General features: G+C 46.2%; 2 protein-coding genes, 1 non-coding gene and 1 pseudogene across 42 annotated transcripts; 2 read left to right on the plus strand and 2 right to left on the minus strand.

Moving 5' to 3' along the window:
* Positions 1-341: 341 nt before the first annotated feature.
* CDK12 (cyclin dependent kinase 12) lies at positions 342-106,666 on the plus strand. Of its 40 annotated transcripts, XM_054546513.2 has the most exons (23): positions 397-2,127; positions 9,875-10,759; positions 29,438-29,614; positions 31,651-31,790; positions 33,420-33,590; positions 39,805-39,994; positions 48,765-48,821; positions 50,667-50,768; positions 54,875-54,952; positions 56,585-56,701; positions 59,116-59,247; positions 63,839-64,050; positions 65,034-65,486; positions 69,808-70,225; positions 83,403-83,514; positions 85,763-85,904; positions 86,916-86,978; positions 90,147-90,251; positions 92,351-92,526; positions 95,218-95,265; positions 95,364-95,491; positions 103,878-103,986; positions 105,897-106,666. In XM_054546513.2, the coding sequence occupies exons 1-15, from the start codon at positions 1,082-1,084 to the stop codon at positions 83,404-83,406; spliced, it is 4,182 nt and encodes a 1,393-aa protein (XP_054402488.2). In that variant the 5' UTR covers positions 397-1,081; the 3' UTR covers positions 83,407-83,514; positions 85,763-85,904; positions 86,916-86,978; positions 90,147-90,251; positions 92,351-92,526; positions 95,218-95,265; positions 95,364-95,491; positions 103,878-103,986; positions 105,897-106,666. The 40 variants fall into 40 exon arrangements, with proteins under 40 accessions (XP_024090850.3, XP_054402488.2, XP_054402492.2 ...); XM_054546517.2 differs by lacking the exons at positions 95,218-95,265; positions 103,878-103,986 and adding an exon at positions 100,172-100,272; XM_054546516.2 differs by lacking the exon at positions 95,218-95,265 and having other exon boundaries at positions 103,878-104,032.
* Positions 21,411-21,513, minus strand: LOC112129747 (U6 spliceosomal RNA). Its single transcript, XR_002912105.1, has one exon. It is a non-coding gene; the product is annotated as a U6 spliceosomal RNA (small nuclear RNA).
* On the minus strand, positions 85,254-85,354 carry LOC112129750 (U6 spliceosomal RNA; annotated as a pseudogene).
* LOC129054918 (uncharacterized) lies at positions 100,126-116,151 on the plus strand. Its single transcript, XM_054546261.2, has 6 exons — positions 100,126-100,272; positions 102,614-102,902; positions 105,630-105,781; positions 105,897-105,986; positions 112,724-113,254; positions 115,653-116,151. Exons 1-6 carry the CDS (start codon positions 100,126-100,128, stop codon positions 115,854-115,856), a joined length of 1,413 nt encoding a protein of 470 aa, XP_054402236.2. The 3' UTR covers positions 115,857-116,151.
* Positions 116,152-142,101: the final 25,950 nt, after the last annotated feature.

A 142,101-nucleotide genomic window follows, 5' to 3' on the forward strand; every position in this document is an offset into this window, starting at 1 on the left:
TGGCGGGCGCCTGTAATCCCAGCTACTCGGGAGGCTGAGGCAGGAGAATCAATTGAACCCGGGAGGGGGAGGTTGCAGTGAGCCGAGATCGCGCCACTAACACTCCAGGCTGGGCGACAGAGCGAGACTCCGTCTCAAAATAAAACAAAAAACAAACAAAAAAAGTCATCCTGGTAGTTAAAAGATTTGTTAAAAAGGATGTTAAAATTATTTTGTCACGGAGCCTGGGAGTGTTTGTTTAATCAGTTACCGATAAAGTTTTGGTTAAAAAAAAAACAAACTCGGTTTGTTCCGTTTCAATAAAGCTTTGCTCAAACGGGGAGCTCCGGGAGCTCATCGCGAGACTCAGGTGAAACGCGTTTCTAGTTTGGGACCTGATCTCGCGTTGTTTGATAAGCAGAGGAATGAGGTGAAAGCGAAGCACGAAACATCGCGAGAGCCTACTGGACTCTCGCGACGATTTCTGGGATTGCCCCTCCCCCATTCTCCAAGTGCCGTTTCGGTTTAATCTAGTGTGTGACTGAGTCTGTGTGAGGGAGAGAGAGTGTGTGTGTGTTGGTGTGGAGGTGAAACGGGGGCAAGGAAGGGGGCTCCCTCAGGAGCGAGGGACAAAGGGGGCGTGAGGCACCTAGGCCGCGGCACCCCGGCGACAGGAGGCCGCCCTGAGCCGGGCTACCGGGTAGGGGAAGGGCCCGCGTAGTCCTCGCAGGGCCCCAGAGCTGGAGTCGGCCCCACAGCCCCGGGCCATCGGCTTCTCACTTCCTCGACCTTCCCGGCGCCTGGGCCTGAGGACTGGCTCGGCGGAGGGAGAAAAGGAAACAGACTTGAGCAGCTCCCCGTTGTCTCGCAACTCCACTGCCGAGGAACTCTCATTTCTTCCCTCGCTCCTTCACCCCCACCTCATGTAGAAGGGTGCTGAGGCGTCGGGAGGGAGGAGGAGCCTGGGCTACCGTCCCTGCCCTCCCCACCCCCTTCCCGGGGCGCTTTGGTGGGCGTGGAGTTGGGGTTGGGGGGGTGGGTGGGGGTTGCTTTTTGGAGTGCTGGGGAACTTTTTTCCCTTCTTCAGGTCAGGGGAAAGGGAATGCCCAATTCAGAGAGACATGGGGGCAAGAAGGACGGGAGTGGAGGAGCTTCTGGAACTTTGCAGCCGTCATCGGGAGGCGGCAGCTCTAACAGCAGAGAGCGTCACCGCTTGGTATCGAAGCACAAGCGGCATAAGTCCAAACACTCCAAAGACATGGGGTTGGTGACCCCCGAAGCAGCATCCCTGGGCACAGTTATCAAACCTTTGGTGGAGTATGATGATATCAGCTCTGATTCCGACACCTTCTCCGATGACATGGCCTTCAAACTAGACCGAAGGGAGAACGACGAACGTCGTGGATCAGATCGGAGCGACCGCCTGCACAAACATCGTCACCACCAGCACAGGCGTTCCCGGGACTTACTAAAAGCTAAACAGACCGAAAAAGAAAAAAGCCAAGAAGTCTCCAGCAAGTCGGGATCGATGAAGGACCGGATATCGGGAAGTTCAAAGCGTTCGAATGAGGAGACTGATGACTATGGGAAGGCGCAGGTAGCCAAAAGCAGCAGCAAGGAATCCAGGTCATCCAAGCTCCACAAGGAGAAGACCAGGAAAGAACGGGAGCTGAAGTCTGGGCACAAAGACCGGAGTAAAAGTCATCGAAAAAGGGAAACACCCAAAAGTTATAAAACAGTGGACAGCCCAAAACGGAGATCCAGGAGCCCCCACAGGAAGTGGTCTGACAGCTCCAAACAAGATGATAGCCCCTCGGGAGCTTCTTATGGCCAAGATTATGACCTTAGTCCCCCACGATCTCATACCTCGAGCAATTATGACTCCTACAAGAAAAGTCCTGGAAGTACCTCGAGAAGGCAGTCGGTCAGTCCCCCTTACAAGGAGCCTTCGGCCTACCAGTCCAGCACCCGGTCACCGAGCCCCTACAGTAGGCGACAGAGATCTGTCAGTCCCTATAGCAGGAGACGGTCGTCCAGCTACGAAAGGAGTGGCTCTTACAGCGGGCGATCGCCCAGTCCCTATGGTCGAAGGCGGTCCAGCAGCCCTTTCCTGAGCAAGCGGTCTCTGAGTCGGAGTCCACTCCCCAGGTGAGCTATTTGTCTAACAGTCCTTCCTCATTTAGGGTGGGTTGCAAGGAATTGGCATTCAGCGTGTTAACATTGTGTGGAAGCCCGCAGTGTTCATCATTGACTAGAACACTTTGCTGTTGGCTAGTCATTCCAGTGTGTGAATCTGTCTCCCCTTAACCCAGAATTCGAGAAGTGAAGAGTACATAGGCCTCAAACCGCTAAAGGTAGGTACTTCCAGTGGTGGGGTCTTCACTTGTAAGCTTCTGAGTGAGAAACGTCAAAGGCTTCTGCTTAGTGAGTGGATGGAGTTGAAACTAGTTCCCAGAGCATGTCTAGCTATTTCTGTTGCTTAGTTTTAAATTTTTAAAAATCACATTGGTATTTGTGCTTTAGACTCTACGGGACCTGGTTGAAGACTTAAGAAATTTGTATTGAAGTTACTTGCCTAGTTTATCCTATTTGTGTTGTCCACTGAGTCCCCAAACCTGTACATTTATTCATTTCCTACTTGGCACTGTTTTAATAATTTACAAAAGATTCCTGTCTTTTAACTGATGTTTTAGTGGAAATTCAGCTGATTAGTCTGTTACCCTTTTAATGGTATAACCTAGCAGAAATTGGTTCCAAGGACAATTTGGTTTTCTTTACAGCATCATCACTGACCTACCTTGTGACCGCTGACAATTTTCAAAATCTTTCTTTAAAACACATGATAATAATGCCTTCTTTATATTTTTGCGAGAAAGACATGCTAGTTTGAAATTTTGTTGTTAGAATGAATTATTTGGAAAACTGTGTTCTTGTTCCTAGGTAATGAGATGTACCTCCTTTGTGGCCTCACTTCTGTTCACAAAAACAGAATGTGGGCTTTAGTTAGACCTTTGTGGAATCCTAATGTTGCTTTGTGACCTTTAGCAAATGAGTTAATTTCTCCTTGCCTGAGTTGCTTCAGGTGTAAAATGGGAATAATAAATACCTACTTTTAAGGGTTGTGATGATTAAATTAGTCAATTTGAAGTGCATAGCACAGTGCCTTGTACATAATATCACTCAGTAAATTATGAGTGAGGATGTTGAACACTAGCAGAGAAATTGTGCTAATTTGAAAAAAATTCATGCATGACTTTTTTTTTCTTTGAAAGACAGGATCTTGCCCTGTTGCCTAGGCTGGAGTGCAGTGGCATCATCTTGGCTCACTGCAGCCTTGACTTCCCAGGCTCAAGCAATCCGTCCACCTCAGCCTCCTGAGTAGCTGGGATTACAGGTTCATGCCACCATGCCTGGCTAATTTTTTTTTTTCTTTTTTTTTGTAGAGACTGGGTTTTGCCCTGTTGCCCAGGGTTTTGCCCTGTTGCCCAGGATGGTCTTGAACTCCTGAGCTCAAGCAATCCTCCTGCCTCCCAAAGTGCTGGGATTACAGGCATGAGCCACCATGCCTGGCTCATGCATGGCTTTTGTATTTCAGTGTAATTTTTGCTGACTTAAAGTTACAATTCATAAATGGTGTGAGTACATCAAGCTGCAGAGTGTTCCTAGCTGTCAAGGGCAGGAGTTCTTAATGTTTCCTCCTCCATTTTATTATAAAAAATTTTCCAGCACAGAAAGGTTGAAAGAATTGTAGTGAACACCCATATATGTAACACCTAGATTCTATAATAAATATTTGCTGTATCCAGGCTGGGCAACATAGTGAGGCCCCGTTCTCTACAGGAAAAAAAAAAAAAAATTAGCTGGTCGCGGTGGTGCACATCTGTAGTCCCCACTGCCTGGGAGGCTGAGGTGGAAGGATTGCTTGAGCCTAGGAAGTCAAGGCTGCAGTGAGCTGTGATCACACCACTGCACTCCAGCCTGAGCAACAGAGTGAGACCCTGTCTCAAAAAAAAAAAAAAAAATTGAGCCAGGAGGAGTGGCTCACACCTGTAATCTCAGCACTTTGGGAGGCCGAGGCGGGCGGATCACGAGGTAGGGAGTTTGAGACCAGCGTGGCCAATATGGTGAAAAGCTGTCTCTACTAAAAATATAAAAAATTAGTTGGGTGTGGTGTCGTGCGCCTGTAGTCGCAGCTACTCAGAAGGCTAAGGCAGGAGAATCAGTTGAACCCGGGAGGCAGAGGTTGCAGTGAGCTGAGATCGTGCCATTGCGTTTCAGCCCAGGTGACAGAGACAGAGTAAGACTCAGTCTTAAAAAAAAAAAGAAAAAAAAAAAAGCTATATATTTTGTAGTCTATCTACCTGTCTATTAATCTATCTTTTGTTTTCATTTATCTCAAAGTAAGTTGCAGACATCAGTATACTTCATTCTAAACACTTTAACATGTTTACCATTAGCTGGATTACCCTTTTTTTTTTTGGTGGGGTGTGGAGTAAAATTTATATACAGTAAAATGCCTAAGTCTTAAGTGTAGCATTTGTAAAGCTGCTTTTTTTTTTTGAGACAGAGTCTTGTTCTGTCGCCCAGGCTGGAGTGCAGTGGCGCAATCTCGGTTCACTGCAACCTCTGCCTCTCGGGTTCAAGCTATTCTCCTGCCTCAGCCTCCTGAGAGTAGCTGGAATTACAAGCGCCCACCATCACATCTGGCTAATTTTTGTATTTTTTTGGTAGAGACAGGGCTTTATCATGTTGGCCAGGTTGGTCTCCAACTCCTGACCTCAGGTGATCTGCCAGCCTCGGCCTCCCAAAGTGCTGGGATTACAGGCGTGAGCCAATGCGCCCAGCCATGCTGCTTAGTGTTTTAAGGAAGTCTAAAAAGTATTCTTAGAATATGTGTTTCTTGATAGAGTAGTTCATTAAGGCTGTAAAAATTGTTAACTGTTTAGGGTATGGGAATAGAGAAGAGTATGCTAAGACTAAAACACTAAAAGGAGTTTCAGTAAGAAGTGCTTCTTTCTAGTGATTCCTTTTGGATTCTTAGATAAAACAGCATATCTCATGTTCTCTTAAGAGAGTAGAGGAGGCTAGGCGTGGTGGCTTATGCCTATAATCCCAAGCACTTTGGGAGGCCAAGGTGGGCAGATCACCGGAGGTCAGGAGTTTGAGACCAGCCTGGCCAACATGGTGAAACCCCGTCCCTACTAGAAATATAAAAATTAGCCAGGTGTGGTGGCATGCGCCTATAATCCCAGCTACTCGGGAGGCTGAGGCAGGAGAATCGCTTGAACCTGGGAGGCAGAGGTTGTAGTGAGCCAAAGTCACGCCACTGCACTCCAGCCTGGGCAACAGAACGAGACTGTGTCTCAAAAAAAAAAAAAAAAGAAAAAGGCCAGGCGTGGTGGATCACGCCTGTAATCCTAGCACTTTGGGAGGCTGAGGCGGGCGGATCACCTGAGGTCAGGAGTTCGAGACCAGCCTGACCAACATGGAGAAACCCTTTCTCTACTAAAAATACAAAATTAGCTGGGCGTGGTGTCACATGCCTGTAATCCCAGCTACTTGGGAGGCTGAGGCAGGAGAATTGCTTGAACCCAGGAGGAGGAGGTTGAGGTGAGCCGCGATTGCAATAATTGCTCTCCATCCTGGGCAACAAGAGTGAAACTCCATCTAAAAAAAAAAATAGCAAAGGAATCTCTACTCACATAATTTAGTCAGTAATGGTAAAAATAAGTTTAGAAAAAATTGGAGACACAATATGGTAGCGTAACATGCAAATATAAACATTATATAATATTCCCAGAGACACATGCACGCTTTTAGTTGGCTTATAGAGAGCATTATATGTTTGTATGTGTGTATTACATGTTTTTCTTCACTGATTGAAATTCTAAACAGTACAAAAATTTTGTAGAGTCAGAGGAACATACAGATCCCTTCTATGATATTCTCTGTGTTTCTTTACTTGGGAGACAGTCAAAATGAAATAAGCAACATTTTATTTTATTTTATTTTATTTTTTTAATTTGAGACAGAGTCTCTGTCACCAGGCTGGAGTGCAGTGGTGCGATCTCAGCTCACTGCAACCTCCGTCTCCCAGGTTCAAGCGATTCTCTTGCCTCAGCCTCCCAAGTAGCTGGGACTACAGGCGCGCGCCACCATGCCCAGCTAATTTTTGTATTTTTAGTAGAGACGGGGTTTCACCATGTTGGCCAGGATGGTCTTGATCTCTTGATCTTGGGATCTGCCTGCCTCAGCCTCCTAAAGCGCTGGAATTACAGGCATGAGCCACCGCGCCCGGCCAAACAACATCATTTTAAAAGACTGAAAATGCTTCGGCAGAAATGCAGTGTCTTTGCATCCGCTAGATTAGCAATGATTAATAGTTGAGTGGAACCTAACTTAATTCAGTGCGGGGGAAATACCTTTGTTTTTGAAGACATTTCTTGAAGACACATTGCTTATTGCTGGCTGTGTTTACCTATTTGTTGTCTACTCCTCCGCTTTTTTCTAGAAGAGTGAACCTGGAACTTAAATGTAGCATTTGTATCACTAAAAATACCACAAGTATATGGCCATCCAAATCTGTTAACAGTAGACTTCTGTGAGAAATTGAAGGGTTTCTAACAGACTTCCTTAGGAAGATTTGGTCATGCTGACTAAAACAGTAGTACTTGGTAGCTAGCTGGCATTAGTGTTTTGGGTTTTACATGTTTTCCCTGGGATAGAGATGTTACTTAGCTGTATTTCGAGCAGAGAAAACCTCTTGTTTCAGCCAAATATGTACAGAAGGAATATTAGTTTTCTTAAGGGTAAGTGGATATTTGGTCAATATTAGTACCTTTCAGTATTTTATATTCTCATGTTCCTGTTTGTGGTGTTGTTTTTTAGTTCTATTGATTCCAACAATATTTTTAGTTTTAGTTTTTTTTTTTGAGACGGAGTGTCTCTCTGTCGCCCAGGCTGGAGTACAGTGGCGTGATCTTGGCTTACTGCAACCTCCGCCTCCTGGGTTCAAGCAATTCTCCTGCCTTAGCCTCCCGAGCAGCTGGGATTACAGGCATACACCACCATGCCCGGCTAATTTTTTTGTATTTTTAGTAGAGCTGGGGTTTCACCATATTGGTCAGGCTGGTCTCAAACTCTTGACTTCAGGGCGATCCACCCGCCTCAGCCTCCCAAAATGCTGGGATTACAGGCGTGAGCCACCGCGCCCAGCTTTCAATAATAATTTTATATTTTAACTAACTTTTGGAAGCAAACTTGCAAGAAACAGTATAGGTAAAAGAAAATCATCGCTGCCATTATGCAAGTTGTTTCCCTTACACATATGTTGTTTTGAAACATTTTGGTTCATGTCAGTCTTACTATATGTCAGTCTTACCATATCTCCCTGATCAAAGATAAAGGAAGATATGATGACCTAGAATGGAAGCAATTTGTTTTAGACTACTGGGAAAATTTTGTTTTGTCCAATTATGCTTTTAATGTTTTTATTTATTTTTTATTTTTGAGACGGAGTTTCACTCTTGTTGCCCAGGCTGGAGTGCATTGGCGCAATCTCAGCTTACCACAACCTCTGCCTCCCAGGTTCACGCGGTTCTCCTGCCTCAGCCTCTCGAGTAACTGGGATTATAGGCATGCATCACCATGCCCGGCTAATTTTGTATTTTTAGTAGAGACAGGGTTTCTCCATATTGGTCAGGCTGGTCTCGAACTCCGAACTCAGGTAATCCGCCTGCCTCGGCCTCCCAAAGTGTTAGGATTACAGGCGTGAGCCACAGTGCCCGGCGCTTTTAATGTTTTAATTTAATTTAATTAATTAACTAATTAATTAATTAATTTTGAGACAGATTTTCACTCTGTCGCCAGCCTGGAGTGCAGTGGCGCCATCTCTGCTCACTGCAACCTTGGCTTACTGCAACCTCCGCCTCCTGGGTTCAAGCGATTCTCCTCCCTCAGCCTCCCAAGTAGCTGGGAATACAAGCATGTACCACCACACCCAGCTAATTTCTGTATTTTTAGTAGATACAGGGTTTTACCATGTTGGCCAGGATGGTCTTGATCTCCTGACCTCGTGATTCGCTGCCTCGGCCTCCCAAAGTGCTAGGATTACAGGCGTGAGCCACGGCACCCAGCCTGTATTGGTTTTTTGTTTTGTCACACATTGAGGCCTTAGCATGTTAGGCTTTAGTAAAAAGTCATGAGAATTAATGACATTTGGGTTTCAACTTAAAATGATCTGCCCCATAGATTCCCAGATTTTATTTCCAAAGCCTTCCTTAAGAAGAAAATTAATCAAACATGCAATAATATCTTTAGGAGTTTCTAAAAAGCCTATTGGAAATCATTTTATAATAAAGATATTAGGAGCCCTCATGTTTTTGAAAAGTTCTAAAAGTTATTTTGGTAAAACATTTTCTCCACTTTGTTTTGTAAATCCTAAGTCTTGTGTGTTGGGAATTTGTTTAGTACTTTATTTTAAACTTTACAACTTTATTATAAACTGAGGATGCTAGAAACAACATATTTTTCTGGGCTCTGCCAATTAACTCTCCAGCTAACAAATTTAGGTTTTGGTGAAGCATGCTTGTTGCTTTTAACTTCCTGATGGATATAACCCACCTTTACTATGGAGTATGACTTCTTTTTTTTTTTTTTTGAGACGGAATTTTGCTGTTGTTGCCCAGGCTGTAGTGCAAGCAATGGCACAATCTCGGCTCACCACAACCTCTGCTTCCTGGGTTCAAGCGATTCTCCTGCCTCAGCCTCCCAAGTAGCTGGGATTACAAGCGCCCACCACAACGCCTGGCTAATTTTGTATTTTCAGTAGAGACGGGGTTTCTCCATGTTGGTCAGGCTAGTCTCGAACTCCCAATGTCAGGCGATCCACCCATCTTGGCCTCCCAAAGTGCTGGGATTACAGACGTGAGCCACTGCACCCGGCCAGGCATGACTGCTTTATCCTGTTTTCACTATATCAAAGATTAAATTCAAAATTCTGAAAGTAATCATTGTGAGTATGGCTGTTTCTTTTCCAATGTGGGAAAAAAAATAGTGACCCATCTTTTTTCAGATGAATAAGTAGTAGATAATTTTATTGTTATATGATTCAGATATGTTTTCTTGTAGGATTTAGTTTAATCTTTTTTTTTTTTTTTTTTTTTTTGAGACGTAGTCTCACTCTGTCGCCCAGGCTGGAGTGCAGTGGCTCACTGTAAGCTCCACCTTCCAGATTCATGCCATTCTCCTGCCTCAGCCTCCTGAGTAGCTGGGACTACAGGTGCCTGCCACCACGCCCGGCTAATTTTTTGTATTTTTTAGTAGAGATGCGGTTTCACCATGTTAGCCAGGATGGTCTTGATCTCCTGACCTGGTGATTCGCCCGCCTTGGCCTCCCAAAATGCTGAGATTGCAGGTGTGAGCCACCGTGCCTGGCCAGTTTAATGTATTTTTTAAATGAACTTTATTTTTTTAGAGTAGTTTAAGATTTACAGAAAAATTGTGAAGATAGTGCAAAGAAGTCTCATATATCCCTGCATCCAGTTTCTCCTATTGTTAACATCTTACATTAATGTGGTACAGTTGTTACAGTTAATGAACCAATATTGATACATAATTATAAACTGGAGTCCATACTTTATTTAGATTTACTTAGTCTACCTAATGTCCATTTTCTGTTCCAGGATCTTACTCATTATACCATCTTACATTTAGTCTTGTCTCCTTGGGGTGCCTCTTGATTGGGCTGATTTCTCAGACTTTCCTTGTTTTTGATGGCACTTAATCTATTTTAAGATTGATAAGTTACAGTTCTTCATAGTTTGTTTTGTTGATCTGTTTTCTTCCATATACTACTGTAGTCCATTCATTTAAAACTACCTTTTTATTTTTCCAGTAGGAAATCCATGAAGTCCAGAAGTAGAAGTCCTGCATATTCAAGACATTCATCTTCTCATAGTAAAAAGAAGAGATCCAGTTCACGCAGTCGTCATTCCAGTATCTCACCTGTCAGGCTTCCACTTAATTCCAGTCTGGGAGCTGAACTCAGTAGGAAAAAGAAGGAAAGAGCAGCTGCTGCTGCTGCAGCAAAGATGGATGGAAAGGAATCCAAGGGTTCACCTGTATTTTTGCCTAGAAAAGAGAACAGTTCAGTAGAGGCTAAGGATTCAGGTTTGGAGTCTAAAAAGTTACCCAGAAGTGTAAAATTGGAAAAATCTGCCCCAGATACTGAACTGGTGAATGTAACACATCTAAACACAGAGGTAAAAAATTCTTCAGATACAGGGAAAGTAAAGTTGGATGAGAACTCCGAGAAGCATCTTGTTAAAGATTTGAAAGCACAGGGAGCAAGAGACTCTAAACCCATAGCACTGAAAGAGGAGATTGTTACTCCAAAGGAGACAGAAACATCAGAAAAGGAGACCCCTCCACCTCTTCCCACAATTACTTCTCCCCCACCCCCTCTACCAACTACTACCCCTCCACCTCAGACACCCCCTTTGCCACCTTTGCCTCCAATACCAGCTCTTCCACAGCAACCACCTCTGCCTCCTTCTCAGCCAGCATTTAGTCAGGTTCCTGCTTCCAGTACTTCAACTTTGCCCCCTTCTACTCACTCAAAGACATCTGCTGTGTCCTCTCAGGCAAATTTTCAGCCCCCTGTACAGGTTTCTGTGAAGACTCAAGTATCTGTAACAGCTGCTATTCCACACCTGAAAACTTCAACGTTGCCTCCTCTGCCCCTCCCACCCTTATTACCTGGAGATGATGACATGGATAGGTAAGTCCTATAGTGAACTGGAAAAAACCCCCTTGATCTAAACATAAAGCATTTTCTGTTTTAATCTTTGTCAACACTACCCTCATGGTTTTATGAACAGGAAATGTCTTTGATATTTTCAGTGGGAAAGTCTGTATTTATGACATTATTACTCGGGAAGAGAGAATTAGAATTTGAGGCCTGGTTAACCTATTTTATCATTAAGTTTATTTTATTTATTTTATTATTTTTTTTATTTTGAGACATGGTCTTGCTCTGTCGCCCAGGCTGTAATGCAGTGGCATCATCTCGGCTTACTGCAACATCTGCCTCCCGGGTTCAAGTGATTTTCCCACCTCAGCCTCCGCAGTAGCTGGGACTGCAGGCATGCACCACCATGCCTGGCTAATTTTTGTATTTTTAGTAGAGATGGGGGTTTCACCATGTTGGCCGTGCTGGTCTGGAACTCCTGACCTCAAGTGATTTTCCTGCCTTGGCCTGCCAAAGTGCTGGGATTACAGGCATGAGCCACCATCCCTAGCCTAAGTTTATTGATAATGCTAATTTTGATTAAAATGTAAAAAAAATCGAGTTTTTCCCTTAAATTTTTGTTGAAAATATTAATACCTATAGAACAATTAAAAGAATAATAGGCTGGATGCAGTGGCTCATGCCTGTAATCCCAGCACTTTGGGAGGCTGAGGCAGGCAGATCACCTGAGGTCAGGAGTTCAAGACCAGGCTGGCCAACATGGTGAACCCCCATCTCTACTAAAAATACGAAAATTAGCTGGGCGTGGTGGTGGGCCCCTGTAATCCCAGCTACTTGAGAGGCTGAGGCAGGAGAATTGCTTGAACCCAGGATACGGAGTTTGCAGCAAGCCAAGATCGCATATTGCCGTATTTGCTTTAACTGTGGATATCATGACCCTTTACTTCTAAATACTTCAGTGTGTCTCTCCTAATAATAACGTTGTTCTATATAATTACAATATCTTCATCACCCTGAAAAATTTAACATTGACTTAGTAACATCAATAGTTATATAAATAACATGCTGTCGGCCAGGTGCGGTGGCTCACGCCTGTAATCCCAGCACTTTGGGAGGCCAAGGTGGGTGGATCATGAGGTCAGGAGATCAAGACCATCCTGGCTAACACGGTGAAACCCCGCCTCTACTAAAGATATAAAAAATTAGCTGGGCATAGTGGCAGGTGCCTGTAGTCCCAGCTACTCGGGAGGCTGAGGCAGGAGAATGGCGTGAACCTGGGAGGCGGAGGTTGCAGTAAGTCGAGATCGCGCCACTGCACTCCAGTCTGGGCGATAGAGCGAGACTCCGTCTCAAAAAAAAAAAAAAAAAAAGCTATCAATAATCATAATATTTAACCAATTAGTCCCAGTAGCCCCTAAAATGTCTTTATTGTTGGTTTTTGTTTTCAGTTGGAATTCAAAATAACTCACAAAATGTCTTTTATAGCCGGGTTTGTTTTTTCTCTTCCGATCCAGGGTGCAAACTAGGATTATTTTGAAAAGGGCTGCTTTAAAAAAAAAAAAAAAAATTATTCCATAAAAAGTAAAAGAATAATATGTAAAGTATTTGCTAATTAGAATATAATTCACAATGGGATGATGGGAAGAGCTTTAATTTTAATGATTCCTCTGAATATTGAGAACTGAAATGACTTTGAAGCATGAATCTAATTGTATAGAAGGCGTTAACAAAAATACTTCAAGGCTGGGCTTGGTGGCTCACGCCTGTAATTTCAGCACTCTGGGAAGCCGAGGTAGATAAGATCACTTGAACCCAGGAGTTCAAGACCAGCCTGGCCAACATGATGGAACCCCATCTCTACTAAAAAAATACAAAAAATTAGCCAGGCGTGGCCAGGTGCGGTGGTTCACGCCTTTAATCCCAGCACTTTGGGAGGCCAAGGCGGTCGAATCACGAGGTCAGTAGTTCAAAACCAGCCTGATATGGTGAAACCCTGTCTCTACTAAAAATATAAAAATTAGCTGGGCATGGTGGCGGTTGCCTGTAGTCCCAGCTACTCGAGAGGCTGAGGCAGAAGAACTACTTGAACCCAGGAGGTGGAGGTTGCAGTGAGCTGAGATCATGCCACTATACTCTAGCCTGGGCAACAGAGCCAGACTCCGTTTCAAAAAAAAAAAAAAGAGAAAAATTAGCCAGGCGCCTGTAATCCCAGCTACTCAGAAGGCTGAAGTGGGAGGGTCGCTTGAACTCAGGAGGCAGAGGCTGCAGTGAGCCGAGGTCATGCCACTGCACTCCAGCCTGGGTGACAGAGCGAAACTCTGTCTCAAAACAATATATATGTATTTCTTTAATATCTTGACAGGACTCACTAGGCAAGTACCACCAAACACACTTGTTTTAGCAGTGACATGTGATGGCAGTCTTTGTGTTGCAATTTGCTTATTCTACTGTGATATTGTGCTCTTTGGGATGTGAATTGCATTTATTGAAAGAAACTTCATTGTAAGCACAAAATTAAGTGCCACTGATCTTGCATCCTAGCCTAATTCCCAAGCCTTCATTCCTTTCAAGGTGATAGTTGTGATTTTATTTCATTTTATTTTGAGACAGGATCTGGCTCTGTCCCCCAGGCTGGAGTGCAGTGGTGCGATCTGGGCTTATTGCAACTCTGCCTCCCAGACTCAAGTGATCCTCCCACCTCAGCTTCCTGACTAGTTGGGATTACAGGTGCATGCCACTACACCCGGCTAATTTATTTTTTGTAGACATGGGGTTACATCATGTTGCCCAGGTTGGTCTCGAGCTCCTGGACTCAAGTGATCCGCTTGCTTTGGCCTTCCAAAGTGTTGGGATTACAGTCATGAACCACCACTCCCGGCCAATATTGGTCATTTGAATGATGATACATTGCAGCCCTCTGGGTGAGAAAGTGTTTTTTCGTACCCTCTGTTCTTTAAAGAAGATGCAAGTACAGTAAATGGAAAGGGGGAGAAAAACTATTTTAAGGAATGGCTCCATCACTATTTATAGAAAGAAATATGATGTTTCCTTTTTTTTTTTTTTTTTTTTGGCGTGACCAGACTGCTAAAATCTGATTTTTTATTTTTTATTTTTTTGAGATGAAGTCTCTTTCTGTTGCCCAGGCTAGAGTGCAATGGCGCGATCTCAGCTCACTGCAGCCTTTGCCTCCTGGGTTCAAGTGATTCTCCTGCCTCAGCTCCTCTGAGTAGCTGAGATTACAGGCATGTGCCACCATGCCTAGCTAATTTTTTTATTTTTAGTAGAGACAGGGTTTCAGCATGTTGGCCAGGCTGGTCTCGAACTCCTGACCTTAAATGATTCTCCCACCTGGGCCTTCCAAAGTGCTGGGATTACAGGCATGGGCCACTGCACCCAACCCAAAATGTGATTTTAAAGAAAAATTCCATGTACTCTTTCTAACATTAATAGGTATTTATGGACTGAGCTTTGTGGATGTAATCCCAGTACTTTGGGAGGCCACAGTGGGAGGACTGTTTAAGGCCAGGAGTTCAAAACCAGCCTGGACAACCCCATCTCTATAAAACATTTAAAAATTAGTTGGATGTGGTGGCAGGTACCTTTAGCCCTAGCTACTTGGGAGGCTGAGGCAGGAGGATCACTTAAGCCCAGGAGTTCAAGGCTGTGGTGAACTATATGATTGGGCTGCTGTACGCCAGCTTGTGTGAAAGAGACCCTGTCTCTAAAAATAAAATTTTAATTAAAAAAAAGGTAATAACAAATTCTGCCACGTGATGAGAATTACAGAAGAGAAGAAGAGAACCTGAAAATTTTTTTTTTTTTTTGAGACGGTGTCTCACACTGTTGTCCAGGCTGGAGTGCAGTGGCGATCTTGGCTCACTGCAAACTCCACCTCCCAGGTTCAAGCGATTCTTCTACCTTAGCCTCCCCAGTGGCTAGGATTACAGGTGCCCGCCACCACGCCCAGCTAATTTTTTGTATTTTTAATAGAGACGTGGTTTCACCATGTTGGCCAGGCTGGTCTCGAACTCCTGACCTCATGATTCGCCCGCCTAGGCCTCCCAAAGTACTGAGATTACAGGTGTGAGCCACCGTGCCAGGAACAGAACCTCAAATTTATGTGGAAAAAATTAACTTGAGGTCTAAAATATAGATAGATACAAGCCATAGATAAAAAGATAAAAGCCATATTTTTATGGTTTTTGTTGGAAAAGGAAATAGTTGAGCATTGTCCAAAGGGACCCTGGCCCTTTAGCTATAGGAACCTCATTTCAATACTTGTTTACATAGTGGCTAGAATATTAATGTGGGTAAGAATCTTGATTTTTTTTTTTTTTTTTTACTTCAGAAAAATGTTGAGGAAACAAAAAGAATCTTGATGATTTTTTTTTTTTTTTTTGAGACAGATTCTCTCTCCATAGCCAGGCTGGAGTGCAGTGGCAAGATCTCGGCTCACTGCAACTTCCCAGGGTTCAAGCGATTCTCCTGCCTCAGCCTCCCGAGTAGTTGGGACCACAGGCATGTGCCACCACACCCAGCTAATTTTTGTATTTTTAGTAGAGGTGGGGTTTCACCATATTTCTCCTGGATGGTCTCGATGTCTTGATCTCGTGATCTGTCCGCCTCAGCCTCCCAAAGTACTGAGATTACTGGCATGAACCCCCGTGCCCCAGCTATTTATTATTTTATTTATTTATTTTTTGAGATGGGATTTTTGCCCTTGTTGTCCAGGCTGGAGTACAGTGACGTGATCTCGGCTGCATCCGCCTCCCGGGTTCAAGCAATTCTCCTGCCTCAGCCTCCCAAGTAGCTGGGATTGCAGGCACCTGCCACCACACTCAACTAATTTTGTATTTTTAGTAAAGAATGGGTTTCACCCTGTTGGCCAGGCTGGTCAGGAACTCCTGACCTCAGGTGATCTACCTGCCTTGGCCCCACAAAGTGCAGAGATTACAAGCATGAGCCACCATGCCTGCCATTTTTTTTTTTTTTTTTTGAGACAGAGTTCTGCTCTGTCGCCCAGGCTGGAGTGTACTGGGGCAATCTAAGCTCACTGCAACCTCCGCTTCCCAAGTTCAAGCGATTCTCCTACCTTAGCCTCCTGAGTAGCTGGGATTACAGGTGCCCACCACCACGCCTGGCTAATTTGTGTATTTTTATTAGAGATGGGATTTCACCATGTTGGTTACGAACTCCTGACCTTAAATGATCCACCTACCTCGGGCTTCCAACATGCCGGAATTACAGGCATGAACCACCAGGCCCAGCCCTAATCTAATTATTATTATTTTTTGAGACAGTCTCACTCTGTTGCCCAGGCTGGAGTGCAGTGGCACCATCTTGGCTCACCACAACCTCCACCACCAGGGTTCAAGCGATTCTCCTGCCTCAGCCTCCTGAGTAGGTGGGACTACAGGTGTGTGCCACCATGTCTGGCTAATTTTTGTAGTGTTTTTGTTTTTGTTTTTGTTTTTGTTTTAGATGGAGTCTGGAGTCTCACTCTGTTGCCCAGGCTGGAGTGAGTCTCACCCTGTTGCCCAGGCTGGAGTGTAGTGGCGTGATCTCGGCTCACCATAACCTCCACCTCCTGGGTTCAAGCGATTTTCCTGCCTCAGCCTCCCAAGTAGCTGGGACTACAGGCGCATGCCACCATGCCCAGCTAATTTTTTTGTATTTTTAGTACAGACGGGGTTTCACTATGTTGGTCAGGCTGGTCTCGAACTCCTGACCTCAGGTGATCCACCCGCCTTGGCCTCCCAAAGTGCTGGGATTACAGACGTGAGCCACTGTGCCCAGCTAATTTTTGTATTTTTATTTTTATTTATTTATTATTTATTTTTTTATTTTTTTGAGTCAGAGTCTCACTCTGTTGCCCAGGCTGGAGTGCAGTGGCTCGATCTTGGCTCACTGCAAGCTCCACCTCCTGGGTTCATGCCATTCTCCTGCCTCAGCCTCCCGAGTAGCTGGGACTACAGGTGCCTGCCACCACGCCCAGCTAATTTTTTGTATTTTTTAGTAGAGATGGGGTTTTGCCGTGTTAGCCAGGATGATCTCAATCTCCTGACCTCGTGATCAGCCCACCTCAGCCTCCCAAAGTGCTGGGATTACAGATGTGAGCCACTACACCCCACCTATTTTTGTATTTTTAGTAGGGACGGGGTTTCACTACATTGACCAGGCTGGTCTTGAACTCCTGAGTTCGGGGTCTGCCTGCCTTGGCCTCACAAAGTGCTGGGATTACAGGCATGAGCCACTGCACCGGGCCCATCTAATTATTTTTAAACATGATTTTTTTTTTTAGCCATCTCCTCCTCCACCTCTTTTTTTTTTTTTTTTTTTTTAGAGGAGATGGGGTCTTGCTGTGTTGCCCAGGTTTGTCCCAAACTCCTCAACTCATGTGATCCTTCCACCTTGGCATCCCTAAATGCTGGCATTACATGTGTGAGCTGCTGAGTTTGGCCATGATTTTTTTTTTTTGAGATGGATTCCTGCTGTCACCCAAGCTGGAGTGCGGTGGCTCAATCTCAGCTCACTGCAACTTCTGCCTCTGGGGTTCACATGACTCTCCTGCCTCAGCCTCCCCAGTAGCTGGGACTACAGGCGCATGCCACCATACCCGGAAAATTTTTTTGTATTTTTAGTAGAGACAGGGTTTCATCATGTCAGCCAGGCTGCTCCCGAACTCCTGACCTTAGGTGATCCACCTGCCTTGGCCTCCCATAGTGCTGGGATTGGAAGCATGAGCCAACGCGCCCAGCCCTGGCCATGATTATTATCAGTATTCTACATATAAATAAATTATTAAAGGTAGAAAAACGGAAATAGGCCAGGTGCTGTGGCTCACTCCTATAATCCCAGCCTTTTGAGAGGCCAAGGCAAGAGGATTCTTTGAGCCCATGTGTTTTAGGCTACATAGCCAAACCCTGTTTCTACCATTAAACAAGAAAAGGCATGATAGCAGGCACCTGTGGTCTGAGCTACTTGGGAGACTGAGGTGAAATGATTACTGGAGCCTGGAAGGTCGGAGCTACAGTGAGCCATGATCGCACCACTGCACTCTAGCCTGGATAACAGTGAGATGTTGTATCAAAGAAAAGGAGATGAGGATGTCTTCCATTATCAATTTTATTTTTTTATTTTAAATTCATGATGTGTTTCTGTTTCTATTTTGTATGTGTGCATGTGCTGCTATATCCATGTACCAGCTGCTCCATATCCATGTACCAGCTGCTCCTATCTCTGACATGAAAAGTAATTTTTACATAGGAAAGCTTTTTAGAAAGAAATCTAATGGCCAGTTGCGGTGGCTCACACCTGTGATTCCAGCACTTTGGAAGGCTGAGGCGGGTGGATCACGAGGTCAGGAGATCGAGACCATCCTGGCTAACACGATGAAACCTCGTCTCTACTAAAAATAGAAAAAATTAGCCGGGCATGGTGGCAGGCCCCTGTAGTCCCAGCAACTCAGGAGGCTGAGGCAGCAGAATGGCATGAGCCCGGGAGGCGGAGCTTGCAGTGAGCCGAGATCGTGCCACTGCACTCCAGCCTGGGCGACAAGCGAGACTCCGTCTCAAAAAAAAAAAAATCTAAAAGTTTCGTAAGGAGCTCACTTATATTCTCTGTTTTATCTCTCACTTGAGACTGCAGCAGCATCAATGTTGAGAATGTGACTTACACATCATTTTATTACCTACAGTACCTTGTGGGTAGAATACAGAATGCAATTAGTAATGTTGGTTATTTTAATTGATGGGTAAATAAAACTTCTAATGGAGCCAGGATTGGGGCTTGTGTGAAATGACAGTGGACTTGTAAAAGAAGTCAGTGTGCACATAAAGAACATAAAGCTTACATTAGAGGATTTGTCTGTTTTTTTTGTCTTGTTTTGTTTTTTTCCCCTGAGACAGTCTTGCTCTGTCACCCAGGCTAGAATGCAGTGGCATGATCTCGGCTCACTGTAATCTCCGCCTTTCGGGTTCAAGCAATTCTCCTGCCTCAGCCTCCCAAGTAGCTGAGACTATAGGTGCTCACCACTATGCCTGGCTAATTTTTGTATTTTTAGTAGAGACAGGGTCTCCCCATGTTGGCCAGGTTGGTCTGAAATTCCTGACCTCAGGTGCTCCACCCACCTTGTCCTCCCAAAGTCCTGGGATTACAGGCGTGAGTCACTGCACCGGCTTTTTTTTTTTTCTTTAAGACAGAGTTTTGCTCTTGTTGCCCAGGCTGGAGTGCAATGACGTGATCTCGGCTGACTGCAACCTCCACTTCCTGGGTTCAAGCGATTTTCCTGCCTCAGCCACCTGAGTAGCTGGGATTATAGGCCCCCGACATCATGCCTAGCTAATTTTTATATTTTTAGTAGAGACGGGGTTTTACCATCTTTCCCAGGCTGGTTGCAATCTCCTGACTTCATGTGATCCACTCATCTGGGCCTCCCAAAGTGCTGGGATATAGGCGCGAGCCACCGTGTCCAGCCTAGAGGATTTAGTGTCATTTTGGGAAAAGAATGAAACTTTACTTTTTTTTTTTTTGAGACAGAGTCTTACTTTGTTGTCCAGGCTGGAGTGCAGTGGCGTGATCTTGGCTCACTGTAACCTCCATCTCCATCTCTGAATCCCAAGCGATTCTCCTGCCTCACCCTCCCAAGTAGCTAGCATTACAGGCATGTACCACCATGCCCAGCTAGTTTTTTTTTTTTTTTTTTTTTGAGACAGAGTTTTGCTAGTTGCCCAGGCTGGAGTGCAATGGTGCGATCTCAGCTCACTGCAACCTCTGCCTCCTGGGTTCTAACGATCCACCTTCCTTAGTCTCCCAAGTAGTTGGAATTCCAACTAATTTTTTGTATGTGTAGTAGAGAGGGGGTTTCACCATGTTGGCCAGGCTGATCTCAAACCTCTGACCTCAAGTGATCCACCTGCCTTGGCCTCCCAAAGTGCTGGGATTACAGGTGTGAGCCAGCACGCCCAGCCGAAACTTTTCTTTTCTTTCAAGCATGTATTTTGAGTAGGAGTGTACTAGCTCAGGTATCAAATGCAAGAGTGAATTTAGGTAATGGTATTTCAAAAGCCTTTCTCATTTGTGGTCTATAATTCTTGATTTCAAGAAGCAAGGCAGCCCACGTCCAACATAGTACAATCTACATGACCATAGTTATTAATGGATATATTTCTGCCTTAAGTAGATCATCTGTATACTTTTCTTAGAAATTTCAGTTAACCAGCCGGGAGTGGTGGATCACGCCTGTAATCCCAGCACTTTGGGAGGCCGAGGCCGGCGGATCACCTGTGGTCAGGAGTTCGAGACCAGCCTGGCCAACATGGAGAAACCCCATCTCTACTAAAAGTACAAAATTAGCAGGGTTTGGTGGCGCATGCCTGTAATCCCAGCTACTTGGGAGGCTGAGGCAGGAGAATCCCTTGAACTTGGGGGGTGGAGGTTGCGGTGAGCCGAGATCACGCCATTGCACTCCAGCCTGGGCAACAAGAGGGAAACTCCGTCTCAAAAAAAAAAAAAAAAAAAAAGAAAAGAAATTTCAGTTAACCATATAGAATTTTTAAAGTCTTCTTTTCTTCTTTCTCTTTTTTTTTTTTTTTGTGACAGAATCTCACTGTCACCCAGGCTGGGGTACACTGGGGTGATCTTGCCTCACTGCAATCTCCACTTCCTGGCCTCAGCCTCCTGAGTAGCTGGGACTACAAGCACAAGCCATGCCCGGCTGGTTTTTTTTTTTACATTTTTGGTAGAGACCAAGTTTTGCCATTTGCACAGGCTGGTCTCGAACTCCTGAGCTCAAGCAGTCTGCCCACCTTGGTCTTCCAAAGTGCTGGAATTACATGTGTGAGCCACTGCGCCCAGCGCTTCTGTGCTCGCTCTCTCTCTCTCTGTCTTTCTCTCTCTCTCTCTTTTCTTTTCTTTTTTCTTTTTTTGACAAAGTCTCGTCCTGTTGCCCAGGCTGGACTGCAATGGCACTATCTTGGCTCACTGCAACCTCCGCCTCCCGGGTTCAAGCGATTCTCCTGCCTCACCCTCCCAAGTAGCTGGGATTACAGGCAAGCGCCACCACGCCTGGCTAATTTTTTGTGTCTTTAGTAGAGATGGGGTTTCACCAGGTTGGCCAGGCTGGTGTCAAACTCCTGACCTTATGATCTGCCCGCCTTGGCCTCCCAAAGTGCTGGGATTACAGGCGTGAGCCACCGCGCCTGGCTTGCTGTTTTTTTTTTTTTTTAAACAGAGTTTCGCTTTTTTTTGCCCAGGCTGGTGTGCAGTGGTGTGATCTCCACTCATTGCAACCTCCACCTCCTGGGTTGAACCAATTCTCCTGCCTCAGCCTCCTGAGTAGCTGGATTACAGGCGTGTGCCACCACACCCTGCTAATTTTGTGTTTTTGATAGAGATGGGGTTTCACCATTTTGGCCAAGGTGGCCTTGAACTCCTGACCTCAGGTGATCCACCCGCCTCGGCCTCTCAAAGTGCTAGGATTACTGGCTTGAGCTACCGCACCTGGCCTTGCTCTGTTTTTCTAATAGCCTTGTTCATTTGGAGCGTACTGAACTTCAGGGGAGTCTACATTATTTTTAAAGGCTGTATCTCTATAAGTTCAGTAAACTCTAAATGAACCAGGATTTTCCTAGTAGAATGGGATGCTTGGTTTCCATTTTTTATGTACTTAACTAAACTTTTTTTTTTTAGGGAACACTTCACGAATTTGTGTCATCTTTGTGCAGGGGCCATAATAATCTTTTCTGTATTGTTCCAGTTTTAGTGTATGTGCCGCCGAAGTGAACAATCAACTACATTTTTTTTTTTTTTTGAGGCAGAGTCTCTCTCTGTCACCCAGGCTGGAGTGCAGTGGTATGAACTCAGCTCACTGCAACCTACGCCTCCCAGGTTCAAACAACTCTTGTGCCTTAGCCTCCCAAGTAGCTGGGATTACAGGCATAAGCCACCATGCTTGGCTGATCTTTGTATTTTTAGTAGAGAGGGGTTATGCCATATTGGCCAGGCTGGTATCTAACTCCTGGCCTCAAACAATCCACCTGCCTCAGCCTTTCAAAGTGCTGGGATTACAGGTGAGAGCCACTATGCCTGCCTCAACTAAATTTTTTTTTTTTTTTGCAACGGAGTCTCACTCTGTCCCCCAGGCTGGAGTGCAGTGGCATGATCTCGGCTCACTACAACCTTCGCCTCCTGGATTTAAGTGATTCTGCTGCCTCAGTCTCCCGAATAGCTGGGATTACAGGCTTGTGCCACCACGCCTGGCTAATTTTTGTATTTTTAGTAGAGACGGGGTTTCACCATGTTGGTCAGGCTGGTCTCGAACTCCTGCCCTCAAGTAATCCACCCGCCTTGGCCTCCCAAAGTGCTGGCATTACAGGCGTGAGCCACCTCACCCTGGCTCAACTAAATTTTTGATAAAAGTTTGTAAATAGTGGTGAAATCACTGTTTCTTTTCTTTTCTTTTGTTTTTTTTTAAGAGACAAGTTTTCCCTTTGTCGCCCATGCTGGAGTTCAGTGGCCTGTGCATGGCTCACGGTAGCCTCTACCTGCTAGGCTGGAGCGATCCTTCCACCTCAACCTCTCAAGTAGCTTGGACTACAGGCACGTGCCATCATGCCTGGCTAATTTTTGTACTTTTTTGTAGAGATGGAGTTTGACTGTGTTGTCCAGGCTAGTAGAACTCCTAGACACAAGCAATACACCTGCCTTGGCCTTCTAAAGTGCTAGAATTACAGGCATGAGCCACCGCGCCTGGTCTGAAATCATGTTTTAAACAACCAACTTCAAGGGGAAGGAGATAAAGGATCATGTTTAAAGTAGTTTACGCTGTTAAAATGGGCAGATTATCTCATTGAAAAATTTAGTGTTTTTTAAACAGTTACAATTTATTTATTTATTTATTTATTTATTTATTTATTTATTGAGGCAGATTCTTACTCTCATGATCCGCCTACCTTGGCCTCCCAAAGTGCTGAGAGTACAGGCGTGAGCCACCACCCCTGGCGTAAATATTTATAAATTTTATATTTTTTCTTTTTTTTTGTTTGAGACAGGATCTTGCTCTGTTGCCCAGGCTGGAGTGCAGTGGCACGATCTTGGCTCACTGCAACCGCTGCCTCCAGGTTCAAGTGATTCTCATGCCTCAACTTCCCAAGTGGCTGGGATTACAGGCACGAGCTACCACACTTGGCTAAGTTTTTGTATTTTTAGAAGAGACAGGGTTTCACCATGTTGGCCATGCTGGTCTCAAACTCCTGGCCTTAAGTGATATGCCTACCTCGACATTCCAAAGAGCTGGGACTACAGGCCGTAGTCACCGTTCCTGGTCTATATTCTTTTTTTATTAACAGTGTTTTTATTAGAAGTGTTTCCATTACACCCACAGATTCAGTTCTGTCGTCACAGATTCCAAAATACTATTCATATTCTAAAAGTTTGGCAGTCCTAGAGCTTGGTAGGTTTTTAAATTACACATGTATTATGAAACCTAATTACCACATGTGAATTTGTGTATAGGTATAAATGGGGAACTAGGAAATACTGATATAGTTAGGGTACATCAGCGCTTCCTGGTAGTGACTTTTCAAGTAATGACTGTGATGTATAGTATCTGCTCCCCTATGATAGACTCACTTTGCATGTACCACATGTCCTCAACCCTTTATAATACTGAGTGTCCTATGCTAAAGGTGATAATGTTAAGCATTGTAGTTTTGAGGCTGTCATTAAATTTTCAGGGTTTTTAGTACATTGGAATTTATTGAAACAGGATTTGACCTCTATTCAAATTGTATATCCTGAACTGGTAGGACATAACCTATCAAATACTCGTTCTGTCTTGAAATAAACATGCTAAAAATGTAATATTTTAGAAGCAGTATATATTTTTCATACAGGTTCAATATCCCTAATCCAAAAATCTAGAAATCCTCCAAAATCAGGAACATTTTTAGTGCTGACATGATACTCAAAGGAAATGCTCATTGGAGCATTTCAGTATTCAGATTTTTGCATTGAATATGCTCATCCAGTATAATGCAAATAATCCAAAATCTAAAAATTTAAAAAATTTGAAACACTCAGGCCGGGCACGGTGGCTCACGCCTGTAATCCCAGCACTTTGGGAGGCCGAGGCGGGCGGATCACGAGGTCAGGAGATCGAGACCATCCTGGCTAACATGGTGAAACCCCGTCTCTACTAAAAATACAAAAAATTAGCCAGGCGTGATGGTGGGCGCCTGTGGTCCCAGCTACTCAGGAGGCTGAGGCAGGAGAATGGAGTGAACCCGGGAGGCGGAGCTTGCAGTGAGCCGAGATCACGCTGCTGCACTCCAGCCTGGGTGACAGAGCGAGACTCTGTCTCAAAAAAAAAAAAAAAAAAAAAAAATTCAAACACTCTGGTTTGAGGCATTGTGGATAAGAGAGTACTTAACCTGTATTAATACTTTATTTGAGCTCATAAAGGAAACATTGGAGAAAACAAAAATATGAAACACAGACTGGCTGGGCATGGTGGCTGATGCCTGTGATCCCAGCACTTTAGGAGGCCAAGCTGGAGGATTGCTTCAGGTAGGAGTTTGAGACCAGAGCCTAGGCATCTCTTTTTTTTTTTTTGGGAAACAGAGTCTCACTCTGTTGCCAGGCTGGAGTGCAGTGGCTCTATCTCGGCTCACTAATCTCCACCTCCCAGGTTCAGGTGATTCCCCTGCCTCAGCCTCCTGAGTAGCTGGGACTACAGGTGGGTGCCACCATGCCTGGCTAATTTTTTTTGTATTTTGGTAGAGACAGGGTTTCACCATGTTTGCCAGGATGGTCTTGATCTCCTGACCTCGTGATCCCCCAGCCTCAGCCCCATAAAGTGCTGAGATTATAAGCATGAGCCACTGTGCCTGGCCCCTGTCTCTTAAAAAAAAAAAAGCAGCTGTGGTGGTATGCACTTGTAGTCTCAGCTGCTTGGAATGTTGTGGTGGGTAGATCACTTGAGCCTCGAGGCCGCAGTCAGCTATGATTGCACCACTACAGTCCAGCTTTAGTGACACAGCAAGATCCTGTCTCCAAACAGACAAAAAACTATAAACTGAATTTATTTGAAATGATGATGAGATAATTAAAATACCTTAATTTTTCTTTTTCTTTTTTTTTTTTTTTTTTTTTTGAGACAGAGTCTTGCTCTGTCGCCCAGGCTGGAGTGCAGTGGGGTGATCTTGGCACACTGCAACCTCTGCCTCCTGGGTTGAAGCGATTCTCCTTCCTCAGCTTCCCAAGTAGCTGGGATTTCAGGAGTGCACCACCATGCCCAGCTAATTTTTGTACTTTTAGTAGAGATGCGGTTTCACCATGTTGGCTAGGCTGGTCTTGAACTCCTGACTTCAGGTGATCCGCCCGCTTGGCCTCCCAAAGTGCTGGGATTACAGGCATGAGCCACTGCACCCTGCTTCTTCTTTTTTTTTTTTTTTCTGTGAAACAGAGTCTTGCTCTGTCACTTAGACTGGAGTGCAGTGGCGCAATCATGGCTTACTGCAACCTTGACCTCCTTCCCTGGCTCAAGTGATCCTCTCGCCTCAGCCTCGATAGTAGCTGGGACCAGAAGTGCATGCCACCACTCCCAGCTAACTTTGTTTATTTTTTTTTAGAGATAAGGTCTCACTGTGTTGCTCAGGCTGGTCCTGAACTCCTGGGCTCAAGCAATCTTCCTGCCTTGGCCCCCAAAGTAGTGGGATTACAGGCATGAGTCACCATGCTCAGCCTGATTTTTTTTGTTCTTCTAGTGAAGCCAAACCAAGAAGAAATCTATTTTGAATAATGAGGAATTGAGATTTGTAAAGAATATCCCGACAGTGGTTGAGAAATTACAAGTTTTTTTTCCCTGAACATCTTAAAAATTAGAGTAATTTAAAAAATCTATATGGGTGGGGCGCGGTGGCTCATGTCTGTAATCCTAGCACTTTGAGAGGCTGAGGTGGGCAGATCATGAGGTCGGGAGTTCGAGTCCAGCCTGGCCAATATGGTGAAACCCCGTCTCTACTAAAAATACAAAAAACTAGCCGGGCGTGGTGGCACACGCCTGTAGTCCCAGCTACTTGGGAGGCTGAGGTAGGAGAATCACTTGAACCCAGGAGGCAGAGGTTGCAGTGAGCCAAGATTGTACTCCAACCTGGGCGATAGAGGGAGACTCCATCTCAAAACAAAAGAATCTATATTACATTGTGACTCAAAGAGTTTTCTGGTAATAAGTTTTGTTCCTAGGATGGAAAAATCTGAGTGCAGATTATAATAATATTGCGTGTTCATCTCTCCCAGTATTTCAACAGAAAGTTTCAGATGATCATTATCTACTCCATTGACTATCCCAGTTCTGGTTGATGTGGTACAAACTAACCTATATTGTATTGTTCTGTCTGATTTACAAGGGATTAAAACGATAAAAATTGGCAGGAGTCAATAGCTGTTGAGATTTATGTTCTTATATTTAGACTAAATGACATTCTTTTATGGAAAATTCACACACAAGGGGCAACAGTATTCTTTAAAAAGATACATTGCAAGAGATAGATCTTTGTGGTCTAGGAAATATTCATGCAAAGCACCAGTATTTTCCTTTATAACTACCTGTCATAAAAATAGAGAAAATTGCCTGTGGTTAAGGTTCTCAGATCTTTTTCAACCATCTGATACTGTGAAGGAATAGAGAAGACCTATCTGGCCTGATTTTATCTGTAGACGTGAGTTAGTCTGTTGTACTATAGATGTCTTATTTTTTCTGAGGATATGCATGACACAATTTTTTTTTTTTTTGAGATAGAGTCTTGCCCTGTCACCCAGGCTGGAGTGCAGTGGCACGATCTCGGCTTACTGCAACCTTGACCTCCCCAGTTCAAGTGATTTTGATGCCTCACAAGTAGCTGGAACTACAGGCACATGCCACCATGCCCAGCTAATTTTTGTATCTTTATTTAATAGAGATGAGGTTTCACTATGTTGGCCAGGTTGGTCTTGAACTCCTGGGCTCAACTGATCCGCCTGCCTTGGCCTCCCAAAGTGTTGGGATTATAGGTGTGAGCCACCAAACCTGGCTCTTGGCACAAAATTTGTCTACCACTTATTAATAAATTGAGATAGGCAAAAAATTGTATCTGGGCCATACGTGGTAGGAGGCGAGGCAAGAGGATCACTTGGGGAGGTCCAGGATTTTGTGACTAGCCTGGACAATATGGCGAGACCTTGTCTCTACAAAAAATTTTAAGAATTAGCTGGGTGTGTTGGTGTGTGCCGTGGTCCCAGCTTCTTAGGAGGCTAAGGTGGGAGTGTTGCTTGAGTCCGGGAAATTGAGGCTGCAGTGAGCCGTGATTGTGTCATTGCATTCCAGCCTGGGCAACAAAGTGAGTCCCTGTCTCAAAAAAAAAAAAAAAAAAAAGATTGAAAACTGACTTTTCTGATCTATTCCTGGAAACGTATCTTTCTACGAAACCCCACTGACTACTATAATTTGCTGATTATTGTGAGAGGCTTCTGCCACCAGGTGCCTTAATAATTCTGAAATAGTTGCTTGGACCCTTTTTCTTTAGATTTTTAGTTTGATGATTGTCTATTTTGGCTGGTCAGAGAGGCTTGCCTTCTGCTTTGAAGTGAATGGAATGATTCAGTATATTTTTTATTAGTTTTGACTTAACAACTTAGCTATATTTCTATTTTTGTAAATATCTGCGACAATTTATATTTCTTACAGGCAAAGCATTCTAAAATACTATTTCTTTTTTCCAAGATTTTTGCACCTCTTTAGCGATAGAGTAGTATTAAACTATTGAGCTCTTCTTGTTTGTTAAATCTTTGCTAAAATGTAGAGTAAATTCGATGAACTCCACGAGTTGCAGTGATACTTTGTGAATTTAAGATAATTACTTCCTGCATTTTATTTCTATTTTTAAATTTTTTATTTTTCGAGACAGAGCTGCCCTTTGTTGCCCAGGGTGGAGTGCAATGGCATGGTGATGGCTCACTGGGCTCAAATGATGCTCCCACCTCAGGACTGCCGGTCACCATCTGCCCCTAAGTAGCTGGAACCACACACTTATACCACCATGCCCAGCTAATTATTTTTGAGACAGAGTCTTGTCACCCAGGCTGGAGTGCAGTCATGCGATCTCGGCTCACTGCAACCTCCTCCTCCTAGGCTCAAGCAATTCTCCTGCCTCAGCCTCTCGAGTAGCTGGAATTACAACACCACACCCAGTTAATTTTTTTTTTTTTTGAGATGGAGTCTCACTCTGTCTCTCCGGCTGCAGTGCAGTGGCGTGATCTCAGCTCACTGCAACCTCCACTCCTGGGGTTCAAGCAATTCTCCTGCCTCAGCCTCCTGAGTAGCTGGGAGTACAGGTGCACCCAGCTAAATTTTGTATTTTAATAGAGATGGGGTTTCACTGTGTTGCCCAGGCTGGTCTCGAACTCCTGAGTTCAGGCAGTCTGCCCACCTTGGCCTCCCAAAGTGCTAAGATTACAGGCGTGAGCCACCGTGCCTGGCCAATTTCTATATTTTTAGTAGAGACAGGGTTTCACCAGGCTGGCCAGGCTAGTCTTCAACTCTTGACCTCAAGTGATCTGCCCGCCTCAGCCTCCCAAAGTGCTGGGATTACAGGCATGAGTACTGTGCCCATTCTAATTTTTTTTTTTTTTTTGAGACAGTGTTTCACACTGTTGCCTGGGCTGGAGTGCAGTGGCACGATCTTGGCTCACTGGAACAATTTAAGCGATTCTCCTGCCTCAGCCTCCTGAGTAGCTGGGATTACAGGCACTTGCTACCACACCTGGCTAATTTTTTGTAGTTTTAGTAGAGATGGGGTTTCCCTATGTTGGCCAGGCTGGTCTTGAACTTTTGACCTCGTGATTTACCCGCCTCAGCCTCCCAAAGTGCTGGGATTACAGGCTTGAGCCACCGTGCCCGGCCTAATTTTTTTTTTTTTTTTTTTAATTTTTTGTAGCGATGGAGTCTCACTGTGTTTTCCAGGGTGGTCTCAAACTCCTGGCCTCAAGCAATCCTCTTGCCTCAGCCTCCCAAAGTGCTGGGATCACAGGGGTGAGCCACCATGTCCAAGTGAATTTTATTTCATCTCAATAAAACTCCAAATAAAATCTTAGGAACGATATATTAAGAGTTTGATAAAGGGAACTGCAAGTAATATCACAAATATTTCATTGTTTTTAAAATATACTATAGATTTCTTTTTATAAAATTTATCTCAGCCAGGCACGGTGGCTCACGCCTGTAATCCCAGCATTTTGGGAGGCCGAGGCGGGTGGATCATTTGAGACCAGGAGTTCAAGGCCAGCCTGGTAAACATGGTGAAACTCCGTCTCTACTAAAAATACAAAAATTAGTCTGGCATGGTGGCACACACCTGTAATCCCAGCTACTTGGGAAGCTGAGGTAGGAGAGTCGCTTGAACCCAGGAGGCAGAGGTTGTAGTGAGCTAAGATCACGCTACTGCATTCCAGCCTGGGCGACAGAGTGATACTCTGTCTCAAAAAAAAAAAAAAGAAAAAAATTAAGTATCTTTAGTTGTGATAAATTATATTTTTTTATGTTATATTACAGGTTTTTTTCCTTAAAAATGAGATCTTTCTAACCTTTTCGTAACCAGGCATTATGATCTTTGAAAATTTTTATTTGCGTATCTTTAATTGTAATTTTGTCATCTCTTCTCCTTTATTGTTTAGTCCAAAAGAAACTCTTCCTTCAAAACCTGTGAAGAAAGAGAAGGAACAGAGGACACGTCACTTACTCACAGACCTTCCTCTCCCTCCTGAGCTCCCTGGTGGAGATCTGTCTCCCCCAGACTCTCCAGAACCAAAGGCAATCACACCACCTCAGCAACCATATAAAAAGAGACCAAAGTGAGTTTTTGGAGGAATCTGTCTTTCATGATAGTTTTCTCCCTTCCTTTTGAACTAAATCTCTCATGTTTCTTCTATAACCCATACCAGTAAGATCATAGAAGTTTGGTCCCAAAGTATTTTTTTATTTTATTTTAATGGATAAAAGCCTTTCTTAGAGACTCAGGTCATTCATCTGTGCTCTCAGATACCCAGCTATGTTTTTAGAACAACAGAAAATTCCCAAATCCAGATATACTATGAATGTTTATCTCATTATGTCTTTTTTATTCATAATATTTAGAGTACTAAGGAAGAATAAAAGCTTTTTAAATTCAGGATGTGTCAATCATGTACACATTAATCAAAAATTAATAGATATGGGATTTTTTTTCCTGAAAGCATATAAATTGTCATGCCATAAATAGAGTATAAATCTGGGTCTAATCTTCTGATTGTTAGCATTTCTCTCTTAATAATAAAAATAGGTATCATTTATTGAGCACGTATTATTGTCGTAGTTTTATATATATATATATTTTTGAGACAGAGTTGCGTTCTTTGTTGCCCAGGCTGGAGTGCAGTGATGCTATCTCTGCTTACCGCGACTTCGGCTTCCCAGTTCAAGCGATTCTCCTGCCTCAGCCTCCCGAGTAGCTGGGATTACAGGCATATGCCACCACGCCAGGCTAATTTTTGTATTTTTGGTAGAGATGGGGTTTCACCATGTTGGCCAGGCTGGTCTCGAACTCCTGACCTCAGGTAATCCACCGCCTTGGCCTCCCAAAGTGCTGGAATTACAAGCGTGAGCCACCGCGTCCGGCCTTATATTTTCATAGCAGCCTTAGCATGTAGCGATTAATTTCCCATTTTATAGTTGAAGCCATACCTGAGAGAGGTCAGAAAGCAAGCAACTAATCTATTATTTCAGTTTATGTCTTCCTAAAGCTGTAGCCCTGTGTCTTAGCCACTGTGAGAGACTGTTTATGTTTTTTTTTTTTTTTTTTTTTTTTTGAGACAGAGTCTCACTCTGTCACCCAGGCTGGAGGTGCCTGCCACCATGCCTGGCTGTGTCTTTATATATTTCATATCATTTCATTTCTGACTTTTTAGTAAAAAATGTATAGAAGATACAGGAGTGGCTGGATGCGGTGGCTCACGCTTGTAATCCCAGCACTTTGGGAGGCCGAGGCGGGGGTGGATCATGAGGTCAAGAGATCGAGACCATCTTGGCCAACATGGTGAAACCCCGTCTCTACTGAAAATACAAAAATTAGCTGGGCGTGGTGGCACCTGCCTGTAGAGTACTAAAAAAAAAAAAAAAAAAAAAAGATACAGGAGTTAGTGAAATCATCATAAAAGAATCCTTTTTTCTTTGACTAGATTTCATTTTCTTTTCTTTTCTTTTCTTTTTTTTTGAGTCGGAGTCTCGCTCTGCTGCCCAGGCTGGAGTGCAATGGCGTGACCTTGGCTCACTGCTACCTCCGCCTCCTGGGTTCAAGTGATTCTCCTGCCTCAGCCTCCTGAGTAGCTGGGACTACAGGCGCCTGCCACCACGCCCGGCTAATTTTTTGTATATTTAGTAGAGACGGGGTTTCACCGTGTTAGCCAGGATGGTCTCGATCTCCTGACCTCGTGATCCGCCTGCCTCGGCCTCCCAAAGTGCTGGGGTTACAGGCACGAGCCACTGCGCCCAGCCAATTTCATTTTCTTTTTTTTTTCTTCTTTTTGAGAGGGTGTCTTGCTCTGTCGCCCAGGCTGGAGTGCAGTGGCGCATTCTTGGCTCACTGCAAGTTCTGCCTCCCGGGTTCACGCCATTCTCCTGCCTCAGCCTCCTGAGTAGCTGGGACTACAGGTGCCCGCTACCACGCCTGGCTAATTTTTTGTATTTTTTTTTAGTAAAGACGGGGTTTCACAGTGTTAGCCAGGATAGTCTCGATCTCCTGACCTCGTGATCCGCCGGTCTTGGCCTCCCAAAGTGCTGGGATTACAGGCATGAGCCACCGCGCCCGGCCTTCATTTTCTTAAATAACTATTTTGTTGTTTTTACATTTTAGAATTTGTTGTCCTCGTTATGGAGAAAGAAGACAAACAGAAAGCGACTGGGGGAAACGCTGTGTGGACAAGTTTGACATTATTGGGATTATTGGAGAAGGAACCTATGGCCAAGTATATAAAGCCAAGGACAAAGACACAGGTAAATATTGCCACAAAATTTTAGATGTCAGAATGTTAACAATTTAGCAATACTAATATCTTAAGTGGATTTAGCAAAAGTAAATTCTGAGGTGTTTTTTTTTGTTTTTTCTTGTTTTTTTTTTTGAGACGGAGTCTTGCTCCCCAGGCTGGAGTGCAGTGGTGCGATCTCGACTCACTGCAAGCTCCGCCTCCCGGGTTCACACCATTCTCCTGCCTCAGCCTCCCGAGTAACTGGGATTACAGACCGTGCGCAACCACACTCGACTAATTTTTGTTTTTTTTTAGTAGAAACAGGGTTTCACTATGTCGTCCAGGCTGGTCTTGAACTCCTGACCTCAAGCAATCTGCCCGCCTCGGCCTCCCAAAATGCTGGGATTATAGATGTGAGCCACAGTGCCGGGCCTTTTTTTATTTTTATTTTTTGAGACGGGGTCTTGCGCTGTCATCCAGGCTGGAGTGCAGTGAGTGGATCAATCTCTGCTCACTGCAGGCTCCGCCTCCTGGGTTCAAGCGATGCCTCTGCATCAGCCTCTCGAGTAGCTGGGGTTACAGGCATGCACCACCGCGTCCAGCTAACTTCTGTATTTTTAGTAGAGATGGGGTTTTACCATGTTGGCCAGGCAGTCTTGAACTCCAGGCTGGTCTCGAACTCTTAACCTGAAATATCCACCCACCTCAGCCTCCCAAAGTGCTGGGATTACAGGCGTGAGCCACCACGCCTGGCCAAATTTTTAGTTCTAATTTTGTCTCCAAAAGTTATTGAGTAGATCAAAGGTTTCCAAACAAATACTATAATTATAACTTTTAAAACTCTCCAGCTGGGTGTGGTGACTCATGCCTGTAATTTCAGCCCTTTGGGAGGTCAGGTGGGCAGATCACGAGGTCAGGAGATTGAGACCATCCTGGCTAACATAGTGAAACCCCATTTCTACTAAAAATAGAAAAAATTAGCCAGGCTTGGTGCCACACACCTGTAGTCCCAGCTACTCAGGAGGCGGAGGCAGGAGAATCACTTGAACCTAGTAGGCGGAGGTTGCAATGAGCGGAGATCGCGCCAGTGTGCTGCAGCCTGGGTTGACAGAGCAAAACTCCATCTCAAAAACAAAAAATCCATGTCTTAAGAAAAAAATCAAAGCCAGGAAAGGGAACATAGAATTTCCTTTTTTGTTTTTTTATTGAGAAGGAGTCTCACTCTGTCACCCAGGGTGGAGTGCAATGATGCAATCTCAGCTCACTGCAACCTCTGCTCACCGCAACCTCTGCTTCCCGGATTCAAGCGATTCTCGTGTCTCAGCCTCCTGAGTAGCTGGGATTACAGGCATCCACCACCATGCCCAGCTAATTTTTGTATTTTAGTAGAGACGGAGTTTCACCACGTTGGCTAGGCTGGTCTCGAATTCCTAACCTCAGGTGATCCGCCGGCCTTGGCCTCCCAAAGTGTTGGGATTACAGGTGTGAGCCAGTGCGCCCAGCCTAGAGTTTACTTTTTAAAGATGTATAAGTATCTCATGTGTAAGCATTAAAGTAAGCACTAAGTTTGTCTTCCAGAGCAAGGGCATATATTGCTGGTTCACAATAGTGGCCAAAAATGCTCATTGATAATAACAGTTTACATTTGTTTTGGCAGGAGAACTAGTGGCTCTGAAGAAGGTGAGACTAGACAATGAGAAAGAGGGCTTCCCAATCACAGCCATTCGTGAAATCAAAATCCTTCGTCAGTTAATCCACCGAAGTGTTGTTAACATGAAGGAAATTGTCACAGATAAACAAGATGCACTGGATTTCAAGAAGGACAAAGGTACTAGCAAAGAATCACATTTTTACAGGGTAGACTGGTCCAATCTTTGCCTTTCTTTTTTTTTTTCTTTTTCTTTTTTTTTTTTTTTTTTTGTGAGACTGAGTCTCGCTCTGTTGCCCAGGCTGAAGTGCAGTGGCGCGATTTCAGGTCACTGCAAGCTCCGCCTCCCGGGTTCACGCCATTCTCCTGCCTCACTGTCCCGAGTAGCTGGGGCTACAGGCGCCCGCCACCACACCCGGCTAATTTTTTGTATTTTTTTAGTAGAGACGGAGTTTCACCGTGTTAGCCAAGATGGTCTCGATCTCCTGACCTCGTGGTCCGCCCGCCTGGGCCTCCCAAAGTGCTGGGATTACAGGCATGAGCCACCGCGCCTGGCCCTTTCTTTCTTATTTATCTATTTATTTTGAGACAGAGTCTCGCACTGTCACCCAGGCTGGATTGCAGTCCTGCGATGTTGGCTCACTGCAACCTCTGCCTCTCGGGTTTAAGTGATTCTTGTGCCTCAGCCCCCAAGTAGCTGGGATTTCAGGCATGAGCCATCATTCCGGGCTTATTTTTGTATATTTAGTGGAGAGGAGGTTTCGCTATGTTGGTCGAGCTGGTCTCAAACTCCTGACCCCAAGTCATCCGCCTGCCTCGGCCCCTCAAAGTGGTGGGATTACAGGAGTGAGCTACCATGACTGGCCTCATGTGTTTTTGTTTTTGTTTTTAATTATAAAATAATAAGTGAATGAATGGATATGATGCATGTATGCCTTTGGTGGAAAAACTGAAAATATAGAAGAAGAAGAAAAAGAAGTAGTGGCCGGGCGCAGTGGCTCACGCCTGTAATCCCAGCACTTTGGGAGGCCAAGGTGGGCGGATCACAAGGTCAGGAGATCAAGACCATCCTGGCTAACACGGTGAAACCCCGACTCTACTAAAAAAAAACAAAAAAAATTAGCCGGGCATGGTGGTGGGCGCCTGTAGTACCAGCTACTCAGGAGGCTGAGGCAGGAGAATGGTGTGAACCTGGGAAGTGGAGCTTGCAGTGAGCTGAGATCGTGCCACTGCACTCCAGCCTCAGCAATAGAGCGAGACTCCTCCTCAAAAAAAAAAAAAAAAAAAAGATGGTAGTAATTTATCTCTCACTTCCTCCCAATATACTACCATCCATCCATGGAAAACCACTGAAGTATTAATACATTTTGGTATATTTGCTTTTAGTTGTTTTTGTTTTTGTTTTTTTTGAGACAGAGTCTCACTCTCTCACCCAGGCTGGAGTGCATTGGCTCGATCTTGGCTCACTGCAACCTCCACCTCCCAGGTTCAAGTGATTCTCCTGCCTCAGCCTCCTGGGTAGCTGGGATTACAGGCACATGCCACCACTCCCGGCTAATTTTTATAATTTTAGTAGAGACCAGGTTTCACCATGTTGGCCAGGCTGGTTTCGAACTCCTGACCTCAGGCAGTCACCCACCTCAGCCTGCCAAAGACCTGGGATGACAAGGGTGAGCCACCACACTCAGCCCCACTTTTAGTACTTTATGCCATATCTACTGTATTTATTTTAACAAAGCTAAGATTAAAGGTTATTTCGTGTTGTATAACTTGTCATAAGCAATTTCTCATATCATTAACAAATTTTAATATTTATGCATAAACATAGGTGAACCCAAATTTACCAGTCCCTGTTGAGCAATTAGTTGCCAATTTTCAGTTTAAAAAAAAATAATAGGCCAGGCGCAGTGGCTCACCCCTGTAATCCCAGCACTTTGGGAGGCCGAGTCGGGTTGATCACCTGAGGTCAGGAGTTCGAGACCGGCCTGGCCAAGATGGTGAAACCCTATCTCTACTAAAAATACAGTAATTAGCTGGGCATGGTGGCTAGCGCCTGTAATCTTCAGCTACTTGGGAGGCTGAGGCAGGAGAATCACTTGAACCTGGTAGGCGGAGGTTGCAGTGAGTGGAGATCACGCCATTGCACTCCAGCCTGGGTGACAAGAGCAAAACTCTGTCTCAAAAAAAACCCCCAAAAACAAAAAACATAATAGCAATGCCTTGAGTATCTTTCTGCATAAATCTTTGTATTATGATTTATTTTCATTGTATAGCATTTTTGATACAGAGTTATTTGGTCAAATGGATTTTCATATTTAATGTCAGATTCCTTTTAAGAAAATTAGTATGTCCAGTGGGTGTCCATCTCAGTGTATCTTCCCCAACACTGAGTATTTCTTTTTTTTTTTTTTAATTTTGAGAAGGAGTCTCACTCTGTTGCCCAGGCTTGAGTGCAGTGATGCAATCTTGGCTCACGGCAGCCTCCGCCTCCTGGGTTCAAGTGATTCTCCTGCCTCAGCCTTTGGAGTAGCTGGGCTTAAACAGGCGCATGCCACCACGGCCGGCTAATTTTTGTATTTTTATTAGGGACAGCGTTTCGCCATTTGGCCAGGCTGGTCTCAAACTTCTGTCCCCAGCTGATCCGCCCACCTCGGCCTCCCAAAGTGCTGGGATTACAGGCGTGAGCCACTGCACCCGGCCAAGTATATCTTTTTAAAAAATTGTCATCTGGGCTAGGTGTGGTTGCTTATGCCTATAATCCCAGCACTTTGGGAGGCCAAGGCAGGCGGATCACTTGAAGTCAGGAGTTTGAGACAAGCCTGGCCAACATGGTGAAACCTCTCTCTACTAAAAATGCGAAAATTCGCTGGGCATGGTACTGGGCACTTTTAATCCTGGCTACTGGGAAGGCTGAGGCAGGAGAATTGTTTGAACCTGGGAGGTAGAGATTGCAGTGAGCCGAGATTGCGTTACTGCACTTTAGCCTGGGCAACAGAGCAAGACCCTGTCTCAAAAAAAAAAAAATTGTCGTCTGGATAGGTTAAGTATGATATTATTATTTTATATATTATTTTAATTTAATTTTTATTTTTTGAGACAGAGTCTCAGTGTGTTGCCCAGGCTGGAGTACAATGGTGGTCATAGCTCATTACATCCTCAACCTCCAGGCTCAAGCAGTCCTCCATGCCTCAGCCTCCTGATTAGCTGGGGCAACAGGTGTGCACCACCACATCCAGCTGATCTTTTATATTTTTAGTAGAAACAGGATCTCTCTATGTTGCCCAGGCTGGTCTCTAACTCCTGGGCTCAAGCAGTCCACTTGCCTTGGCCTCCTAAAGTGCTGGGATTACAGACTTGAGCCACCGCACCCAGCCAATGTCATTTTGGATTATATTCCTTACATTTTGGGTCTTCTCTGTTAGTAGTTTTATTTACTTTCTCTCCCTCTCTCTTTCTTTCTTTCTTTTTTTTTTTGGGGGGACAGAGTCTTGCTCTCTCACCAAGGCTGGAGTGCAGTGACATGATCACAGCTCACTGTAACTGAACTCCTGGGTTCGAGTGATCCCCCTGACTCAGCCTCCCAAGTAGCTAGGACTAGACACCACTCCTGGCTGATTTTTAAGAATTTTGGTAGAAACAGGATTTTGCTATGTTGCCCAGCCTGGTCTTTTTTTTTTTTTTTTTTTTTTTTTTTTTGAGACAGCGTCTCACTCAGTCGCCCAGGCTGAAGTGCAGTGGTGTGATCTCGACTCACTGCAGCTTCCACCTCCTGGGTTCAAGCAGTTCTCTTGCCTCAACCTCCCAAGTAGCTGGGATTACAAGTGTGCGCCACCACGCCCAGCTGTTTTGTGTTTTTAGTAGAGATGGGGTTTCACCATGTGGGCCAGGCTGGTTTCGAACTCCTGACCTCAAGTGATCCACCAGCCTCGGCCTCCCAAAGTGCTGGGATTACAGGCGTGAGCCACCGCGCCCGGCCATCCTTCTCTTTTTTAAATTTTTTGTAGACAGAATCTTGCTTCCTCACCCGGGCTAGAGTACATTGGTGCAATCACAGCTTATTGTAGCCTCAAACTCCTGGGCTCAAATGATTCTCTTGCCTCAGCCTCCCAAGTAGCCAGGAATACAGGCAAGCACCATCACGCCTAGCTAATTTATAAATTTTTTTTGTGGAGATGGTGTCTCACTCTTTTGCCCAGTCTGGTTTACAAAGCTCAGACAATCCTCTCACCTCAGCCCCTCACAATGTGGGGATTACAGGCATGAGCCACTGAACACAGCCCTAAATTTGTTGATTCATTTTTCTCTCAATTTTTAAATACTATGGTTTTCTTTTTTTTCTTTCTTTCTTTTTTTTTTTTTGAGATGGAGTCTTGCTCTTTTCGCCCAGGCTGGAGTGCAGTGCCACTGTCTTGGCTCACTGCAACCTCTGCCTCCTGGGTTCAAGCGATTCTCATGCCTCAGCCTCCCTGAGTAGCTGGAATTACAGGTGCACGCCACCACACCCAGGTAATTTTTGTATTTTTAGCAGAGTTAGGGTTTCACCATGTTGGGCAGGCTTGTCTCGAACTCCTGACCTCAAGTGATCTGCCTACCTTGGCCTCCCAAAGTGCTGGGATTACAGGCCTGAACTACCGCACCCAGCCTCTTTTTTTTTATCTCGAGATGGAGTTTTGCTCTTGTTGCCCAGGCTGAAGTGCAATGGTGCAATCTCAGCTCACAGCAACCTCTGCCTCCTGGGTTCAAGCGATTCTCCTGCCTCAGCCTCCCGTGTAGCTGGAATTATAGGCGCCTGCTATCATGCCTGGCTAATTTTTGTATTTTTTTTAGTAGAGATGGGGTTTCACCATGTTGGCCAGGTTGGTCTCGAACTCCTGACCTCAGGCAATCCTTCTGCCTTGGCCTCACAAAGTGCTGGAATTACAGGCATGAGCCACCATGCCTGATCAGTACTATGAATTTCACTAATAATTTATAACACATTTATTATGCTGTCCCTGGCATATTGAGTCCCATTAACTTGTATAAAAACCTTTACAAAATAGTCGTCAATTTTATGTAACAAATGGGCATGGTTGTGTTACAAATACAACTTCATTTACAGCAACAAGCAGCAGGCTGGATCTGGTCTAAGGTCTGTAATTTGCTAACTGACTTAGGTCATTAAAGTCTAGTAAGACAGGCTGAGCACAGTGGCTTATGCCTCTAACCTCAGCATTTTGGGATGTAGGGGTGGAAGGATTGCCTGAGCCAAAGAGTTAAGAGACCAGCCTGGGTACCATAGCAAGACCCTGTCTCTGCAAAAAATGAAAAACATTAACTGGGTGTGGTGGCCTGTGCCTGTATTCCCAGCTACATGAGAGGCTGAGGTGGAAGATTCGCTTGAGCCTAGGAGTTTGAGGCTGTAGTGAGCCATGATCATGCCTCTGCACTCCATCCTGGGCAACAGAATGAGACCCTGTCTCAAAAAAAAAGAGAGGAAAAAGGCTGGGTGCGGTGGCTGACGCCTGTAATCCCAACACTTTGGGACGCTAAGGCAGGCGGATCACCTGAGGTCAGGAGTTTGAGACCAGCCTGACCAACATGGTGAAATCTCGTCTCTACTCAAAATACAAAAATTAGACGGGTGTGGTGGCACATGCCTGTAATCCCAGCTACTTGGGAAGCTGAGGCAGGAGAATGGCTTGAACCCAGGAGGTAGAGGTTGCAGTGAGCCAAGGTAGTGCCACTGTACTCCAGTCTGGGTGGCAGAGTGAGAGTCTGTCTTAAAAAAAAAGCCTAGTGATGCAACCTGATCAGGGCACTTGCCCCCATGAAGAGGTGAGTAGTCCATACAGTACTAGACTAGGAATCAGAAGATCAATTCCTTTTTTTTTTTTTTTTTTTTTTTTTGGAGAAAGAGTCTTGCTTTGTTGCCCAGGCTGGAATGCAGTGGCACCATCTCAGCTCACTGCAGCCTCCAGCTCCTGGGTTCAAGTGATTCTCCCACCTCAGCCTCCCAAGTAGCTGGGATTACAGGCACGTGCCACCATGCCCAGCTAATTTTTTTATTTTTTTTTTTAGTCGAGATGAGGTTTCATTCACCATGTTGGACAGGTTGGTCTCGAACTCCTGACCTCAAGTGACCCGCCCTCCTCGGCCTCCCAAAGTGCTGGGATTACAGGCATCAGCCACTGCACCCAGCCATAGAAGATTAATTCAAATATTAGCTCCGTTTTTTATTATTAGGAAGGACTAATTATTCAACTACTCTTCGTTTCAGTTTCTTCATCTATAAAATTCAAGGGTTTTTTCTAGAGAGCCTATGGTCAACTCCAAAATTATATTAGGACTTGAGGCATTGTTATTTCAGCATTCTTTTTTTTTCTTGCTTTTAATTTTTTTTCGTCTTATGTAGGTGCCTTTTACCTTGTATTTGAGTACATGGACCATGACTTAATGGGACTGCTAGAATCTGGTTTGGTGCACTTTTCTGAGGACCATATCAAGTCGTTTATGAAACAGCTAATGGAAGGATTGGATTACTGTCACAAAAAGAATTTCCTGCATCGGGACATTAAGTGTTCTAACATTTTGCTGAATAACAGGTAACATAGTAACCAAATAAGATTAAGCACTTTCCTCTTCTCCTCTGACCTTTTTAGTTTCAAATGGTTAATTGGCATTATAATTAGACCTAATAGTGCAGTATTCACACACTATTTAGTGATATTCTCTACGTTCAGTGTGGGAAAAACATACCTGCTCCTTTAGCTGTTCTTGAGCCTTTCTCAGTTACTAGCTTTCTGAGTAAACATTGATGTGCAGTTGGTGATTGGCCTTTTCTGCCCAGTACTTACTACTAGGTTTTAATAGTGTAAACAAACAGGAATCTGGTTATGAACAGGTGTTAATTCATCAGAAGTTTTTTATCGTTTGCTTTCTTCTTTTCTGCTTATTTGCCTATACTGCATTGGTAATATCAGACGTATTATGCACACTAGGTTTTGTTTTTTTTTTTTTTTTTTTTTTTGGAGACGGAATTTCACTCTTCTTGCCCAGGCTGGAGTGCAGTGGCGTGATCTCGTCTCACTGCAACCTCTACCTCCCAGGTTCAAGCAATTCTCCTGCCTCAGTCTCCCAAGTAGCTGGGATTATAGGCGCCTGGCACCATGCTCTGCTAATTTTTGTATTTTTAGTAGAGATGGGGTTTCACTATATTGGCCAGGCTGGTCTTGAACTCCTGACCTCGTGATCCACCCACCTCAGTCTCCCGAAGTGCTGGGATTACAGGCATGAGCCACCGTGCCTGGCATACTAGTTTGTTTTTTTGTTTTGTTTTGTTTTGTTTTGAGACGGAGTCTCGCTCTGTCTCCCAGGCTGGAGTGCAGTGGCGCAATCTCACCTTACTGCAAGCTCTGCCTACCAGGTTCATGCCATTCTCCTGCCTCAGCCTCCCGAGTAGCTGGGACTACAGGCGCCCGCCACCATGCCCAGCTAATTTTTTGTATTTTTAATAGAGACAGGATTTCACCCTGTTAGCCAGGATGGTCTCGATCTCCTGACCTCATGATCCACCCACCTCGGCCTCCCAAAGTGCTGGGATTACAGGTGTGAGCCACCGCGCCCGGCCCTGGCACACTAGTTTTTTTAATAGCCCTACTTGCTGAGGGATAAAGAACAAGTCTGGTACCATTTAAATTGGGGAAGTGTTTCGTTCTTTAGATAATTAGGTTGGTTACATCTATTTTTGTCTGATTGACTCATTGTTTTAAACATTTCAGTTCAGTTTTTTTTGTTTTGTTTTTCTTTTTTTTGAGACAGAGTCTCGCATTGTCGCCCAGGCTAGAGTGCAGTGGCGCAATCTCGGCTCACTGCAAGTTTTGCTTCCCAGGTTCACGCCATTCTCCTGCCTCAGCCTCCCCGGTAGCTGGGACTATAGGTGCCCGCCACCACGCCCGGCTAGTTTTTTGTATTTTTTAGTAGAGCCATGGTTTCACCATGTTAGCCAGGATGGTCTTGATCTCCTGACCTCGTGATCTGCCCACCTTGGCCTCCCAAAGTGCTGGGATTACAAGCGTGAGCCACCGCGCCCGGCTGGTTCAGTTTTATCTAACAGACATTATCTATATAGAAATATGGAAAGATTATGACACATTTCCCCTCTTTATGGTGTAGAATAACCAATCTTGCATGGTTACCTGGGACTGTCCTGGTTTTAGCAGTAAAAGGCTCACATGCGACGATTGAACACTGGAACTCAAAACTTTTGCAGGAGAAATAAATAAACTACTCAATTCAGTAAACATTTATTAAGCTCAATTTTTTTCACTTTGAATTTGAGAGTATCTGGAAAGATGTAGCCTTGAGGGATGAATAAGAATTTATCTGAAAAACTGACAGTGGGTGATCAAATTTCTAGGCAGAAGCAGCTGCATGTGCAAAAGTACATAAACATGAAAATAACATGTTATGTCTGGAAAACTAAACAGGTCAGTATTTCTAGAGCAAGAAGAGGGAAGCACATAATGGCCAAGAGATGAAGCTGGATAGTTACATAAAGCCCATTTATGGATCTTGTATGCCCCACTGAGGAACTTAAACTTTATCTGTATTTGACAGGGATCAGCATCACTTGAACCCAGGAGGTAGAGGTTGCAGTGAGCCGAGATCAGTCCACTGCATTCCAGCCCAGGCGACAGAGCAAGACTCCATCTCAAAAAAAGAAATAATCTTAGACTGAGTCTCACTCTGTCGCCCAGGCTGGAGTGCAATGGCAGGATCTCACTGCAACCTCCAACTCCTGGGTTCAAGCGATGCTCCTGCCTCAGCCTCCCGAGTAGCTGGGATTACAGGTGCCCGCCACCACGCCCAGCTAATTTTTCTATTTTTAGTAGAGATGGGGTTTCACCATATTGACCGGGCTGGTCTCGAACTCCTGACCTCAAGTGATCTGCCCCCCTTGGCCTCCCAAAGTGCTGGTATTACAGGCGTGAGCCACTGCGCCCGGCCAAAAGAGTATTTCTTTATGTTGCTTTCTCTGACTCATAATTCCCAGTAAAGTTGGAAGTGGGTGACTCTACATCTATAGTAAATAATGCATTAAGAAATAAATAGCTATTAGCTTGCAACTTTCTGGCCTATAGTATAATATACTTTCTGCTGTTCCCTTTACTCCTCCATGAGGAGATGTCTCAAAGCAGGGAATAATTGCAGCTCTGTTTGGTGTCCTTTCTGGTGGGTAAGGCCTCTTTTGGTTCCTGACCTTCCAGAGTCAGAAAGCTGATGAGGTTCCAGACTAAATTGAATTTCCTCGTCAGGTTGCTAAGCAGGATACAGGAATCCTGTGGTCTAGCCTGATCCATCCAGCCTCTTCCCTTACCCACTTAGCTCTGTCTACTCAGACCTGTGGGTGAGATGGCCTGGAGAAAATCGTGAAGGGTCGTCAGCTGGGCAAAGAAGAGAGAGAACAGTTGGCAAGAGAGAGAGAAGAGCAGAGTTGGATTCCGAATGAGACCAAATCATTTTATATAGAAGAGAGACACAGTCAGTCTTCTCTTTTGGAAAGGTCACCAAGTTATCAGTTTATGCTGATAAACTGGAGGCAGAGAGACCCTCTAAGAACTTCGTAATAAATGGTCAGTGCTGGAAATAACCCAGACACCACTAGTAGGGATGGACTCGGTAGATCTGTAGACTTTGGTTGAGTGAGTGAATGGTAGATAATGAATTAGAGAAAGTAAGATAACTCACAGGTTTCTGACTTGAAAAACTAGCTAGATGGGTGGCACTACTAGTCAATACAAGGAAGATGGAAGAGTAGGATGGATGGAGTAACAGGTAAATCTCTTTTGGATATGTCTTTTATATATCCAGGGTAGTGATATTTAATAGCATATGGTCATTTGGGAATTCCAAACTACCAGTACAGATTTGGTAGTTACAAAACATAGAAAAGATGTCAGAAATGTAACCCAAGAGAGATGGTCAGAGAGATAGGAAGAAAATAAGGAAAATATGAATGCAAGATAGGCAAGTTTAAGAAGGGAGTGGTGATTGATGTCAGATGATGCAGGCAAATTATAAGAGAATCTGAAAATTAAAAGGTCAGTAGTGATATTAGTGTGGAGTAAGGGGATGAGTAGCACAGTTAATGGGAAGGTACTGGTAGGGAGTGTCTTTAATTTTTAATTTTAAGGATGGCAGAGATTTGAATATATTTAAATGCTAAGGGGAGGCCAACGTGGTGGCTCACATGTGTAATCCTAACACTTTGGGAGGCTGAGGTGGGCAGGTCACTTGATGCAAGGAGTTCGAGGCCAGCCTGGCCAACATAGCAAAATTCTGTCTCTACTAAAAGTACAAAAATTAGCTGAGCTTGGTGGTGCACACATCTAATCCCAGCCACATGGGAGGCCAAGGCATGAGAATTGCTTGAACCTGGGACGCAGAGGTTGCAGTGAGCAGAGATTGCTACCACTGCACTCCATCCTGGGTGACAGAGCAAGACCCTGTCTCAAAAAAAAAAAAAAAAAACAAAAACGCTAAGGAGAAAGAAAATCTATAAAAAGGGAGCAGTTAAAGATTTGGGGGCCAGGCGCAGTGGCTCACATCTGTAATCCCAGCACTTTGGGAGGCCGAGGTGAACGGATCATGAGGTCAGGTGTTCAAGATCATCTTGCCCAACATGGTGAAACCCCGTCTCTACTAAAATACAAAAAATTAGCTGGGCATGGTGGTGCGTGCCTGTAATCCCAGCTACTTGGGAGGCTGAGGCAGGGGAATCACTTGAACCCAGGAGACAGAGGTTGCAGTGAGCTGAGATTGCGCCACTGCACTCCAGCCTGGCAACAGAGCAAGACTCCATCTCAAAAACAAACAAACAAACAAAAGGCCAGGCGCGGTGGCTCACGCCTATAATCCCAGCACTTTGGGAGGCCGAGGTGGGCGGATCACGAGGTCAAGAGATCGAGACCATCCTGGCCAACATGGTGAAACTCCGTCTCTACTAAAAATATAAAAATTAGCTGGGTGTGGAGGTGCGTGCCTGTAGTCCCAGCTACTCGGGAGGTTGAGGCAGGAGAATCACTTGAACCCGGGAGGCGGAGGTTGCCATGAGCTGAGATTGCGCCACTGCACTCCAGTCTGGTGACAGAGCGAGACTCCGTCTCAAAAAAAAAAAAGATTTGGGAAAGAACCAAAATAATTTAAAGGAGCAAGGTTCTAGAATAGATGGGATCAAGGCCACAGGTGGAGGGATTGATTATCCTTGGTCAAGAGAAGAGATTGACATGCTTTTTATGTACCGTTGACCCTTGAACAACGCGGGTTTGAACTGTGGCATGTCCACTTATACACAGATTTTATCCAACCAAAGACGAATAAAAAACAGTGCAGTATATGCAACCTGTTTATATGGAGTACCAGTGTTTCATATATGCAGGTTCTATAAAGCCTACTGCAGGACTTGAGTTTGCTTGAATTTTGGTATATGTGAGAGTCTTGGAACCAATCACGTAGATATACTGAGGGATGACTGTAATTAAAAGGAAAGAGGAAAGTAAGATTATAGATGGAAGTAAGTTTACTGGTAAAAGGTAGGATGTTAAGGACCTCTCACCTAATGACTTTAATTTTTTCACTGAAAAAGGTCATTTACTAAGTAAGTGTAAGAGGGTAGGGGATGGATTAGAGCATTAAGGAGAATGCCAGAGGTCTGTAATGACAGCCATGCTGAATGGAAGTTGCTGAGGTACAGACAAGTAAAAGGACTAACCAGCAGTGTTCAGGAATTAACAGAGAGAGGAAATCACACATTTTGCAGTGACACCATACAATATGATTATATGATTTTTTTTTTTTTTTTTTTTTTTTTGAGATGGAGTCTCACTCTGTCACCAGGCTGGAATGTAGTGGCGCTATCTCAGCTCACTGCAACCTCTGCCTCCCAGTTCAAGCCCTTCTCCTGCCTCCGCCTTCCGAGTAGTTGGGACTACAGGTGAATGCCACCATGCCTGGCTAATTTTTGTATTTTTAGTAGAGACAGGTTTCACCGTGTTGGCCAGGCTGGGTCTCAAACCTCTGACCTCAAGTGATCCACCACCTCAGCCTCCTAAAGTGCTAGGATTACAGACGCAAGCCACCACACCTGGCCAATTATATGATTTTTGTTCTTTACACTTGTGTTCAGCTCTCTAGGTAGAGCAGGAACGGCAGATTTTCTAATGATCCAGAATTAGGGACTTAGGGATTAGCTATATCACAAGCTAAGGGAACCAGGAAGACAGTAGTTTGGTTAATTAACCAAGGGGTCCAGGCAAGCAAGGGAAGGAAGTATTATGTGAAAGAGGGCTGAACTGGGAGTGAGTGGAGGCACTGTGTACTTGAAGGTCTTCTCAAAAGGCAAAAATGTTAAACCATGGTCTCGGAAAGGATTCTCCAGATATTTCTATATTCACCTTATTCCTTTGAGACAGGACATAAACAATATGATGGCACTTCTTTTGTATTTTATTTTATTTTGTTTATTTACTTATTTTATATTTTATTTTTTGAGATGGAGTCTCGCTGTGTCACCCAGGCTGGAGTGCAGTGTCACAATCTCAGCTCACTGCAACCTCCGCTTCCCAGGTTCAAGCGATTCTCCCACCTCAGCCTCTCGAGTGGCTAGGACTACAGGTGTCTGCCGCCATGCCCAGCTAATTTTTGTATTTTTAGTAGAGACGGGGTTTTACAATGTTGGCCAGGCTGGTCTCAAACTCCTGACTTAAGTGATCCGCCTGCCTTGGTCTCCCAAAGTGTTGGGACTACAGGCATGCGCCACTGCGCCCGGCCTGTTCTATTTTATATTGCAAAAAGTTACAAGTACTTCCACGCTTCATACTGAGTCACCTTAATGGTTTAGTTGGAAGGAAAAGCGGGAGTCAGTAAAAGTACTATCAGCGGTCGGGCGCGGTGGCTCATGCCTGTAATCTCAGCACTTTGGGAGGCCGAGGCAGGCGGATCACCTGAGGTAGGGAGTTCAAGACCAGCCTGACCAACATGGAGAAACCCTATCTCTACTAAAAATACAAAATTAGCCGGGCGTGGTGGCGCATGCCTGTAATCCCAGCTACTCGGGAGACAGAGGTTGTAGTGAGCTGAGATAGTGCCATTGCACTCCAGCCTCGGCAACAAGAGTGAAGCTCAGTCTTAAAAAAAAAAAAAGTGCTATCAGCAGGTTCTGTAGCAGACTAAATTCATTTAATAAACATTTATTTAGTACCTAGTATGAGCCAGGCAGGAAATATGTTAGATGCTGGTGATATTCAGGTCTACACTGATTTCTGTAACTATATATCCATTTCCATTTTGACTTTCAGTCCTACTATGTGCCTTGAATCTTACATCATTTCAGGCTTTCAGAGTAAGGATGCCAAGTAATTTGAGGAATCATCTTTGTCTTAATATAAGTTAACTATTTCTTTTTGCTTTTCTCACAATTGCTTATAAATTGAACTTAATGTAATGATGTTTGGGGCAAGTGGATAAGGTACCTTTAACTTCACTAGGAATAAGTGAATTGATTTAATGTAAACTTCTACATTGATTTAATGTAGAAGTTTGTTGCTAGTAGTTACCTTGTTTTAATATTGTCCCATGTCCATATTTTGGGGAGCACCTCTTGGCCTCTTTTCTGTACTACATGTTGAGTATCCCCTGTGCTTGAGACAAGAATTCTTTTGGATTTCAGATTTTTTTTAGATTTTGGAATATTTACATTATATTTACTGGTTCTGAACATCCAAAATCTGAAATGTTCCAGTGAGCATTTCCTTTGAGTGTCATGTTGGCACTCAAAAAGTTTCAGATTTCGCTTCAGACAGAGAGGGGGGGAAAAAGGTTCTGAAAAATTTTGGATTTCACATTTTTGGATTTGGATGCACAATCTGTATCTCACTTTTTTGCCTGATCTGAGCTATTAGACACCTACGCTAGCTTCCTATGAGAGTGAGCTGGCTTTTCATGTCCCAAGAAGTAGCAAGGCTGTAAATATGACTAAACAGGTTACATGAATTTAGATAAATATCATTAATCCAAAGTAGTCAATAAGTAGTTGTTGGGTTTTTTTTGCATTGCCCACCCCCTCCAATAAATAAATAGTTTTTAAATAGATTTCCAACATTTTGTCTTGCAGTTTTCAAAAATATTCCTTCATGCAGGAGGAGAGAGAGCATCAGGAAAAATAGCTAATGCTTGCTGGGCTTAATACTTAGGTGATGGGTCAATAGGTGCAGCAAACCACCATGGCACACATTTACCTATGTAACAAACCTCATGTACCCTGGAACTTAAAAAAAAAATTCCTTTATATCACTGTCAAGGATAGAATACTGAGCAGAGGCCAGTCATGGTGGCCCGTGCCTATACTCCCAGCCCTTTGGGAGGCTGAGGAGGGAGGATCACTTGAGCACAGGAATTTAAGACCAGCCTAGGCAACATAGGGGAACTCTGTCTCTACAAAAAATAAAATAATTAGCTGGACATATTGGTGCACGCCTATAGTCCCAGGTACTCGGGAGGCTGAGGCTGGAGAATCACTTGAACCTGGGAGATCATCAAGGCTGCAGTGAGCCAGGGTTGCACCATTGCACTCCAGCCTAGGTAATAGAGTGAGACTCTGTCTCAAAAAAAAAAAAAAAATTACTGAGCAGAGTGAAACATGGTTGGGATCTCCTTGAAGTGATTCTCAAAGCCTGATTCTCAGGCCAGCTGCATTGGCATCACATATGGGCCTGTTAGAAATGCAGATTCATGAGCCATGTTCTACTGAGTCAGCATCTCTAAGAATGCGGCCCAGGAAACTGGGTTTCTTTGCTTGTTTTTTCAGAGATAGGGTCTTGCTCTGTTGCCCAGGCTGGAGTACAGTGGCCTCCCAAAGTTCTGGGATTACAGGTGTGAGCCACCATGCCCAGACTGTTGGCCCTCTTAAATCTTTCTCAATCTAGAACAGCTCATTTCTTTTTTTTTTTTCCCAACAGTAAGTATTTAATCTAGCAGGTTCTAGGTACTGTTGTTTACCATGAAATAAATTTAGCTAAGGAGTCAAATTCAGAAAATGGAATAATTGTTTGTTTTTTTTAAAAGCCTAAGGCGTTATAATTGAAGTAGTCAAAAAAGGTTTAATTAGGGGGATTGAGTGTTAAGAGTAGAAGTAATCATGAACTGGGTATTGTATAAAATTTTTTAAAAAGAAAGAGAAAAGAGTAGAACAAAGAGAGCAGAAGTTAAAATTTATTTTTGTAATTCCTTTAGCTCCTAACTTGGCGCATGACTTTTCAGTTGTATTTTGGAGGCCACTGCTATTGCTTATGAAAATAATTGTTTTTTGTTTTACAGTGGGCAAATCAAACTAGCAGATTTTGGACTTGCTCGGCTCTATAACTCTGAAGAGAGGTAAGGCATTAATTAAAATTACATGTGAGAAATAAGGTTTGTTTTGTTTCGTTTTTTTGAGGCAGGGTCTTATTCTGTTGCTCAGGCTGGAGTGCGTGGCTTGATCTCGGCTCACTGCAGCCTCAACCTCTGTGGGCTCAGGTGATTCTCCCACCTTAGTTTCACAAGTAGCTGGAACCACAGGTGGGTGCCATCACACCTGGCTAATTTTTGTATTTTTAGTAGAGACGGAGTTTTGCTATGTTGCCTAGGTTAGTCTTGAACTCCTGGGCTCAAGCTATCTACCTGCCTCGGCCTCCCAAAGTGCTGGGATTACAGACATGAGCCGCCGCACCTGGCCAAGAATCTCTTTTTTTTTTTTTTTTTTAAGACGGAGTCTCACTCTGTCACCTGGGCTGGAGTTCAGTGGCGTGATCTCGGCTCACTGCAACCTCCGCCTCTTGGGTTCAAGAAATTCTCCTGCCTCAGCCTCCCGAGTAGCTGGTATTACAGGTGCCCGCCACTACGCCCAGCTAATTTTTTGTATTTTTAGTAGAGACGGGGTTTCACCATGTTGGCCAGGCTGGTCTCAAACTCCTGACCTCGTGATTCATCTGCCTCAGCTTCTCAAAGTGCTGAGATTACAGGCTTGAGCCACCACTGCACCCGGCCAAGAATCTTTTTTATTCCTAGATGTTCTAGTATTCTGCAAGTTGTAGCAACTGTCAGAATTCCCTAATTATCTGAAAGCATTATCACTTACATTTTAGGCAGCAAATTTTATCTAAATTCTTGAATCGTCCCTTGGCTGGAATAAATAAATTAGAATGGAAGTTATTTTTTTCTCTCTTTTCTCTTCTCTTCTCTTCCTTTTTCTTTTTCTTTCCCGGAGATTTGCTCTTGTTGCTCAGGCTGGAGTGCAATGGCACAATCATGGCTCACTGAAACCTCTGCCTCCCGGGTTCAAGCGATTCCCCTGCCTCAGCCTCCCGACTAGCTGGGATTACAGGCATGTGCCGCCATGCCTGGCTAATTTTGTATTTTTAGTGGAGATGGGGTTTTTCCATGTTGGTCACGCTGGTCTCGAGCTCCCGACCTTAGGTGATCTGCCTGGCTTGGCCTCCCAAAGTGCTGGGATTACAGGCGTGAGCCACCACGCCTGGCCTTTTCTCTTTTTTTTTAATAGACCAGGCGCGGTGGCTCACGCCTGTAATCCCAGCACTTTGGGAGACCGAGGTGGGTGGACCATGAGGTCAGGAGATCAAGACCATCCTGGCTAACACGGTGAAACTCTGTCTCTACTAAAAATACAAAAAATTAGTGGAGCGTGGTGGCGGGTGCCTGTAGTCCCAGCTACTTGGGAGGCTGAGGCAGGAGAATGGCATGAACCTGGGAGGCAGACCTTGCAATGAGCCGAGATAGTGCCACTGCACTCCAGCCTGAGGGACAGAGCAAGACTCCATCTCAAAAAAAAAAAAAAAAAAAATAGAGATGAGATCTTGCTATGTTGACCAGGCTGGTCTTGAACTGGCCTCAAATGATTCTCCCCTTTAGGCCTCCCAAAGTGCTGGTATTACATTAGGCCTCCCAAAGTGCTGGTATTACATTAGGCCTCCCAAAGTGCTGGTATTACATTAGGCCTCCCAAAGTGCTGGTATTACAGGCATGAGCCACCACGCCAGGCCTGGAAGTTATTTCTTCATCTCCTACTTCTGACCAGTTTGCTTTTGGAGTGTTAGGTTGCTCTGGATTTGTTTTTCAGTCTCATCTTCATTTGGTACCTATTTCTATTTGCATTTAGTTTTGTGAATATTTTTCATCAGAAGCCACTGTAAGTTTATGTCATGGTTGTATTTTATATTTCAGTCGCCCTTACACAAACAAAGTCATTACTTTGTGGTACCGACCTCCAGAACTACTGCTAGGAGAGGAACGTTACACACCAGCCATAGATGTTTGGAGCTGTGGGTAAGGTTCTGTTAACTTTTTCTTTTGTCTGTAACTTACATACTGTTGACTTGTACTTTGTTTTCTCTGTACATTGGCTTTTTAGAGCTCTTCTTAAGTTCAGAAGGATGGCGATAAACTTTTGGCCAGATTTCCAGGAAATCTGTTGAATATTTCTTAATGTCAGCGACCCTTTTTTAAAAAAACAGATTTCTTCTTTTTTTTGTTTAAACTTTGTTTGAATTGAGATCCAAATAAGATATCCAAGTAAGATTCATAGCTTGCAGTTGATTACATCAAATCTTTTAATTTTACATTCCCCTTCTGTGTTTCCTAATTTTGATTTATTTTGTTTCCTTATAACTTCATTAGAAGAAACTATTTCACTTGTCCTATCCAGCCTTTTATAGTCTGGATTTCGCAGATTGTATCCTTGTGATGATATATATGTATTTTTTAGCATGATTTTTTATCTTTTTGTTGTTTGAGATGGAGTCTTTCTATGTTGCCCATTCTGGAGTCCAGTGGCTGTTCATAAGTATGATCATAGCACACTATATCCTTGAACTCCTGGGCTCAAGCAATCCTCCTGCCTCAGCCTCCTGAATAGCTGTGACTACAGGTGCATGTTGCCATACCCAGCTTATCTTTTTTACTTTTAGCAAATTGTAAATGGATTAAAGGTTGATTCCTAACCACCCACCCAGGGTCAGGGTAGTAGACCCTGAAACTGCTTTACAGTTGGTTTTGAGTACTTCTAACAAAAGTTATATAATAAGTGGTACATCAGAGTTGGGAGGTGGGGAGCAGTGGGAGCCTCTGCTCAGAGAGTACAAGCAGTAAATGAGTATGTTGTCTGTGGAGAATTTTGAAAGAACAAAACAAAACAATCCAGTACAAACTAGTCAGCTTTTTATTATGGCCTTATTAGGGCAGTTCTAAATGAGGAGATTTATACACACATACCACTTTACATAATATGTAATTGTCTTTTTTTGGGATGTTATCAGTTACTTGGCCATTGCCCACATCTGTTAATTAATTTGTGGTTATTTTATGATGGTCACATTCTAATTACATCATTTCTGATTGGAATACTTATATAAAGATATCCTCCCATCTGTTTGGCTGAACTCAGGTCTAAATAATATAGAAAAGGTAGAATAAAAGTTAATTCTTTCATTTTATATAATGGTTTTCAAAATAATGAAGTAGTTTCCTAGTATCCTTCAAAGATGACCAATGAAAAATGTTTTTGTTTTTTGGTTTTATTATGAATTTGTGGATTTAAACTTATTTCGTGTATTTTAATCCATTGTGGTTATTATCCTTATTCTTGTTCAAACTGTCCAGTCTTTGGCCAGTGGGAGCTTATTCAGGTTATATTTTGAGTCCTTTTGACACACCATAGTAGTGTTACAGTAGAAAACATCTTGTTTTTGGTTCAAAGCTTGTCATTTCCTGTCCCAAACCTGGAATCATTCATTTCTCTAAGGAGTCTTAGTTCCTTTTAGTGGAAAATGATATTTAGAAACTACAGTTTGTGTGTTGGGGCATGGATGTTTTAAATGGGCCATGTTTGTTAATTGTATCTTATGTTGTATGATTTATGCCCACTCACACACTGTCCTTGACCTTTATACTTTACAGTTCTGACATATATACTTCCCAGTGGAGCAAATCACTTCTTTCCATTCTTTTCCTTCCTCTATTAATGTTAATCTTGAAGAGGAGCACTACAGGGGTTTTATTTTAAAATTCAACAGAATGATGGAGAAAGAGCATAATTTCTGTGGTAGCCTACCCAAATCAAATAAAGCCTTAGTTAAATTTTACTGACTCAAGCTGGGTGTGTTTTTGTTCTGGACAATTTGCTTTCACAGTATTAGCATTTAAATTGTCACAATCAGGCTCTAAAGTTAACGTCCCATTAAGATGCATGAGAAAAGTTCATAGCTCTGTTCGGTACTATTATTTCAGTCTGTGCAGCCTGCCACCTCAGAGCAGTAGCAAAGTGTTGATTACATAATGAAGATGTCTTCCCACCAAAGGACTGGAAACCAAAAGAAAAGAAAACAGAAAAACACAATTGGAAATTAAAACTACAGAAAGTTAGACATTCTTCAAAGCCCAGTGGCTCATTGAATTAAGATTTTGTTTTGAGTTTTGATGTGAACTTACTACTTTGGTGATTCATGGTAGTCTCTCTGAAGATATTTTTATGGGATTTTTTATAGAGAATTGGTATAACAGTTCAATGTGCAAATTAGAATCAAGAGGAGAAACTAGAAAGACTAGTACAGCAAATTATGTCAGGAGTCTGAAAACCTAGTGTTTTTTTTTTTCTTTTTAAAATGTCTCTGATTTTACCCACTGTGACGACAACATTGCACTTAGAACTTGATGTGGCAGTTAATGTTGAAAACAGAATTAAATTTTACTTTTTTTTTTCTTTTTATAGAGTTGGGATCTCACTACGTTGCCCAGCCTGGTCTCAAACTCCTGGGCTCAAGCAGTCCTCCCACCTTGGCCTCCCCAAGCGCCAGGATTACAGGCATCAGCCACCGAGCCTGGCCTAAATTTTACTTTTACTTTTCCATCTCTGAATAGGGTTTGAGAGAATATAGGAAGTAAGAATTTGTCTTTGAAGTTGTTTTAACGTAATTCGTTTAGAGGTCTAAATTCTAACAGAAAAATGCTACTTAAAAAGCTAGGTTTGTTTTGCTTTCTCAAATTAAGTCAAACTAAAGAATTTTAAAATAAAAGTATAAATTTGGTTTTGTATTTGTCTCATTTCAAAGCATAGGTCAGACGATTCATCGACTATTTTTTTTCTTTCCCCACTTTAAAAAAATGAAAAATTTCAGGCATATAACAAAAAGTATGGAATATTCATGTAATCTTTTTTTCTTATTTTAAAGAGATGTGGTCTTCCTGTGTTGCCAGGCTGGTCTTGAACTCCTGGCTTCAAGTGATCCTTCTGCCTAGGCCTCCCAAAGTGCTGGGGTTACAGGCATGAGCTGCCGTGCTCAGCCTTTATTTTATTTTGAAATAATTTCAGTGTATGGAAAAGTTACAGGAATAGTACAGAAAAGTTTAGTATAGCCTTATCAAATTCATTCAATATTTAAACCTTTTTTATTGAAGTATAAAATAAACTGCATATATTTTGATATGTTTTGACATAATATATCCACCAGTAAAACCATCAACACAGCCAAGATAATGATCACCCACCAGTTTCCTTGTGCCCTTTTGTAATCCCTTTCCTCTACCCATACCCTCCCATTCCCAGACAAACCACTGTTCTGCGTTCTGTCACTATAGATTAATTTCTATTTCTAGAATTTTATACAAATGGAATTATATAGTATATACTCCCCCCACTCTTTTAATCAGCACAAATGATTTGAGATTTATTCATGTTAGATTCACTAGATTCTACTAAAAATACAAAAAAATTAGCTGGATGTGGTGGTGCATGCCTGTAGTCCCAGCTACTTGGAAGGCTGAGCAGAGAATCACTTGAACCCAAGAGGCAAAGGTTGCAGTGAGTGGAGATTGCGCCACTGCACTCCAGCCTGGGTGACAGAGTGAGACTCTATCTCAAAAAATAAAAATAAAAAAAGTCCAACTGATCCTAGCTGATGACAGTAAATTATTTTATTTGAAATACAGTGCCAAGAGGGCTATAGTATAGTGCATCTTCTACAGAGCAATTAATGACAAAAATGAATTCAAACTTTATAAGAAGCTAACTGCAGAGAGCATCCTTGTTTATTTATTTTTTGTTAGTATTGTTCTTTAATTTTGAGCATCCCTGTAAAATTGTCTCTAGTTATTTCCTTAATTACAATGGCATGATAGAAAAGCACTCTTGACTCCCTTTCTCTGATCATAGAGTGTCCTTAATAGGTGGCAAAAGTTTGATCTGCTGGCAGATTTAAATCCTTTATACTGTCTGTTTCACTGCAAGAAATATTTTCTCTTTGGAAACTCAGACACTGAAATTTGGGGCTATTTATCTTGGTTGCAACCCGACATATTAATAATATAAAAATTTTTTGAGACACTTTAAATAGGCTCTAAGAATTTCTCTTCTGACCTCTCAATTTTACCTTTTCTAGATGTATTCTTGGGGAACTGTTCACAAAGAAGCCTATTTTTCAAGCCAATCTGGAACTGGCTCAGCTAGAACTGATCAGGTACAGCTGTACATGTGCTCTTGAGTGCCCAGGTGTGATAGGTATTCTCATCCTCCAGTTTCTAACACTTTCTAGTCATTCTGAATGAGTTTATGTTTCTTATGTCCAAGTAAGTTTCTCTTAGTCAGGTTTACCATCTATTTTGTCATAGGCTATACATATAAAGAAGTTTTATTTCACCTAATTTTTAGATCTTACCTTGCATATTTTTTATTAGCTCTTCATATAAAAGCATACCATTTTTGGGATGGCTCTTCCATTCATAGCTCAGATTAGGTTAAATTTATTCAGCAAACATTTATTGAGCCTGTTATACAACAGATTACTTTTAACGTTAAACTTTAGGATTCAGAGATAAAAAATAGGTCCCCACCTTCAAAGAATTTAGAGTTTAGTAAGGTATATAGCATGTAAATAGTTATAAAATACAACCTATAATAGAAAATATGGGGAAAGCCCAGGATTGGGCTGGCATTTGGGTGGGTTTGTTTTTGTTTTGTTTTTTTTTCAATAAAATTAAAGGGAAGAATATAGCAGGCCAATGTTTTTTGTATTTTTTTTTTTTTAATAGACAGGGTCTCGCTCTGTCACCTAGACTGGAGTGCAGTGGTGTGATCATAGTTCACTGCAGCCTTAAACTCCTGCACTCAAGTGATCCTCCCACCTTACCCTCCTGAGTAGCTTGGACTACACCTGTAGTCGCAGCTATTTTTCGTTCATTTGTTTTGTAGAGACAAGGTCTCATTATGTTTGTTGCCTGGGCTGGAACTCCTGGGCTCAAACAATCCTCCCGCCTTGACCTCCCAAAATGCTGGGATTACACACGTGAGCCACCACACCAGCCTAATGTAGACTTTTTTTTTTTTTTTTTTTTTGAGACGGAGTCTCACTCTGTCACCCAGGCTGGAGTGCAATGGCGTGATCTCGGCTCACTGCAAGCTCCACCTCCCAGGTTCAAGCCATTCTCCTGCCTCAGCCTCCTGAGTAGCTGGGACTACAGGTGCCCACCACCACACGCGGCTCATTTTTTTGTATTTTTAGTAGAGACGGGGTTTCACCATGTTAGCCAGGATGGTCTCGATCTCCTGACCTCGTGATCCACCCACCTCGGCCTCCCAAAGTGCTGGGATTACAGGCGTGAGCCACCGTGCCCGGCCAATGTAGACGTTTTTTAAAGGTGATAAAGGTGATTTTTTTGTTGTTGTTATTTGGTAAACTGTTGATTATCTCTCAAAATTTTCAGTCTTATACTGTCTTCTCATCTCACAGTTTACCCTATAGGGGTACTATAGGACCAACTTAGCCCTTTGTAATTACTATTAACTGAACAGAACAAAACTGGTAATAAAAACCTGTATGGGGGGATTAAAACATTTCACAAATCCAAGTAATGTGGATCATTTAGTATTATTATCCCAGTATTTTTTCTTTGCTCTGTTATAACCAGTTCTTTCTGTTCTATGCCTTTCTGCCCTTAAAGCAGTAATGTCATATTTTCCTTTTTGCATGCCCTCTAATGTAATAAGCAGATTCCCCAGACCTCAGGAGGTAATAATTTCTGCTTCTGAAACCTCCAGAATTCATGATGTTGACTCACTCACTCCATTGTTCTTGCTTTTGCTTTGTTTTCAGCCGACTTTGTGGTAGCCCTTGTCCAGCTGTGTGGCCTGATGTTATCAAACTGCCCTACTTCAACACCATGAAACCGAAGAAGCAATATCGAAGGCGTCTACGAGAAGAATTCTCTTTGTGAGTTTGGGGAAAATGTACATCTCGTTTCTGTGTCTGGCTAGTATTGGGACTTGACTTTTTCCTGGTCTGGGGAGTTAATGTTGTCCCAATTTATCATGGCAACACAGTGTAGGAAAACATTTTAGTTTTGAACAGTATATGAGTTTTATCATAGTCCTTTTGTAATTTTCTCTTCCGAAGGCTTTAGACAATAGAAAACCATTTTATTTTGAACAATATGTAAATTTTCTCATAGCCTTCTTGATCTTCCCATGAGAAAAAGAGAATGGAATTTTTGACTTCATGGGTTTTGTTTGTTTGTTTTTTAAATTGAGACGGGGTCTTGCTCTGTTGTCCAGGCTGGAGTGCAGTGGCACGTTTAGGGCTCACTGCAGCCTTGACCTGTTGGGCTCAAGCAATCCTCCCACCTTAGCCGCCTTTTTTTTGTTGTTGTTGTTGTTTTTTGAGACAGAGTCTCACTTTGCCACCCAGGCTGGAGTGCAGTGGCATGATCTTGGCTCACTGCAACCTCTCCCCTCTGAGTTCAAACGATTCTCCTGCCTCAGCCTCCCAATGTAGTTGGGATTACAGGCCTCTGCCACTGTGCCCAGCTAATTTTTGTATTTTTAGTAGAGACAGGGTTTCAGCATGTTGGCCAGGCTGGTCTTGAACTCCTGATTTTGTGATCCACCCACCTCCACCTTCCAAAGTGCTGGGATTATAAGCGTGAGCCACTGCGTCCGGCCCCACCTTAGCCTTCTGAATAGCTGGGACCACAGGCACCCACCACCACACCTGGCTTTTTTTTTTTTTCCGTGTAGAGATAGGGTCTCCTAATGTTGCCCAGGCTGGTCTTGAGCTCCTGGGCTCAAGTGCTCTTCCTGCCTCAGCCTCCCAAAGTGCTGGGCTTAAACTTTGAGAGGTTGAGGCAGGAAGATCACTGGTTGTGCTACCACGCCTGGCCATGTTTTGGTTTTGTTTTCTTCTTAGTTTTTTCCGTCTCTGTTATTTTATTTTACTTTTTTTAACTTTAATAGATGGATAGAACTGGCCATATTTTTGTGTGTGTCACCTAGGTTGGAATGCAGTGACACGATCTTGGCTCACCACAACCTTCGTCTCCCAGGTTCAAGCAATTCTCCTGCCTCAGCCTTCCAAGTAGCTGGAATTACAGGCACCCGCCACCATGCACAGTTAATTTTTGTATTTTTAGTAGAGATGTCATTTCACCATGTTGGCCAGGCTGGTCTTGAACTCCTGACCTCAAGTGATCTGCCCACCTCAGCCTCCCAAAGAGCTGGGATTATAGGTGTAAGCCCACCACACCTAGCCAGAATTGGCCATATTTTTTACTTGTGTTATATATAGCACGGCATTTCTTGTTTGTTTGTTTGTTTGTTTTTGAGATGGGGTTTCACTCTTGTTGCCCAAGCCAGAGTGCAATGGCATCATCTCGGCTCACTGCAGCCTCTGCCTCCTGGGTTCAAGTGATTCTCCTGCCTCAGCCTCCTGAGTAGCAAGGATTACAGGCACGCACCACCACACGCAGCTAATTTTTTGTATTTTTAGTAGAAACGGGGTTTCATCATGTTAGCCAGGCTGGTCTCGAACTCCTGACCTCAGATTATCCGCCCGCCTCGGCCCCACAAAGTGCTGGGATTACAGGCATGAGCTACTGTGCCCGGCCCAGCATTTCTTAAATCCTGTGTGGGAGCAAATCTGCTTGCTTGTGTTAGCCAACCTCCAGCTTGCTTTCTTTGGTTTTACATGGAAATTCCAAGACTTTTTTTTTTTTTTTTTGAGACCGTCTCACTCTGTCACTTAGGCTGGAGGAGTGCAGCAGTGTGATCTTGGCTCACTGCAACCTCCGCCTCCTGGGTCCAGGTAATTCTCAGCCCTCCGAGGAGCTGGAATTACAAGCGTGCATCACCATGCCTGGCTAATGGGGTTTCACTGTGTTGGCCAGGCTGGTCCTGAACTCCTGGCCTCAAACGATCCACTCGCTTCAGCCTCCCAAAGTGCTGTGTGGGACTATAGGCGTGAGCCACCATTACCCATCCTTTTTTTTTTTTTTTTTTTTTAAAAGAGATGGGCTCTTGCTCTGTTGCCCAGGCTGGAATGCAGTTGTGCAGTAAGAACTCATTGCAGCCTCAAATTCCTAGGCTCAAGTGATTTTCCAATGTCAGCCTCCCAAATAGCTGAGACTACAGGGTGCACAGCATTGCACCCAGCTAATTAAAAAATATATATATTTGTAGAGATGAGGTCTCAGTATGTTGTCCAGGTTGATCTCAAACTTCTGGCCTCAAGCAGTCCTACCTTGGCCTCCCAAAGTGCTGGAATTACAGGTGTGAGACCCTTTGAAACAAAATTACAAATTTGAGAACTGTAGGGTCATTGTGAACTTGTCCTTTCTGTGTTCTTTTACATAGCATTCCTTCTGCAGCACTTGATTTATTGGACCACATGCTGACACTAGATCCTAGTAAGCGGTGCACAGCTGAACAGACCCTACAGAGCGACTTCCTTAAAGATGTCGAACTCAGCAAAATGGCTCCTCCAGAGTAAGTGCTGGTAGCCATGTTGTGACCCTAAACCTTTCCCTGGGCCTTAGACAATGAGAAACTCATAAAAGAACCACAAATGCCCAGTAAGACCCGAATGAAAGAGGTGTCTTTGAGTATTATGGTTGAGGTTTGTTTTTTTTATTTTATCTTTGTTGTTTTTTCTTTATATAAGTAATAGATTTAGCTTTGATACTTGTTCTAATTTGACTCAAGCTGTCTTCTTTTGTCCCTGGATCTCCATCCCAGAATATTGTTCTATAGAGCCTCTTTGAAAGTATTCCTTTTAGATTTTTGTGGATTTGTTTGTTTATTTATTTATTTTTGAGATTGAGTCTCTGTCGCCCAGGCTGGAATGCAGTGGCGCAACTCAGCTCACTGCAACCTCTGCAGGGTTCAAGTGATTCTCCTGCCTCAGCCTCCCGAGTAGATAGGACTACAGGCACACACCACTACACCCAGCTAATTTTTGTATTTTTAGTAGAGACAGGGTTACACCTTGCTGGCCCAGCTGGTCTCGAACTCCTGACCTCAGGTGACCCACCCTGGCCTCCCAAAGTGCTGGGATTACAGGCGTAAGCCACTGCGCCCAGTGTGTTGTTGTTGTTATTGTTGTTGTTGTTTTGAGATGGAATCTTGCTCTGCCTCCTCCACCTCCCGGGTTCTAGCGATTCTCCTGCCTTAGCCTTGCAAGTAGCTAGGATTACAGGTGCCTGCCACCACACCCGGCTAATTTTTTTGTATTTTTGTTTTGTTTTGTTTTATTTTTTGAGATGGAGTTTCGCTCTTGTTCCCCAGGCTGGAGTACAATGGCACAATCTCAGCTCACCGCAACCTCCGCTTCCCAGGTTCAAGCGATTCACCTGCCTCAGCCTTCCCAAGTAGCTGGAATTATAGACACGTGCCACCATGCCCAGCTAATTTTGTGTTTTTAGTAGAGACAGAGTTTCTCCATGTTGGTCAGGTTGGTCTCGAACTCCCGACCTCAGGTGATCCGCCCACCTCGGCCTCCCAAAGTGCTGGGATTACAGGCATGAGCCACCATGCCTGGCCATTTTTTTGTATTTTTAGTAGAGATGGGGTTTCACCATGTTGGCCAGGCTGGTCTTGAACTCCTGCCCATCTTGGCCTCTCAAAGTGCCGGGATCACAGGTGTGAGCTACCGTGCCTGGCCTGTTTGTTTGTGTGTTTTGAGACGGAGTTTCACTCTTCGCATCCAGGTTGGAGTGCAGTGGTGCGATATCAGCTCACTGCAATCTCCGCCTCCCGATTTCAAGCAATTCTCCTGCCTCAGCCTCCCAAGTAGCTGGAATTACGCCACCATGCCCGGCTAATTTTTGTATTTTTAGTAGAGACAGGGTTTCATCACGTTGGCTGGGCTGATCTTGAACTCCTGGCCTCAGGTGATCCGCCCACCTCGGCCTCCCAAAGTGCGGGGATTACAGGTGTGAGCTACCGCTCCCAGCCTTTTTTGTTTTTTCCGAGATGGAGTCTCTCTCTGTCGCCCAGGCTGGAGTGCAGTGGCGTGATCTCGGCTCACTGCAACCTCCATCTCCTGGATTCAAGCGGTTCTCCTGTCCCAGTCTCCTGAGTAGCTGGGATTACAGGTGCAGGCCACCACGCCTGACTGATTTTTTTGTATTTTTAGTAGAGACAGGGTTTCACCATGTTGGCCAAGCTGGTCTCAAACTCCTGACTTCAGGTGATCTGCCTGCCTCAGCCTCCCAAAGTGTTGGGATTACAGGCATGAGCCACCACTCCCAGCCTTTTTTTTTTCCAATTGTAGAAATGGGGTCTCACAATGTTGTCCAGACTGTCTCAAACTCCTGGGCTCAAGTAATTCTCCCGCCTCAGCCTTCCAAAGTCATGGGATTACAGGCAGGAGACACATGCTTGGCCTCCTTCTGGTTTTTGCTCTTAACCATTCCTTCTGCTGTAATCATGCATGTCTCTGGTGACCATGTATATCTCACACTTGCAGAGATAGTCCCAGTTTTTTGGGGGTTTTTTTTGTTATTATTTTTTTTGAGACAGAGTTTCAGTCTTGTTGCCCAGGCTGGAGTGCAGTGGTGTGATCTCGACTCACCACAAGCGTTTCTCCTGCCTCAGCCTGCCGAGTAGCTGGGATTACAGGCATGCGCCCCCATGCCTGGCTAATTTTGTATTTTTAGTAGAAACAGAGTTTCGCCATATTGGTGAGACTGGTCTTGAAGTCCCGACCTCGGGTGATCTGCCTGCCTCGGCCTCCAAAAGTGCTGGGATTACAGGCATGAGCCACTGAGCCCGGCCAACAGTCCCAGTTTTAAATGGTTTGCATCACTGCCAGTTTTTTTTGTTGTTTTTGTTTTTTTCTGAGACAGGGTCTCTCACTCTGTCACCCAGGCTGGAGTGCAGGGCACAATCTCAGCTCACTGCAACCTCCACCTCCCAGCTTCAAGCGATTCCTGTGCCTCAGCCTCCTGAGTAGCTGGATTACAGGAGCCCAGCACCACAGCTGGCTAATTTTTGTATTTTTAGTAGAGATGAGGTTTCACCATGTTGACCAGGCTTGTCTCCAATTCCTGACCTCAGGTGATTCACCTGCCTCGTCCTCCCAAAGTGCTGTGATATAGGCGTGAGCCACCGCGCCCAGCCAGATTACTGAATTTTGATGTAAGAAATAAGATCTTTCGGTCGAGCACGGTCACTCACGCCTGTAATCCCAGCACTTTGGGAGGCCGAGGTGGATGAATCACCTGAGGTCAGGAGTTCAAGAGAGCCTGGCCAACATGGTAAAACCCCATCTCTCCTAAAAATGCAAAAAATTAACCAGGTGTGGTGGTGTGTGCTTGTAGTCCTGGCTACTCGGGAGGCTGAGGGAGGAGAATCGCCTGAACTCGGGAGGTGGAGGTTGCAGTGAGCCGAGATTGTGCCAGTGCACTCCTGCCTGGACCATAGAGTGATACTCCATCTCAAAAAATTAACATAAAAGAAATATGATCTTTTAATATGTCTCTATTTCATTAAAATCTTATGAATGCCTCTGTATTGTATTGGAACTTCAGAGGTTCATATCCCACATTATAGCACATAAAAAGTCTTTTATCTGGCCTGGCACGGTGGCTCATGCCTGTAATCCCAGCACTTTGGGAGGCTGAGGCAGGCAGATCACCTGAGGTCATGAGTTCGAGACCAGTTTGGCCAACATAGTGAAACCCCGTCTCTACTAAAAAATACAAAAATTAGCCAGGCATAGTGGCGTGTACCTGTAGTCCCAGCTACTCAGGGAGATTAAGGCAGGAGAATCGCTTGAACCTGGGAGGCAGAGGTTGCAGTGAACCGAGATTGCACCACTGCGCTCTAGCCTGGGCAACAGAGCAAGACTCTGTCTCAAAAGAAAAGAAAAAGAAAAAAAAAGTATTTTATCTTTGAATTTGTCAGTGACAGTATTATAGCTTTAATGTCAAATTTTGGGGGTCATTTTCTTACCTTAAAGACTGCATGTCTTAAAAATGGATAGGATGTTAGTTCATGAGTAGGTAGCAAGTAATTCTAAATCTGATTGCTCCAAAGAAATGTCCAAATTCATTTATTTTTTTGAGACAGACTCTTGTTCTGTTGCTCAGGCTGGAGTGCCAATGGCGTGATCTCGGCTCACTGCAGCCTCCACTTCCCACGTTCAAGCAGTCCTCCTGCCTAAGCCTCCATAGTAGCTGGGATTACAGGCACACACCACCACACTTGGCTAATTTTTGTATTTTTAGCAGAGACCAGGTTTCACCATGTTGCCAGGCTAGTCTCGAACTCCTGACCTCATGAACCGCCTGCCTCTACCTCCCAAAGTGCTGGGATTACAGGCGTAAGCTACCGCGCCCAGCCAAATTCATTTATTACACTAGAATATTGATACATTGAATATGACTTGAAACATATAAGGGTTTTACTGAAATTTGGGAACTCCTATTATAGAGAGATTTTTATAGTAAGATTTGACCTACTTGGTCTGGTTGTATGGGAGAATCTGGACTAAGTTATACGTAGTGCTGAACTCCACAGATGAGCAAGTTGATATCCAGTCATAGAAATTCTGTGGGCAGAAAGGGGAAAGAACTAGTCTTTGGTCCTCACAAACCAAATTACACATAAGTTGATTTTGCACAGAGATGTTTTGATCATGATACATGGTTCCATGGTTTAAGTCACCACCTTTCCTCGACCTTCTGTATACATTAACAAGCCAGCCATTACTGTCCTCCTCTTTATTCCCTACTGAAACTTGACCAATACAGTTCTCCTTTATTCTTGTTATGCCAAGGAAAGACAGTATTTATATGGGAATTTATATAGCTGGTCTGTACCTAGTATTAGCAAGATCCTCCTTTCTCACTATGTAACTTTCTTGGACTTTTGTACTTTCATTTCCTCAGACTACCATCTGCCATGATTTATTTTACACTGCTGTTACCTACTTACTAACTTTTTTGGTTATTTTTGTTTTCCTTATTCTTTACATTTCCCACAGTCTTTGCCTTCCCATTTTAATCCTTTGCTCCTCCATTCATTCACTGCTGCATTCCCATACATATTTCCCCTTTGCTTTGTCTTTTTCTAGCCTCCCCCACTGGCAGGATTGCCATGAGTTGTGGAGTAAGAAACGGCGACGTCAGCGACAAAGTGGTGTTGTAGTCGAAGAGCCACCTCCATCCAAAACTTCTCGAAAAGAAACTACCTCAGGGACAAGTACTGAGCCTGTGAAGAACAGCAGCCCAGCACCACCTCAGCCTGCTCCTGGCAAGGTGGAGTCTGGGGCTGGGGATGCAATAGGTCAGTGCCAGAATGGGGCCTTTGTGCTTTTGCTAAGCGTATTTGGCAGGTTTTGAAGGTCAAGTGTAAGGAGTTTGTGTGTGTGTCTGTTTTTTAGTTTTTGTCCAGTGAACCATTAGGAAAGAGGTTAATGTCCTCATTATGGCAAGAAGGAGATTAACCAAGTTTTTTACATATGGTCCAGAAAGTCTACAATAGATCATTTTCCTTTCCTGAAATATGTACGGAACACTGTATCTCAATTAGATGTGTGGCATAAATCAGTGAATTAGGTAAGCCAAATTTAATTTAAGGTTAGTTCACCCGTGACTTTATAAAACACATAATTTGGAGCCTTGTTTATATTAGATTTGATAAGACCTTCATAGAATCTAATTGTGTTAAATTACAATTGCTAAATGTTGTTTTATAGACTGTCATTTTGATCTAAATGTATCTGAAACTATATCATATTGAACTATTATAACAAAGTAGTTCTCCTGTGTTATGACCAATTCTTTGGGACAAAAGATACTCTTTTTTCTGGTTCACTTTCCCTCCCTTCTTCACTTATAGCAGTGGCTCTTAATACTGGCTGTACATTAGAATCATCCTGGAAGCTTTAAAAACAAATATGCCTATACGATTGCCTATCTCTAGGGATGGGTCCTGAGGCATCTGAATAGGAGAGATTTTTAAATCTCTCTTAGTAATTCTGATGTATAATAAAGGATTGAAAATCACAGAACTTGAAAAATACAGATAAAGTGAAGTCACTTTTATGCACAATCCAAAGATGTTTTAGTTATTAGTGCCTGTATTTCTTAAGCGAAAGCATAAAGAATAAGAAAATGTGTCATGACATTTTGAGGCATGAAAAAATGAGACATTTAAAATGAAAATTTCATTTTTTGGATATTGTAAGTTGCTGTTGCCAGTTGAAGAAGGCAAAGGGCCCTTGGCCTATCTGATCCTCTTATATTGGCTTCACTGTCTTTCAACAGGCCTTGCTGACATCACACAACAGCTGAATCAAAGTGAATTGGCAGTGTTATTAAACCTGCTGCAGAGCCAAACCGACCTGAGCATCCCTCAAATGGCACAGCTGCTTAACATCCACTCCAACCCAGAGATACAGCAGCAGCTGGAAGCCCTGAACCAATCCATCAGTGCCCTGACGGAAGCTACTTCCCAGCAGCAGGACTCAGAGACCATGGCCCCAGAGGAGTCTTTGAAGGAAGCACCCTCTGCCCCAGTGATCCTGCCTTCAGCAGAACAGACGACCCTTGAAGCTTCAAGCACACCAGCTGACATGCAGAATATTTTGGCAGTTCTCTTGAGTCAGCTGATGAAAACCCAAGAGCCAGCAGGCAGTCTGGAGGAAAACAACAGTGACAAGAACAGTGGGCCACAGGGGCCCCGAAGAACTCCCACAATGCCACAGGAGGAGGCAGCAGGTAAACAGACCGGTCATGAATCTCATTGAGCTCAGGTGCTGTTGATACCCTCTTGAAAATCTCTTAACATTTTTTTTTCCCCCACATCAATGGCCTTGGTTTCAGTTATTCTGTAACCTAGTCTACAGGAGAACATAGCACCAAGTAATGTATTTCTCGCTTGGCTTCTTTTATTTAAGTCTCAAAGCTTCCCAAAGCACCTTTCCTATACTGATTGTTTTTCCACTTCCTAGGAGATAGGTAAGTAAAGCCCCTGTGTTCTAACCAAGGAAACCACAGCCATAGCTAGTGATGCATCTTGAACCACACATCTTGAACTGTGTGTGGTGGCCAGCTAGTCCTAGCACTTGGAAATCTGACTTCCAAACAAACCATTATCAGACTATACTTCTTTATCTCTAGTGGAGTGGATGCTGAATGCCAGTCTTTCCTGGAAGATACAATCAAGAAAACCCTAATAAAATATCATTGTTAATTTCCTGAAGAATAATTTGGGAATATTTCTAAGTAGATAATTAACAGTATACATTTCTTTTCCCAAAAATAATAGTGTATAAGAACAATTCCTTTAAATCTGTTTCTGATAGAAGCAATTGAGTGGACCCCAGATCAGGAAGTGCGTACATTATAAAGAAAAAAAGGAAAATGGGGATAAGTTATACTTTAATCTCTCATGACCATAGCGTGCAATTTATTAGAGGGAAAAGCAGTTTAAATTCTTTAATTCTGATTCACACTGTATTTGCAAAATCTTTACTTATGTAAAAATGTTTTTAACTCCTTGGAAATTCTCACTGTCCATGAAGACCCCATGAATTGGGGAATAAGAAGAGGCTCGAGGGCTGAAGAGATATATTAATCTTCAACTTTAGGGTCCTACATTCACATTTCATATGAGGTGGTGCAGAAAGTATATGTTTTAAGGCCTGGCCTATGGCCAGAAGTTGTTGGATTTACTTTTCAGAGGAAAGTGTAGAAATGCCATGACTAATTATTGCAGTCACCCCTGGATTATTCAGCTGATGCCTCTACAGTGGCTCACTTGTTCTTGTTTCTCCCCTGCTATCTCTATTTAGCCCTTTCACTGTTAATTAGCACTTCCACCAGAGGGCAGACTGTATAAACCAGAGAAGGTGACAGCCTATTAATTGGGCTGCTGTTTTGCTATTCTGTACTTATTGGGAAGGGTGATAAGTTGAAATCAAATGAGTAAAATGAAGGGTTTTGTTTGTTTGTTTATTTGTTTGTTTGTTTTTGGAGACGGAGTCTTACTCCATTGCCCAGGCTGGAGTGCAATGGCATGATCTTGGCTCACTGCAACTTCCGCCTCCTGGGTTCAAGCGATTCTCCTGCCTCAGCCTCCCGAGTAGCTGGGATTATAGGCATGCACCTCCATCCCCAGCTAATTTTGTATTTTTAGTGGAAACGAGGTTTCAACATGTTAGCCAGGCTGATCTCAAACTCCCAGCCTCAGGTGATCTGCCCGCCTCAGCCTCCCATAGTGCTGGGATTACAGGCTTGAGCCACTGACCCCGGCCTGAAGTTTTAAATTTATTTTTACATTTCAATAATACATCCTTATTGTTGTCAATCCTAAAAGTCTGTACTATTTTTTTGTTTGTTTTGAGACAGAGTCTCTGTCGCCCAGGTTGGAATGCAATGGCGCGATCTTGGTGCACTGCAGCCTCTGCCTCCTGGGTTCAAGCAATTCTCCTGCCTCAGCCTCCCAAGTAGCTGGGATTACAGGCACCTGCCACCACACCTGGCTAATTTTTTTTTTTGTATTTTTAGTAGAGGTGAGGTTTCACTGTGTTGGCCAGGCTGGTCTTGAACTGCCGACCTCAGGTGATCCACCCTTCTTAGCCTCCCAAAGTGCTGGGATTACAGGTGTGAACCACCACACCCAGCCAAAAGTCCATACTTTTAAGGATTGACAACATTGATACTTTAGATCACAACAATATGATTTATAATTCATATTTTAAGAAGTATTAGGCTTATTTTAATAAGTTTTTTTGTTTGTTTGTTTTTGAGATGGAGTCTCGCTCTGTCACCCAAGCTGGAGTGCAGTGGCGTGATCTCAGCTCACTGCAAACCCTACCTCCCAGATTCAAGCGATTCTCCTGCCTCAGCCTCCTAGTAGCTGGGATTACAGGCATGTGACACTAGGCCCGGCTAATTTTTTTGTATTTTTAGTAGAGACGGGGTTTAACCTTGTTGGCCAGGCTGGTCTCTAACTCCTGACCTCAAGTGATCTGCCTTCCTTGTTCTCCCAAAGTACTGGGATTACAGGCCTGAGCCACCATGCCCAGCCTTTGCTACTTTGGAATAGAATTTTTATTTTACACATATGAAAGAATTTGACCTCAGTTGTTCTGTTGAAACATAATTAGGCTATTTACATAAAAGGCAAAGTTTGAATACAAAAAAATGGCATAGCTGGGAGAATGTAAGTTTAGATTATCTCACTTTTACAGTTATACATTTTTAAGTTATTTGACCTCGGTATTAAAAATCCTCATGTTCCATTTTATGTGTAGTCCAGAAATACTTTTTAAATAACTGGTACAGTGATGTCCTTATATAGAGAGTGTTGAAAGCAAAAGGCTTTGAAATCTATCATTACTTGTAGTCCAGTTTGCCCTCCTTTTTCAGCATGTCTACTCTCCATGTTCAAAATTTTCCATGGCTAATTTTTTGTCCGTAAATTCATTTTCCCCTGCCACCCTGTCAACCAGCCAATCAGTCAACAAATAACTTGGGTGGGTACTATACATACGGTCACCAATTCATTCCTGAACTGGGTACTATACATAGGGTCACCAATTCATTCCTGAACTGTCCCGGTTTTAAAGCTGAACATTGACAACCTGGAAAACCCCCTCAGTCCCAGACAAACTGGGACTGTTAGTCACCCTGCTTGGATGTTACGTGTAACACCTGACCATCTTTTGTACTGTACAACCTTACAATTTTGTAGTGTTTTCAGAGTGCTTTCATCTGCATGCTTAAGGGAATACAAACTTAATTACTGATTGTCTTTGCAAAATATAATTAAGGTAAATATGCTACAAAAATATCTAATTATAACTAAAAACTGTTTTTGGCTTGTTTTGAGTAATGACTTTACATCACAGCTTAGATAATTGAAGAATGACTATATATATATATTTTAAAATATGCTTCCATAGGGAAAAGAAAAATCGGTCATTTGGAAGATATCCCAAAACATTAAATCTTTTCTTCAGCAGGATGACTCTCAATTTTCTAAAGGCATTGTTCTGACCATACTTCTGTCTCAGTGGTTTTCTTTGTCCTCAAACTCATACCATTTTACATCTCTCCTCTCCTGCCTTGGCAGGAGTTCATTATCAGACAATGTTTATCATGCTTAAGCACATTTAGGCAGTAGTGGAAAAAAGAAAGTCTGGTGGAAGTAGTTCAAGAAAGACAAAAGATCTTTGTAAAGACAGAGTATAGTATGAATTTAATATATTTCTAAATATTCAGTTCTTGTCACTGTCTCCAAGATAAACAGATGTTTATCAGCAGTTCATTCTGCATGACACTGCTATAGTGATTTTTTGTTCATAGCATGGAAAAAAATGCAGCAGTTAGGAAAACAAAATAGAAAATTATGATAGAAATTAGTCTTTAAAATTACTGTAACATAGGAAGCTGAATGATAATATGGTAGTTAAAATCCTTTCAGACTATGATTTTGGGGAGAGGTGACTAAAGTTTGGAGAAGCAAGTGTATTTTTATACATGACAGTAATGAAAACTTTTTACTTTATTATCTCTCCTGTATATTCTTTAAGTTTTATTTCAGGTTAACCTATGTCATCAAACATTCTGTAAAATGTGTTAGCCAAGTCCACCCAAGGTCTCTGTTGTACAGCAAGATTATGTCCTAGAAATGTGACCACAGCATGTATATTGTTCCCTCTCATCTTCCTTCCTTCTGCTTTGTTTTAATGTTTCCATCTAACAGCAAAAAGGGGCAGGGAGTCTGCCAACAGCCTACATATTAGAACAGTTCTTTAAAGGAAGGAAATGGAGGAAATCTTAGACAAAAATCAGGATAATCATTTGAAACATATGATATTTTTACACTAGCTGTTAGATCCAGGATGCACCTGTTTTACTTTTAATCATTTGATTTATTTATAATTGCAATTTTCTGATCCCAAGATTTTATTCTTTATATATCTGGTTACTTATATTGATATTTGTTTATGTTGCACAGTGTGTGTGTGTTTGTGTTTATAATCACATGTGCTTTTTAAGATGGTGTTTAAAAGAAGTAACCCTTCCACAGCATGTCCTCCTCACATTCTTCCACCAGAGAAGAGGCCCCCTGAGCCCCCCGGACCTCCACCGCCGCCACCTCCACCCCCTCTGGTTGAAGGCGATCTTTCCAGCGCCCCCCAGGAGTTGAACCCAGCCGTGACAGCCGCCTTGCTGCAACTTTTATCCCAGCCTGAAGCAGAGCCTCCTGGCCACCTGCCACATGAGCACCAGGCCTTGAGACCAATGGAGTACTCCACCCGACCCCATCCAAACAGGACTTATGGAAACACTGATGGGCCTGAAACAGGGTTCAGTGCCATTGACACTGATGAACGAAACTCTGGTCCAGCCTTGACAGAATCCTTGGTCCAGACCCTGGTGAAGAACAGGACCTTCTCAGGCTCTGTGAGCCACCTTGGGGAGTCCAGCAGTTACCAGGGCACAGGGTCAGTGCAGTTTCCAGGGGACCAGGACCTCCGTTTTGCCAGGGTCCCCTTAGCGTTACACCCGGTGGTCGGGCAACCATTCCTGAAGGCTGAGGGAAGCAGCAATTCTGTGGTACATGCAGAGACCAAATTGCAAAACTATGGGGAGCTGGGGCCAGGAACCACTGGGGCCAGCAGCTCAGGAGCAGGCCTTCACTGGGGGGGCCCAACTCAGTCTTCTGCTTATGGAAAACTCTATCGGGGGCCTACAAGAGTCCCACCAAGAGGGGGAAGAGGGAGAGGAGTTCCTTACTAACCCAGAGACTTCAGTGTCCTGAAAGATTCCTTTCCTATCCATCCTTCCATCCAGTTCTCTGAATCTTTAATGAAATCATTTGCCAGAGCGAGGTAATCATCTGCATTTGGCTACTGCAAAGCTGTCCGTTGTATTCCTTGCTCACTTGCTACTAGCAGGCGACTTACGAAATAATGATGTTGGCACCAGTTCCCCCTGGATGGGCTATAGCCAGAACATTTACTTCAACTCTACCTTAGTAGATAAAAGTAGAGAATATGGAGAGGATCATTACATTGAAAAGTAAATGTTTTATTAGTTCATTGCCTGCACTTACTGATCGGAAAAGAGAAAGAACAGTTTCAGTTTTGATATGGCTCAGGAGAGGCTCTTTGATTTTTAAAGTTTTGGGGTGGGGGGTTGTGTGTGGTTTCTTTCTTTTGAATTTTAATTTAGGTGTTTTGGGTGTTTTTCCTTTAAAGAGAATAGTGTTCACAAAATTTGAGCTGCTCTTTGGCTTTTGCTATAAGGGAAACAGAGTGGCCTGGCTGATTTGAATAAATGTTTCTTTCCTCTCCACCATCTCACATTTTGCTTTTAAGTGAACACTTTTTCCCCATTGAGCATCTTGAACATACTTTTTTTCCAAATAAATTACTCATCCTTAAAGTTTACTCCACTTTGACAAAAGATACGCCCTTCTCGCTGCACATAAAGCAGGTTGTAGAACGTGGCATTCTTGGGCAAGTAGGTAGACTTTACCCAGTCTCTTTCCTTTTTTGCCGACGTGTGCTCTCTCTTTCTCTCTCTCTCTCTCTCGCTTGCTTGCTCTCGCTCTCGCTGTTTCTCTCTCTTTGAGGCATTTGTTTGGAAAAAATCGTTGAGATGCCCAAGAACCTGGGATAATTCTTTACTTTTTTTGAAATAAAGGAAAGGAAATTCACACTCTTACATTGTTCTCTGTAACTCTTCAATTCTAAAATGTTTTGTTTTTTAAACCATGTTCTGATGGGGAAGTTGATTTGTAAGTGTGGACAGCTTGGACATTGCTGCTGAGCTGTGGTTAGAGATGATGCCTCCATACCTAGAGGGCTAATAACAGCATTTAGCATATTGTTTACACATATATTTTTATGTCAAAAAAAAAAACAAAAACCTTTCAAACAGAGCATTGTGATATTGTCAAAGAGAAAAACAAATCCTGAAGATACATGGAAATGTAACCTAGTGTAGGGTAGGTATTTTTCTGAAGATACATCAATACCTGACCTTTTTTAAAAAAATAATTTTAAAACAGCATACCGTGAGGAAGAACAGTATTGACATATCCACATCCCAGCATGTGTACACCCTGCCAGTTCTTTTAGGGATTTTTCCTTCAAAGAGATTTGGATTTGGTTTTGGTAAAAGGGGTTAAATTGTGCTTCCAGGCAAGAACTTTGCCTTATCATAAACAGGAAATGAAAAAGGGAAGGGCTGTCAGGGTGGGATAATTTGGGAGGCTCCTCATTCTGGCTTCTGTTTCTATGGAGTACCAGCATGTAGAGTGTTTTAAAAACAGATACATGTCATATAATTTATCTGCACAGACTTAGACCTTCAGGAAACATAGGTTAAGCCCCCTTTTACAAAGAAAAAGCAAACATACTTCAGCATCTTGGAGGGTAGTTTTCAAAACTCAAGTTTCATGTTTCAATGCCAAGTTCTTATTTTAAAAAATAAAATCTACTTAGAAAGGTGCATTACTTAAAAAAAAAAAAAGAAAAAAAAAAAAAACTTTAAAGAAATGAAAGAAGAACCCTCTTCAGATACTTACTTGAAGACTGTTTTCCCCTGTTAATGAGATATAGGTAGATATCGGTGTGTGTATTTCTTTATTATTCTCTGGTTTTTGATCTGGCCTTGCCTCCAGGGCCAAACACTGATTTAGAAAGAGAGCCTTCTAGCTATTTTGGCATTGATGGCTTTTTATACCAGTGTGTCCAGTTAGATTTACTAGGCTTACTGACATGCTATTGGTAAATTGCATTAAAGTTCATCTGAACCTTCTGTCTGTTGACTTCTTAGTCCTCAGACATGGGCCTTTGTGTTTTAGAATATTTGAATTTGAGTTATTGGGCCCCACTCCCTGTTTTTTATTAAAGAACTTGAGCCTGGGATACTTTCAGAAGTATCTGTTCAATGAAAAAAAGTTGGTTTCCCATCGAATATGAATAAAATTCTCTATATATTTTCATTGTATTTTGGTTATCAGCAGTCATCAATAATGTTTTTCCCTCCCCTCTCCCACCTCTTATTTTTAATTATGCCAAATATCCTAAATAATATACTTAAGCCTCCATTCCCTCATCCCTACTAGGGAAGGGGGTGAGTGTATGTGTGAGTGTATGTGTATGTATGATCCCATCTCACCCCCACCCCCATTCTGGGAATCTTTTAAAATGGAAACAAAGTTTGGTAGTTTTGACTATTTCTAAAAGCAGAGGAAAAAAAACTTATTTAAAAATCCTGGAATCTGTATGGAGGAAGAAAAGGTATTTGTTAATTTTTCAGTTATGTTATCTATAAACATGATGGAAGTAAAGGTTTGGCAGAATTTCAACTTGACTATTTGAAAATTACAAACCCAATTAATTCCATTCAAAAGTGGTTTTTGTTTTGTTTTAATTATTGTACAATGAGAGATATTAAGTCTATTAAATACATTATTTTGAACAGATGAGAAATCTGATTCTGTTCATGAGTGGGAGGCAAGACTGGTTTGACCGTGATCATTTTTGTGGTTTTGAAAACAAATATACTTGACCCAGTTTCCTTAGTTTTTTCTTCAGCTGTCCATAGGAACGATAAGTATTTTAAAGCAACATCAAATCTATACGTTTAAAGCAGGGCAGTTAGCACAAATTTGCAAGTAGAACTTATATTAGCTTATGCCATAGACATCACCCAACCACTTGTATGTGTGTGTGTATATATAATATGCATATATAGTTACCGTGCTAAAATGGTTACCAGCAGGTTTTGAGAGAGAATGCTGCATCAGAAAAGTGTCAGTTGCCACCTCATTCTCCCTGATTTAGGTTCCTGACACTGTATTCCTTTCTCTCTCTTGTTTTTGACCCCCATTGGGTGTATCTTGTCCATGTACAGATATTTTGTAATATATTAAATTTTTTTCTTTCAGTTTATAAAAATGGAAAGTGGAGATTGGAAAATTAAATATTTCCTGTTACTATACCACTTTTGCTCCATTGCATTTACTTCTTAATCTGTACCCCATGAGCATATCTAATCATGTATAAAGGACGTTTTTCCTCCACTTTATCTTAGGGGTTCTCTGTCTCAGAATCATTATAGACTCATAAACTCCCCCTCCCAGCAAAAGGTTATCAGGATTTGAAGAGGTGCTTGAAAACGCTAGACTAGGAACTAGAGAATAAATGAGTTGGGAAAAACCATAAAATGTGATTTTTTTTAAGTAGAAAAGTTATACAAATAATGGTACCAAACCATCAAAAGAGTTGAGCTTCATGTACCCTGACTCCTCCTGACAGGAGAGGTAAGTGGGTTTGAGCTCAACTGTCATCAAGGGAAGTTGGTAAGAGGCTGTTTAGACCCAAAGGATAGTCTTAAACCAGACTTCACCACCCACCCTACCCCAGTTCCCATGTTATTACATGCAGAGTCAGCATGGGGATTAGTGTACCTACCTTTGTTAAGATTCCCGATGTGTTGCCAATCCAGAAAGTCAATCAAAAAGTTGTTTAAAAGTTAAAATCTCTGTTGTTTCCAAAATCTTTCCCATCTCCACCTGAAGACAGAATTGCTTCCCCTTCTCTTTCATGGCTTAGAACACAGGATAAATTTGCCCCTGTGGTATGTGCTGCAATCCTGCTAGTTATGACAAATAGGCAGAGGGCAGACAAAGTCCACTAGGAGAAAGAAAGAGGGGCGATAGGTATCTGAAGTTGTAAATGGGGTGAGCAAGTCATACAAGAAGGTTAAGGGATACATCAGAGCAAGGGAAATTAGAAGGAAGTTGAATTCAAAAACTGGTGATGATGAGAGTTGCTCACCTGTTTTTGAATCGTCAAAAGTTTAAGTGGTGTTCCCTTGCCTGTGGGTTAAGTCACATCTTAGAAGGAGAATGGAGAGCTCAAGATTGTTCCAGTTTCTGGAATTATGTGCTCCTGGTTGCAAGTTCATAATTGGGGTATAAACTTCAACCTACTAGAAAATACTGTTTTCACTTCATAGCAGTGAAAATTGAAGCAGTGTCTTTTCAATTCTGGGCCTAAAGGCTGAGGACCTTACTAACCTAGATTTTTCTGTCATACCCAAGGCCATTTCTAACCGGAAACCATGCTGTTCAGTACCTCAATTTCTTAGGCACTGTCCTTTCCTAGATAGGCATCCTTAACTGTATGGTTAATGCCTCAAAGAAGTAAACAGTTAATGCTCTTGGTGCTGATCTTGGGATTTCCGTTGTTATTAAAGATTGCCTCATAGCTTGACTGTTTTTTAACTATTGAGTGACTTTTCATATCCTAATCATCCATAAGGGCTAAGTGGAATGGGAATGGGGAATTCCTCAAGGGAGGAAGCACTTAACCATTCCAAGGGAGAGGTGGAACTGCTGAGTCTTCTGGTTGTCCTGAGAGGCAAGGTGAGCATTCCTGGACACTTTGGTTAATTTTACTGTCCAGGTGTGACAGTTCTCATCTGTAGGAACACCTTCAGTGTTCCTAACCTTAGGAATTCTCTCAAGCAGGAGATTACTCCAAGCCAGAGTTGAAAGACTTTGGGGGAGTACGACACCTGAAGGAATTACTGGTGGTACTCCTTACTGTACGCAACTGTCTCTCATCTCCTATCCACCCACTTCTTTTCCTATTTCTCTTTCTCCCCACTCACCATTCAACTGGAATAATTTAGGCCTACCATCGGTATTGATTGCTTAACCCTACCAGGTATTTAGAGTTACTGCCATTTCATTGTTTTGAAAGGTAATGAGAGTCAATTCAGAAGACAAATGTCTATCTGGATCCTCAACCTACTGCAGTGGAAAGTGAAGGAGAAAGCAAACTAACCATACTTTCTTATTGCTAGGAGCTATGAAAGGAGCTTTTCATTCGTGTTATGTAGGGTACAAAATAATCTTTTGTACCCTGGCCGGGAAAGGCAGGGAGTCATCTTTCTGTCTTCCTGCTTCCCCTCTTTCAACCTTCACCTTTTTATCCTCTTCTTCCATATCCTGAGATTGTTGCTTTTGCTGATGACATTTCTAAGCTCAGTTGCAGATGGTGTCTGTGGGAAGTAAAGCTTGGTGAGAAGAGGGCTCTCTGGTATCTAAGAGAAAGCAGATAAGAGTTGCTTTAATGTCCTGGTGATTAATCACTGGGGTGCCAAAACACTTTGACCACTGGATTTGTCTCATATCTCTTATCTCAAAAAATTAGACTCCAAGGCTGAGAGAAAGAGACTGATACTGAGTTTGTCTTTCATACCCTCTAAGTGGGTAGTTTGTTAGTGGACCATTCTCAATTTGCAACCTTCAGCTACAGCATACTTCTCTGGAATAAGAAGGTATAGCCATGAAATAAATTTACTTAGACCCAGGTTCTCTAGGACCTGTAAATGGATGGACTTTTTGATATCTTGCTCTGGCATGTTTGTAAACTACAGAAAGTATTGACAGCTCTAAAGGAATGAAGGGCATTTTATCCAGGCCAAACCAACCCTGAGGGAGGCAGCATGAAGAAACCTTTAAGAAGTCCACCATGTAGCAGTCAGAGCTAAGTAAAGAACAAAGTCTGAGTCTTGGAGGATGTCTTTTCTCTACCTAACGGGCCTATCTGATGGACTCTCTCTAGTAGGGGATCCTTCTCCCTCCTGAGTCTCAGAACTACAATAGTGCCTAATGAGGGACACCCTTGGTGAGGATCAGCTTGTAGATGACCCTCCTCACCAAGGCTAATGCAATTTTGAATGCATTTGGCCCTGGAGAAAACAGGCTGAATTCAAAGACCTAAAGAAAGCTTAGTAGCCTGGTCCCTTTTTTAAAGTCTGGAACTTTTTAGTTTGGCCTTATACTAGTGTTAATATTTATAATTTCTGTTAGGGGACCAAAAGTCTCAGAAAATGAAGCAATATAAGAGGTGGAAATAAGGGTAAGAAGGGAGAACTAGAAGAGTCTGGTAGCTGGGCTGCAGAAAGAGACTTGGGGTATAATTCCTTATTTTTATTTATTTATTTATTTATTTATTTATTTATTTATTTATTTTTGAGATGGACTTGCTCTTCTTGGAGTGCAGTGGTGTGATCTCGGCTCACTGCAGCCTCCACCTCCCAGGTTCAAACAATTCTCCTGCCTCAGCCTCCCAAGTAGCTGGGATTATAGGTGCGTGCCACCATGCCCAGCTAATTTTTTGTATTTTTAGTAGAGACAGGGTTTCACCATGCTGGCCAGGCTGGTCTTGAACTCCTGACCTTGTGATCCATCCGCCTCGGCCTCCCAAAGTGCTGGGATTACAGGTGTGAGCCACCGTGCCCAGCTTGGATATAATTGCTTATAAAGAAGAGAGGGATATAGGATGGAAGGAAAAATTATGGTTGAGTTAGTGAAATTTATAGGATAATTTTCTTAGAGATTCACAGTTCATTTCAGGAAGACCCCATTAAAGCACCAATACTGAGTAAAGAATTCCCCTTAATTACAGTAGTCTTACCTTTAGGGTTGGAGGATGGGCCAAGAACCTCTAGGATACTATGAAGGCATTTTCTGTAGGGAAACTAGAAAAGATGGGCAAATATGTTAAGCAATATATAAGGACATTTACTTAACACTGTTATCTACATAGTTCAAGAGAGTAATTCAAGAATAAGGAGGAATGACATGGATGCATCACATTAAAGTTATTTGTATTGTTTGAATTTCAAAACTCCTGCAAGTGGTTTTAGGTATGCTAAGTCAACCTAGAGACTAGTAGTATTCCTCTGCCACTCATTTTAGATCCAAATGATGGCAGTGCGTAGAAGAACAAACGAGAATATGCGAATTAGAATCACAGAATGTTAGAGCTACAAAAGAAGATTAGTTTGTTTAGTTCATTACCATCTTTAACCAGTAAAAAACACCCAGAAAGGCTGAGGAACGTGTACGGTGTTGCGAGAAAGAAGGGAGAGAAGGGGAACTAACATTGTTGGGTACCTGCTATGTGTCAGGCACTGCCTAAGTGCTTTGTTTTTATCTTGATTGATTAGCACCTTGAGGCTAAGGGATAGAATGAATAAATGGCAAACCCCGGCTAGCTGGGAGTGGTGGCTCACGCCTGTAATCCCAGCACTTTGGGAGGCCAAGGTGGGCGGATCACGAGGTCAGGAGATCGAGACCATCCTGGCTTACACGGTGAAACCCCATCTCTACTAAAAATACAAAAAATTAGCCAGGCGTGGTGGCACAAGCCTGTAGTCCCAACTTCCCGGGAGGCTGAGGCAGGAGAATTTGCTTGAACCCAAGAGGCGGAGGTTGCAGTGAGTGAAGATTGCGCCACTTCACTCCAGCCTAGGCGACAGAACGAGACTCCATCTCAAATAAATAAATAAATAAATAAATAAGGCTAGTATCCTGAGCAATATGTAGGAGATAAAAGGGAGTGGTAGACCACGTTTTCCTCTCTAACCACACAGGGCTAAACTAGAGGAAGTAAAGAGTCAGCATTTGAGAGTGAGATTAATCTAAGGAAGTATTTGCCAAACTGTTGAAAGCGACTCATAAATAACCTCCATTCCAAGAGACCTTCCAAAACATGTTGATAAGAGATAGGACTGATAGGGACCAAGATTACTCTTGGCTCTGGAATTGATTTTCATTTTGGAAAATCAAGTCATGACCTGAGAATGTGGGATTAATTGTACAAATAGGAAACAAAATGGAGCTTCTCATCCTAAGATGTCTTCAAAGAGAATAGTATTTATCTACCATGAATGAAGGAGATAAATTCCTTTGGCGACTGTACTCGTTTTTTTTGTTTTGTTTTGTAACACTTTGAAGTCATGAAACTGAATTTGTAATCTTGGGGAGATTCAGTGCCAAGTTCAAGGCAGGTGGTAGTTTGACAGAATAAGATTGTGTTCCTCGTAGTTGTTAGATATAATATCCCAATAGTTATACCATGAGGGCTGCTTCAGTGGGGAGCATTAATATCATTAGCAGAGGCATGTCCTAAGTACAGACAGGACAGCCTCTGAGGAAGAAGACTGGGGGAGGGTCCCACTTTCAGGAAGCTTCTGGGTCTTGTGAGAGAGGTCAGTCTTACGGCTGGTGTAGAGTGGGGAATCTGTATTTGTAAGTCACCATATCAATGCAGGTTATAATATAAAACTATTATAATAAGAGGAAACCAAAGCAAATAAATAATCAGAAAAAGTGGACTTATTCAGAAACAATTATTTGAAAATAAAGAAGATAGGGGACATAGAAGAGGAAGGTGAGCAGTGGGAGGAATCTCATGGAAGAGGACTCATGTATGTTTTGTGCAGAGGCTGTGAATTGGCTGACCAGAATGGTACAGGAAAGGAGTATTAGGAAATGAAGTTGGAGGAGCAATCTCATTGGCTTGAATGAGGAATTTGATTTGTTAAGCAGTAGCAGGGAACAGAGCATGATGAGATGAAAATCACATTGAGGACTTTTGTAGCAGTACTTGGTCAAGGAAGCAGGAAGGTTCACTAGAATATTATTGTTCTTGCCAAGACATGAAGCACTGAGAGTTTACAATAGAGTAAGACAAGGAGAATCAGAGGAAAGAAAGTGGGTCCATAGGAATTAGCAAGGCTTGGTTACTGCTTGGATGTGAGGAGAGGGATAAAAGCCTCAGGATGATGATCCCAAGACACATTTGTGCTGTTGGTGGTGATGAAAGCTTGATAAGAGGGAACTGCTTTGTTTTTAAGTAGGAAGTGTTTTATCTTATTAACCAATTGATAGGATGTGTCAATGTTCAGTATTGCAGAATCTAGGAGGGGGCACTGCCCCTGGAGAATAGTGGAGCATGCACCATGTGTCCAGATGATAACCTGCATGCACCCTGCCCTTTTCAGGTTGAAGAACCAGGCAAGAGGGAGTGTGTTGCTAGGGTGTGCCCATAGACTTCAAGAATGCTATCCTACTCTGGATCTGGGAAAGAAAATAGTATTTTTGCCAGTTTCTTCCCCTTTAATGCTTTGAAAATGGGATATGACTAGCCTGTGGCAGCATGTGCCTGTGGATGCACAATTCTCTAGCTTGATTCTTGGAAGGCCTTTTTCTGTTCCTCCCTAGGGATCATTTGTATCTCTGATTCCTGCTCCCAGAGCCATAAAGTGGGAGCCCCCATTTATTAATTGGGCTGGGACTGGGGCGGGGGTCGGCGGGGGACTCTTTAGTGTGGCAGGCGGGGGTCTTCCCGAATGAGCCCATTAGCCAGCCCCAACGGCAGCTGAAACGGGGCCGCAGCCAAGTCCTCTCTGTTTCAAAAACCCTCCATCGCCTGCAGCAGATCAGAACAAGGCCTGCGGGAGCCCTTAGCTTCTGATTGCAGCTGAGAGGAAGGACAAAACAATTTATAGGAAGCCAAGTAGCTCCTGTCTCACTGTCTCTTCCTTTCCAACTTTGGGGAAGGGGAAGACTGGGATATGGTGTCGCCTCCCACCATGGCTTCCTACAGGCTTAAAGTAGGAGAGAATGAGAGTATATGGACATTGATTGAACACTTATGTCAATGCTGTGGATGTGTGAACACATATCCCTGCTTTCTTCTTCCCATCCACACACAGTTGAGTTGGATTAGCAGCTACTACTTATGGGGGGGCACCCTAGGTGTGTGCTAAGTCTGGGGGGTGGGGAGGTATGCTTATCATACTCCTTCCTGCCCCATACCTGCTTTCAGTCTCCCATCTGCTTTATCAAAATTCTGGGTTAGATTTAGACTGCCTCAACTTCTTTTCCTCTTAATGGGAGGAGTTTGAGTTTGGCTCTTTTTTTTTTTTTTTGAGACAGGGTCTCGCTCTGTCACCCAGGCTGGAGTGCAGTGGCGCGATCTGGGCTCACTGCAAGCTCTGCCTCTTGGGTTCATGCCATTCTCCTGCCTCAGCCTCCCAAGTAGCTGGGACTACAGGCGCCCGCCACCATGCCTGGCTAATTTTTTTGTATTTTTAGTAGAGACGGGGTTTCACCATGTTAGCCAGGATGGTCTCGATCTCCTGACCTCGTGATTGGCGCTCCTCAGCCTCCCAAAGTGCTGGGATTACAGGCGTGAGCCACCACGCCCGGCCCCGAGTTTGGCTCTTAAAGGAAGGCCTCCTTCTGAAACATACTTGTCCCTTTGGTTAAGCCAGCAAGAGAAAGGTAGGCATCTATAGGGGAGTTTCCCTGCAGTGGCCCAGAGAGAAGCTGTAAAGGGCAGGAATGAATGTCTCACTTTCTGATGGAATGACATGTCTTCTCCCTTAGGGAATCATAGATTGCCAGGGCTAGGAAAGAGGTCAGGTAATCTAACCTCTCCCTTTACAGAGCAGGAAACTGAGGCTTAAGGAAGGAAAGTGCCTTGCCCACGCAGTCTCACAGCGAGTTAATGGCAGCCAGCCAGAACTAGATCCAAGAGGCCAGAATATTGACTTCTGCGAGTAGAGTGCCCCCAACTTTAAGATGACCCATTCCTGAGAGCCCTGAGCTTCTTCAGGAAAGGAAGGATGGACTGTGAGATTTGAGGAGGGAGAGAGAGATTGAGGGGGAAGGTAGATCTAGAAAGACTGGGAAATTATATATATATATTTTATCTTAAAGAATAATCTTTCTTTTTTTTTTTTTGAGACGGAGTTTCGCTCTTGCCACTCAGGCTGGAGTGCAATGGCGCGATCTCAGCTCACTGCAACTTCCACCTTCTGGGTTCAAGCGATTCTCCTGCCTCAACCTCCCGAGTAACTAATGGCTAATTTTTTTGTATTATGTAGCCTGGCTAATTTTTTTGTATTTTTATTAGAGACGGGGTTTCACCATGTTGGCCAGGCTGATCTCAAACTCCTGACCTCAGGTGATATGCCTGCCTCGGCCTCCCAAAGTGCTGGGATTACAGGCGTGAGCCACTGCGCCCAGCCTCTTTTTTTCTTTTTCTTTTTCTTTTTTTTTTTTTTTTTTTTTTGAAAAGGAGTTTCATTCTTGTTGCCCAGGCTGGAGTGCAATGGTACAATCTTGGCTCACCGCAACCTCTGGCCTCCCGGGTTTGAGCAACTCTCCTGCCTCAGCCTCCCAAGTAGCTGGGATTACAGGCATGTGCCACCATGCCTGGCTAATTTTGTATTTTTAGTAGAGACGGGGTTGCACCATGTTGGTCAGGCTGGTCTTGAACTCCCGACCTCAGGTGATCCACCCACCTCAGCCTCCCAAAGTGCTGGGATTACAGGCATGAGCCACTGCACCCAGTCTAAGAATAATCTTTCAATGACATGCAGATTATACACATGTAATTTTTATTTAAAGTCAAGAGTTCTGGTTCATTGGGAAGCAGATGGCAGCCACAGCCAAAGATCCTGATGCCCTCAGAGTTAACCCAAACTTCAAAGAGCATTTTGCAACTATCTCTGGAGGTTGGATAGCAGGAAAAGATCCTTAGAGGCAATGTGAGGAATTCACCCTAAATCTCAACTGAAGCTCTTTTGCTATATTGAAAAGAAAAAAGGAATGGAGAAAGAAAACACATCTGCTAGAAAACTATGGTGGGGGAAGGGGTCCCTGAATGAGAGATGAGATGATAGAACTCAGCCAAAAGTGGTATGCTCTGAGATTACAGGAAAATGGTAAGGGGACCTTCTACTCCTCTCCTTTATTTTCGTTTTTAAAGTTTTGAGTTGTTTGGTATTCTCCTTTGATGAGGCAGAAGGAAGGTGGTATGTGGTGATCCACAGTGGCCTAAATACCCTAAATACTGCGTTCAGTTGGCTGACATGCATTGCTGGTTCTGTAAGTCATCTCAGTCTGGTGCCAAGATGCCTTTCCCTCTTTAGACCCCTCCTGGATGTATCTACAGTCCCTTCCAGTGTTTGCTTTCTCTGAGCATATGAGTCTGGGAGCCACTGATGAGCAGAGAGTGGAATGCTGGAGCATGCCTAGGCTGGAAGCAGAATGGTGAAGGGAGGAGGGCATCATTGGGCAGATTAGAAAGAGTTAATGGGTCTAGGGGAGAGGTACTGGGGATCTGCAAGGTGAATATTGTCTGCTGCTGATGAAGAAATAGATCCCAGTACATATCCTTTACATTTTGTTCATCAACTTTGATAGATAGCATAGAGGAAATGTGGAACTGGTCTCCATGTAAATTTGTCTCTAGGGAATGTATGATAGACCTGCTTGTCAAGATTACATTAAGTTTGCTGTCCTGCAAACCTCCTTTCTCACAGTCAGGATCCTTTTTTGCCTTAGAGCCCTTCCTGAGGAGCTGTTATGGATGAGAGAGCCACAGGTCCAACCTGGTGATCTGATCTAAAACTGGGTGGCCTCCTCCCAGTCACCTTCTTTTATTAGCCTTATATTAACCATTAACCTTCATTGACCTTTATGATTCTGGGTTTCACAGCTTCTGTTTCTGTTGAATTTCCTAACTTTAAGAACCATGTTTTTGCTTTTATCAGCCTGGGAGCTAGGTCCCTGGAGACAAAAATTTTAGAACAGTTATGACTCTCTGGGAGTGTACTAAGGTTAGTCTGAATCCTTCTGGGGAATTCAGGTTTGAAGGAGTTAGAAGAGTGCTAACATCACCATCACTGTTACCTACCAATGCCATGCTCCCTGGGTGCAAGACCAAAGATGTTCTTTGGTGTCTAGTCCCTTGTCTCATGTCTAATGTAACCTGCCATTTTCCTTTACAGGTAGGAGCAACAGTGGGAATACCCTCTGAGGAATGCAGTAATGTCCATCAGTCACCTCTCACCCAGAGCCTGGCAAATTCAGTCTCTTTCACAGAACCTAAAGCCAAGCCAGGTAGGGGCCTAAAGCCAATCAGAGGACACTGGCCTGCTTTTGTATGGGATGACCCTACTCCCACCCCACCCCACCCCTGGTCTTAGAGAAGTTTCTTTCTTTTTTTTTTTTCTTTTTTAATTTTTATTTTTTGAGACAGAGTCTCACTCTGCCACCCAAGCTGTAGTGCAGAGGTGCAATCTCAGCTCACTTCAACCTGCGCCTCCTGGGTTCAAGCGATTCTCATGACTCAGCCTCTTGAGTAGCTGGGATAACAGGCGATCTTTTTTTTTTTTTTTTTTTTTCGATGGAGTTTCGCTCTTGTTGCCCAGGCTGGAGTGCAATGGCATGATCTCGGCTCACCACAACCTCCGCCTCCCGGGGTTCAATCGATTCTCCTGCCTTAGCCTCCTGAGTAGCTGGGGTTACAGGCACCTGCCACCATGCCCGGCTCATTTTGTATTTTTAGTAGAGATGGGATTTCTCCATGTTGGTCAGGCTGGTTTCCAACTCTCAACCTCAGGTAATCTGCCCGCCTCAGCCTCCCAAAGTGCCGGGATTACAGGCGTGAGCCACCGCACCAGGCTAACAGGTGATCTTAGGGAAGTTTCTTATTCCAAAAGATCTCCAGAGGAGTTTCCTTAGCTTTTTATTTGACCCTATATTCTGATGTTCTGCCTTCTGATTAATAGATTCTCCCTTCCAGCTAGAGCAGGTAACCCCCTTTCTTGGCATTCCTGTTCTTTCCTCTTGTCCAGCTGTGCTAATGGATGTTCCTCTACAGTGGGTTGCTGATGTCAGTTACTGGGTTACTCTCAGCCCTCTCTTCCAGGGCAGCTAGCCCTCTAGCCCACAACCCCATTTATATACACAGCCTTGCAGGGTCTCACTCCTGTTGCCCAGGCTGTAGTGCAATGGCATTATCATAGCTCACTGCAGCCCCAGGTGATTTCTCCTACCTCGTCCTCCTGAGTATCTGGGACTAGAGTCGTGTGCCACCATGCCTGGGTAATTTTTTGTATTTTTAGTAGAGACATGGTTCCACCATGTTGCCCAGGCTAGCCTTGAACTCCTGGACTGAAGCAGTCTGCCTGCCTCGGCTCCTAAAGTGCAGGGATTATAGATGTGAGCCACTGTGTCCAGCCCCAAAAAGCTTTTTTTTTTTTTTTTTTTGAGACAGAGTCTTGCTCTGTTGCCCAGGCTGGAGTGAAATGGCACGATCTCAGCTCACTGCAACCTCTGCCTCCCAGGTTCAAGTGATTCTCCTGTCTCAGCCTCCTGAGCAGCTGGGATTACAGGTGCCCGCCACTACGCCTGGCTAATTTTTGGTATTTTTAGTAGGGACGGGGTTTCACCATGTTGGCCAGGCTGGTCTTGAACTCCTGACCTCAGGTGATCTGCCCACCTCAGCCTCCCAAAGTGCTGGGATTACAGGATTTTTTTTTTCCTTCCTTCCTTTTTTATTTTTTTGAGAAGGAGTCTTGCTCTGTCACCCAGACTGCAGTTCAGTGGCACGATCTCGGCTCACTGCAACCTCCACCTTCCAGGTTCACGCCATTCTCCTGCCTCAGCCTCCCAAGTAGCTGGGACTACAGGTGCCTGCCACCACACCTGGCTAATTTTTTGTATTTTTAGTAGAGATGGGGTTTCACCGTGTTAACCAGGATGGTCTCGATCTCCTGACCTCATGATCCGCCCACCTCGGCCTCCCAAAGTGCTGAGATTACAGGCGTGAGCCACCTCGCCCGGCCCCTTCCTCCTTTTTTATGGAACACTTTACAAATTTGCATGTCATCCTTGCACAGGGACCATGCCAGTCTTCTCTGTATCATTCCAGTTTTTTTTTTTTTTTGAGACAGAGTCTTGCTCTGTCGCCCAGGATGGAGTGCAGTGGCACAATCTCGGCTCACTGCAGGCTCCGCCTCCTGGGTTCACTCCATTCTCCTGCCTCAGCCTCCTCAGTAGCTGGGATTACAGGCGCCCGCCACCACGCCCGGCTAATTTTTTTTGTATTTTTTAGTAGAGACGGGGTTTCACCATGTTAGCCAGGATGGTCTCGATCTCTTGACCTCGTAATCCGCCTGCCTCGGCCTCCCAAAGTGCTGGGATTACAGGTGTGAGCCACTGCGCCCGACCTCCAGTTTTTTTAGTATATGTGCTGCCAAAGCAAGCACCAAAAAGCTATTTTCTATCTCTTTCTTCTCAGTCAAGATAGGGCCGTTCTGTCCCTTCTCACTACCTCTAATCAGCTTCTTCACTTCCTTTCCAGGTTCAATGGGAAATCCCACCTGTCCAAACACTGTGTGAGACACCAGAATTAGAGGCCTGCAAGCCTGCTTCCTTCATCTCCAATGCCCAGATGGGACAGGTCACCAGCCTCCTGTGTCTACCCCCACCTTTCTTGCTTGCTGGTAGGTGTACTGCTCCCCCTACCCATCAACCCCAAACAGGGTTATGTTTCTCTCTCGGAGTATTTTTCTTTATTATTAAATGTCTCCAACAAGGGGAAGGCCTTGGTGACTCGCCTGTATGTCTTCGTAACTTCCAGCCTGAATCTGTAAAGAGCTGCTAACCTCCTGGTATCAAATGTCCATCCCTTTTTCTATAGTTCATGACCATTTTTCCCATTTAGTGGGTGTGGGAAGGGACCAGTAAACAGATGGTATTTGGTACTGGAGAGGGAGAGTCTAATGACAGGTAGCCTTTCTTCTGGGGGCTAGAAATCTGAAGCCACAGATGTGCATTCTTCCTAGTTGCTTGCTATCCTGGGAGAGTACCAGGATCTTTTTTTTTTTTTTTTTTGAGACGGAGTTTCGCCCTTGTTGCCCAAGCTGGAGTGCAATGGCACGATCTTGGCTCACTGCAACCTCTGCCTCCCAGGTTCAAGCTATTCTCCTGCCTCAGCCTCCTGAGTATCTGGGATTACAGGCATGCGCCACTATGCCCGGCTAATTTTTGTATTTTTAGTAGAGATGGGGTTTCTCCATGATGGTCAGGCTGGTCTCGAACTCCCGACCTCAGGTAATCCGCCTGCCTCGGCCTCCCAAAGTGCTGGGATTACAGGCATGAGCCACCACGCCTGGCCTACCTGGATCTTTTGAGCAAATGGTTTTGTGTGTGCATTTGTTTTTAATAATATCCAGACTGTTCCGAAAGGAAAGATGATTTATCTAGTGTCTATTTCCCAGGACCAGGATCTTAGGCTCTGAGAATCTGTCCATACTCATTCCCAGATGCCTCCAGGAAGTGGAGAATAGACGGCCATAAAGCAGAATCAACTACTAGGTGTTACTGTCTTGAGCTCAGGTGTCAGCTCTCCTCTGGGGCCTGTTGAGAGGTGTGGGCAGAGCATCTCCCTGCATCCTGGGCATAAGAGGGGACATCAGCTTATCCTCTTGACCCTAGGCCTTCTCTCTCTGCAGTGCCTCTCTCATCCCTGCAATCCAGACAGCACATGCAGCAGCTGAAATAAGTGCCACCTCTGGGTAAGGTGCTCCCTCTCCTGGTAGGCATATGGGTTGAGTTAGAGGTGAAGCAGGTGGGCTGAGGTAGACAGAGGGATAGGGCAGGTGTTAGCAAGAAACGTCCCTGGATGTAGTCAAGCAGTAAGTATGCGTAGGGTACCTTGAGCACCAGCATTTATAACTTACCTACATGTCTGTCTACCAGGTTATCTGATCGCACAGAACAGGCCTGCCAGTTGGGCAGCTGCGGTCATGGTTTCTGCCACACGAGGGCGCTGCTGGCCAATTAAAACTCATGCCCCTTAGCAGACAGTTTGGGGATGAGGGCACCCTTTCTCCAAAACAGGGGTCAGAAACACCCCCAGAGAGCATGGGCCCAAAAAGTGAGACAAATAATTGGTACCACTTGTTCTTCCTTGAAAATGGCCTGAGACCCCTAAACACTTTGCCCTAGTGGCCTGACATCTCAATGTGTTTCCAGCTGAACTTGGGAAGCTCCCTCTTTCCAGGCACTTAACACCTTGCACAGGTGCGTCTCTCCCTTAAGGTGTAGCAGGTTCCAGCTGTATGCCCCGTTGTCCCCCTGCCTTAATGGCAGTCACTGTCCAATCCAGACGGTGGAGGTGCCTGTGGTTTTTAGGGGGAAAAAAATCTCTTATAATTGTTCTAAGAAAAGTATTTTGTTAGTGAGAAAGTGTTAGGGGTGACTGAAGCCTGGGAGAGTTAGTCTCCCCGTCACCTACTCCAGCACAAACCTATAGAATTCAAGATGGTCTAGTGGATGTTTGCAGCCTCAGTGGCTGGAATACACCCCAGGACATTCCAGGGCTCTGAGCCAAAAATGGTGTCAGAAAGCTGGATAGGAGTGTGGGCTGCTTTGGGCCATGAGCCTCATACCCACCCTATATCAGGCAGTGTTTCTGCTAGGGGTGCCAAATGGCCCTGGGGCCACTATGGGACTGAGGACTCCACAATTGACCCTCCATCTCCATGAAGCCCTTCCAGGCTGAACAGGCTAAGGGAGATGACAGAGGTTCTCCTCCTCCTTCCTACCCCCATGCCTGAGGGCCCCTCCCCAGGAGGACAGCTTGATTAAACAGTCGGTGCTGCTGGAATTACTGCACAGCTGGTGCTCCCCCCAGCACCCCGAGCAGAGCAGCAGTGCAGATTAAAATCTCCAATTAGCGTTAAAGTGAAGTGAGGAGGTGCTGAGGCTGCCAAGGAGGCCAGGCGGGGGCCCTGGGTTGGCAAAACCCCCACTCTTGCCTGGATTCTGAGTGTCACCCTTAGTCACCCCTACTTTCCCAGCTCCTCTCCCAACAGCTTTCAGTGCCCATTAGTTTTGTATCGCTTGGGGCCAGAGGGCTTTGCAGAGGGGTAGAAGGGGGCAAATGCCTTACCTAAAATGCTAGGGACACCGTAAGTATGGAGGAGAAGGAGAGCGGTCAGTGCTCATCAAGGGAGATACCCTCTTCACTGCCTGCCAGGCAGCCAGGCCAAGGTGACTTCATGCTACAGCTCTGCTCCTTCTTTTTGCTTGGAGAAAAGATAAACAGGACAGGTCCTTTCAGGTCCTTTACCTATAAAGTGCTAGGGGACATGGTGCCCACATGAACATCTCTCTCTGCATATTTTATCCTATCTGACCCATCTGCTCCCACCCAAGTTATGGCTCCTTCTTCCCTCTCTCCATTCTTCTCTCAGCTTTCCTGTGGGCAGGGGTAGGCACAGCCAGGCTTGGGAGCATCGCCATGCCCTGCCACCTGGGTCCCAGCCTGCTCCTCGTTATAGTCTTCCCAGTTTGGGGAAGAGCAGTGATATGTCAAGAATGGAGGCCTCAGACTCTCCCAATCCCTGATTTTTACATGTCCCCCCACAAGGCCCCTCTGCCATCTACACTTCTGCCCTTCATCCACCAAGCCCAAAAGGAAGGCATTATAGCTAGCCATGCCCTCTGACTGCCCTCTGCCCCTTTAAGGGAAATGGAAATGGGTACCCAGCTGACTGAACCTACTCAACACCTCCAGAAATTAGACATTAGGGCATGGTGCCACCCTCCCAGGCTGGCACATGCTACCCTGGCAGAGGATCAAATAACCCCCCCATCATACCCTGCCCCATGTCTTCCTCTACTCTCTCCCTCATGCTTTCTCTCTCTCTCTCTCTCTCTCTGTCTCTCTCTCTCTCAGCTCAAAGCACAGCTGAGCCTTAAAAGGGGGGTTGAGGGGGTGGAGAGACCAAGCTGGGGCAGGGGGGTATAGAGCTCCAATAGCACGTTTTCACCTGCCATTTAATTGGATGTATTTTTAATTAATGGGACCTCAGGGACCAACATGAGACAATCTGATATCTGAATAGGGACAGGGGAGGGATTGGGTAAGGGAGGAGGATTGGGCCACTGGGTGCGGTTACCGGGAACCCAGGCCCATCAATCACTGGCCACTTTGTGTTCTGGCATGGAGAATAGCGAGGTGGAGGAGGGGAGGCACTGGGGAGAGGTGCCAGGATTTCCCCCCAACTGCCAGGACCTCCAAACGGATTGGAACTATACTGGTTGACTCAGGTCTGGAGCCCAAAATCACAGGCAGAATATGAGGTGAGGCTGTTTTCTTGCTCCTGAGGTTTTGTCTGGTTGGGCTTGTCCCAGGGAGTGCTGTAAAATTGTGAAAGGAAGGTGGGGACAGAGCTTTGAGGTCCTTGTAGAGAGAAGACAAGAGCTATGGACCATAGAACCAGAGACTATGGAGAGACGGAGGAGAAGGGCAGGGTTCAGAGATATTTCTGTATATTTTGACATAAAATAAGTGCCATGGAGATTACATGCAAAATGGCATGCAAATGAGGCCTGGTGCCTTTTGGGGTATGAATCATAGAGCCTTGCTTTTGCAAGAAAGGGAACTTGGCCAGGCGCAGTGGCTCACGCCTGTAATCCCAGCGCTTTGGGAGGCCGAAGCGGGTGGATCACTTGAGGCCAGGAGTTCGAGACCAGCCTGGCCAACATGGTGAAACGCCATCTCTACCAAAAAATACAAAAAAGTTAGCTGGGCATGGTGACGTGTGCCTGTAATCCCAGCTACTTGGGAGGCTGAGGTAGGAGAATCAGCCTGGGCAACAGAGCAAGACTCTGTCTCAAAAAAAAAAAAAAAAAAGGAACTTGGAGCTCATCTTGCCCCACCCTTCATTTTACAGATGTGAAAAACAAGACCCAGAGAGGGGAAATCATTTGAATCCTGTACTGGTATTGCTTTGTGTTCCTGGATTTGGAGAATTTCTGGGAACACAGGAAAAGGAAAGGTAGGTAGGTGTTGGGGGAGGAAAGTCAAGGGAAGAAGGTATGCAGGATATTATTCTCCATTGCTTGAAGTCTCCAGTTTCTATCCCCTGTCTTAGAAGCAACTTAGTGGAGTCATGGACAGGTTCAGCTTCTATGGAGCACTGTTAGGGGAACATTTCCTCTATACAGCTTGTTCCAGAGATCATCTTACCCATTCTCTTGCTTCCAAGTACACAAATCCCCCATAGCCCCTGACCCCTCTGGAATTTTACCATGTCTTATAAGATCTACAGGGAAGGAAATGCATTATTTACCCCACCTCCTTAACCAAGAAGCAAATCCCCCAATCAAGACTAAATGTTGAGCTTTTTTTTTTTGAAATCTTATCACATATTTCCCTGCTGCAATATAATAAGCCACTGGAGAAACTTATGCCAAAAAATGTATTAAGGAGTAGTCTTATACCTCTTGTCCCATGGCAAAGCCTAGAACAGAGATAGAATTTAAATTCAAGGCCCTGAAGGCTGAATTAGAAATGCTCCTGAATTCATGTGGTGCCATGGCCTTAGAGCTCTTAGACCCCTCTGGCTCTTGTAGTGTTGATGTACACTGGAGAAAGGGGCAAGTTTCCAGCTGTACCCATCCCCAACCCCTTGCTTCCTTCACTGTTCACATGCTAGGGTTAGGAGGGAAGAAATGATGGAGAAAGGGGGCTCTCCCACTAGGCTGCCAAGGTGGCATTTCTTGCCATCCTCCTTCTTCAGAAAATTCAACATTTTTAGTTCCATGCTTCATGAGACTAAGTTAGGTTAGGGACAAGGATAGGCACAGAGCTTGGAAAGCAGTGCCAGTAAAAACTTTATCACACTCCCCAGGCCCCCAACACCCTTCCCCCACCCAAGAGTTGCCTTCTCTTCCCCATTTTATATCCCCAAATCCCCCGAGAAGAGCAAGATCTGCCTAAGTGCCCCCCAGCCTCACCCAGCCCTTCCTTCAGACTGTGAGTCATCTCCTTGGCTGTTTCATTGCCTGCCTTCTTAACTGCAGACAGGATGAGAAGAACTCTCCTCAGATCCCTCCAAAACAGTTTGGAAAGAATTTATCTAGGACCCCTTGCCTACTTCTAAGGGCCCCAGAGGTGTCAGCAGGGGAGGAAGACTGTGCCAAGGGGCTGGAAAGGAAGATTCTCTTGTTGGGAGAGGAGATAAAAGCCTGAAAGTGGTGACAAGGCAGAGGGTGAAGTTTGGGAACTGAGACCTGTAGTCCCACCTGTGGGGCTGGCTGCCTAATGTGTGGCAGAACATTTAGAGTAAGTATTGTTTGTAGGACTTATTAAATGGCTGCTGTTTACAGAGCTGCTGTTTCTACTGTGGAACACACAGCAGTGGAAAGGAGCATGCATTGAAGGAGAAAGGGTGGCAGGCTTTCTGTAAGCCCTCTTTTTCACCCTTTGTCCATCCCTACTCCAACATATTGCAGTCATGTTAGAGCTAGGGCTAAAAGGCCCTAAAAGCATTCAGTCTATATTCTGGGTGTTTCTCCAAGGAACAGAGCCTCCTTTCTTGTAACTCCTGTCAGATCTGCCTCCCACTCCTAAGGCTTTTTTGTTTGTTTGTTTGTTTGTTTTTGAGATGGAGTCTCACTCTATCGCCCAGGCTGGAGAGTGCAGTGGCGTGATCTCGGCTCACTGCAACCTCTGCCTCCTGGGATCTAGTGATTCTCCTGCTTCAGCCTCCCAAGTACCTGGGATTATAGGTGCGCACCACCATGCCTGGCTAATTTTTGTATTTTTAGTAGAGATGGGGTTTCACCATGTTGGCCAGGCTGGTCTCAAACTCCTGACCTCAAGTGATCCGCCTGCCTCGGCCTCCCAAAGTACTGGGATTACAGGAGTGTGGCTCGGCCTCTCATTCCTAAGGTTTAGCCAAGGGTGCCAGATCTTTGCGGGGAAGAGGGGTGACTTGAAATGAGTGGAAGTTAAAAATGGTAGTGCCCAGAATTTCCTGCACTTTGGAGAAAAGGGACTAGGTGAGGTACTCAATGTTAGCCTACGGCTTAACTCTTATTCTAATAGGATCTCTTTCCTCCTTCTCCCCTAAATTTTTCCCACTGGTTGAAGAGAGATCTGGATGCGTAAACCTCCCATCTTGACACCTTGGAGCTTGTTAAGCAGGCCCCCTCTCTGTAGCTTCCAAAGCCATGAAGAAGGGGAAGGAGGGCCAAGACAGGAGTAGATAGAAGCGGCAGTGCCATGGTGTCCATCAGCACCCAAGGAGAAAGGCCAAGGAGAAGAAGGTAACTAGAGAGGAAGCCAGGAGGAGATGTCTGCTCCTGAAACAGCATTCTTACCCCATCCTCTCCTGCTTCCTCGATCACATGCCGACAGGGCTGTTTGCCCAAGTGTGCCAGCTCGCCTGGCTAGTGATCCTGCTCTGCTGTGCAGGCAGCCAGCTCTCTGCCCCAGCACAGAGCACATGCTGAGGTCTCTCACACTCCTTTGCTCACTCATTTCCATGTGTCTATGTTGTGGATTCCTAGAAATGAAGGAGGGGACTGTGGGCTTGAAGATAGGAAGATGGCAGGCTCTGGGGCCCATTGGGCACATATCTGCCTGGCTGGAGGAAGGAAAGAGGGAGAAGGCTGCTGGTAGCTCAGCAAGCTCAAGGTTCTGGTGACTCACAGCAGTGGAGGTGGCTCACAAAAACAACAGAGGGGAAGGGATCCAGGCCTATTAGAGCTCTCTTTTGCCCCATATCTCCCCACTCTGAGCTCTGTGAATGAAGGTCCCTCATCTGGATTGTGGAGCAGGGGAGGCCCCAACTATAAAAAAAAGAGGGAAATGGGAGAGAAGAGAGCAGGGGAAGCTGAGCATTCCTAGTGAGAGGTATCTCAGTGGGGAAAGGATAGGAGAGGCCAGTTATTCTTGCCCTACTGTATTCATTGGGTGCACAGGGGGTATGGAGCATCCACTTGTGCTAGGGTAGCTCAGTGCCCCTGGGCACTTTCCAGAAGAGGAGTTTCTAGGCAAACACAGTTACTCCTCCCTGCCCTCACTTGCCTGCCCAGAGCTCTAGGTACCCAGCTGACACTAAATTTTTAGAAGTAAAACAAGCTGTGTTATAACATCAGAACCTGGAAGGATAACTGCTGGGTCTCAGTCCTCTCCTTTCTGGAAACAGACACCTGGGACAAGAGAGAAGCAGCTAGGGACTCCTATGCTGGCTGAACCAAGGTAGTGGTGCAGGCTGTGGAGGTGGGTGCAGAACCACAGATCTTCAGAAGTGTCGATTTCCTCCTCCTTTGTGTGCCAGGTGGGCAGTATGCATCGTCTCCATTTTTCTGATAGGGAGGATAATAGGGTACTGTGTTTGAGGTCACACCAGGAGAAAGAGGCCAGAAAGTGGACCAGGAGAACCATTCATGCCTTGGACTCCAGTCCCAGGGGCCTATACTGGATCTGGTAAAGAGTAACAGCTAGGATAGCCGGGCGCGGCAAATCACACCTGTAATCCCAGCACTTTGGGAGGCTGAGGCGGGTGGATCATGAGGTCAGGAGATAGAGACCATCCTGACCAACATGGTGAAACCCTGTCTCTACTAAAAGTACAAAAATGAGCCGGGCGTGGTGGCGTGCGCCTGTAGTCCCAGCTACTCAGGAGGCTGAGGCAGGAGAAATCGCTTGAGCCCGGGAGGCAGAGGTTGCAGTGATCTCCGAGTTGAGATTGTGCCACTGCGCTCCAGCCTTCCAGCCTGGGCGACAGAGCAAGACTCCGTCTCAAAAAAAAAAAAGAGTAACAGCGATCTTGTTTGCCAGTGTATCCAGACACATAATAGTAAACATTCGGCTGGGCGCAGTGGCTCATGCCTGTAATCCCAGCACTTTGGGAGGCCAAGGCAGGCGGATCACAAGGTCAGGAGATCAAGACCATCCTGGCTAATATGGTGAAACCCCGTCTCTATTAAAAATACAAAAAATTAGCTGGGCATGGTGGCAGGCTCCTGTAATCCCAGCTACTCAGGAGGCTGAGGCAGGGGAATCTCTTGAACCCGGGAGGCAGAGGTTGCAGTGAGCTGAGATCGCACCACTGCACCACTGTACTCCAGCCTGGGCGACAGAGCGAGACTCTGTCTCAAAAAATAAATAAATAAATTAATTAAAAAATAAACATCCCATCTTCAGAGAAGGATGGACTAAGAGGAGGAGGGTTCTGTGACAGAGCCTGAGTTCTCATTTGCCTATTTCTGTTCCTTCATTGCTGGCAGCTCTGCTCTCCTGCCAGGATGAGGGACCTCTGCCCACTTGCTCTTGGTGGTCCAGAGATGGCTTTGGTTAGAAAAAGGACAGATGATTAGCCACTCCTTGTGTAGGAAGACAGGAACAGCTCCATTCCCCCAGCTCTCCCGGGCAGTATCAGAAGCCCCAGGTTCCCTGCTGGGACATGCATAATAAAGCTCAGTCCTGAACTAAACCAACACATCACCTGGCCCTGGGTATAGAAGTAGTATTGTGAGGGGGATCTTGGGTCTTCCAGGCCAGGTGTAAGCAAATGTAGGGAGTTCAGCCCCAGGAGAGATAAAAGAATCATGCCATGGCCAGGCGCAGTGACTTATGCCTATAATCCCAGCACTTTGGGAGGCCGAGATGGGCGGATCGCTTGAGCTTAGGAGTTCGAGACCAGCCTGGGAAACATAGTGAAACCTCATCTCTACACACACACACACACAAAAAAACAGCCAGGTGTGATGGCATACATCTCTAGTCCCAGCTACTAGGGAGGCTGAGGTGGGAGGATTGCTTGAGCCTGGGAGGTGGAGGTTGCAGTAAGCCAAGATTGTGCCACTGTACTCCAGCCTGGGTAACAGAGTGAGACCCTGCCTCAAAAAAAAAAAAAAAAAAAAGAAAACATGCCATGATACCCATGCTCCCTAATCCTCTACTTTCTCAAACCCTATTTTCTGCCTGCCTTTTCTTTCACCTCCCTTTAGCCAATTCCATTCCTGGCTACCTCATCCCCTCCAGTCTGAAAGGACGTGGTAAGTACTTGTCTGTTCCCTATGCTTTTCTCTCTCTCACTCTCCTCCTCTCCTCCCAGCTCCCAACTGAGAGCTATCCCTGTTTCAACTCTTTCCAGTGAATGCCACCAGGATCTGAACCCAAGATTCCAGCCTCGGTCACCACCCTGACCCAGAGAATGCCACTGGGATGGGGAGAACTTGTCAGTCTTCATCCTTCCCCACAAGTATACTGAGGCCAGGACAGGTATGTCCACTGCCATGAAGGGCCCTGCCCTGGAGTAGAGGGCAGCCATAGGGGTACAGTGGGGTCCCAGACCTAAATGTGTGTATGCCTGTGCATTGGGAACACTGGTTTATTAGTGTTATTTCAGCATTGTGATGCAGAGAGAGTAAGTGTAACAGCTGCTCCTTGCTTGCAGTGTTTATTGTTACCTAGAGACAACCTCCTGGCTTTTTCCCAGCTCCCCTCCCCCAGCCCAACCCCTTCCCTGCCAACAATCCCACTCTCCCCACACTGATGGGAAATTTATAGCTTGCCCATACCATGCCTTTAACCCTCTCCTATCCATAGGGTAGATGGGCTGAGGGAAGCCAAGTGAGCAGCAGGCATGCTTGGGTACCAGCAGGGTAGAATAATGTGTGGAGGAGGGAGGGGGCAATGACACCCCTCCGCTCCATTCTATGTGTCCAGTCTTAGGCCCCCGCTGCCCTCCTGGCTCTCAGTGGAGAGAAAAGAGGAAATAAATTTGGACCTAGCCTTGAGATCCTGGAAGAGCTCCTTTGGATTTAGCCTTGGGATCCTAGCATCTCCTCACAAAATTATGATCTTCCCTGGGCATCTCTAAGCCACCAATTGGGTTGCCTGCACCTGAGCAAATACAGCAAGGTAGTATTGAAACAGAAGGGTAAATACAGAGTGGCAGAATCCTCAGATCCCTCCTTTATGTCTGAGAGAGAGGTAGCTGTAGAGATGTCATATCAAGAAAGAGGCACTGGCTTGAGAAATGCTGGCTGGACTTCTACAGCTGGGTAGATGTTAGACATGAAGCCCGCGGCTGAGTCTGGTGGGAGAAACTGCCCACCTTAACATCACCCTGAACGCAGCACTAAGATCCTGAGAGACCCCTGGGTCATTCTCTAAGCTGATCTTTTTGATCTGGTTATGCTGCTGCTTTCTACTTTTCCTTCCTGGGTCATTTTCTCCTACACATCTTCTAGTTTGACACCTTGGGGTAGATCCAAGAGACTGAGAAGATGGAGGCAGCCTAGTCATGGCCTCAACAAAGCTGGGGAAAGAAAAACTCCTTCTGTCCTCTCTTGACCTTTCATGGAGGGCACTGTGTCTTCTACTCACCATCCTCACTGGAAACAGAAGAGAGGAAAAAGCATCAGATTTTAGCAGAAAGGATAGAGGGTAGACATATGGAAAAACTTACTCATGGGATGAAAAACTTCAGATTGGACCTGCTTCTCTTCTGAGATTTTTCTTCTGCCTGCCGGTTTGTTTTTGTGTCTACCTAAGAGGCATTGGATGAAGCACAGTTACTTTTCCAGGCCTCTTCCAGACAGCCTCAGCACAGTTTCCATACAGTGCACTGCTTCTTGGTTCTTCTAAATGTCATGTAGTATGTGTGGTGGTTAGATCACAAGTTTTGGAGACAGACAGCCCTGGGTTCCAGTGCCATCTCTGCCACTTACCAGCTGTGCTACCTTGGTAATTCGCTTAACCTCTTTGAGTCCTAGTTTTCTTGTAAAATGCAGATAAACAACTACTCCTTAAGTTTGTTGTGAGAATTTCGTGAAATAATGTGTATAAAGCACCTACAACAGTGCCTGATACTCAGTAGATGCTCACTCAACAGTGGATAGTGCAAGAGTACTACTACTTTTATGAAGTTAGCAGGGCTGATATTGCTTCAAAGACTTTGTGAGTCCCCTGAGATTAAAGGCCAAATGTATGTGCATATGCTGGGGGAGAATGTAGTTTTCTACATGATGTGGGGTAGGGGTGGCCATCCTCTGGAAAGAAAGTAGTCCCAATACTTGACTCAGACTCCCCAAGAAATCAGTTACCCCATTCCTATGCCTCTCAAGCCAGAGTACCTTGGCCACTGTTCTGCCTGGAAGTTCAGCTTCATCCAGGATGGAGCGGGGAGAGATAGTCATTAGAAGGATAGCAACAACTAGCATTTGCTAGACACTTTACAGTTCGTTAATTACATTTATCTACATTAGCTCTTTTGATACCCAGAACCAGTAAAGAGAACTCCATTTATTGATGCCTGTATGCCAGGCATTGTACTGAGTGTGTTTTTTAAAGTATGTTTAAAGCCTATAGAGTATTTCATCCCCTGGATATGCTGTGATTTATAAGGCTCATCCCCTATTTTGAATCACTTAGTTATTTTTGCTGTTATAAAACAATACCACAGTGAATATCCAAACAAATAAAACTTCATGCATTTTATTTTATTTTATTTTTTTATTTTTTGAGACGGAGTTTTGCTCTTGTTGCCCAGGCTGGAGTGCAATGGTGCAGTCTCGGCTCACTGCAACCTCTGCCTCCTGGATTCAAGTGATTTTCCTGCCTCAGCCTCCCAAGTAGCTGGGATTATAGGCGTGTGCCACCATGCCTAGCTAATTTTCGTATTTTTAGTAGAGACGGGGTTTCATCATGTTGGCCAGGCTGGTCTTGAATTCCTGACCTCAGGTGATCCACCCACCTCGGTCTCCCAAAGTGTTGGGATTACAGGTGTGAGCCACTGCACCCGGCCTTCGTGCATTTTAAATAGTTAATTCTGAGACATGGAATTATTGGTCAATGGATACAAATACCCACCTCCCATGGTTGTGTTCATTTTATTGATGTACGCTAATGAGAATATAATATTTATTAGTCTTCCTCGTTGGAATTCTACATTGGAAACACAAGGCGGCCCCTTTTCCCTTCTATAACCAACAGAGACATTAATAATCTATCAAGGCTTTTAAAATTGAGATCATTGTAGATCCACATGCAGCTGTAAGAAATAATACAGAGAGGTCTCTTGTACATTTTGCCCACTTTCACCGAATGGTAACATTTTATAAAACTACAGTATAATGTCACAACAACCAGAATATTGACCTTGATATAATCTACCAGTCATATCCAGATTTCTCTAGTTTTACTTATTCTCATATGTGTATATATTAAGTACTATACAATTTTATTACCTGTGTAATTTTATGTATCTACCACTACAGTCAAGAAGCTGAACAGTTCTAACACAACAAGAATTCTTCATGTTGCCCTTTTATATTCACACCTCCTTCCCTCTCACCCACCTCATCCCCTCCTTAACCCTTGATACCACTAATCTGTCTTCTAAAATTTCGTAGTTTCAAAAATGGAATAATGTAGTACATAACTTTTTAGGATTGTCTTTTTTATTGTTTTAGACAGGATCTTGCTCTGTCACCCAGAATGGAGTACAGTATCTCAATCATAGCTCACTGCAGCCTTGAAAGCCTGGGCTTATTAGCTGGGCATGGTGGCATGCTCCCATAGTCCCAGCTACTTGGAAGACTGAGGTGGGAGGATCTCTTGAGCCTGAGAGGCAGAGACTGTGGTAAGCCAAGATCATGCCACTGCACGCCAGCCTGGGTGACACAGCAAGACCCCATCTCATAAAAAAGAAAAAATGTTAAAAAAAAAAAAAAAAAAGGAAAAAAAGAAAAAAATCCTGGGCTCAAGCCTCAGTCTCCTAAGTGGCTGAGACTACAGGTGCCTGCCACCATGCCAGACTAATTTTTAAATTTTTGTAGGAATGTAAAATGGGGCCTTGCTATGTTGCCCAGGGGGGTCTCAAACTCCTAGCCGCAAGCAGTGTTTCTGCCTTAGCCTCTCAAGTTGCTGAGACTACAGGCATGAGCCCCTGTGCCTAGGTTGTCCTTTTTCATGCAGCATAATTCCCTGAGATCTGAGTTTTTATGTGTATCAATAGTTCATTCCTTTTATTTATTCCATGGTATGAATATACCACAGTTTGGCCAGTTACCTGTAGAAGGACATCTGGACTAATTCCAGTTTTTGGCTATTACAAATAAAGCTGCTATGAACATTCACGTACAGATTTTTGTGTGAACATAAACTTTTTTTATATTACCAGGTTGCCCATCAACAAGGTTCTCTCACTTTGTACTCATTAGCAATGAATGAAATAGCTCATTTCACTTGTTTGCTGAATGTTTTATATTCATAATTATTAAACTTCTTAATTGGGCATGGCACTACTATTATCTCCATTTTATAGATGTGGAAAATTGAGGCTCATGTTAAATCATTTTCCCAAGATCACATGTTAAGTGACAAAGAAGAGCCTGGAATCCAAGATAATAAAGCTCTTTCCACCACAGCTGACTTTTCAGGTGGAGGCCTTTCTACACTTCACTAAGGTTGCTGAAAAGAGGGTGTGGGTGCTACTAGCAGAGAGATGTTGGCGGCAGGGAGAGCACTGGAGCAGCCTGGGTCAACTCAGGTCCTCACAGCCAACTTCAGTCCATAGATCAAAAGAGCGGCACAGGCCAGGTGGGGTGGCTCACGCCTGTAATCCCAGCACTTTGAGAGGCCGAGGCAGGTGGATCACTTGAGGTCCAGGAGTTTGAGACCAGCCTGGCCAACAGGGTGAAACCCCATCTCTACTAAAAATACAAAAATTAGCCGGGCGTGGTGGCAAACACCTGTAATCTCAGCTACTCAGGAGGCTGAGGCAGGAGAATTGCCTCCACTGGGGGGTGGAGGCTGCAGTGAGCCGAGATTGTGCCGCTGCACTCCAGCCTGGGCGACACAGGAAGACTCTGTCTCAAAAAAACAAACAAAAAAAAAGTAGCAGTGTCATGGATCAGGGGACCTGTGCCCTTGAAATTGTTTCCCCTTTGCCAGAGAACAAGGCTGAAGTGAATGGTGTGCCTGAGCAATCTATCCAGACACCTGAGACCTGGAATGGGGAAGGGAGGACCCAGCCTTTGGATGCCTATCAGAGGGTGAGATATTAAGGTCCTCTTTGGAATGTGCTGTTGAATGTGTCTATGAGGCCTGAGGAAATTGAGACCGATGATAAGTGAGCTCTCTATTCTGAAGGGTAAGGGAGATATAGCACTTTTTGTTGTTGTTTTTGAACAGGGGAACTATAGTTCATTTACAAACCCATACATCCACATACACCCGTTGGGCAGGTTCAGTGTCTAGGACGTGGTAGAGAGGGCATGAGCACGGTGGAAGCAAAAATGCCAGTTCAGTGCTTAGTGCTGACTTTACCACCGTTCTTCATGGCAACTGAACTCATGGACAGCTCAGGAGAAGCTAGAGAAATTGTTTTGTCTGTCGCTCAGCCTCTGGGGCACTGGTTGAAGCTGACAGGTGGAAACCTAGAGTTGGCCCAGACATGATGAATGCAGAGATGCCAATTTGTAGGAGAGTAGGTTTGGCTCCTCTCCTGGGAGTTCTGTCTGGCCAAAGGCTCCCACCTCCCACCTCCTGCTGGAGCTGGCTCTTTTATAGTTGATGTTACCATTGCTCTCTTGGCCTATTCCAGCAGCTGTGGACTCCTAACAGTTTTCCCCACTCGCTTACAACTGCAGAATCAGGCTAAGATTATGTATCACTCCTCCATCTTCTTGGGCCCATCAGGAACAGCATATCTCCCAGTGGTACCCACTGTCCGTGCCCAGTAGTCCCAGCCATGTGGGATATAAACACTGAGGCTAGACCCGGAATGGGGACTATAAGGATTATTATTATTTTTTTTTTTTTTTGAGATGGAGTCTTGCCCTGTCGCCCAGGCTGGAATGCAGTGGTGCGATCTCGGCTCACTGCAACCTCCGCCTCCCGGGTTCAAGCGATTCTCCTGCCCCAGCCTCCCGAGTAGCTGGGATTACAGGCGCGCGCCTCCATGCCCAGCTAATTTTTGCATTTTTAGTAGAGACGGGGTTTCACCATGTTGGTCAGGCTGGTCTCAAACTTCTGACCTCGTGATCCATCCGCCTCAGCCTCCCAAAGTGCTGGGATTACAGGCGTGAGCCACCATGCCCAGCTGGGGACTATAAGGATTACATAGGCACCACACTATATCATCGAAACAACTAGAGATATCCATTCTGAACCTCTGTCCTCTGGTTGGAAGTTCGTAGACAAAGGGAGACCACTCATTACTAGCTCTTTCACCTCTACCCACTCTGAGATTTTCTGGCTCTGGGAGGTCCTGACTGTGGCTGGGAAGATAGCTACCTTCTCTTAGAGCCAAGATGGTGAGGAAATCTCAAGACCCCTCCCTGCCTTGTTCCCTTTCCTTGGCTGCTTCTCTATTCAGGTCCCCACCTCTCCTGGTACCACTCCATTCCCATTCCTTCTTTCTCTTCTCCTCTCTCTCTCTCTCAGCAAGTTTTTTATGTGATTACAGGCACTGCATGGTAATTAGTGCTAAACTCATTTGCACAACTACAGTTAATTGGCTACAACAATTAATTAATGTGTTGGAAATTTGGCACTGGAAAAAAAAAGTTTGTCATCAAAAAAAGGGCAAAAAATTGTAGAGTGAGGTACCCATAAAAATCGAGGGTAGGCTTCAAAAGCCCAGCTGGGCCTCAAACTTCAGGCCTGCCTCAGCTGCTTTTCCACTCTCAACTTCAACGCATTTTCCTCTCTCATTTTTTTTCCTCCTTTCTTTCTCTGTCTCTCTCCTCTCCTTTTTCTTTCTTTTTCTTTTCTTTTTTTTTTTTTTTTTTTTTTTTTTTACAACTTAAGCAAACTCATTTCCCTGATAAAATATAGCATGACTAATGGCTAGAGCATGTAAAAATCATTGGGAAAATGTCCTTGGAAGACGAATGCATTTTCAGCAGAATAATTAACTTAATTAACAAATTCACATGCATATTCATCAGGCTATTAATGTCTTCTCGGCTCAGCTTGATGAACATTGCGGTAATAACCATCTCATTTACATACTGCATTCTACTGCGATCCAAAACAGAGACAACATACAGGCGTATACACACACACACACACACACACACACTCACACACGAATACACACAACATGCCTGGGCCACTCTTGACTTCCAGGTTGGCTGGGAGAGTGTGTGTGTGTAAGCGAGGCAGGGTAGGGAGTGGGTGAGTGGGAACCCTGACTGGGTGGTGTGATCTGTAGATGGCCATGAGTCAGGTGGGCTAGGGATACCCACATGTAAATATCTGAGAGAACTCAATATTCTCTCTCCCTCTTTCTCTCTCTCTGCCTCTTTTTCCTTGTTTCCATTTCTCTGTGTCATTTTCTCTCTTCTTCTCTTGCTTCCCGCCCCCCCCCCCGCCCCCATATCTCTCTAGGGAAAAACTTGGTATCTGTGCCAACTTTTTTCCCCCTCCCCTCCTCCCTCTCTCTTCTCCTTCTACTCTCCCAACTGCTGCCAGCCGGCATCAGCGCCGAATTGCCATCTCCTTGAGCTCTCTGTGGAGCAATCTCAGAGAGCAGTAAGGTGTGACGCGGGGCTCTGCCGGCTTCGCAGCACCGCCTGCGGAAAGAGCGCAGGATGGCGGAGGAAGATTAAGAGAAATCGCGAGCAGGGCTCGGCTGCCATTGGTGTGTGCAAACGCCGAGGAGGAAGGGAGAGGGAGAGTGAGGAAGGGGGGAGAGAAGGGGGAAAAACCAGCAGCTGTCGGCCTAATTCTTCTAACACTCTGCTTGTGGTCATATTAGAAAAACAGATTATGCCCCTCGGTGCCACTCACTTATACTTGACATACGTTAATGTTCTATATCTCCATTTTCTGGTTCTTGATGACGGTGGACTTGAGGTCGAGAAGGATGGGCCTGGGTGGCCAAGGGGCACAAAAAACCCTGTCCTCTCATTCTCTCCTGACCTTGAACCCCAGTCTGTACTCGCCCTTTAGAAAGCAAACCAGTTTACATCTGATGCCACCATTTGGCGTTTTGCAGCCTCTTATGAGATGCAGAGGTCAGAGGATACCTGGAGGACCTTAACCCTAAGTCACCCCTCCTTTGTAGTCTTAATAGGTCACTTTAGGACCAAGTGAGACCAGCTTTTGTGGCACTACCCCCCCCAACCTTCCTATGGGCTCTCTCTTCCTCAAATCAGAAGTTGAGGGTCAGAAAAGGGAGTCTATGATAGTGTGTGTCCCAAGAGGGGGTTACAGAGAAGCCATAAGCAAAACAAGGCCAGGATTGTTTCTGAGTTGCTATGGAAACCAGGTTCCCTCCTCCTGGCAGGAATGGAGGAGTGCCTGAGGCCTTCCTCCTACCACCAATCCTGAGGGTTGTAAAGGTGGAGTTTGCTAAGGCCTGGGGAAAGGGCTGGTCTTGGAGGACAAACCAACCATTGCCTACAGCTGGCCTGCTATTCAGAGGTCTTTGACCCCCACCTTTCCTACCCTCCCACGTCTATATTCAGTCAAAGGAGGCTTTTTCCTCTGGTGCCTTGTCCTCTATGGAGACCTGTTGCTTAGCAACCACTAGTGCTTTCTTCTTAATAACTCACAGGGACAGAGAGATAAAATATCTGTGTCTATATTCAGTTCCCCTCCCCTGTCTATTTATATTTAATAACTTAAGCCCTGTCTTGGGTTCCCTTAGCACCTGCCTTAGAGAGCTCTTAGAGGGATTATCCGCAGCCCGAAGAAAGAAGGTTGCAACTGAGGAAGAATTTCTGAACAGGGAAGAGTGGAAGAAAAGACTGCAGTAGGTAGAGCATCAAGGGAAGCTGTGGAAATATATTTTCTTAAGTACAGGTAGAGAGGGGAAACAAAATGTTTAGAACTTGGAATGTGGGAAGGGGATATCCACAGGGATTCTTAAGGGACAGCTCCAGGTCCTGGAGTGGACCCTAACAGCTGCTTCCAGGCTGGCATTTTCCACTCCCCATGCCCTTCCCTGCCCCTGCTTCCTGGCCACTTCCAGTCTATGTCCCTCTCATATTTCTTTTGTTTGTTTGTTTGCTTGTTTGTTTTGAGACAGTCTCGCTCTGTCACCCAGGCTGGAGTGCAGTGGTGCGATCTCGGCTCACTGCAAGCTCTGCCTCCCGGGTTCACGCCATTCTCCTGCCTCAGCCTCCTGAGTAGCTGGAACTATAGGCGCCCACCACCACGCCCAGCTAATTTTTTAGTATTTTTAGTAGAGACGGGGTTTCACTATGTTAGCCAGGATGATCTCGATCTCCTGACCTTGTGATCCGCCCACCTCGGCCTCCCAAAGTGCTGGGATTACAGGTGTGAACCACCGCAGCTGGCCTGTTTGTTTGCTTGTTTGTTTTAAAAAAACGGAGTTTCGCTCTTCTTGCCTAGGCTGGAGTACAATGGCATGATCCCAGCTCACTGCAACCTTTGCCTCCCAGGTTCAAGTGATTCTCCTGCCTCAGCCTCCCAAGTAGCTGGGATTACAGGCATGCGCCACCACGCCCAGCTAATTTTTGTATTTTTAGTAGAGACGAGGTTTCATCATGTTGGTCATGCTGGTCTCAAACTCCTGACCTCAGGTGATCCACCCGCCTCAGCCTCCCAAAATGCTGGGATTACAGGCATGAGCCACAGCGCCCAGCTTCCCTCTCATATTTCTATCTGTAAGCAGCCTGTTGGATCTCCAGTTTCCTAGTGTCTGGATGTTGGTATCCAGGAGAGGGGGCTGTGCTGACGTGTGTCCCCCAAGGTCTGGGTACCTCCCAGTTTTTCAGTCACTAGGAAGGAGTTCTTCTGAGCTCTCCACTAGAAAACCCCACACCTGACCTGGCAGTGGGGGCTGTACAATAACCAAAAAATGAGCAAGGAAGATCTACAGTAGCCTAGGCCTGTATGTAGAGTCAGGAGACTTGGGTTTAGTCACTTCTCCTTACTCTCCTGTGATCCCAGGTTATTATCCACTTGATCTTTTAAAGCCCTTGTTGCTTCATCTGTAGGCCAGGAATAATAATAAAGTTTACCTTACTGGACTTTAGCAGGATCAGTTAAAGTAATATGTGAAAGAAAATATGCTGCAAACTGTCACATTTAACTAAAATATTATTTTAAGGTCTGAAAAAGGTCTGATTGCTAGGGAGAGGGAGGCATCATGAATCCAGCCCAGCCCTGGGCTTAGGAGTGTCCCTTCCCACAGCTCTCACGGCCTCTGGTCTTCCATTAGTTTATTGGCAAGAGGGGTATGACTCTGTTCTCTGGTCATTGGGGCAAGGAGCTATAAAAATCAAAATCAAACACGAAGCGGTCTAGGGAGAGTCGTGCAGTGTTGTCCCTATCATTTTTCTCACCTCAGACCCAACCTCTGGCCTCTAGTTTTCAGCTGCCAAGACAGCAGCCCTACCGACACCCCACCTTGACCCTCTGCCCCTTTCGGCAGTCAGCACCTTTGCTGCCATCGTGCTAGCTCACAGACTGTACAGTTTCACCCGCCATACCCCCCTTCTCTGCACCTCTTCCAACCCGAGCCTTCTGTGGCAGACAGATGGGGTGTCTGCGATGGAAAAAGCTCTGGGCTCTACGCCGTCTTGGGTGGGCAGCCCCCCTCCCCAACTCCCCATTACTCCCTCTCCCCACCTAAGACACTCAGATTCACCCCAGGCAGCACTAGAAGGGGCTGAGAATTCCAACTCTCTTCTCTTCTCAGGCTCAGCTCCAGAAGCCGACCCAGAATGGCATCCTTCTCCGAGACCCAGACCCCAGCCCCTCTTCATGGAAGACCAGCACAAAGGAGGAAGTAGGTTAGGGAATGGTAAGGCTCCATGTGATGGGGCTAATGTGGAGAGGCCTGGGGCCTTTCCCTGAGGACTGGATGGCTGGAGTTTGGGAGCCTGAGTTGACAGAGGAGGCTAAGCCCGGGCAGCTACTTTGTTCCAGAAATCTAAGGTCCCTGGAGGGAGGCTCAGCTTTGGGAGGGGGAAGGGAGCTAACATTGCAGAGCACCAACTGTGAGCCAGGTGCAATGGCAGAGCCTTTCCATACCTGTACTCACAACTAGCGGGTGAGGAGTCAGGGCAAATATGTGTCTCATAGCTCCCCATATCTCGGCAGTCGACCACCTCCTCCTTTGATTCTCTGATGTCACTGCCAGTTCTCCTCCTATTGCACTGACTTGTCTTTCTCTGTGTCCTTTGCAAACTCATTCTCAACTCCTTAGATTCAGTCAAGTCCCCCAGTTACACACTTCCATGGTACTATATATCGTTCCTTCAGAGCACTTAACACAGTTATTTCCTATGTATTTGTCCAGTCATTTGAATAATGATCCTAGTTTCATTGGATGGAAAGTTCCACAAGGTCAGTGACCATTTCTATCTGTGTTCACCAATGTGTTCCCAGTGCCCAGAAACAATGCCTAGCATAAAGCAGCTGTTTTGTAAATACTTGTTCAATGAATGAATAAATGACAAAAGAACATCTCTCTGGCCTAAACTCCCTTCTTAGCCACTCCCTCACCCTGAGCTCACCCACCCCAATGTGTGGACCAGGGAACAAAGTACCTGGGAGGTCAGGCCACCTTGTTCTCCCTCACCAGGACAGGACCAGTCCTAGTTTCAGGGTATGGGGCCATTGCTGTGCCAGAGCCTGGTCCTGCCTGTCTGCTCTTCAGCTTTTCCAGGGACTGAGAGAATTCAAAGTCTCAACAGTTTTTCCCCACATAGAGGCCTGAAATCATTCATGTGAGCTGGAAAGGGAGGGGAGTTCCATCAGAGGAAGGTGCTCTGAAGAAAATCCCTCTTTTTTGCCTTGCCGAGACTGCAGAGACCATCTGTTGCCACCCCTCTGTTTGCTTCTGTCCTATTACCCTGGACTTCAGGGAAAGAGACGGTTAAACCAAGTAGGAGGGATAGGCAGTTTACCAGATGCAGGACCGGCTGCTTGCTCCTGAAAATGTCTAGGGAGCTAGGTGATGAGCTTTGGCCAGGTGATTGGAGCAGAGGAACACAGAATCCAGGAACAGCCAGTCCTTTGGGGCTGTACTCCCTAGACCCTGGGAGGCAGGGCGTAGATAAAATGACCTCTATGAAGTGTCCAGCCTCCAGCCCAGGGCTTTATCTGACTCCTTTGCTGCCCTTGCCATCTGACCTCAAACAGTGTTCCCAAATCTGTTAAGAGTTAAAGTTAGGCCAAGTGTGGTAGCTCCTTGCTGTCTGTGGCTATTCCCCATTCTTAACCTTGAACAAGCACACAGATGTTTGCCCATCTCCCAGCCCAGAGCATCTCTTCATCCAGCTCAGTGCTAATACCCAGTGCTCACAGCAGCTTCTCAGCCCCCTTATCCTAACAGTGCCCGTCAGCACCCAGGTATCTAGGGTCCTGGATCTGGGAAGCCACTCTGGGCGGTGTTGCTCTCTCTGACCCCACCTGTTCTCTGGGCCCTAATGAAGCAGGACAACTCAGGCTTCAGGCCAAGTCTTTGTGTCCTTATCAAAGGCAACATCTGTCCCCTCCAAGAGGATAACCCCTGGGGGGAGGAGGGTGAGACAGGCACAAGGGAGAAATCCTGATCTTGCCTGGGCCCTCACCCCAGATTCCACTGCAGGCATAGATTGGGGGTGAAAGCCAAGACAGTCACAGAAGCCCTCACACACACATGCCCCTGCATGGGCCTTCATGCCTCTGAGCCCCCACATATGAAAGCCCCTCCTGGGCTCACCCAGCTACCTGGGCTGCTGCTGCTGCCAAGCGGCCTTCTTTTATTCATGCGTTGTTTTATTGCTGGCAAATGCTGCTGCTTGCTGCTGTTGGAGGCATTCCTGCCAAATCCATCCCAACATCTTGGCCTGGCATCAGGGCGGCATGCTAATCTGGAAATTTAAAGAGCCGCTCGGCTTTAAATCGGAATTTTAAATGAGCAGCAGTGCTCCAAAGGGACCTGGGCAAAATCGAACAGTATCCGATCCACCCTTCCTCCTCCCACACCCACAGCATCACCCCAAGTTCCTCCCACCCCTCCCTTTGATTTGGACATTAGAGGAGGTATTGGCATGGGACACCCTAAGGGAAGAGAGAGGTACCACGGCAGAGGAATTTGTTCAAGATGGGGGTCATCTGGACTAGTGAGGAGCTAGGATCACTCTGGACCAAGAATGGATCTACTCCTTGCTGTCATAGGCAAATGGCCAAATGCAGGATGTTCCACAAGGGAGAAGGGCTAGAGGTAATGAAACTGAAGTTACTCCCTCACTTCCCTTTTTACCAGGAAACAAGAAGAGAAGGCCTGCTCTGCAGAGAAGAGGGAAGGTGGAATTCCAAGAAGACACTCACACACAGCATACTCTTGTTGCCAATGGGATGTGTGCACACAGCTGTGCATGCAGGCTGGGATGCTTGATGAGGTCCCTGCAGCACATATACACATAGCTCACACATCACCCCTACATGGAGAGGAATTATCTGCACATGGAGGGCGGTCTTTCTTTCCCTATCCAGGACACTATTGTAACCCCAGAGCAAGCTGGCTTCTGCAAGTTGCTAGCCTGAACTGTGCCCCAGGTTTTTCCATGGATCCTAATTTCCCAGCTCCTGGCAGCTGCTTGAGTCAGCCATGGTGATAGATCTCTGCAGCTCTTCTGCCAGGACAGGGGCAGGGGGAACCTGAGGTCATCCTGTGCACCTGTCTTGGCCACAGTGTGGTGCCTTCTCTGGTGATCACCAAATGACAGGCGCAGACATCTCATCTGGGAGAGGTTTTGGAAACAGCCTTGGTTTCAAAGGAAAGAAGGGGCTAATGGGAAGCGAGAGAGGCAGAGTCTGTGCCTCCTTGTGATTCCCTCTCCTTGCCTATCTCCAGGAGGTAGGTAGCCCCTCATTATCAGAAAACATTTTTTGAGTGCCTGCCCTCAGGGAGACACCATGCTTTACTTTAGCACAGTGCCTCACAATTTTCTGGATTGACAGCAGCCCTCAGAATCTGGATGTGCTGTCCCCATTGGAGAGTCCACAGTAACACACATGGTGACATCCACCAACACACATGGTGACATCCACCTTACTCATGTTAGGCTACCAGGCCAAGGGATGCTCTAAGACCTTCCCTAGAATTCCTCCTCCCTCAAAGAAGGAGCCAGCTCCTTCAGGGGCTGGTGTGGCTGCCAGCCAAGAGGCTTGGGGCAGGCCTGGGGCGTGCAGCTGATACCTGCCCACCAGATCTCCAAGGAACACCCTCCTCCCCCACTCCCACAGCCTCATTCAGATGGCCACTGGGCTACAAGGAGACAGTGCTCACTTCTCACCACTCCCAGAAAAAACTTCAAGCTGGACAGCCTCCCTTTCCATTGTAACCTGTTCCAAGATCCTCCACTTAGACTAGATACACTAACGACCCACCAAGCAATTTTGCCAGGCAGGACCAAATGTTTAATATAGTAGGGGTTGAGCTAGGCCTAGGTACGGAAACTTGAGGAGTGAGGCTGGGGCTGGAATTCTGGGAGAAGTTGTTGAGGTCAAGAGAGGTATGAGGAAGAACAACTTGATGTGAGTGAAATAGGACAGGGGGACATGAAGGGAAGGGCCTGAAAGAATCTGCCTCTCTCATCTAATTATCAACATGTAAATAATATGCAAATAACACACTCTTTGTCTAGAGACCACAAGGCCAGTGCTTTTTGGAAGTGGATTGCAGAGGGCCCACCAGACAGTGTCTCTGAGATCCTCAGATATGGGACACCCAGGCTCAAGAGAGAGGCCAGAGTGCAGCCATCTGGTTCTTGCTTATTCCCTGGATTGGCTCACTTTCTGTGAGCCTCAGTTTCCCTATGTGTGAAATGGCAAGACTACTGGATGGTCTCTAAGGGTTTTTTCCAGTACTGACAGTCTGGGATTGTATGACCTGGGCCCAGTGCCAGGGCAGAGTGGAGGGTTTGATTCCATTCTGGGGTGGAAGCCAAGATCCTTGGCTCTCTTGCCCCTGCTGCCCACCTCAGCAGTTCTGTCATGCTGCCCCCACAGCCCCCAACATACCTGCCATCCCAAACATGGGCAGTTTCCTGAAGGCAGTGTTTTCTTCCATCCATGCCTTTACCTACACTGTTTTCTCTGCCTGGTATGCCCTTCCTGTTTCAGCCCCTCAGTTGGCTAAGTCCTCCAACTCCAACAGCCTTGCCTACCTTACTCCTCTACTCCCCAGTTCTGACAAGGTGCCTCCCTTCTGGGTGCCTTTATGCACTGTCTGTTTACTTCTCTCTTGTCCCACTAGACCATGAACTTTTGGTTTTGTTCAAGACTAAATCTCCATTATAAGTGTATTAGTTTCCCAAGGCTGCTGTAACAAATTAACCACAACTCTGGTGTCTTAAAACAACTGATGTTTATTCTCTTACACTTCTGGAGACCAGAGGTTCAACATCCATTTTACTATACCAAAATCAAAGTGTTGGCAGGGGTATGCTCTTTCTGGAGGCTCTAGAGGAGAATCTGTTCCTTGTCTCTTTCAGCTTCTAGTGGCTAGTAGCATTCCTTTGCTTGTGGCCCCATCACTGCAGTTTCTGCCTCTGTCTTCACATCACCTTCTACTCTTTGATATATGTATAATCTCTCTCTCTCTCCCTCTCTTTCATAAGGACACTTGTGTTGGCATTTAGGGCCCACCTGGATAATCCAGAATAATCTCCCCATCTCAAGATTCTTAATCACATCCTTAAAGATGAACCCATTTTCCAGTTAAGGTAACATTCACAGGTTCTGGGGATTAGGACATGGACATATCTTTAGAAGCTATCAGACTACCAAAATAAGCAAAGACATTTTAAAATTTACCATTTATTAAGTACCATGTGCCAGACACCTACATACATTTTTCTCACCTCCATTAAGTTTTACAATAACCCTGAAATGTAGGTATTAATGCCTCTATTCTATAGACGGGAAACTGAGGCTCAGGGAGATTGAGTCACGTGCCCAAAGTCACGTAGCTGGTAAATGACAGAACTGGGATTTGAAACCAGATGAGTTTGGCTCCAAAGCCAACATGCTTTTTGCCTCACCAACAGCCTCTGAGCCTACCCCAGGCCCTGGCACAGGTTTCTTGCCTGAACGGATGCAGAAAAAGAAAGATAGGTGGACAAGAGAACGGACGATGAGGCCCAGCATTTTTAGTGATACTGCCTCTAGCTTTCTTTTGCCAAAGCCCCCTTACCACCCCTCTTATTCTCCCCCACCAACCCTGACCCCTTGTTTCAGAAGCCTGGAATCCCCCCCAGCTTGCAGCCCCCTGCCAACTACTGCTGCCCAGAAGGGTGGCACAGTGCCTGGACTTCAGGCAGAATCTATCAAATCACAGAACCAGAGGGTGTCTGGAGGTCACCTCATCTAGTCCTCTGTTCACATCCAGCCCTGCTCATGAGGACGGGGGCAGACAGGTTCAGGGTAGTGGGCAGCAGAAGGATGAAGTGCCCATCTCCCTTCAGCTGCCCTTTCTCCTTTCTTACTTCTTACACAATTTATATTGGAAGTCCTCACTCAGGTCTGACTTTGCAGACATCATGCATAATGAGAATTGGCCAGAATCAGGAGTCCTATGGTCATAGGACTGACCCAGTCCTAGATTCTCCAAAAAATAAAACGAGATTTTTGGCTAAGTCCTTTCACCTCTGTGGGCCTCTAATTCTTCATCTTTAAAATGGGATCGATAATAGGGGTAATAATAATACCCAACTCACAGGGCCTTTGGGATAATAACACAGCCCAGGAAAGAAGCATCCAACCCACGGCCTGGAGCAAGGCAGGTGCTGCAGGAATATTTTATAACACCCCCCTCAGCCCTCCAGCCAAGCCCCTTTATCCTGGGTAACACAGGGCTGTGCTCACCTCAGCCATTCTGGTCTGCCTCGCGCGCTAGACTGTGAATTCCTCTTGGCAGGATCTGTTCATTTCTAATCACCGCCCGTTCCCCTCCCTAGTGTCTAGCCTGTGCTCGGGTACGTAAGTTCAACACACATTTAATAAATGAGGCCAGGCGCGGTGGCTCACGCCTGTAATGCTAGCACTTTGGGAGGCCGAGGCGGGTAGATCACTTGAGGTCAGGAGTTCAAAACCAGCCTGGCCAACATGGTGAAACCCCGTCTCTACTAAAAGTACAAAAAAATTAGCCGGGCGTGATGGCGGGCGCCTGTAATCCCAGCTACTCGGGAGGCTGAGGCAGGAGAATCGCTTGAGCCTGGGAGGCCGAGGTTGCAGCGAGCCGAGGTCGCGCCAATGCACTCCAGCTTACCCAACAGAGCGAGACTCCGTCTCAAAATAAAATAAAATAAAATAAATAAGTGAGCGAGGGTATGAGTCGGCCCCCCAGGTCCTGAGAGGCTCAGAGCTTGACCCCCACCAGCAACCTTTCCCCGCACGACCACTTCCCCTGGGGTCCTGGCGGCGACCGCAATGGAGGGGAAAGAGGCGCTGCAGCTTTAAGATTTCTCTCGGGCGTCCCGGTTGCCAAGGCGCGGTTGCCAGCGGCCTGCGCGGAGCTGCGTCCTGCTTTAGCGCGCGGGCTTCGGGTTTCCGCCATCATCGCCGCCGCCGCCGCCGCCGCCGGGCCGCGCCGGGCTCGGCTCCTCCGAACCGTCTGGCGGACTTGGCACCGGCCCCCGCTCCTCAGAGCCCCCGCAGTGCGTGGCAGGCTGCGGCTTCATTATCCTGATTGATTCCTCCTGCTCCCCGACACCATGGGGGCCCCGGACAAGGAAGGCGGGCGGAGGCGGCATCTGCAGGCCCCTTCCCCGGCCCTCGCCCCCAGCCGCTCCTCAGGCCACCCTGCTGTGGCTGGCCAGGCAGGGCGGGGATGGAGGATCGGCCCGGCCTCTGCTCTCTTGGTGGGCGGGGAGGGGAGGGCACCAAGGGGGAGCGGAGCAGTGTCCGGTCGGTGCTCTTCCAAGGTTCCAGCTCTGGGCCACGTACACCCTGCCTCGGCCCGCCCTCAGCAAAGATTTTGCGCCTTCTCCGGGAGGATATGGAAAGGTTGGGGTGGGGAAAGAACACAGTGGAGGACTGAGAACGTCAGGAAAACAAGCCCAGGTAAAACGGGAAAGGTGACATCTCTGAGGAGCGTTGGTCACGTGTGTCGAGGCCTGGTGACGCGTGTCTTATGTGCCTCCCTGGGCATCTTCTCAGTACAGTTCTCAGTAGAAGCAGGGGCAGGGTCTGGACCCAACCAACACAGGACACCCCGCAAGGATCTAAGCTCAAAGGAAGGCCAGGAGTCTGTGTGAGGGAGAGGACCTTTTCCCCAGAATCCAGCATGGTGTGCCCACCCCACGCCCAAACCAAGTACTGACACCTTAGTAGAAAGAGCATCTGGGCCGGGTGCGGTGGCTCCCGCCTGTAATCCCAACACTTTGGGAGGTCGAGGCGGGCGGATCACGAGGTCAGGAGTTCGAGACCAGCCTGGCCAACATGGTGAAACCCCGCCTCTACTAAAAATACAAAAAAAAATTAGCTGGGCGTGGTGGCGGGCGCCTGTAATCCCAGCTACTCTGGAGGCTGAGGCAGGAGAATCGTTTGAACCCGGGAGGCAGAGGTTGAAATGAGCCAAGATTGCGCCATTGCATTCCAGCCTGGGCAACAAGAGCAAAACTACGTCTCAAAAAAAAAAAAAAAAAAAAAAAAAAAAGAGCATCTGGGGGCCAGAACTGAGATTGGAGCATCTTCTTAGTTCCACCACTTGGTTTGTAGCCTGGGCAAGTCGCTTTACCTTTCTTAGCCATGGCTTATCCATCTATACAATAGGGATAAGCCAGTTGCCAATGACTAAGTGGGATAATATGTAATGTGTAGATGGCAGGACCTTAAGTCCTCTGGCAAAAAGAAGAAAGGGAGATAAGGGGCTGACCTCTATCCCTGCTGCTGTTTTGGGTGGATCCCTTGAGGGAGGTGAGTCTTCTCCATATGCTTAAATCCCTGCTTAACTGAAAGATTACCTCAAACCTTCCAGCCAAATCTGCCCCTTTGTCACAGTAGAGGGGCAAAACTGCTCTCTACCTCATTGACATTGCACGGATTCAATATCTAGGTTTACACCAGCCTCTCTACTACTGTCCTTCTCTCCTTGGGGCCTCTCTTCCCACAATCCCTGACAGTCTCCCTCTCATGCCTCGCCCCTGTCCTGTCCAAGGGCCAGACCTGGGAAATTTCTTCCATGGACTCCAACCTTTGGTCCCTCTCAGCCCTGGGAAGGAGGGAACTGGTGGAGAATATGAGGCCGTTTAATGTATACCTGTCATGCTTGTGAATGTGATCTGAGCCTCTCTAGCAACTACAGTGTCTGAGGGCCTGTTTCCTCTTCTGTAAATTCATTATTCTTGCAACCCACATTTACTGGGTGACAACAGCAGGGCAGCATGGTGCACCCAGCAGGTTGGGAGTATGGAAAAAACACAGGATAGAAAGAACTCCACTGAGGCCGGGCTCGGTGGCTCATGCCTGTAATCCCAGGACTTTGGGAGGCTGAGGTGGGCGGATCACTTGAGGTCAGGAGTTGAAGACCAGCCTGGCCAACATGGTGAAACCTCGTCTCTACTAAAAATACAAAAAGTAGCTGTAATCCCAGCTACTCAGGAGGCTGAGGCACGAGAATCACTTGAACCCGGGAGGCAGAGGTTGCAGTGAGCTGAGATCGTGCCACTGCACACTGCAGCCTGGGTGACAGAGTGAGACTCCATCTCAAGAAATAAAACCCCACTGTAAAACTACTGATCTGGGGACAACAGACCAATGCACACAGCAGGCTCTCCAATACTAGGGGTCGGTGCAGGGACACCTCCCAGATTCTAGAGCATTCCACAGTGTCATGATGCTTCCTCCTTCCTGAATACAGCAGACTCTTCCCCTAGACTTCTGTCAGAGGCTAATTAATTTCCTATGGGAAAAGACATCCTAAAATTTGAGTCTGGGGCTTTTGTTCATTCCCTTTGTTGGAATTCCCTATTTTTACACCAGTCATGCAGTACCTTTATATTCAAAGGGAAAACACAATAAAAATACTTCCAGTTTGCCAGTAGCCAGAATCAGGTTAGCTCATGTATCTAGGTTTGCAAAGCTGCCCAGGACCTTTGTTCAGTGTGGCCTTGTGTGTGGCTGCCTCAGTCTACCCACTGGCCTGGCTGCCCACTCATCCCTGGCTGGCCTGCCCTATCCTCTGCACCTATAGCCCTCAGCTCCACTTCCTATTAATACAAACCACGTGGGACCCTCACTGTGGCGTCTCCAGGCAAAAGATGAAGCCACAGCCGCCTAGTGGCTGCCAGGGAGGCTGGCAGGAAGGGGCATCTCTACCCGGCGTCTCCTGGGAAACAGCGAGCTCCCCAGAGAAGGGACATTTGGAAATAAAATTTCTGCCGTTGTGTGTCAGTGTGTATGTTGGGGCAGGAGAGGGAGTTAAGAAGCCTCCCCAGCCCCTCTGTTCCTTTCTCCTCAGGAAAAGCCTCTTGGAGCAACTCTCCCACTGCCTCCCAAAACTCCAGCGCCTTGTAGGCTCTTCTGGGACTGGACAAGTGGCGGAAAATGTCCCTTCAGATTCATGATGCAGGTGAAGAAGAGCACTGGACTGAGAGTCAGAGGCCCCAGTTCTGAGCTTCCTGCCTTACCCCGTGGTTCTGGCCTGTTATACCTCCCTTTCTGAGTCCTAAGTTCCTCCTCTGTAAAATGAAATTTTTTCATCATTCCGAGTCTCTACATGGGGCCTCCTCCACAAAGTCCAGGAATATAGTTGGGGCATTCTAGGCCATTCTTTCCTATACTTAGGACAGATAACTAATAGAAGCTTATGATTCCTAGAGTGACCTTGACTCTAGGAATTCTACAGTGACCTTGAACAAGCCAGGGCCCTTCACCTGCCCATGCATTCATTCAGGCATTTGTAGGTGCGTTTTGAGAGTGAAGTCTGTGCTAAGAGGGTGAAGTCTGTGCTAAGAGGGTCTAAGGCTGCCCCAATTTTTTTTTTTTTTTTTTTTTTTTTCCTGTAGAGATGGAGTCTCGCTCTGTTACCCAGGCTGGAGTGCAGTGGTGTGATCTTGGCTCACTGCAACCTCCACCTCCTGGCTTCTAGCAATTCTGCCTCAGCCTCCCAAATAGCTGAGACTACAGGTGCACGCTGCCACATGCGGCTAATTTTTTGTGTTTTATTTTATTTTTATTTATTTTTTTTGAGATGGAGTCTCGCTCTGTCGTCAGGCTGGAATGTAGTGGCACAATCTTGGCTCACTGCAACCTCTGCCTCGTGGGTTCAAGCGATTCTCCTGCCTCAGCCTCCCAAGAAGCTGCGACTACAGGCGCCCGCCACCACGCCCAGCTAATTTTTGTATTTTTAGTAGAGAGGGGGTTTCACCATGTTGGCCAGGATGGTCTCTATCTTGACCTCGTGATCTGCCTGCCTTGGCCTCCCAAAGTGCTGGGATTACAGCCATGAGCCACCGCGCCTGGTCCTATTTATTTATTTATTTATTTATTTATTTATTTATTTATTTATTTATTTTGAGATGGAGCCTTGCTCTGTCACCCAGGCTGGAGTGCAGTAGCACAGTCTTGGCTCACTGCAGCCTCTGCCTCCCAGGTTCCAGGGATTCTCCTGCCTCAGGCTCCTGGGTAGCTGGGATTACAGGTGCACACCACCATGCCCAACTAATTTTTGTATTTTTAGTAGAGATGGGGTTTCACCATGTTGGCCAGGCTGGTCTGGAACTCCTGACCTCAGGTGATCCACCCACCTTGGTCTCCCGAAGAGTTGGGATTACAGGCGTGAGCCATGGCACCCGGCCAATTTTTTGTATTTTAGTAGAGAGGGGATTTCACCGTGTTGCCAAGCTTGGTCTTGAACTCCTGAGCTCAGCAGTCCACCCAACTTGGCCTCCCAAGTTAGGATTACAGGCATGAGCCACTGCGCCCAGCAGCTGCCCAAATTTTTATGAAAGAGGCATCTCAGCTTCCTCTTGCTGTCCTGTACCAGAGGTCAGCTGCATGCCACATTCCTTCCATGATGACCCCCTTCGTGAGGAGCTGGAGGGACTAGGAACTTTCTCTTCCCCTAGTGTCCAAAGCCAGCCTAAGGGAGAAGCCATGGTGTCTCCTGGGAAATAGAGGTGGGGGTGATGTCCCTGCCCCCTCCCCTCTCACTCCCACCTATTTCCCTTTGCTCTTTCTTGCTCTTGATAGTCAAGCCCCACTCCCAGCCCAATCTACTGCTCTCCTGTAAAATTATGGGATGTCCAGATTAGAGACAGGAGCCCTTTGGAACCACAGGCAGAGGTCAGAGGTGCCCTAGTAAAAGCAAGTGGCTCTCTCCCAGCTGGAGGCCCCCTCTTGGTCTCACCTCCTAGAGCTTCCCTTCCTCAAGAGACTCCACCTTCTAGGCAGGTTGGGGATTGCTGAGAGGGCCCTCCATGCAGGAGACAATCCCCCACAACTTGGAGGAGACAGAATAGCTCTAGGGAGGAAGAGGGCCACGGTCCCTGCAGAGACCCAGGGGCCCAGGCCTCCTTCCTTCCCATCTTAGCAGGAAGCATTGGCTGGCCCCCATGGCCTGGCCTGACCTTGTGGCTTCTCAGCCCTTGATCTACATTCAAGGAAGGGTCAGGCAGTGGGAAGTCGGAGAGAGGAAGGGGAATGAGGGGGAATGGGGAAGGCTCAGAAGCAAGGAGAGGTCCTGGAGATCTGGATTCTGACTTGTCACCTTTACTGGGCATCTACTGTGTGCCAGGCTCTGTCCCAGTTTTACATAGATTATGTCATTTAGCCCTCAGCCCAGTGCTGTGCTGTGGCATTATTATTCTCAGTTTCAGAGAAGGAAACTGAGACTCAGAGGCCTTATATAACTTGCCCAAGGTCACACAGCTTGTCAGGAGTGAAGCCAGAATCCCAGCCCAGGTCTGTCGGCCTCCAGTGGGTTCTCCCTGCTGCCAAAATGTCCTCCTCCTGGAAAAGCAGGTCTGGGGTTGGGGTTTTCAGTCGGAGCTCATCAGGATCCCCAGAGGCAAAGCTATTGTCATCTGCCTTCCTCCTCCTCACCCATCTGCCAGGCAAGTCGCAGGTGAGCGCCCCCCCCCAACCATGGCCCCTGCCCTAGCCCCAGGTGCCAGCACTGCTTTGCCTGGCTCCCGCCTCTCCCTGGTGCCCCCAAGGTGGCTCTGAGGTCACCCCACACCCCAGTGCCTCCATTCTGCATTTCTACATCTCCGAATGCTTGGGAAAAACAGGAGAGAGGAGGTCAATTGAAGGTTGGAAATGTGGACTCTGACTATAGGTAGAGGATTCGGGGGCCTGGTTATCTTCCTTGGTTCAAATGAACCCTTTCCCCAACTCCCACCCCCTCACCCCCAGAGACAGCCAGAGCTTTGCTTAGTTAATGAAATACAAAAGAAGGAATCAGGGGTTGGGGGTGGCTCCAGAGCCCTGGAAAGCGAGGGAGAGAGAAAAAGTTGGGTCTCTTCCAAAGAGTTAATGTTCCACAGTATGATCGATTAGGTGTCAGATGTAATTTCAAACCAATACAAGATGAATGGCATAATTTTCCCTCTCTCATTTTAGACAGAATTAAGAATCCATTAGCTAACACAAATTTTTGGCAAGTTTAATAGGAGCTCAAATCTACATTCGGAGGAAATCTCCCCAAAGCCTGTTTCAAGCTTTTACTTCTCAGGCCCCCGGCCTCCAACGTCCTCTAACCAACCCACTGTTGTCTGTCCACCCACCACCACCCCCTCCCCTCCCTCATGCAGCCCCCACTCCCTTCCTCTGGTCCCCCTACATGCCCCTCCCCAAGCCAGCCCAAGATTAACTGGCCTGACCTCTCTCACAAAGGCCGGGCCTGCCCACCATTGTCTTTCAGTGGCAATGGGTGGGGGAAATGGGTGGAGGGGCTGGCAGTGGGCCCAGGAGAGGGGAGAGGTTGCTGAATTGGCCCTAGGCTGCAGACAAACCCTAGGGAGAGGGGTAAATTGGGGCCTTGGGCAGTTTGAGTCTCAGCTACTCCTCAGTTTCACCTCCAGAAAAGTTGTTTTTGTCCTCAACAAAGCATTACCCAGTTCATAGGGAGGACATGAGCCCCATCCTTGTTGTCTCTTATAGTTACATATATTAATTCACACAGTTAACCCGAGGTAGGAAGAAGAGCTATCATCCCATTGCATACATGAGGAAACTGAGGCTCAGAGGGTTGGACCTTGGCTCTGCTGTTTGCTCTCTTACTAGCGCCCGAAGGCATTTACCTCTGGGCCTTAATTTCCTCATCTATGAAATGGGAAGAACATTTAGTACCCAGCTCATAGGATTATCCTAAGGAATAAATGAGATGGTACACATCAGAGCTTTAGCACAGAGCCTAGCACATTAGGAGCACTTTCATGACTGCCCACCCAGGCAGAGGTGCCGCGTGTCTGCCCTACGCCAGCCTTGTGCTGGGGTTGAGACCTGAACACAGCCTGAATCAGCTCTAGCCTCAGCCCATCAAATTCACAGCCTGGTGAAGGAGACAGACATGCAGACTGACCCCTGCCCTGGAAGACAAAAGAGGCTGGAAAAAGAATTATGGTGGCTTACCCTTACCAGGCATTTATGCTATGCCAAATATGGGAGCAAATCCTTTGTATATAGTAACCTGTTTACTCCTCACAACCACCTTATCAGATAGATACTATTATCATCACCCCCATTTTCCAGATCAGGGAACTGAGGCCCAGAGAAGTGAAGTAACTTGCCCAAGATCACCCAGCTATCAAATGGCAGAACTAGGATTCCAATTCAGGCAGCCTGATTCTAAGGCCTGTGGCTCTTAACCCCAATGGATGGTGAAGCATGAGGACGTGATAGACCCTGCTTGGGGTCTAGGAATGCTTCTCAGAGGATAGAAGGCTTGAACTAGGTCTATTTTTTTTTAAGACAGAGTCTTGCTCTGTTGCTCAGGCTGGAGGGCAGTGGTGTGATCTCGGCTCACTGCAACCTCCGCCTCCTGGGTTCAAGCAATTCTCCTGCTTCAGCCTCCTGAGTAGCTGGGATTACAGGTGCATGCTGCCATGCCCAGTTCATTTTTGTATTTTTAGTAGAGAACGGGTTTCACCATGTTTCCCAGGCTGGTCTCAAATGCCTGACCTCAGGTGATCCACCTGTTTCGGCCTCCCAAAGTGCTGGGATTACAGGCGTGAGCCACAGTGCCCAGCGCTGAACTAGGTCTTGACTGATGAGTTGGAGTTTGCCAGGTGGGCAAGGAGAGAAAGAGCATTCTAGGCGGCAAGAACAGCATGTGCAAAAGCACCGAAAGGAGGCTCAGCATGGGAGGCAGTGAGTAACGCGCTTCTTCACCAAAACATGGGGTTCATGCGGAGGATGGCAGGAAACAAGGTTGGATAGGCAGGCCTGATGCTTCATTCTGACAATCCTTCTCGGCAAGTTGGGAAGTTCTTCCTATTGTCTGACTCCTACAGACAGCTTTGCATGCTGTGCTCAAGAACTATGATTTAAATCACATTGTCATAATAATAGGCATAGCTAGCATCTCTCGTGTGCCAAATGCTTTATATTGATTATCTTGTTTCTCCTTTACAATAACCACATGAACCAAGTACTATTATCCCATTTTTCAGATGAGCAAACAGAGGCTCGGAGATGCGAAGTAACTTGGCCCGAGAGAGACAGCTAGAAAGTGACAGAGCTAAGTTTCAAACCCAGGTCTGACACCAAGCCCAAACTCTTAATCGCTTGCTTGCTGTGTCCTGGTAGGCAATGGGGGAACTTTGGAGGAATTTTCAGCAGTGAATTGAGTTTTAGAAAAAGAATTCTGGCAGAGTGTAGAGGTTGGATTGGAACAGGGTGAGACTGGAGGCAGGGAAGCCAGCAGTGAAACTGTTTCTCTTGTCCAGATGAAAGTTCCAGATGGAGAACGATGGGAGGAAAGGCCCTTCCTTATCCATGGGGATGAAAGAGGGCCTTTTGGAGCCCAAGGAATAATAATCATACTATAGGCAGGGCGCAGTGGCTCATGCCTGCAGTCCCAGCACTTTGGGAGGCCAAGGCAGGGGGATCACCTGAGGCCAGGAGTTCAAGACCATCCTGGCCAACATGGTGAAACCCCATCTCTACTGAAAATACAAAATTAGCCAGGCATGGTGGCGCATACCTGTAATCCCAGCCACTTGGGAGCCTGAGGCAGGGGAATCTCTTGAACTTGGGAGGCAGAAGTTGCAGTGATCGGAGATTGCGCCCTTGCATGCCAGCCTGGATGACAGAGTGAGATTCCTTCTCAAAATAATAATAATAATAATCATAAAATAATAATAATAATAATCATCATCATCATCATACTATTAAGCGCCTACCATGTCCTCTGTGAGGAAGTTTTTTTTTTTTTTTTGGACATGGAGTCCCGCTCTGTCGCCCAGGCTGGAGTGCAGTGGCGCAATCTCAGCTCACTGCAAGCTCCGCCTCCCAGGTTCACACTATTCTCCTGCCTCAGCCTCCCAAGTAGCTGGGACCACAGGCACCCGCCACCATGCCCGGCTAATTTTTTGTGTTTTTAGTAGAGACAGGGTTTCACCGTGTGAGCCAGGACGGTCTCGATCTCCTGACCTTGTGATCCACCTGCCTCAGCCTCCCAAAGTGCTGGGATTACAGGCGTGAGCCACCACACCCGGCCAGGAAGTATCTTTTTTTTAATAAAATAAGATAAAAATAAGTGCTTACTCTGTGCCAGTGAGCCATTTCCAACTTGCACATGCTGCAAAGCAGATATTATTAGCCCCATTTAACAGATGGGAAAGCCGAGGCTCAGAGAAGTTGACCAACTTCAGAGCCAGGACTGGCCTAAAGCCCCAGCCTTTCCCTTCTACCACACTGCCATAAGGTGATTGGGCCATACATTACAAGTCAGCTCTTCCCTCTCGACCTGGCTTAATATTCCCTGGGTACATATGGAGCTGGTCCTTATTTTGGCCCCAGCAAATGGTGTTGAGCTGAGGGAGGTAGAAAAGGGATGAGGGGGAGTGGAGAAGGGAAACTGGAGGGGAACGAGGTCTGGAGTTCGGAGGATCTGTTGCTGACTATTCAGGAAGATGTAAAGGAAGGCACACAGGAAGATTAGTGGATTTAATTCTCTTAGCCCTTAAGAAGAGAAGACACCTCTGCCAGGCATGGTGGCTCACGCCTGAAATCCCAGCACTTTGGGAGGCTGAGGCGGGCGGATCACAAGGTCAACAGATCGAGATCATCCTGGCCAACATGGTGAAACTCCATCTCTACTAAAAATACAAAAATTAGCTGGGCGTGGTGGCACATGCCTGTAGTCCCAGCTACCTGGGAGGCTGAAGCAGGAAGATCGCTTGAACCTGGGAGTCGGAGGTTGCAGTGAGCCGAGATGGCACCACTGCTCTCCAGTCTGGTGACAGAGCGAGACTCCATCTCAAAAAAAAAAAAAAAAAAAAAAAAAAAAAGGAGAAAACACTCTTTCCTTTACTTCATTTCCTAACTTTTGGTAAATCCTTCCAGCTGTCTAACTCCTATCCCTCCTAATAGAGTCACAAACCACCCCAGTTGCCAGTTTTAAGGAAGAGCTCCTATCCATGCTCCCTACCATGAGGGCATACTTCATCCTTTCTTGTGGAGTAGGAAGTAAGGAGATGGGGAAGTATTCCACCTACTTTTATTTTTTGAGATGAGGTTTTGTTGTGTTGCCCAGACTGGTCTGAAACTCCTGGGCACAAGTGATCCTCCCACCTCAGCCTACCAAGTAGCTGGGACACAGGCATCGTGCCAGCTCATCTACTTACTTTTATATCAATTAATACCCAGAGGAAGCTAGGTTCCCAGAGTATTCCACCAAAAAGGAGGAAATGACCAACTCCTGCCCCAGTAGAGAGAAGACAGAGAAAGCTTGGCACCAGGTGGGTCTCATCACCTGCCTCTCAAGAATGGTTGCCACTTTTGAGATCCTTGAGCCCCATACCTTTATTATTGAGTCCATTCATCAACTCGCTCCACATTTATTTATTGGGCACCTAATATGTACCTGGTCCGGTCCTAGGTGCTGGGAGTGCTACTAAAAACAACCCCCAACCCCAACCAAGGAGCTTGTGTATGAAGTGGGGGGAGATAGACAATGAACATAATAAATGTGTAGAATACATAGTGTGTTAGATGGCGAAACATATACGAAAAAAGAAAAAAGCCAAGGAAGGTGGGTCAGGTGTTGTGGCTAACACCTGTAATCCCAGCACTTTGGGAGGAGGCTGAGGGGGGCAAATCACTTGAGGTCAGGAGTTCTAGACCAGCCTGGGCTAAGATGGTGAAACTAATTTCTACTAAAAATACAAAAAAAAAAAAAAAAGCCGGATGTGGTGGTGCATGCCTGTAGTCCCAGCTAAGGACGCTGAGGCAGGAGACTCACTTGAACCCGGAGAGGTGGAGGTTACAGGGAGTGGAGATAACACCCCTCCACTGAAGCCTGGGCAATAGCGCAAGACTCTGTCTCAAAAAAAAAAAGGAAGGAAGAAAGGAAAAGCAGTACAGTTTTGAATGGGGCAGCCAGGAAAAGACTCTTAGAGAAGGTGCTATTTTAGTATGGATCTGAAAGAGGTCAGATATCTGGGGAAGAACTTTCCTATCAAAAAGAACAGCCAGTGCAAAGACCCCGAGGCAATAGCTTTCCCAGAGTGTCTGGAAGAGGGAATGAGCAAGGGGAAGATTGAAGGAGTTGAGTCCAGAGAACCCTAGGGTCAGACTGTCTAGGGCCTTCAGGTTTTCATTCTGAATGAAAAGGTACACCACTTGAGGGCTCTGAGTTCTAGGCAGAGGAGTGACATCATCTAACTTAGTATTTAAAAGTCATTCCAGTTGCCTAGGGCTGAGAGATTGGAAGGCAGGTGGAGAGAGACTGCTAATGGGATGGGCTTCTTACTAGAGTGATGAAAATGCTCAAAATTGGCCAGTTGTGGTGGCGCACGCCTGTAATCCCAGCACTTTGGGAGGCTGAGGCAGGTGGATCACTTGAGATCAGGAGTTTGAGACGAGCCTGGCCAACATGGCAAAACACCATCTCTACTAAAAATACAAAAGTTAGCTGGGTGTTGTGGTGCGCATTTATAATTCTAGCTACTCGGAGGCTGAACCTGGGAGGCAGAGGTTGCAGTGAGCCGAGGTCATATCACTGCACTCCAGTCTGGGTGACAGAGTGAGACTCTGTCTCAAAAAAAAAACAAAAAAAAAAAAAACAAACTCCAGGGCTCGGTGGCTCACACCTGTAATCCCAGCACTTTGGGAGGCTGAGGCAGGCGGATCACAAGGTCCGGAGTTCAAGACCAGCCTGGCCAATATGGTGAAACCTTGTCTCTACCAAAAATACAAAAATTAGCCGGGCGTGGTGGTGGGTGCCTGTAGTCCCAGCTACTCGGGAGGATGAGGCAGGAGAATTGCTTGAACCCAGGAGGCAGAGGTTGCAGTGAGCCGAGATTGTGCCACTGAACTCCAGCCTTGGTGACAGAGCGAGACTCTGTCTCAAAAGAAACAAAAAAAAGGAAAAGTGTTCAAAATTGTGTGGTGATGGCCATGCAAATTTATAAATATACTAAAAATCATTGTATTGTACACTTTATTTTTTATTTACATATTTATTTACTTGTTTATTTGTTTATTATTATTATTATTTTTGAGACGGAGTTTTGCTCTTGTTGCCCAGGCTGGAGTGCATTGGTGTGATCTCGGCTCACCGTAACCTCTGCCTCCCAGGTTCAAGCGATTCTCCTGCCTTAGCCTCCCGAGTAGCTGGGATTACAGGCATGCGCCGTCACGCCCAGCTAATTTTGTATTTTTAGTAGAGACGGGGTTTCTCCTTGTTGGTCAGGCTGGTCTCAAACTCCCGACCTCAGGTGATCCGCCCACCTCGGCCTTCCAAAGTGCTGGGATTACAGGTGTGAGCCACCGTGCCCGGCCTACATATTTATTTTTTTGAGACAGAGTCTTTGTCACCCAGGAGGGAGTGCAGTGACATGATCATGGCTCACTGCAGCCTTCAACTCCTGGGTTCAAGCCATCCTCCCGCCTTAGCCTCCTAGGTAGCTGGGACTATAGGCATGCACTGTCACGCCTGCCTAATTTTTAAATTTTTTGTACAGACAAGGTCTCACCGTGTTGCCCAGGTTGGTCTTGAACTCCTGGCCTCAAGTGATAATTCTGCCTCAACCTCCCAAAGCACTGGGATTACAGGCAAGAGCCATCACTCCTGGCCTGTTGTACACTTTATTTATTTTTAATTATGTATTATTTTTAAGTTGGAGTCTCTCTGTCACCAAGGCTGGAGTGCAGTGGTGCAATCTCAGCTCACTGCAATCACCACCTCCCAGGCTCAAGTGATTCTTGTGCCTCAACCTCCCAAGTAGCTGAGACTACAAGTGCCTGCCACCACAACTGGCTAGTTTTTGTATTTTTAGTAGAGATGGAGTTTTACCATGTTGGCAAGGCTGGTCTTGAACGCCTGACCTCAGGTGATCTGCCCGCCTTGGCCTCCCAAAGTGCTGGGATTACAAGCAGGAGCTGCCGTGCCTGGCCCTGTTGTACACTTTATTTTTTTAATTTATTTTTTATTTTTTGAGATGGAATCTCGCTCTGTTACTCAGGCTGGAATGCAGTGGTGCAATCTTGGCTCACTGCAACCTCTGCCTGCCAGGTTCAAGTGATCCTCTCACCTCAGCCTCCCAAGTAGCTAGGATTAAAGGCGTGCACCACCACACCTGGCTAATTTTTTTATATTTTTAGTAGAGAGAGGATTTCACCGTGTTGGTCAGGCTGGTCTCGAACTCCTGATCTCAAGTGATCCATCTGCCTCGGTCTCCCAAAGTGCTGGGATTACAGGTGTGAGCCACCGTGCCCAGCCTGTCGTACATGTTAAATGGGTGACTTATATCTCAACAAAGCTGTTCTGTTTTTTAAAAAATCACTCTGACTGTTGCGCTGAGAATAAACTATAGACAGGAGCAGACCAAGGGCAGAAACTGGTCATCCAGGAGAGAGGGAAGGCAGTGGGTAGCAGTGGAGGGAGAAATGCGCTGATTCTGGATTTATTTTGAAGGCAGAGCAGACAAATTCCCTGATGAATCAGAAGTGGGATATACAAGAACGTAAACTAGACTAGTTGAAGAACTGGAGTTCTGGAGAGGAGGAAGGGCTGGCCTGAAGGCATGGGCCTTCAAGAGCAGCGCTGAGTTTGCCCTTAGAATTTAGGTTCTAAGACCCTGGCTTTTTATTTTTTACTGATTGATTGATTGATTGATTTAGAGATGGAGTCTTGCTCTGTTGCCCAGGCTTGAGTGCAGTGGTGCAGTCTTGGCTCATTCAACCTCTGTGTCCCGGGTTCAAGCAGTTCTCCTGCCTCAGCCTCCGAGTAGCTAGAATTACAGGTGTGTGCCACTAGGCCCGGCTAATTTTTTTTGTATTTTTAGTAGAGACTGGGTTTCACCATGTTGGCCAGGCTGGTCTTGAACTCCTGACCTGAAGTGATCCACCTGCCTCGGCCTCCCAAAGTTCTGGGATTACAGGCGTGAGCCACGGTGCCCGACTCACCCTGGCTTTTTAATTTGAATTTTAACCCTATTATATTTCAGAACATCTCTGAGCATCAGTTTCCTCAACTTGTACTCAATCAGCTGCAGAGACTGATGGGGACAGACCTGACTCATATAAGGTGCTTGTGGAGCATTCACTCCATTCCTATCCCCTTCTTTTCTGGCCTTCTGTCTGAGATTGCTCTGAACCAGGGGCCCAGGAAAGAATGAGGGGGAGGAATATGGCAGAACTTAGGTCCCAAAGGGAGTACTGGGCAGGGGGTTTGGGCATTGTTCCTAGTTATCTGATTCCTGCAGTGGGGAAAGAAGTGGAGGACATTGCCCATCACCCTTGAGCCTGACCCATCCATGGTCACCCTGGCTCCTGTGCCTCCACCTTCCCTGGGGGCAGAAGGACTAGTGCCTTACACATTTGGGTTGGCAGAAGATTGTCTCAGAGCCAGTTCTCTTCAACCTAGTGGGAGAGTCTAGGAAGGCATTAATTACCACCTTCCTGCTGATGCTCGGTTAATGCAATGATTCAAAAGGTGTATTTTTCAATTACATTTAATGAAAAGATTTATAGTCAAGTAAAACATAATTAGGAGGCTGCCAGCAGACTGGCCTCCTGAGAGGAAGAAAGGTGGGACCAAGTCCTAATGAGGCAGGTTGGAGCCCAGGCCAGAGGACCTACTTATCCTTCCCTACCCCTCTTCAAAGATGCCGAAGCATTAATCAATTCTGACATTCAACCCACATTTACAAGTACCTATTCCATGCTGGGCCCAGAGTGTACAATGGAAACAGAATAAACACTATGATCCCTGCCCTCAGAGAGCTTACACACGAGGAGAGGAGGCCAACCAAAAAAACAAAAAAACAAAAACAAAAACAAAAACAGCCAACAGTTTAACAAAGTGCTGCAAGTGCTGCAAAGAAAATAACAGGATGCTGAACTAGAGAATACCTGGGGGATCTGCCGTGGGCAAAGAGATCAGACAGTGTTTCGGGGTGAAGGGGCAAGCTGAGATTGGAAAGATAGAAATGAGTCAGGCAACCCAAGAGCGGGAGGTAGTTGAGGGAATTGGTTCTCAGAAAGCAGCCCAGGGTGGATTATCTGAGGTCAGGAGTTCAAGACCAGCCTGGCCAACGTGGTGAAACTCTGACACTACTAAAAATACAAAAATTAGCCAGGCATGATGGCAGGTGCCTGTAATCCCAGCTACTCAGGAGGTTGAGGCAGGAGAATTACTTGAATCCAGGAGGTGGAGATTGCAGTGAGCCGAGATCGCACCACTGCACTCCAGCCTGGGCAAAACAGAACCAGACTCTGTCAAAACAAAAAAAAAAAAAAAAAAAAAAAAAAGCAGCCCAGGTCCTAGGATGGGGCTCCTAGTGTTTGCAAAATGGAAAGAAAAGCCAGTGAGGCTGGTGCATGGAGAGGGAGCAGGAGAGGCAGAAAAGGACACTAGGAGGGGAGGCAGGGACCATGATTACAATCAGGTTTGAATTCTTTCATCACCCCAAGAAGAAAGTATACCCATTCAAAATTACTCCCCATTTTCCTCCAAGCCCCCAAGCTTTAGGCAACCAGAGTTATTTTATTCTATATGCTAAGGACTGGGGGGTTTTAAGCCAGGGAGTAAAATGACCCAGCCTATATTTTTAAAAGATTGCCTCAGGCCAGGTGCGGTGGCTTACGCCCATAATCTTAGCACTTTGAGAGGCCGAGGCGGGCGGATCACGAGGTCAGGAGTTCGAGACCAGCCTGGCCAACATGGTGAAACCCCATCTCTACTAAAAAAAATACAAAAATCAGCCGGGTGTGGTGGCAGGCGCCTGTAGTTCCAGCTACTCAGGAGGCTGAGGCAGGAGAATCGCTTGAACCTGGGGGGTGGAGGTTGCAGTGAGCCGAGACCGTGCCACTGCACTCCAGACTGGGTGACAGACTGAGACTCCGGCTCAAAAATAAATAAGTAAAAATAAAAAAGATTACCCCAGCTGCTATGGGAGAATGGATCAGAGAGGGGCAAGGTGAGAGACTGGAGCAGAGACTCAGGGAAGAGGTGATGTGACCTGGCTTAGGGGGGAAACACTGAGGAAGGAGAGAAGAGCCTGGATTTGGGATGCACTTTGGAGCAAGATGCAGTGATTCTTAGTGAGAGTCTATGTGGAGAGTGAGGGACAAGGTGAGCTTAAAGGTGACTCTCAGGTTTCTGTCTTGAACTGGGTGCTGTCATTTATTGAAGTGGGGAAGCCAAGAGGAGAAGCAGATGGAAAGACATGTGGATAAAGAATTCAGATTTGGCCAGCCTAGGCGACATAGTGAGACCTCATCTCAAAAAAAAAAAAAAAAAAAAAAAAAATTAGCCAGGCATGGTGGCCCACACCTGTGGTCCCAGCTACTTGGGAGTCTGAGGTGGGAGGGTCACTTGAGCCTGGGAGGTCGAGGCTGCAGTGAGCTGTTATTGCACCACTGTACCCCAGCCTGGGTGACAGAGTGAGACCCTGTCTCAAAAACAACAACAACAACAACAACAAAGAAAATCCAAGTGCCCATCAATGATAGACTGGATAAAGAAAATGTGGTACATATACACCATGGAATACTAGGCAGCCATAAAAAGAATGAGATCATGTGTTGGGTGAAGGGACACGTGGTGAAGCTAGAAGCCATTATTCTTCACAAACTAGGCAGGAACAGAAAACCAAACACTGCATGCTCTCACTTGTAAGTGGGAGCTGAATGCTGGGATCACATGGACACGGGGAGAGGAGCAACACACACTGGGGCCTGTCAGAGGGTGGGGTGGGGGAGGGAGAGTATTAGGAAGGATGACTAATGCATTCTGGGCTTAATATCTAGGTGATGGGTTGATAGGTGCAGTAAACCACTATGGCACATGTTTACCTATGTAACAAACCTGCACATCCTGCACATGTACCCCAGAACTAAAAACAATAAAGAGTTCACGTGAGGCTTCCCTGGCCCTGAGGGATGGAGGCCTGGATGCCCACACCAAGGGAGTCTCCTCTCACCACCACACTCTATTGCTTCCCGGCTTGTCCTTTAGCGTTTTTTTTGTTTTGTTTTAATTTGAGACAGGGTCTCACTCTGTTGCCCAGGCTGGAGTGCAGTGATGCGATCTCGGCACACTGCAGCCTCCATCTCCCGGGTTCAAGTGATTCTCATGTCTCAGCCTCCCAGGTAGATGGGATTATAGGCGTGCACCACCACAACCAGCTAATTTTTGTATTTTTAGTGAAGACAGCTTTTCACCACGTTGGCCAGGTTGGTCTCGAACTCCTGACCTCAGATGATCCGCCTGCCTTGGCCTCCCAAAGTGCTGGCATTATAGGCTCTAGCCACCGTGCCCGGCCTGTCCCTTAGCTTTTTTACATGTCTAACTTCCATTCTTCATGCTATTCTTGGAAATGCATCTCTCTAGTTTGGAGAGGGAATTTTGGAGAGAGAATTCTGTCATTCTCAGTTCCCTTTAACTGCCTAAGTTCCTGAAATTCTACCACGAAATTCATACTATATTCATATTCATTGAGTACCCACTATGGGTCAGACACTATGCTAGAAGCATTGGCTACATTATTTCGTTAAATCTTGCCAACCACTCTTTCCACAGTATTAATAATACAATAATAATAACAGTAGTAATAAAACAATAATAGTGACCACTTAATGAAAACTCACTTGAACTAAATGCTTTACATTAATTGTCATTTTAAAATCTCATTGGGAAATAACCTACCCAGGGTCAAATAGCCAGTTAGGAATGGGATGAGAACCTGGGCTTCTCTCCAGTACACCAGACTGTCTTGGGGGATGAGGACTTTGGCTGTATGGGTGGAGGAAGGGCAGAGGCATTGTGATGACTTTCTCTTCCTTCTCATTTATTCTTTCAAGTGGAGCACAGAGGCAGCATTATCTTTCCAGACTTCCTTGGGTGCAGAGGGCAGGCACCCCTGATAACAACTCCAGGGCCTGCACTTTGCTGGGGAAATGTGTCCATTTCTTGGGGAGGGCACAGCTCTCACAAGACCTACCAGACCCTTAGAGCAGTTGCCTGGTGTCATAGGAGGTAGGTTCCCTCTGTGTAGGGCAGGATCCTGCTCTGTGATACAAAAGGCTGATTCTTGTATTCATCCTCTGAGGATGGCTTTGGTGTTTGTGCAGGTGCATTTACCCTTCTGTATATGTGTGTGTGCATTTGTGTGATAATTGGTGTGCAAAGGAGCAGGTGATTTGCACACATGCATGCAAGTCAGAACAGCCTGGATTCTGTGCATTTCCCTCAGGATATGCGTGTGTGAAGGGATGATTATCTGGTTGTCTGGGGCCTCAGAAAGGCAGGTAACTTGTAAATTTCCTCAAGCATGTGCTGGTGGGTGGAGTTCCCACAGGATGGAAAAAGGGGCTGGCCCCAGAGTTGAGTTCTGAGCTCAGCTCTCCACCTCTTCCTGCCCGTCTCCAGCTCACTGCCTCCCCCTACTTTTCCCCAAGCTGGGCAGAATGCCCTCAGCCTGTGCCGGCTGGCACACATGCCACATGGTGCCTGGCGCGCGTCTGGGCAAGGATGACGCCCCCAGGACCGGCTGGGATACCAAGCCACCCGCTGCCACCCCCACCTCCAGAACGGAGCGTCCCCATCCCATCCCCTTTCCCAGCCAGGGACTCGGGGAGCAGGCAGGGACACAGCACAGACAGATACAAACACACAGATGCACCCAGAGACGCCCACAGGCGTGTGCCCCGGAGGGGCACAGACACAGGCGTTCACACAGGCTCGGGTACACACACGCACGCTCACACCCCCAGAGAAATTTATGGGCAGTCACCACTTGCACGGATCCAGACAGAACCTGATCCGCCTAGGACATTTAGGCAAACCCACCTGGTGTCTCTGTCCGTGGTGCTGAAACAAGAATGTTTGAACGTCCTCCTTGTGGAAGCACTAACAGGAAGTAGAAAGGAGAAAAAGACCTGGGAATGGGTGGTGGACAAAAAAGAAGCAATGGAGGAGAGAGAAGAGAGGGGAGAGAGAAATCTGGTGGTAAGGGAGATAGAATGTAAAGGATTCCAGGAGGACCAAGGACTGTCTGAACCCTGGGACTAGGAGAGGAAGAAGAGGATGGAAGATGATCTCAGCCCCCATCCCTGTCCCCTGAATGTGTGGCTCCTGTGGCCTCCAGTCACTCCTTCCATATGCCACCTTGCCCTGGATGACCTGAAAATAGTAGGGAAAGGAGATGGACCTGGGAAAGCCTTATAGTGGACCTGCAGATAGCTCCCTACCTGATTACTTATCTCAATTTGCGTTGGGCAAGTGGACAACACTGTTGATCTGGATTTGTTCTGGGGATTGCAGGGATTTAGTGACTGCTTAATGCTCATCCATCAGATTGGATTATGGGTTCCTTTTGCTCTCTCCTGAGGGGGGGAAAAACTTCCCTTAAGAGAGATTGCATCCCTAATAGGGATGGCTCTCCCATCAGCAGCCCCTTAGTTGTGGAATTTATGTAACATGAGGAATGCCTGCTCTTCTGGCGGGGAGATATCTTCAAGGACTGAAGGGGTTATCATATAACTAGGTGGAAGGGGATAAGGCAAGACGGGAGAAAAAAAAAAGAGAAAAGAGAAGGAGAAAGAATATGTGTGATGGATGAGAGGATGAAAGAAGGAAGGAAAGAGGAAGGAAGAGGGTGGAGATGCAGATGGCAAGAGTAAGACAGGGCTTGGGTGAACCAGACAGACTCCTGTGTCCAGGGAAGGGGCAGGGAAAGTGTGCCAGTTGGAGCAAATTGCTCCCCTCAAGTGTCCCAGGGGCCCAGATAAGACTGGAATTCCAGCCTAGTCCTGCAGCTGTTCACAATGGCATTCTTCACCCAGAGCTTCGGGCAAAAAGACCCTGTGGGCCAGGACTACCGATGTGAGGAGCAGCTGCTCTGGTGAGGAAGGTGAGGTCAGATGCAGTCAAGTGCATGTGTGGTTTCCTCATGGGTGGGGTGAGGACAGTGGGTGTCTCCTGGGGTGTTTCCATCTATTCATATGTAAGCAGTGGCAGGAGGCAGATGCCACATGCTTGGGTAGGCCCTGGAGAGTGGGTACTGGGTTGATTGAGGATGAGGAGCAGGCAGAGGAAAAGGAAGAAGAGAGCAGAGGGAGAGGAGTAAGTGGGAAGAAAAGGATATTGGATCTTATTCTAGAAAGTTCTGGACCTTCTGTTATTCTCTTTTTTTCCTACAATTTGAGAAAAAGGCCTAGGCTCAGCTGGGTATGGTGGCTCATGCCTGTAATCCTAGCACTTTGGGAGGCTGAGGCAGGTGGATCACTTGACTCTAGGAGTTTGAGACCAGCCTGGGCAACATGGCGAGACTCCATTTCTACAAAAATATGAAAAACTATCCGGGTGTGGTGGTGCATGCCTATAGTCCCAGCTACTCAGGAGGCTGAGGTGGGATGATCGCTTGAGCCTGGGAGGTGGAAGTTGCAGTGAGCCAAGATCTCACCACTGCACTCCAGCCTGGGTGACAGAACAAGATCCTGTCTCAAAGAAAAAGAAAGAAAAAGAGGAAGAAGGCCTAGGCTACCAGTTGGGCACATCTACCTCAGTGTCTTTGTCTGTGGTATAAGTATAATGAGAGTCCCAAACTCATAGGGTTATTGAGAGGATTATCAACTCATGTATAATGCTGAGTCAATTACTAACATATCACAAGTTCCGAGTGTATGTTACCTTCCATATTGTTGTTGTTGTTACATCTTGGTTTTGCACTGGATCATTGGGGATTTCTTTTTTTTTTTTTTTTCTTTTTTTGAAACAGAGTTTTGCTCTTGTTGCCCAGGCTGGAGTGCAATGGCACGATGTTGGCTCACCACAACCTCTGCCTCCCAGGTTCAAGCAATTCTCCTGCCTCAGCCTCCCAAGTAGCTGGGATTACAGGCATGCACCACCACGCCCAGCTAATTTTGTATTTTTAGTAGAGATGGGGTTTCTCCATGTTGGTCAGGCTGGTCTCAAACTCCTGACCTCAGGTAACCTGCCCACCTCGGCCTCCCAAAGTGCTGAGATTACAGGCGTGAGCCACCGCACCTGGCCCAGTTGGGGAATTCTTCATGCATAACTAGACCTTCTTGCTATAGATTCAACACTTTTAGGTCTCCCTTTGTGCACATGGAGGACTGTGATTTCTTAGATCTTCAAATTTACTCCTGAAGAGAGGCAGCCAAGAGGTTTTCTGGAATGCAAAGCGAATACCCCATGATAAGAAAAGTCTAGAGTACAGGTCACTGAGTTTTCCCACCAGAGGCTGTCACGGAGGTTTTCCTGGATTCCTGAAGAAATTGGACCCTGGACCTACATCAGTGCCTCCCTATCCAGCCTGGAGCCTCAGCCATCTGCCCCATGCAGTGCTCCTGTCCCGGCCCCACCCAAGCCTGTGTGGGTTTGGGTCATTTCTTCCAGACTCCTCTTCCAACCCCAATTCCTTCTCTTCGTTCACTTTCTTCAACTCACCCTCTGCTCCTTTCTTGTCCCTTTTTTTATTCTCAGGAATCTAGTTGGAAGGAAAGGAATTCCCTCACTACTTAGAGTGGGATTCCCCCACCCTGCACCGGCAGAATGGATGGTCTCCTGCTGGAGGTCAAAGAAGCATGTGGAGACTGGCCTAGGAGGGACGAGGGGTGGCAGGGCAGTCCCCATGTCCCCCTATTCTCCCCAGCTCCTGTCTCATCACTGTCACCATTCAATCATAGCAGATGGGCTGCAGCTGTGAGCGCCAGCCCGGCACACAGGCTGGTCCGTGCCACTTGGGAGAGAAGGAAGAGAAAGGGAGGGAGGGAAGGAGGAGGGATGAAGGGAGGAGGGAGAGAGGAAAGGGAAGAAGAGGAGGAGGAGGAAAGGAAAGAGAGTGGAGGAGGAGAGAGATGGCTTGGAAAGAAAGGAGACTTAGTGCCTTTTATGCCTCTCTCTTCCCAGCAGAAGAGCAGAGGCCAGGGCTGGGCTCACAAGCTGGGCAGTGCCAGGCAAGATGGGCATATGCCCTTGATTACTACCAGGACCGCAGGCCAAGCCTCCACAGCCGCCATGGCCTCATAAATCAGTTTTTAAGTAGCAACCACATGGACATTTCCCAGCTGAGAGGCCTGGCCTCTGTCGGCCCAGCTAGGGCAGCTCTGGTGGAGGGGCAGGTGCCAGGCCAGGGCACCGAAGAGAGACGGGTGGTCATTGAGGTTTGGTGGGAAGTGAGGCTGGAGCTTGTTCAAGCAAAACCTGGGGCAGGGGCTCCTGCCAATAGAGACTAGGTAAGAAAGTGGCAAGTGGCTGGCAGTGGGTCCAGGACTCCCTGCTGGGTCCCCCAGACCCTGTGCTGGATTTCCCCGGGGAAGCTGCTTACAGAGGAGGGGAGGGTGTTGCTACTGGAACTCCTTCCCTCCAGCTCCCACCCCTCTATAAGAACAAAGAGTCAGGGTGAGTGTGAGGGCAATGTGTGCGCCTATGCGCTTGGGTATCCGAATGTGCGCACCAGGCCTTGAGGGGCAGGATGGTGTTTCCTGATACCCAGCCCAGGCCTGGCACAGACAGGGCACCCAATAAAGTTGCTTGAATGAATAAGTGATTGAGTGGGAAAGGGGCCAGTTATGCAGACTTCCTTGCATTCACAGGAATTGGAGATTTCTATCCGAGTGTGTCCTGACTGGAGTCTGTGTGTATGTGTGTATGTGGGGGTGTCTGTGGGTGCTCTGGTGGGAGAGGGTGGGGAAGCAGGAGATGAGGGAGCTGGTGAGGGGGATCTATTTCAGCCAACGTCCCTCCACATCCTCCCTTTCAGGACGTCTTCACTACACGGCCCTCCCCAGAGCCACGATTCTCCCCTTCTAAGAATCCATCAGTGGGGCGGCAGCTCCCGCGTCCCCACCCCCTGCCCCTGCTGGATCCCGCGGTTGACGCCCTCCTCTCCTCCTCCCCGCACTGGCCGCGTAGGTGGCCTCGGGTGCGGAGGTCCCGGCCTGGCGCAATCAGTTGCAGAGCGGATGGGGCGGGGGCGCCCAGCCTTCTTGCGCGCGGTGTCTCCTCCCTGGGTGAGCAGATGTCTCGGAATTTTAGATGTGCTCTCCGCCCCTCCTCGCAATAACTCCCCCCACCACCCCCGCAGCTGGCACCGGCTGTGGCGTGGCGCCCTCCTCCTCCCCCAACTCCCAGTAGCAAAACCGGGTGATGGATCCGGGAGCACGGCTGGAGGCTTGGGCCAGGAGGCCCGGGAGGCCCGCGGCGTGGCAGTGGCGGCTCCCAGCGCGGAGGGAACCATTGGGCGCTGTTCGGGCCTCTTCCCTTCTCTCCTTCCTTCCCTTCTCCCGCATCCCCTCACTCCTATCTCTCCACTGTCTATGTCCTTCTCGACCTCTGCCCCACCCTACAGCCCATCCCAGCCACCGCGTCTACGAAGATCCTCTACACAGACCCTCACACTTCACGACAGAAACTCCTCCTGGCAACTTTGGCGGAATTCTTTCCTCTAGAGACCCCTTTTCCTGCATTCCTGAGCCGCCCCCCATCACCATCAACTGGCTGCCTGCCCTCAGTAGAAACCCCGAGTTAATCCGGAAAACGTGGGGGGAGGACGGGAGGGGAGTAGGGATTGAGATTAGGGAGGTGGAGAAGACCGGGTTGGCCCTGGCTGAGAGACACCCAAATTTTCTAATCACTGCTAATTAATGAATAATCCAATTCCGCGGACCCCCAACTCAGGGAAGGGGGCGGGACCCACAGCGTGCAGGAGGGGGCCTTGGCAGAGCTTCGCAGTCGGGGTGGTGCCAGGAGCCCTCCCCCCACCCGCCAGCATTCTGAGGTAACAGGCATTTGTTACCCAGCTCGTGCCAGGAGCGATTGGCAGGTTCGAGCAGCACAGTCATTCCGCACACAGATGTCCCTGCGTTCACTCTTCTGATATGAATTCTGTCAGCTCCGAATCCGAGAGAGACAAGCAGACAGCTACACAGACAGAGTCACAGACAGACACAGACACAGCTAGAGCAATTGTCTGGAAGACGCAGAACTCTACAGATATTTTTCTTCCTTGAAAACATATTTTAAAAAAGAAAGAAAAATAAGAAAAGCTCCCATTAATTTGGGGGGACACTCCCAGTGCCCCCGATGAATGCCCTCCCTCCCTCTCCTCCTTGTGTTGCCTGCCCAGACATTTCAGTGGCCCCAAGGGCCCCACAACATCATCACGGAGCTTCAAAGTTAAGAGGTGGCAGAGAGAACCTCTAAAGTCCGCGAGATCTGTCCCCTCACGCAGGACCCTTTTGTAGTTCTAGAAATCCAGCATCCCTGAGAGTTCTAGAACACCACCAAGGTGCAAGTTCCAGCATTCTAGAACCTCTGAAATTCAAAATTCCAGAACTCCCATGAATTGCAAATCGTGCTGAGTGCCCAGTTCTTATAGTGCCCTCTTCGTGGGTGAGCGGGAAGTGGATGCTGTCCGGTGCCCCTGAGCGGTTCGCACTACATGCCTGGTCCTCACTGGCTGCCTCCAGAACCTTGGCCACCAGCCAAAAGTGCAGCCTGCCCTTTGATTTAGGAACACAGAAAGGTCAAGTCTCCCTGGCTACTGTCCCTTTCTGACGTTGCCTTCCAGAGCGGACCCCATTCCTGCTCGTGTCCCACCCTGGCCCTCCACGCCTGACCTGGCTGTCCTGCCTCTGCCCCTGCCAGCGGCTGTGGGAGTGAGCTGGTTGGTCACTGGGCATCTGTGAGCCGGCTGGGTATGAACAGCCCTGGGGTTTGGTTCTCCCTGGTCATCCCTACCTAGTGGAAGAAGAAAAGGGGGGCAAAGAAACTGGTCACGACAGAGGAGAGGGGCACAGAGGGGTTTGGGCTGTGGTTTGTGGGTCTGTGTTTTTTAATCTTTCTTACTTTCTTTTTTTAAAAGAAAAAGCCCCCATCCTGTGTCATCATTTTTATGGGATCTGCAATTCTGGCAAAAATCTGTCTTTAATTTAGCTGTCCATATAAAAATCCTCACTGTATAATAATGAACAGATGCCATGGAATTTAAGCTGGAGCCTCGGCTCCTCCCAGCCTTCCCCCCGCGCCTGGCACCGGGCACCGGGCACCGGCTGAGTGGCACAGACTGGCACCAACGCGCTAGCGAAGGGTGGGCAGGGGGCGACCTGGGCTCAGCGCCAGGGCTCTGGGGTGGTGAAGGGGCGTCCGGGCGCTGGGGTTGGCCAGGCGGGAGCTTTTCCGTGGTGGTACCAGGAGAGAAGTGTCTGCGGGATTTTTCTGTCTTTTTCTACAAGATTATCAGTAGTTAAGGATTTTGGTTTGGTTTTGCTTTGGCTCTTTGTGGTTCTTCCGATATATTTTTTAAAGCACCGCGCTCCACTCCGTATAAACCCAAATGTTTTTGATATTTTAATTGAGTTGTTTTTAACCCTCCCCCTGCGCCGCGCCCCAGCCTCGGCCTGGGAGCCCAGCCGAGCGCGAGTTCGCTGCAAGCGGGATCCGCTCTGCGCCCGGCCGGCCGGCAGCCTCCGCGGTATTCCCGGCGCGGGCGCCTCCAGGGGCTCCCCTGCGGCTCCTGGGGGCAGGGGTACCCCGCTGCCCTCCAAGACTGAGGCTGGATGTGGCATCTGATAGGGAAGTGGGAGAGATTAAGGGAAGAGAGAAAGCCCCAGTGCCCTCACTCCCATTCTCGGGCTGTTCCCAAGGGAGAAGAAAAAAACTATGTGAGTCCGTTGTGCCCTCCTGCCTCCGCCTGCGGTCAAGAAAGGGGGCACTGGCTCAGGCTTGAGGGGTTGGTTCTGAGCCCCCCACCCCCACCCCTCGCTTTTAATGGACTCTGGCGAGAACAGATGTCCCAAACCGGGCGAACTGCCCAGACCCCGCCCAGCTGTGCCCTTGGTGAAGACTTGGCTAAGGGTAGGAACTGGCATGCAGGTCCCCAAAGGGGTTCGGGGGTTCCCGCGACCCCTGTGGGACCTGACCTCGCAGCCTTGGCCTCCTGGCCAGCGCAGCCTCAGGCAGGAGGCGGAAGAGACCCGGAGAGACCCGTTCCTAATTCAATTAATTCCAAAAAGAGGAATGAAACGCAGACAGATACTGAGAGAGGCTGGGAAAGAGGTTTAAATACCCGAACACCAGACACACACTCTGGTATGGAACTCCGCAGCCCCTGTCAGCGCGGGGAGACCGCGCTGCGCTCCCGCACTGGAGCGGGCAGGAGAGTTGGCTGCGCTAGAGCCATACCCTGGCTCACATCTGGGCAGCGTCTCCACCGAACGCTGTGCCCCAGCTCCCTGGGCACGGCCGACGCCTAGAGGTTCCCTCTTCTCCTCCCCTCGGAGCGCCCCAGCTTCCGTTCCCTGCCCTAGGGAACTAAGGTGACTCCGCTCCTCGCATCTCCCTCCTGAAATCCGTTGCGCTCCTTCCTGTGAACCCAGCCCTGGTCTTGGCCTTCTTCTCGCGTCCACACTCCCAGGGCTGGCGCCCCTGTCCCAGTGCTTTAGGTTGGAGAAAGTTTCCAGAGCAGAACAGCCCTCCCAAGGCAGCTGCGCCCTTTCTTACCACTTCTCACCCAGGGAAACTTTGTAGAGAATTTTTAAAGCTGCAGGACAGAAAGGCAGAAGCTGCTTCAGGATTCAGAACCGGGGCAGGGTTTTAAGGTTTCTCACAGTTCAGGTGTCATTTCTGCTCTGGCCCCGTGGCCAGCGCCTGGGTATCCCAGCCCTGAAGGATGGAAAAATGACAGTGTCTTGGGCTGTGAGTTGGGAAGCCTGTTCTGACAGCAGAGGCCCATCTGCCCCTCCCACTTTTCGCAGAAAGCAGCATCCTCCTTTGAGCACACTGGAGCAGGTCAGATGCAGTCCCTCTGCGCTGCCCCTCTGTTGTCATGGAGGGGTTGGGAGCGTAGGTCAGGCTAAAGGGCTCAGTCCTGGCTTCTGCCTTCTCTTTCTCCCCAGATTCCTTAAGGACTAAACTGTGGAATCTAGAACCATACCTTAGTCTCAATCCACCCTCAAATCAATGGCTCCCCTCAGAGCAGGTGAATTCCTGTCAATGATTCTGGGGAAGAGGAATAAGCAAAAGTTGCCAAGACAGAACGAAATCTCTGACCTCTGCCCAGAAATTCTTGTATCCACCAGCTTGTGGACTTTCCCATGAAAGGGAAAAAGAGAAGCAGGCACAGCCCCGTGGAGCTTCCAGAGTGTCAGGGTTTTCCTGCCACTGACCCTCATGGGGGTCGGTGTCCCCCAGTGATTTATCGGGCTGTCTCCCCGAGTCACAAAATCAGGGCTGGGGGTTCACTGGGGGTCCATGGCTCACTGTCTGAGTCACGGCTGGAACGCAGCTCAACAGTGAAGGGACAGGGAGTAACTGCTTTCCTTCCCTTTCCCGCCAGATGGGCAAATGGCCTGGACTCGGAGATACCTCTTTTTCTCTGTCATCTTCCAAATGCTGGACTTGGAATGGGGTCTGGAAAATCAAGAGGAAGATGTCCTCCTGATTGAACTTGGATCCAGCCTTTGAGTTCAGCGGCCCTGGGGTTGAGCTGAGCCGGCTGGTGGGCGCTTGGAGATCCTGCCGCTGAGGCTAGGGCAAGAAGGGCGTCTTTTCTGTGCCTTCTCCCCAGGCCAGGCACAGCGCTGGCCCCTTTTCTCCTCCCTCCCCTGCTTCTGTTCTTGGAGCATCTCTGGGTGTGTGTGCGCAGGCGGGAGAGCAAGCAAGAGAAAGAGACCTGTGAGGGGACGTTTGGGGCCGCATGTCCGCGCACATCTTCTTCTCCTGCTCATCACACCATCTCGCCAGGGAAGTTGAGCACTGGGGAGGAGGGTGATGAGAGGCTAGAGCCAGCCAGAGTGCAGGGAATGTGGGGGGGAAGGGTCAGAAATCGGGAAAGGGGCGACTGGTGTGGATGCCGGGATTCACCAGAAGCTGAGTCACTCGAGGGGGATTTCTGTCTCAAAAGGGACCTGTGCACCCCACCCAATGTGATCACAGCTCACAGAGGCCCAAGAGTCATCAGCATCTTTCTGAAAGGGCTGGAATCTGGCTTCAAAAACAGAATTGAGCCACGTAGGGTAGCTGAAGAACAATGCATAGAAAGAAGTCTGTGGTCTGGCCAGGAGAGCCACATGGAGGGGTCCTTTGCTTCAGGCCCCAAGCCACCTGGATCCCGCCCAGCTCTGGACTTCTGAGCAGGTTCTAGGAAACTGGCTGACTAGGGGAGAAGCCCAATTAACCTTGTTCCCAGGGCAGGATAAGAATCAGGCCTCGGGATAAGTGCCAAGTTCCTTTTCTCTGCAGTTCCCCTGCCAGGCCTTGCCCCACACCATGAGTGCAGATCAGACTTTTGCAGGTTAGGATCTGGGATATGCGCCTTGCTCTACACTCCCTGCAATAAGTGAGGGGGAAGGAAGATGGGCCAACTCCTTTCTTCCATGAATAGGAGTGATTCAGAGGTTTATAAGATGCTGAAGACAGGGACACATCCGGGGGATGAAGGCCCTAGTCTGTGATCTCACTCTAGAGAGGCGATGCCGGGAGAATTCCAGAGAAGGCAGTGAAATTTTGAAAGAATGCTGGTAAAATGTTCTGAAAACTGCTGGAGAATTCCAGCGCAGCATTGGAAAGGGCCTCCTGCTCCATGTTCCCCTGGGTCAGGCACATGGATCCCCCTCTGCAGCCAGAAGGAAAGACCCTAGACGAGGGTCAGCACGTCACAGTGGACAGCTCTTGGCCTTGGCGCCTCTGCCGACAGCTGTCCTGACCACCGGGAGGGTATTTTTTCTACTGGGGTACAGAAGAGATTTGAGGACAGACATTTAGGGGATGCAATGAGCTCAAGTTCAGAGTATAATTTGATCCACCCTTCAATATGTAGGACTTCCTTCTTCAACAATCTTTCCCTTTCCTGCTTGTCAGGGAGATATTATTTTGGGTTCTTGGATCCAATCTTTAAAAGCCTTTGCATGCCTGACCTTAATCCTCAACCCCAACACTACAAACCCCATTTCTGCCCTAAAATGAGCCACAATGTTTGGAGAAATCATTTAAATGAGCAGCATCAGAAACAGCCTCCTTGGGGGACTCCTAAATGTGTTCAGGCTTTAGGATGGGGGTCTTTGGGGCGCAGAACCCTCTTCAAATATTCTAGGGCTACAGTGTGCACTGAGGGCTGAGCAGGGGGAGTAGGAGGGGCTCTTTCAGGGAGGTCAGTTAAGAGCTGCCCCTGCCTCTCAGGTTCAGAGAAAAAAGAATTGTGAGGCCACATTGTCTGAGCAGGAGATGCTCATCCAGTGCCCTTCCTCCCTTCTAAGCCATTAGGGTTCTC

This window comes from Pongo abelii, chromosome 19 (assembly GCF_028885655.2).
Source record: "Pongo abelii isolate AG06213 chromosome 19, NHGRI_mPonAbe1-v2.0_pri, whole genome shotgun sequence".
NCBI lineage: Eukaryota > Metazoa > Chordata > Mammalia > Primates > Hominidae > Pongo > Pongo abelii.

Excerpts from the sequence above, each read along its gene's own strand:
- CDK12 (XM_024235080.3), top strand. The coding sequence starts at position 1,082 with ATGCCCAATTCAGAGAGACATGGGGGCAAGAAGGACGGGAGTGGAGGA. Across the intron at positions 10,760-29,437 it reads GGAGATGATGACATGGATAG|TCCAAAAGAAACTCTTCCTT; the intron begins GTAAGTCCTATA and ends TTTATTGTTTAG. Across the intron at positions 39,995-48,764 it reads AACATTTTGCTGAATAACAG|TGGGCAAATCAAACTAGCAG; the intron begins GTAACATAGTAA and ends TTTGTTTTACAG.
- LOC129054918 (XM_054546261.2), top strand. The coding sequence starts at position 100,126 with ATGGATCAGGGGACCTGTGCCCTTGAAATTGTTTCCCCTTTGCCAGAG. Across the intron at positions 102,903-105,629 it reads AGGAGGAAGGGAGAGGGAGA|TCAGCACCTTTGCTGCCATC; the intron begins GTGAGGAAGGGG and ends CCCTTTCGGCAG. Across the intron at positions 105,987-112,723 it reads AGACCAGCACAAAGGAGGAA|CGCGCGGGCTTCGGGTTTCC; the intron begins GTAGGTTAGGGA and ends GTCCTGCTTTAG.